The 144,179-nt window shown below is 41.2% G+C and overlaps 1 protein-coding gene and 2 non-coding genes across 6 annotated transcripts; 2 read left to right on the top strand and 1 right to left on the bottom strand.

The window, feature by feature from the left end:
- Window positions 1–56,890: 56,890 nt before the first annotated feature.
- LOC126336569 (uncharacterized) lies at window positions 56,891–141,122 on the top strand. Of its 4 annotated transcripts, none has more exons than XM_050000420.1 (3): window positions 56,891–56,938; window positions 75,554–75,653; window positions 139,238–141,038. In XM_050000420.1, the coding sequence occupies exons 2-3, from the start codon at window positions 75,651–75,653 to the stop codon at window positions 140,483–140,485; spliced, it is 1,251 nt and encodes a 416-aa protein (XP_049856377.1). In that variant the 5' UTR covers window positions 56,891–56,938; window positions 75,554–75,650; the 3' UTR covers window positions 140,486–141,038. The 4 variants fall into 4 exon arrangements, with proteins under 4 accessions (XP_049856377.1, XP_049856376.1, XP_049856378.1 ...); XM_050000419.1 differs by having other exon boundaries at window positions 56,891–56,942; XM_050000421.1 differs by lacking the exon at window positions 56,891–56,938 and adding an exon at window positions 72,534–72,921 and having other exon boundaries at window positions 139,238–141,122.
- On the top strand, window positions 115,481–115,643 carry LOC126337466 (U1 spliceosomal RNA). The gene has a single exon (XR_007565049.1). It is a non-coding gene; the product is annotated as a U1 spliceosomal RNA (small nuclear RNA).
- On the bottom strand, window positions 123,969–124,131 carry LOC126337465 (U1 spliceosomal RNA). The gene has a single exon (XR_007565048.1). It is a non-coding gene; the product is annotated as a U1 spliceosomal RNA (small nuclear RNA).
- Window positions 141,123–144,179: the final 3,057 nt, after the last annotated feature.

The following is a 144,179-nucleotide window of genomic DNA, read 5'->3' as shown; positions in this document are numbered from 1 at the left end:
TCCTTGCCATTGCCAATCTACATTTTATATCCTCTCTACTTCGACCATCATCAGTTATTTTTCTCCCCAAATAGCAAAACTCCTTTACTACTTTAAGTGTCTCATTTCCTAATCTAATTCCCTCAGCATCACCCGACTTAATTCGACTACATTCCATTATCTTCGTTTTGCTTTTGTTGATGTTCATCTTATATCCTCCTTTCAAGACGCTATCCATTCCATTCAACTGCTCTTCCAAGTCCTTTGCTGTCTCTGACAGAATTACAATGTCATCGGTGAACCTCAAAGTTTTTATTTCTTCTCCATGGATTTTAATACCTACTCCGAATTTTTCTTTTATTTCCTTTACTGCTTGCTCAATATACAGATTGAATAACATAGGGGAGAGGCTACAACCCTGTCTTACTCCCTTCCCAACAACTGCTTCCCTTTCATGTCCCACGACTCTTATAACTGCCATCTGGTTTCTGTACAAACTGTAAATAGCCTTTCGCTCCCTGTATTTTACCCCTGCCACCTTTAGAATTTGAAAGAGAGTATTCCAGTCAACATTGTCAAAAGCTTTCTCTAAGTCTACAAATGCTAGAAACGTAGGTTTGCCTTTCCTTAATCTTTCTTCTAAGATAAGTCGTAGGGTCAGTATTGCCTCACGTGTTCCAACATTTCTACGGAATCCAAACTGATCTTCCCCGAGGTCGGCTTCTACTAGTTTTTCCATTCGTCAGTAAAGAATTCGCGTTAGTATTTTGCTGCTGTGGCTTATTAAACTGATTGTTCGGTAATTTTCACATCTGTCAACACCTGCTTTCTTTGGGATTGGAATTATTATATTCTTCTTGAAGTCTGAGGGTATTTTGCCTGTCTCATACATCTTGCTCACCAGATGGTAGAGTTTTGTCAGTACTGGCTCTCCCAAGGCCGTCAGTAGTTCTAATGGAATGTCGTCCACTCCCGGGGCCTTGTTTCGACTCAGGTCTTTCAGTGCTCTGTCGAACTCTTCACGCAGTATCGTATCTGGCATTTCATCTTCACCCACATCCTCTTCCATTTCCATAATATTGTCCTCAAGTACATCGTTCTTGTATAGACCCTCTATACACTCCTTCCTCCGTTCTGCTTTCCCTTCTTTGCTTAGAAATGGATTTCCATGTCAGCTCTTAATGTTCATACAAGTGGTTCTCTTATCTCCAAATGTCTCTTTAATTTTCCTGTAGGAAATATCTCTCTTACCCCTAGTGAGATAAGCCTCTACATCCCTACATTTGTTCTCTAGCCATCCCTGTTTAGCCATTTTGCACTTCCTGTCGATCTCATTTTTGAGACGTTTGTATTCCTTTTTGCCTGCTTCATTTACTGCATTTTTATATTTTCTCCTTTCATCAATTAAATTTCTTCTCTTAGCTCTCGTCTTTTTACCTACTTGATCCTCTGCTGCCTTCACTACTTCATCTCTCAAAGCTACCCATTCTTCTTCTATTGTATTTCTTTCCCCATTACTGTCAAGTGTTCCTTTATGCTCTCCCTGAAACTCTGTACAACCACTTGTTCTTTCAGTTTATCCAGGTCCCATCTCCTTAAATTTCCACCTTTTTGCAGTTTCTTCAGTTTTAATCTACAGGTCATAACCAATAGATTGTGGTCAGAGTCCACATCTGCCCCTGGAAATGTCTTACAATTTAAAACCTGGTTCCTAAACGTCTGTTTTTACCATTATATATCTATCTGATACCTTTTAGTATCTCCAGGGTTCTTCCATGTATACAATCTTCTTTCATTATTCTTAAACCAAGTGTTAGCTATGATTAGGTTGTGCTCTGTGCAAAATTCTACCAGACGGCTTCTTCTTTCATTTCTTAGCCCCAATCCATATTCACCTACTACGTTTCCTTCTCTCCCTTTTCCTACACTTGAATTCCAGTCACCCATGACTATTAAATTTTAGTCTCCCTTCACTATCTGAATAATTTATTTTATTTCATCATACATTTCTTCAATTTCTTCGTCATCTGCAGAGCTAGTTGGCATATAAACTTGTACTACTGTAGTAGGTGTGGGCTTCGTATCTATCTTGGCCACAATAATGCGTTCACTATGCTGTTTGTAGTAGCTTTGTTTTGCTTTAGGAAAAGTAAAGGCACGAGAGAGGCAATTCTGACGTTACGGCTAATAATGGAAGCTAGGCTAAAGAAAAATCTAGTCACGTTCATAGGATTATTCGACCTGGAAAAAGCGTTCGACAATATAAAATGGTGCAAACTGTTCAAGGTTCTGAAAAAAGTTGGGGTAAGCTATAGGGAGAGACGGGTTATATACAATATGTACAACAACCAAGAGGGAATAATAAGAGTGGACGATTAAGAACGAAGTGCTCGTATTAAGAAGGGAGTAAGACAAGGCTGTAGCCTTTCGCCCCTACTGTTCAATCTGTACATCGAGGAAGCAGTGATGGAAATAAAAGAAAGGTTCAGGAGTGGAATTAAAATACAAGGTGAAAGGATATAAGTGATTCGATTCGCTGATGACATTGCTATCCTGAGTGAAAGTGAAGAAGAATTAAATGATCTGCTGAACGGAATGAACAGTCTAATGAGTACACAGTATGGTTTGAGAGTAAATCGGAGAAAGACGAAGGTAATGAGAAGTAGTAGAAATGAGAACAGCGAGAAACTTAACATCAGGATTGATGGTCACGAAGTCAATGAAGTTAAGGAATTCTGGTACCTAGGCAGTAAAATAACCAATGATGGACGGAGCAAGGAGGACATCAAAAGCAGACTCGCTATGGCAAAAAAGGCATTTCTGGCCAAGAGAATTCTACTAAAATCAAATACCGGCCTTAATTTGAGGAAGAAATTTCTGAGGATGTACGTCTGGAGTACAGCATTGTATGGTAGTGAAACATGGATTGTGGGAAAACCGGAACAGAAGAGAATCGAAGCATTTGAGATGTGGTGCTATAGACGAATGTTGAAAATTAGGTGGACTGACAAGGTAAGGAATGAGGAGGTTCTACGCAGAATCGGAGAGGAAAGGAATATGTGGAAAACACTGATAAGGAGAAGGGACAGGATGATAGGACATCTGCTAAGACATGAGGGAATGACTTCCATGGTAGTAGAGGGAGCTATAGAGGGCAAAAACTGTAGAGGAAGACAGAGATTGGAATACGTCAAGCAAATAATTGAGGACGTAGGTTGCAAGTGCTACTCTGAGACGAAGAGGTTAGCACAGGAAAGGATTTCGTGGCGGGCCGCATCAAGCCAGTCAGTTGACTGATGACCAAAAAAAAAGCTGCATGCCCTCGGGAAAAATTACGCCCGTAGTTTCCCCTTGCTTTCAGTCGTTCGCAGTACCAGCACAGCAAGGCCGTTTTGGTTAGTGTTACAAGGCCAGGTCAGTCAACCATCCAGACTGTTGCCCTTGCAACTACTGAAAAGGCTGCTGCCCCTCTTCAGGAACCACACGTTTGTCTGGCCTCTCAACAGATACCCCTCCGTTGTGGTTGCACCTACGGTACGGCTATCTGTATCGCTGAGGCACGCAAGCCTCCCCACCAACGGCAAGGTCCATGGTTCATGGAGGGGGGCAGCTCCTCATATCGTGTTGAATCTCCTTTTCTCCGACGTTGTGCAGCAGCTTGACGTGACACGGACGCAACAAGTCATTGGAAGTCTGCTGCAGGAATATTGAGCCATGCTGCCCCTATAGCCGATCATAATTGCGAAAGCCTTACCGGTGCAGGACTTTTGTGCACGAACTGACCTCTCGATTATGTCCCATAAACGTTCGATGGATGATCACATCATTCGTTCGAATCTTCCAGAATGTTCTTCAAACCAACAGCGAATAACTGTGATCCGGTGCATTGTCATCCGTAAAAACTCTTTCGTTGTTTCGGAACATGAAATCCATGGATGGCTGCAAATGATCTCCAAGTAGCCAAACATAACCATTTCCCGTCAATGGTCGATTCAGTTGGACTAGAGGACCCAGCCCATTCCATGTAAACACAGCGCACATCATTACAGAGCTGCAGCCAGCTTGGGTCTATGGCTTCTTGAGGTCTGCACCACACTCGAACTGTACCATCAGCTCTTACCAGATGAAACTGAGACTTATTTGACGAGGCCACAGTTTCAGTCGTCTAGGGTCCAACCAATGTGGTCACTAGTCCAGGAGAGGTTCTACAGGAGAGGTCGTGCTGTTAGCAAAGGCACTCGCGTCGGTCGTTTGTTGCGACAGCCCATTAACGCTAAATATCGCCGCACTGTCCTAATGGATACGTCTGCCAAACGTTTCACGTTGATTTCTATGGTTTTTTCATGCAGTGTTTCTTGTCCGTTAGCACTGACGCCGCTGCTGCTCTTGGTCGTTAAGTGAAGGGGATCGGCCATTGCGTTGTCCCTAGTGAGAGGTAAATACTTGAAACTGGTATTCTCGGCACATTCTTGACACTGTGGATCTCGGAATACTGAATTCCCTAAGATTTCGGAAATAGAATGTCCCATGCGTCTAGCTCTAACTACAATTCCTCGTTCAAAGTCTATTAATTCGCATCGTGCGGCCATAATAACTTCGGATATTGTTCTACATGAATAACCTGAGTACAAACGACAGTTCCTCCGACGCACTGCTCTTTTACATCTTGTGTACGCGATACTACCGACAACTGTATTTGCCCATCGCTGTCCAATGATTTTTGTCACCTCGGTGTACTTGGCACCAAAATCAGCTGCACACTTTTGAAGATAAGATACAAAGCTTCAAAGCGTTTCCCAACAGGAAATTAAAGTCAAGCGAAATGGTGCTTTGTATATGAGAGCTAGTTTCGATTTCACTTAGTATTCTATCAAATACTTAAGCCAATGCCTCAAAAAGTCTCCTTCCAGTCCCTAGTCGACAGAAACCAGAAACATGCCAAGCGTATGTTCCTACATAAACTGTGTTAGCGACAGACGTTCCTTTGGCTAGTAGTCGTTTGTTTACGATGCTACTTGACGAAATGACACTGTAGAAATGGCAGCGTACTGTGTGCGTTTACAGGGGCGAGCCGAGGGAATGGCTTATCGAGAGTATGCAGAGACAGATACTCGACGCCTAGTAGAACTCACGTACCTCTCCTGGGGCCCTATTCTGTATCGTTCATATCGATCGGTGTGGTTGGTTTGTTTCGGTAGTGACGTCATTTTCGGTTCTTTATCCAAATAGCCTATTCAGTAAGCTTCTGAGACCTATTACCGAACGGTCCTCCCACCGATTTTACGGCAAGTACCGAGAGGTTTTGGATTTAGGTGTGGCCCTGTCGATCGGTGAGCTGTGGTTTATGTACACATATAATTTGTTATTTTGAACATATTTAGCGGTTTTAGCTTTGGATTTAGTGATTGTGTTACTAAAGAATCACCAGAGGACGCATCCAGTTGGAAATTGAGTTTATAATAGACTATTTTCTTTTGTTAGAAATATGGTTAAGTTAGGTTGTTACTGTGAATGATTAAATCCAAACAGAAAACGTTTTCGGTCAATATTCTCTCAAAATACGTGTTATTTTTATGCAAATAAGAGTGCAAATAAGAGTTTAAAGATCATTAAATAGCAAGACATCGGCTCTGCTTACGTATATTACATGAGTGTGAACTGACGTTACCAGTGACTTTGTGTACTTTTTCCCACAAATGGTTTAGTAAGTAATAATCGAAACGTATTTACAACTTTCAAGTAACAATGGAAAGCAATTATGTGAAGCCTGATACTGGAAACCTTCCAAACTATATTACGCATTTCTGACTTATGCAGCATCGTTTGGCAACGAAATCAGCCTACGTTCCTTTGCAATAGTACAAGAATTCAGCCCCCTGTAGTTGTTGTTTAACTTAGCAAAGTGGTTAGCGCGCGGGACATAAGGACACGGGTTCGCGCACGGATTGGTGCAAAATTTTTTTTTTTCTTCTTCATACACTCCTGGAAATGGAAAAAAGAACACATTGACACCGGTGTGTCAGACCCACCATACTTGCTCCGGACACTGCGAGAGGGCTGTACAAGCAATGATCACACGCACGGCACAGCGGACACACCAGGAACCGCGGTGTTGGCCGTCGAATGGCGCTAGCTGCGCAGCATTTGTGCACCGCCGCCGTCAGTGTCAGCCAGTTTGCCGTGGCATACGGAGCTCCATTGCAGTCTTTAACACTGCTAGCATGCCGCGACAGCGTGGACGTGAACCGTATGTGCAGCTGACGGACTTTGAGCGAGGGCGTATAGTGGGCATGCGGGAGGCCGGGTGGACGTACCGCCGAATTGCTCAACACGTGGGGCGTGCGGTCTCCACAGTACATCGATGTTGTCGCCAGTGGCCGGCGGAAGGTGCACGTGCCCGTCGACTTGGGACCGGACCGCAGCGACGCACGGATGCACGCCAAGACCGTAGGATCCTACGCAGTGCCGCAGGGGACCGCACCGCCACTTCCCAGCAAATTAGGGACACTGTTGCTCCTGGGGTATCGGCGAGGACCATTCGCAACCGTCTCCATGAAGCTGGCCTACGGTCCCGCACACCGTTCGGCCGTCTTCCGCTCACGCCCCAACATCGTGCAGCCCGCCTCCAGTGGTGTCGCGTCAGGCGTGAATGGAGCGACGAATGGAGACGTGTCGTCTTCAGCAATGAGAGTCGCTTCTGCCTTGGTGCCAATGATGGTCGTATGCGTGTTTGGCGCCGTGCAGGTGAGCGCCACAATCAGGACTGCATACGACCGAGGCACACAGGGCCAACGCCCTGCATCATGGTGTGGGGAGCGATCTCCTACACTGGCTGTACACCTCTGGTGATCGTCGAGGGGACACTGAATAGTGCACAGTACATCCAAACCGTCATCGAACCCATCGTTCTACCATTCCTAGACCGGCAAGGGAAATTGCTGTTCCAACAGGACAATGCACGTCCGCATGTATTCCGTGCCACCCAACGTGCTCTAGAAGGTGTAAGTCAACTACCCTGGCCAGCAAGATCTCCGGATCTGTCCCCCATTGAGCATGTTTGGGACTGGATGAAGCGTCGTCTCACGCGGTCTGCACGTCCAGCACGAACGCTGGTCCAACTGAGGCGCCAGGTGGAAATGGCATGGCAAGCCGTTCCACAGGACTACATCCAGCATCTCTACGATCATCTCCATGGGAGAATAGCAGCCTGCATTGCTGCGAAAGGTGGATATACACTGTACTAGTGCCGACATTGTGTATGCTCTGTTGCCTGTGTCTATGTGCCTGTGGTTCTGTCAGTGTGATCATGTGATGAATCTGACTCCAGGAATGTGTCAATAAAGTTTCCCCTTCCTGGGACAATGAATTCACGGTGTTCTTATTTCAATTTCCAGGAGTGTATATGCAACACAGTCGGAGACATTGTTATTTGTTAAGATTTTTCTGCAATATTACTGACAGGTAAGAGCGCAGTTCCTCAGTAATGATTTCGTGATTTCTGTGTGTTTAAAATACGAAATATGAAATTGTTGGAGATGAAATTGCTGTGAGTGAAACAACCGACAGTGACCTTTATATTTTTTCTTGTCAGAAATAATTCACCATTTTTTCCGAATATGTAGTGATTTCCGAGTATGCAGTTAGATGGGAATCTAAGAGCACGACTTAAATTACTGGGAATGTAACTAGCAGCATTCATCTTCATAATCTTGCCTGTCACAAGTCTTTATCTGCGATTTAATCCTCAATAACAGTAGACAGAGGTGAAAGATCTCCACTGTAATATTTTTAGACTGTTAGCACCATATATGAAACATTTTCATTCATGAGATGCATGTTACACACTTCGACGACTGCAGGAGCTCTCGATAACGCGTTTTTTTTTTTTTTCAGTTTTATTCTTAAGACAAAAATCGTTGACATATCATATAGGGAAATGGGTTACCTAATCATTTGGATCTCTAGGAGCGAGTTATAACCACATTCTGTTTATCTTCTTATTCTTTTAGCACAGGCTACAAATACTGGCCAAAACTGTTCAGTAATTAGTGCCTCTCCATACCCAGGGTTGCTGTTTTTGTCTCAAATAAAATACCGATGAACGACAATCACAATAGCAGTCCTTAACACTCTTTCAGTGTCACTGAACTGTGAACCTACTAACCTCATTTTCGTCCGACATTTCCGCTGGTATTTTAGCAACACTTCGTACTGCGAAAACGCAAGTTCGGTACTGCGAAGAATAGCGCGCCTGTGGCGTCTGCTAGCCGCTTTGTGTTCGTGGCGCTGTGCGCGCTGCAGTGCGCATGCGCGGATCTGCGGCCGCTTGCTTTTGATTGGCTTGCGCGACACGAACCAACAGCTCTAGACCCGAACGGTATCGCTACCAAAACGCATACTGAATAACGATGGGACTCTTAATTCGAGTACTAGACCGTTCGGTGCTATTGAGTACCGAAACGATCGCCACAATGGCAGAAAGATACAGAATAGGCACCCTGGTTAATTTTTTGAACCCTGTGCCTTTCTTGAACTTTTTCCGGTCGGTTTTTGCACCCCTCTTTGCTTGCGCCCTTGACTGGGTCACCTCGCCAACCCATCGTCACGCCACCTGCAGGACGCAGCGTCTAGTCATTGTGTCTTTAAGATCGCGCAACATTCCGCTCATGTGACCTCAGCCACAGGTGACGCAATAAACGCAATAAAGGCTGTGTAGAAACAAACACATATCCGCCATTATGCGATGTTGTCGCGGTGGAACACTTCGAGCCAACATTTGCATTTTAGAGGTTGTGTGTTTTCGTAGGTATTGTAGTTTTCCTTTAGTTGCTTTTGCTAGTGGGTTATCTGCAAGAGAAAATGTTTTGAGTGTGTGCAAGCAATGTCTGGTTGTGCTGTAATTCTCAAAATTCCAACACCAAAGAGATGGTAGTAGTGCTTAACGCTTTCCCTCACAACGCAAGTCTGCAAAATATTTGGGTGTCGAAATGCTATAGAAAAAGACGCTGTGAATGTTGCAAATGCTAGAATATTTTCTCGTCTGTTTAAAGAAACTGATTATGTTAGAGACTTGTGTCGTGTCGTCCGAACAAGACACAGGCAGGGAAAAGGTACCACATGTGCAAAGATGCGAGCTGGTGCCATTGCCATAGAGACTCGCCGCTTGCGCGAGTTCCATCAGCACGAAGGGCAGCGCTGAGGACGAAGATGTCGACTTCGCCTCGGCCAGTTGCCGGCCGAGTACAATTCGCCAATGACCTGACGACGACGGACAGAAGCCTACTCGGAAAGCAGAAGAACAGCTCTCGCCCACTTGGTTATAGATTATCGTCCAGGGCTGCCTTAGACAGGGAACGTCGTTTATTGAACTCTTAGAATTGACAGAGAGTTGTTGTAATTGCATTTGCTATGTACTGTGAAGTTTACCTACGATTATTTGCATTTAGCGATTAAGGGCCTTTTTCTGTGTTATATTACATGCAGTGTTGCAGACTTAATCATTCAACCAGTCACAAAGATCAGTAAACCTTTTAACTCATTTGTGTGACTTTGTTACTAATTTGTTGGAGTGTTGTAGAACCTTTGTTCTCCTATCCTGTTACCTCACCCTGGGACATAGCTGTGTAGTTGTGGCAGGGAGAAATTGTCTTAGCAATGTACTGCACCAGAAGGTTTCACGAACTCACAAACTCGGCCTGCCGTAACAACCGTGGCAACTCGGCCTCCACAGCAGTAGCGACGAGGCCTTTACAGAACTAGCGACGAGAGTTTACGAAAGCTTGCGTTCGGAATTGTAAAATTTACCGCGGAGACGAGTGCTTACGAGCGTTGTATTTCCGTCGAGTAATATGTATTAGCGCCAGACATTACATGCAACAGAAGGGAAGGAACCTTTCAGCAAAAGTTGAGATTCGTAGAAGAAGCATAGGGACTGTGCAAAAGGATCCCCGACGGAGGAAGAGCGTCGATTAACGTACATCTACAAAAGAATTTGTTTCTAATGATTTGTATAAAGCCAGTTTACAGAATTACGTACAGGCATTATAGAGTAGAAATGCTCGTATAAAAACGTGTGCATAAAATTGCAAGCACGTATTACAGACCTTTCGAAGTCAGTTGCCGGAACGAAACGACGACTTCGCAATGAAGAAAGTAATAAAAAACGCGCTTGTGGCTCGTGAAATTAATCGGATACTGGGAAAACTATTTTCACCCAATCACATCAGAAGTTTGTTACAGGAATGAAAACGGGTCTATGGGTCAAAGTGGACATTATTTTGCGAGTCGATTTCTTTTGCGTGCCGTTGCGCAAAAAAGACACTTATTTCAGAAAAAAATCGGTTGTCCTTTACCTGCAGTTTCAACCTTGCGTTCTTGGATAAACGCCAGTTTCAGTTGCCACCAGGTATGCTGAAGAATATTCTAGCTTTGTTAGCTAATTCTGTTGTTTTCTACAAATAAAGAATTTTTTGGAAATGTTTGGTAAGCTTCTATGGGACCAAACTGCTGATGTCATTGGTCCCTAGACTTACACGTTACTTAATCTAACTTACGTAAAGGACAACACACACACACGCACACATGCCCGAGGGAAGACTCGACTCTCCGATGGAAGGAGGAGGGGGGGGGGGGGGGGGCAGAGCGGCACGAACCGTGACAAGGCGCATAGACCGCCGCGGCTACAAATAGGCACTTGTATATTTTCTTGAATGAAAGCGAAAATGTCCACGTGTTACTTGAAGTTCCTTTAAACTTGCGATGAATATAAAATGAAAATGATAGTTAGGTCTTATTTACTCGTTAAAATGTTTTCACAGCCAACTTAGGGAACTACAAGCTCATAAAGAACATTTTCTTTGACAGAAAGCTGCAGAAACGGGCTACACTTTGCGATTTTTTTCAACCAGTAGAGTCTGTTTAAAAGCTGGTTAAGTTATTCAATCTAGAGGTAACATTCTAGCAATAGCAAAATACCGATTTCCATTTCGTTATTTCAGTAGAAAGTACAACGCACCACAAATACATAGCGCATATATGTGTAGTACGCACTTTATAGCGCTCTTACCGACGCACACGTTGTTTCTTATTAACGTCACAGCGTCAGCCAATAGCGGCACATAACGCTTGCTGCCGAAATATATGTTCTATGGACCTTGTTCCGTATGAACGCTGGCGCGCGTTTACAGCTGACGCAGCAACAGCAGTCGCTGCGGCGAGCCACTATTGCCTGTGTGGCGTCACTTGCTGGCGGATGCCGTTTACCCTTATCTCACACAGCTTTGTGCGTGCAATATGTTGGTAGACGGAACTTTCCAATTAAGCCTCCTTTACACCGAAGCGAACACAAGTGAAAGTTCAGCAGCGAACTGGAATTCTCTCTTTCGTAAATTCTAGATGAACGTAAACAAACGGCATTCGGTCATGTTCGGCTTAGTATTCGCTAGTGTTCGCTAGAGTTCAGCTGAAGTTCGTGTACTCTGCGCAGTACAGCGAACTTTCGTCTGCTATATTGCCTACTTTTATTGTTACTGGCATGAGTTGCTTGACCGTGGAATGGTCCGAATGGAATATAACGATGCATCTTGGAGCTAAGAGATCCGTACCACAAGTAGCGAAGGAAAATAATTATGACCCATAGAAAATTGTCGAAGCACTCAAAGATCCTACTGGAGACGTTAGATGTGTATCTATTACGGTGATGGAAACATACTTAAGACCTAATTAGTCTCATTACCAGTGGCGGCTCGTGAGTATACATTTTGGGTGCTCACAGATGTTTAGATTCGGATAAATTTGAGAGTGTGAGCTTAATATCATCTGCTGCAGAACAGTTATGCTTAGCAACAAGTTTAGACAACTACAGCCACTGCCAATAATAATAAGAGTAATAATATAATAATAATAATAATAATAATAATAATAATAATAATAAGATGCACAACTCACCTGACAAAAGAAAGAATTGTTTTTATGGAATTTTGTTGTTTTATACATAATTAAGTACAGTTTAGGGCGATAACGAAATAATGTGTAAGCTTTCGCAACTCTCCATTTCGCATTTTTGTATGAGTGGGAGTTTTTGTGCTTTTCCATTTTTTCGGACAAATGTACAAGATTCCTAACAGATGTCTTTGTTCACGTATTTACTCTGCGCTGAAAATCAGATATTCTTACGCTGCACCAACACAACAATTTGGGCTAACTGTACACTTCCTTGTTAAACGGTCGCTTGTAGTCACACTTGTTCGATTTCGTAACTCTCTCAATCAAAGGCTAACTTCTCCTGGTAATTTACTTTTTTGTTCCCAGAATGAGATTTTCACTCTGCAGCGGAGTGTGCGCTGATACTAAACTTCCTGACAAAGTTGTGCGCCGGAATGATGTTCGAACTCGGGACCTTTGCCTTTCGTGAGCAAGTGCTCTACAGACTGAGCTATCTAAGCACGACTCACGACCCATTCTCAGAGCTTTACTTTTCTGTTAGCATTTTAAATAAAATCAGGAGAGTTCATTATTCACTGCACACGAAAGCCGATTCCTGCATAGTAGACGCCCAACACAAAGTGCCGTTTGTGGAAATGATGAAACTCAAATAGTAGTATCTCCCAACGTGGTCACTTGACCAGAAAACAAATGAGGCACTGAGATCCATAAGGGCCTAAAGCACCCCGCCGTCGGTCCTACATTTAAATGAATATCAGAGAAACCAGTGATACAGCTTTTCGTAAACTTTACTATACAACGTGGGCATACAGCACAGATAAACCTTACTCACCATAAGGTCAATACATTTCAGAAGCATGAATAAATACTACAATCTCACAATCGACTGTGATGTACTTTAGGCCCTATGTTTTCAGCACCTCAGATGGATTACTGTACAATGAAATTCATAGCTTAATATTCTATAACTCGTTCAAAAACCTAGAAAATAGGTTCATTGTCAGTACAGCTTTAACATACACTGACGTCCGATCTAATTCTACAACACTACATAGTGGGTGAATTAGCATAGCTGAGGAGTGCGCTATCATTTAGCATGATTTATGCCGAGCGAACGGGGATAACAGTCTGCTGCAGTGTGCTTTCATCTGGTGGCAGTAAAGTAAACTTCTAGTTGAGTGACAAGGACTAGGCAATTACGTCACGAGAGTTGTTCTTGCGCAAAAGCTCTTTAAAACGTGCACAACTGAAGGTGTGCTCGCGACCCTGATGCCAAGTTCCACGGACTCTAGAGGAACAGTAGCACGGTATTTTAAGTGCTGCATCTTTCAGATTACCGTTTCTTAGTTACTTTTAACAGCACTCAAAGAAAAATAGCCAATAAATCCGCAAGGGGTTGAACGTTAGGGCGTTCACGCGCTCTTACACAGCAGCCGCCACTGTTCCGTTGCTTATAACCGTAGTATCACTTGTACAGTGTGGCAGCCAGTCGAGGAATATTTTAGGGAATTTGTTTAAAAAATTTATTTCAAAGGCCCAGTGGGATCTTTACAAGCTTTCTCCCAGAGCAATTCACGCCGTGTCTACGTGACGCAAGTCGCTTGCCTTTCAAAACCGAGGCAGTTCTGTCGAGTTAAAGCTTCTGACAGGAGAAGCCGTGAGACCTCTGCCGGAAACTGCTAGCGAATTTACGCCATTGGTTTTAGCCAATAGCGTGCGCGGGATACCGATCACGTGTGTGGATTCTGGAGTGTTCTGCGTCTGTAATCCAGACATCCAGCAGAACAGATGTCTTTTTGGAAGGCAGAGCCTCTGGCTCCGCTCTTCGCGACCGGCCACCAACGTTAAGTCGACATGAACCGCTTCCCCTTCCGTTAGCCATTTAATTTAATTGTTCGACCTCCTAGAGTGGCCTAAACCTGCTAACTCCCGACCCTAGGCACGCCTTTTGTACTCCGTACATTGAAATGTATCATCTTTGTTGTACTTAATCCTTTGTTTTGCAATTTAACGGCAGCCCTGGATGCCCACTATCAAATCCTGACCGCTCGACCTCCTGCACACTGCCGCCACGAGGCATATTTAACAAACTTCTTCCCCCTTCCCTGCCATTTTATACATTAACACTGGTGTCAGAAGTTTCTCTCCCCATCCCCAAACCATGTACTCTTTTACAATTGGTGTCAGAAGTGGGATGTAACATTTATAACCCCCCCTTCCCGCCACGAACTCCTTTTACACAATGTTATATTAGAGATTTTGTATGATGAATAGGAATGGTTATCATAGATCACGCTATCTGCCCTCTAACGAACGACACTGAGGTGACAAATGTCATGGGATGGTGATACGAACGTACACGGATGGCGGTAGTATCGTGTATACAAGGTATAAAAGGCCAGTGCATTGGCAGCGATGTCCCACCTTCTCCTTTTCCTTGAACACATCCGCACACTCTATATTGTCCACCGCCTTGATCCCCCTCACCCCCTGGTTTCTCCCATCCTCTCAACCCCCAACCAGTTGCTGCGCCTTTCCCGTTGTGTCCCACCCTCTCTCCGTCTCCACACCCTCCTTCTCCTTTCCCAACACAACTTCCACCGTCTACCCCTCTCGGATGATGAGCTTCGCCCTGACATCTACCCTTCCTACCAACTCTAACCCCTTCTTCCTGACTCCTCCTCTGGGCTCCCTTTCCTCCCCCTCCCTCCTCCTGAGCGGCTTCCCCATCCATCTCTTGTGCCTCCTTCCAGTGTCTCTACGCTCCCTCCTGCCCTGTCTTCCCTCTTCCTCTCCCACCCCACATGTCTCCTGCCTCTTCGTGAACCCACTGACGCCCCTCCTCTCTTCATCCCGCCGCTTCCCCAGCTGCCCCTTGCTCTCCCCTCCTTTTCCATACTCTCTGACCTTTTCCCTCGGCAGGTCCGACCTGGCAGTTTTTATTGTTCATCGTGTGTACTCCAAGTGGGTTTTACGCGTATTGTTCCGGAGTGTTTTTACTACTGTGGCGGACTTTTAACCTGTGCCTGCGCATTCACTGTCTTCTCTGTGTTTCAAGAATCGCCAATTGTGTTTTTTAACTTTCTGGTGCCTTTTTTAACTGTCCCCCCATGAACGTCTCCATGTCAGTGTAAATTTTACCTCCATTTTCTCCCCTTACTCTGTTTTATGTTCCCCTTTTTTATCTCCTTATGTGTGTATCATTTTATACTTGTTTTAGCTGTAGTGTCACTTGGCTGAAGAGCGGCGGATTGTGCCGCTGACAGCTCTCCCCTGCCCATATGGGGCAGGGGAATGAAATTACAATAAGGAAAAAAGAAGCAGTGATGTCATTTGCACTCAGGTGACTCAGGTGAAAACGTTTCCGATGTGATTCTTATCCCATGACGGGAATAACAGATTGAACGCGGAATGGTAGTTGGAGTCAGATGCATGGGATGTTACATTTCGGAAATCATTACGGAATTCAATATTCTGAGATCCACACTGTCAATAATGTGCCAAGATACCAAATTTCAGACATTACCTCTCCCCACAAACAACGTAATCGCCAACCACCTCCACTTAACGGCCGAAAGAGGAAGCGTTTGCACAGAGTTTGTGACTGCTAACGAACAAGCGTGAAACAATTCGCAGAAATCAATGTGAGAAATAGGACGAACATGTCCGCTAGGATTGTGCGGCGAAATTGGCGTTAATGGGGTATTGCCGCAGACGATTGGCGCGAGTGCCCTTGCTAGTTACATGACAGCAACCGCAACGCCTCTCCTGGGCTTGTGATCATATCGGTTGGACCCTAGAGCCTGGAAAGCAGTGGCCTAATGAGATGAGTCCCCATTTCAGTTGGTAAGACCTGATGGTAGGGTTCGAGTGTGACGCAGATCCCACGAAGGCCTGGATCTACGTTGTGTAAGTAGGCTGTTTAGGTGTTTTTATTGGTAACGCCACGTAGCGCTCTGAAAATCACTGCTGTGTGCAGTCAGTGGCTGGTTGGCATTGTTGTAATACTCGCCATTGTAGTGTTGGGCAGCGGCAGCTGGATGCTAACAGCGCGTAGCGTTGGGCAGTTGGAGGTGAGTCGCCAGCAGTGGTGGACGTGGGGAGAGAGATGGCGGAGTTTTAAGATTTGTAAGACTGGATGTCATGAACTGCTATATATATTATGACTATTAAGGTAAGTACATTGTTTGTTCTGTGTTAAAATCTTTCATTTGCTAACTATGCCTATCAGTAGTTAGTGCCTTCAGTAGTTTGAATGTTTTATTTAGCTGGCAGTAGTGGCGCTCGCTGTATTGCAGTAGCTTGAGTAACGAAGATTTTTGTGAAACATATAGGTAAATGTTAGTCAATGCCATTCTTTTGTAGGGATTTTTTGAAGTCAGATTGCGTTGCACTAAAAAAAATGTTGTGTGTAAGTTTAAGCACAGTCTTGTATAATTGTTCTAAGGGGACGTTTCATATGTCGACCCTTAGCCAAGGATACCTCACTGGAATCTTCTGATTTTTTCCTTGTAGTTTGTGTAATTAGTGTTGCTATTGTTTATTGCTATCGCGTAATTGTAGAGCGAATCTCCTTTGTAGTTGCAGTCTTTCATTGTTGTATAGTAAAACAGTCGTGGCATGCATGTAGAGTTGCACCAAGTATTTCGCAGCTGCGCTTGCAATTAACTACATATTATTTTCAGAGCTACGTTAATGTGTTCTCTTATTTTTGCTCTTCAAATTGTGTTCTCTTATTTTTGCTCTTCAGATTGTGCTTTTCTGTGTTATCGTGTGAAATATTGTGACAATAAGGGCATGTGAAAAACGTAATGCTAGGCTACAAAGTAAACTGAGAAATGACAGTGAAGACGAAAGCAGTGTGTTAGCGCCACCATGTAATGAATTCACTAATGTTCAAGGTAGTAATTTGGTAATAGTGTATAGGGAAATGAAGCGAGCTGCAAATAATGGTGTAGGCAGTGAAACAGTTAGTGAACAGGGAAGCATTATCGATCGATCGGTCGGCAACAGCTCGCGTCAGTAATCCGAAATGACAGGACACAATCTTGCAAATACTGTACATTCAGGTTTTGCGTCCTCACCGTTTTCTCAAATAAGTCAAGACACATTTTCTGCTTGTCAAAATGTGAATGTTGCCGGTGCAAATGCACTGCCGAAAAGCATAGAGGAACAGATTCCAGACACTAATACATTATTATTGCAATTAATGCAACAAATGGAACAAAATCAGAGACAAGCACAACAAAAGCTTCAAAAGTTAGACACAATGGAACAAAAGCTTCAAAAGTTGGACACAATGGAACAAAATCAGAGACAAACACAGCATAAGCTTCAAAAGCTAGACACCACACTTGAACAAACACGTGAAGATTTAACTACTGAGTTACATAACACTGAATCGAAATGCCAAAAAATCTGTAATGAGGTAAAAACACAAATTTGTGAGCATTTTCAACCTATTTTTTCCCGGCATGAAAATGCATTACAGAATCATGAAGCAACCTTAAAAGAACTGCAAACTATTGTTCGTGAAAATCACGACACCTTGCAAGCTAAAATGGACTCAGTTGCATCTACCGATTCGGTTACGCAACTTGCAAGAACTCAGGAAAACATAAAGGACACAGTAGATTCGATTTCAACACAAATGGACACTCTGAAACTTGGTTCAGAAAAACACACTGAGGAAATGTGTTCACTATCGGAGAAAGGAGCCGAACTTTCAGATCAGTTCATTAACTTATCTACAAAGGTAGATGATGATCTGAATGATACAGAAGAGTGCGAACAAATTAGGAAATTCAAACAAAATCAGAATCAAATTAATACACAACACCAAAGAGAAATCCGGGAAGTGCAAGATCAGCTTACACAGATAATACAAGAATTACGTATTTTAGAGGACACTCGCGCTCCTACATGGGAAGAGGGACTTAGAAATACGGAAAAGTCACAAAATAATAACACAGGGGATTTCGGAGATTATGAAAGAAATTGGCAAGGTGCACCGAATTTTGAGATGGAACCGCCGACACGACGTAACAATGACCGATATGCTACCCGCCGACACGATGATTTTGACTATAAGCTGTTCATTACTGCACGTAAATTCAAAACATTTAAGAATTCTGGCAACGACATTCATCCACAAGCGTGGCTCCATCAATTCTCTCATTGTTTTCCTCCCAACTGGTCATTAGAGCACAGATTAGAATTTATATGTGGCTACTTGGAGAATGAACCAGCTGTAAGAATGCGATCGGTCATTCACGATTGTCATAGTGAAGGAGAATTTTATCATGCCTTCCTCTCAGCATATTGGTCTCAAGCTACACAAGACCGAGTAAAACATAGCATCATAATGATGAAACATTTCGAACAATCTGAATTTTCCAGTCTTGTCAAATATTTTGAAGACATGTTACATAAGAATCAGTATCTTTCAAACCCATACAGCCCCTCAGAACTCATCCGCATTTGCTTAATCAAATTACCAGAACATTTATGACAGATTTTTTAGCAGGACGATGCAAAGACGACATTGAAGCTTTTCAGGGACTGTTACAAGAACTGGAAATTGACACTGACAATCGCGGAACGCGAAAACAGGAGTACAACAATTACAGGTCACATCTGTCACAATTCCGCGATGACAGACATAATACACGACAAGGCTATTCTTACAACGTAAATCGTGACCAAAACAGACACCACCCGTATGACAACCGTTGGCAGAGTAATAATAATTACAGGGAAAGATCACCTCTCCGCAGTAATGACTATCACAGACACTACCATAGAAACAGACAATATGGGAACCAAAACAATTATTATTACGGGAGACAGAATAACTTCAGACGCAACGATCCACCGTGCAGTGATAATTCAAGGAGAAATTCTCCACCACGTGACCGACAAGAAATTAATTACAGAAATTACCGACATGACGACAGACGATATGTTCGTAACGACAGACCTGAATTGCAGCAGAACTGGCGAGCTTCAAACAGGGCAGGGTCTTCTCGTCAAGGTGAATTTGTAGAAGTTAAGTCTCCTAATCCCAATAACGGCGCGCGCCAACAAAGAGAGAGACAATGACTCGCACCGCAGGCAGCCGCGTGCGCCGGCTGCCTCAGAGAAAAATAACATAGACGCTAACCTCGAGAAAAATTTTAGCCTTCCTTACCGACGTATATAACATGATAATTGCTTTGCAGTTTAAACTCTGTCCACTAGGAAGAGTAAAGGATTGCACCACATTTCACATTTAAAACCATTTATTGAGAGATAATCTGCATTTTAACTTAGTCTTTCCTATAAAATTTTTCACTTCACGTTACTAGTACTCTTTGTCACACCTAGAAACTGTTAACGTGCAACAATGTTTTGAAGTTAACTATCCAGTCTAGAACTTAGAGAACTTATTTAGACAGTATTTACGAGTGCATTGTTATAGTGAACAGACGTCACAGTGTTATTGTGTGTGTACATTCTTGCTTGTTAGTTGCACGATTACGTAACGACTATAAGGCTTACATACTTAGAACATTTACCAGTACTGCTAATGAGATTTTAATGCAACATTTTGGTTTATTTGAAAATACATTCTTTATTTGAAGTACATTCGGTGAGATTAAAAATGACTTAGCATTTGGTTTCTCTGATAGCTACACGATTATATCACGACGCTACTAATATGTGACACGATTTACATTGTTGCTTTTGCGGTGTATCTGTTCTATATCTGCACTGTTTTTGTGTATTATTCTGGAAAGTAAAACATGTTTTAGTAGTAACTTTTGTGGTATAGCTACAATGAGACAGCCATTATCGTAGCACAACAATACGTTACATTATAGTTCTTTCTTGATCACGGTAAGGTACGTAATAACTACGATATCTATATGGAAAGCATTTCACTTTCGTTTATGATGAGGTAAGTACATTGACGTCAGCAGAACTTTGCTTACAGAGGACGATAACTACGACAGTTCCACAGAATTATCTTACAGCAAAACGCACATTTAGCACTACAGGGCACGCATTTGAGTGATTAATTTGGTGCTTAAACCATTTATTCATCAAGATTGTTGAATTAAAAAGAAAGTTTTTCGTGATACATTTCATTCCATTGCTGTAATCTGTAACACCTGAGGGTATAATTACATTAATCCTCAGGGGGGTACACGCTTACTTTGTGTACCATGTGTATGGCAAGCACAAGGAGCCCTAGCTAATATAGTATTTGCTTATACAACTTTACACATCGGTACCATATTTCTCTAACACATTAATTACACAACTATCTGATCATTTGACAGAGAAACCAACATCTTTTTACTACGTCAGTGACACATGTTTACGCAATTACGCAGGTGGATAACTTCACACTTATGAAATTGTATTTTGTCTGTACTTTGTGAACTGTTCATATTTTTTTTGGAACCATTGTGATACTATGAGAGCTTTGAATGACATATTTGGTATGGGATCATGATTTTTAAAGTACGTTTGAGGCAGATGACACCTTTGAAATGAGCTAAGAATTTTTTTTAGGTTTTGAAATTATTGAAGGAAGCTACGACGATTTCGAGATTTAACTGAGGTGTTATGACGTTATTATTACGATGACTATGTGTATTATGCTGCTGAGATGTTTTTATGATCAATAAGCTGATGCTACACGAGTTATTTGATTATGATCTATATTTATTATGATGAAATACTGAAGAAGTGTCGACGAATATGTATATGTGTAATAAGGTGAGGAATAATGAGTAGTGGTTAGGGACTCTGACTTGTCAAAAAGAATGTTGGAAACCAAGAATCGTACTTTAAGAATTATGAAATGTGTAAATGTGTGAATGTATTACAATGCCGACGAAAATTTTTTGGACACTTATATTTATAGGATTTTATTTTCTGTAACGCAAATTCTCAACCTGTGAAAATATTTTTATATGAGACTGTCACTGTAGCGGAAACTGCTGTCGTAAACTTTTCAGTAAGAAAGGTAAGTGACCACCTGCACGTAATGCGTCGTGGGCACCCAGTTGCGCGACAGGCGCCTGGAAAAAAGCCATTAGTGTGTGCCTGTCAGAGGCACAGGTGGAGAAGAAAAAAAAAAGAGGCCATTATCCTCGCTATTGACATTCCTTTGTAGAAAGCATCGTAAATACGACACCCTCAAACTTGAAAACATGATTACACTGTAGAGTTCTTAATTTATGATATTTACTGAAATGAATTGATGAGAAACGTTTCATATCTATTGTCTTGCTAGCTGAAAGATTGTTTACTGCATTATGAAATGCCTTATGGCTAGCGAATGACGTTTCACGCCTTGCTTTGCCTATTTTGTTTAATATCTAGTTTCTTGTATTGCGCAGCATTTTTTAAATTTAAATTTAATACATGTACTAATATAACTACTTTCTGTCTACAGACCCAGTAAAGAATCATTTTATGATGTACTTCCTTAGAAAAGAGAGCACAAATAGACATTTCCCTTCACAGGAATTGCAAAAATAATTTTTTTACGATTTGGTAACTTATCTGCTAGCGTATGTTCTCGTGATTCGTCACTCCAGTGTTAAGATGTGACATAGGTATTACACTCTTTCACTGTAATATTTTTTCTGCTTCAGCTTTGTCATGTTTAGGTATAAGTTATTACATTTATTGCTGCTTGCTTTGCTTACTTGCATTTTTTTATCATTGCTATTTGTATTAATTGTTTTGTGCTGCTGCATTGCCTCGTCCCTTAGTTAAGCATCTGAGCTCAGTAGATTTAAGTTAGCTTAAGAGGGGGTAGACTATATAAGAAACTAACTATGAGGGATTGGAAGAAATGCATTGAGAAGTTATAAGAAAATGGTCTGGCCAAAAAAGTAGTGTACAGTGAAGAAAAACTATTTTTGAAAGAGGATGTGAACAGAACACAGAAAGCATGCTTGGATAGGATTTTTTTTTTTGGCTGGAGCAAATGTTGAAATAAGAGGGATGATCTATGGAATGAAGTTTTGGGTTGGACTGCAGTACCAAATGCTACCCTGAAAACAAACCCTGTCCTTTCCTTTTGTGTTATCCCACTATGTGCTTGTGTACCCTTGTGTATTTGTTTTCTTCCTGTCTCTGTGTACTGTTTCATAGAATTTTTTCTCTTCTAATACTAAGCTACATTCACTATGATGAGGAATACTGTTATCTTCAAATATAATTTGCATTAATAACATGTTATTTAAACCGCAAAGATGTTTACACATTATTTATTCTGTTTTGTTCTAATGCTCATGTGTGAAGTTGATGTTTTGAAAAGTTATTCTGATCTTTTATGTATTTACTTATGTCATAATTCTTGTAACACTGATGTATATGTTAATTTCGATTCTTTTGTAAAGCCCCTATTACTACAAATCTTATCTGTATTGTTATGTTCTTTTATAATGTATTTTCTACCTTTGTTATTATATTCTTATGTTTTGTAATTGACACCAGTTCATCAAATTAAGTAACTTGTAAATTACATTTCACTGCACACGTTTCTGTTGGTCATAGTATATGGACAATATGTGAGAAGTAGGGACTGATAGTGTTTGCACGTGTGTTAATAATTCAGTAAGGGACTGGATAACAGCATTGCTGGTTCTAAGGACATTTCAAAAACAATTTTTGTGAGTGCACAAGTGGTGGTTATGGACTTGCTATATTATCCGCAAGACTCTTCAATGGTGATTGTGCGCCTGCACAGTCAATCAGATGGCTGCTGGCCATCTCTACAAGGACTACAGTGGGTCTACACCTTTGATGACCCACCAATACCATTATTTCTACAAGGACTGCAGTGGGTCTGCACCTCTGGTGGCCCACCAATACCGTAATCTCTACCAGGACTACAATGGGTCTACTCTGCGACGACCTACCTACCAATATCCTTTAAAACTTCGACTGACTCTGCTGTGGGTTTGCTCTGTTGTGGCCCATTAACTGTCTGCATGTCAAGAGTCAGCACTGTCTTTCCGTTGGAAGGACAACACTACTTCTTCAAGACTGCATGGAAATCCACTACTTCCCTGTGCATTTTCTTTTACTACTCAGACTTTGAGAAAAACACTGCAATTTTACTTTGATGAATGATCAGGACTGTCTTTATGGACTGTGAGAAAATTTTAGCTTTTGACCAACATTGTATCGATACGTGTATGCATTTCATTTCTTTGTTATTGTAATTATGAAAAAAAATTTCAAATCTGTATTGGCCACTGCCCAAAACAATTTGTAAATTTTTTTGTGGGGAGCATGGGGGCTATGTAAGTAGGCTGTTTAGGTTTTTTTATTGGTAACGCCACGTAGCGCTCTGAAAATCACTGCTGTGTGCAGTCAGTGGCTGGTTGGCATTGTTGTAATACTCGCCATTGTATTGTTGGGCAGCGGCAGCTGGATGCTAACAGCGCGTAGCGTTGGGCATTTGGAGGTGAGCCACCAGCAGTGGTGGACGTGGGGAGAGAGATGGCGGAGTTTTGAGATTTGAAAGACTAGATGTCATGAACTGCTATATATATTATGACTATTAAGGTAAATACATTGTTTGTTCTGTATTAAAATCTTTCATTTGCTAACTATGCCTATCAGTAGTTAGTGCCTTCAGTAGTTTGAATCTTTTATTTAGCTGGCAGTAGTGGCGCTCGCTGTATTGCAGTAGCTTGAGTAACGAAGATTTTTGTGAGGTAAGTGATTTGTGAAACGTATAGGTAAATGTTAGTCAGGGCCATTCTATTGTAAGGATTTTTGTAGGTCAGATAGGGTTGCGCTAAAAAAAAAAGTTGTGTGTCAGTTTAAGCATAGTCTTGTATAATTGTTCTAAGGGGACGTTTCAGTTGTCAGTAAACTGGTTGTGGTTCCGTAATAGTGTGGGCTATGTTTACATGGAACAGATGGGACCTCTGGTCCAACTGAACCGATCATTGACTGGAAAATGTTGTGTTCGGCTGTTTGGAGACCATTTGCAGCCATTCATGGACTTCATGTTCCGAAACAGTGACGGAATTTTTATGGACGTCAGTGCGCCATGTACCAGGACACGACTATTCTCGACTAGTTTGAAGAACATGCGGGACAAGTTAAGTGAATGAGTTGACAACTCATCGAACATTCAAGAGACATAATCGAGAGGTCAGTTCGCACATAACATCCTGCACTGCAACACTTTCGCAATAACGGACGACTGTAAAGGCAGCATGGCGTAATATCTATGCAGCGGACTTCCATCGACTTCTTAAGTCCATCCCACGTCGAGTTGTTGCGCTACTGCGCGCACAAGAAGGTCCGACACGACATTAGGAGGTATCCCATGACTTTTGTCGCATCAGTTTATATCGAGTAACGCATGTGTCAGTCTTATTTCACATTTCATTAATCATATGTTTTTGACATTATCTTCCCTATAAGTACCTGAATAAAATCCTTGAGCCGGCCGATGTGACCGAATGGTTCTAGGCGCTTCAGTCTGGAACCGCGCGACCACTACGGTCGCAGGTTCGGATCCTGCCTTGGGCATGGATGTTTGTGGTGTCCTTAGGTTAGTTAGGTTTACGTAGTTCTAAGTTCTAGGGGACCGACGACCTCAGATGTTAAGTCCCATAGTGCTCAGAGCCATTTGAAAATCCTTGATGTGCTTTGAAAAAGTAAAAAAAGTGGTTCAAATGGCTCTGAGCACTATGGGACTCAACTGCTGTGATCATTAGTCCCCTAGAACTTAGAACTACTTAAACCTAACTAACCTAAGGACATCACACACATCCATGCCCATGGCAGGATTCGAACCTGCGACCGTAGCAGTCTGGAAAAAGTCACTGCAGATACAAAACACGTCTGATGTAACCTTCTGAAATGCGAAATAATCCCAAAAGTAAATGTCTCCTGTTGCTAATAACCGGCCTTTCTTTCGGTTATGTTGGTCGTCGGTAATTAGTGTTCTGCCTTTAAATTTCGTCCGCAGTTGTAATGAGAAGCCAGTGAAAAGCGTCAACGGGCATCCGTGCAAAGTTTTCTACTGATGCTAAGTGAAGTTGGAGCTGCAGTTCACTGTAAAGTGCGCTACCTTCACTCATATCATCCTTACGCACAAATTGAGATACTTAAATTCCTCCTTTCCTACAACACTTTGCTGCCTTTGTTACAAACACTGCGCTCGCCATACAAAATGATTCTCTCAGAATACACAGTTTTGAATTGTAGCTCCAACTACACAGTGTTGTATCGTGTATGCCGATAACTCTATTCAACAGTCATTTTGCATCTGGGATGTGGTATAACAATTAATATGTATTTTCGTGTGTACAATCAGAATGTACTAGCACGTAAGGTTTCTGATTTTTTATGGGTTTTTCGGAGTTTATTCTCCATTTTCCGTATTCCGCTGTTTGCTGTTCTTTTTTATGTGCCTTCTTTTATATAGGAGTGCTAAAGGATCTACACATCGTGACTTACATGGTAGATGTGATAAATATTCTGAACTTTACTCACCATGAAGGGTAACTTCGCTGCGATTTAGTTGTTGCACTTCTTACAGATTTACGTGGTGAGCCCAGTAAATACTGCTCCGTTTTATGCCCACGAGACAGCTGTGATGTCAAGAACAACTATATAGTCAAGGAATGACCAGTAAGACACTTAAATGTGAAATACACTCCATTCGTAGAGCCCAATAAAATCATTTTGCCTCTGCTTCATCTCAAGTTGGCCCTATGAAGAACAAAGGAGGTTGGAAGAAAAGTTTCCTAAATTGAGTAAATGAAAGCTGAAAGTAGGTAGATTTTTTGGGTCACAAATAATAAAATTGATGAAAGACCAACCGTTAGCACCAAAACCATAAATATTGAATTAGGCACTAGGTCTTCTTTCAAATAACCTGAAGGGCTTTTTAGCAACAGAATAGATATCAATGTTTCCATTGTGAATCATCTGTTATACTGCTAAAAGGTCATGAGATGTAGAATGTCGCTTAAAATTCAATTTTTGTATTCCTATCCTGATTTATTTCCGGAAAATTTGGGAACCGTAAGTGATGAACAGGATGAAAGCTTTCATCAAGATTTCGTTCGACTGAACACCGTTGCCAAGGTCTCTGAAACCCTTCGATGGTGGTCGATTATTGCTGGAGTCTTCTTCGAGAGGATGATAAACGCAAACAGAAGAAGAGCATCGTTGTCACGATTTTCAGATACCAAAGAAGATTAAAGCTGAAACTATGTTGTCAACTAGTTTGGAACTACTGGCTTCAAGACCGTATATACACTGAAGCGCCAAAGAAACTGGTATAGGCCTGAGTATTCAAATACACAGATATCTAAACAGGCAGAATACGGCACTGCTGTTGGCAACTCCTATATAAGGAAATTTGGGTCTGGCGCAATAGTTAGATCGGTTACTGCTCCTACAATGGCAGGTTATCAAGATTTTAATGAGTGAACGTGGTGTCACCTCCGAGGTAGGGATGAAGTGGGGATTTTCCCGTACGACCATTTCATGGGTGTACTGTGAATATCAGGAATCCGGTAAAACATCAAATCTCCGACCTCGCTGCAACCGGAAAGAGATCCTGCAAGAAAGGGACCAATGACGACTGAAGAGAATCGTTCAACGTGACAGAAGTGCAATCCTTCTGCAAATTGCTGAAGATTTCAATGCTGGGCCGTCAGCAAGTGTCAGCGTGCGAACCAGTCAACGAAACATAATCGATATGGGCTTCCGGAACTGAAGGCCCACTAGTGTACCCTGGATGACTGCTTTACGCCTCCTCTGGTCCCCGTCAACACCGACATTGGACTGCTGATGACCGGAAACATGTTGCCTGGTCGGACGAGTCTCGTTTCAGATGGTATTCAGTGGATGGACGAGTACGGGTATGGAGACAACCACGTGAAGCCATGGACCCTGCATGTCAGCAGGGGGCTGTTAAGCTGGTGGAGGCTCTGTGATGGTGTGGATCGTATGTAGTTGGAGTGATATGTGACCCCTGATACGTCTAGATACGACTATGACAGGTTACACGTACGTAAGAATCCTGTCCGATCATCTGAATCCATTCATGTCCAGTGTGCATTCCGACGAACTTGGACAATTCCAGCAGGACAATGCGATACCCCACACGCCCATAATTCGCTACAGCGTGGCTCCAGGACCACTCTTCTGATTTTAAACACTTCCAATGCCACCAAACTCTCCAGACATGAATATTACTGAGCATATCTGGGATGCTTTGCAACGTGCTTTACAGAAGAGATCTCCATCCCATCGTACTGTTACGGATTTATGGGCAGCTTTGCGGGACTGATGGTGTCTCTTCCCTCCAACACTACTTCAGACACTAGTCGAGTCCATGCCACGTCGTGTTGCGGCACTTCTGCGTGCTTCAGAGGGCCCTGCAAGATATTAGGCGTGTGTACCAGTTTCTTTGACTCTTCAGTGTACATAACAAATAGTATTGAGTTCTACAGTTCTGAATATGTATTTCTTGTTTGTCGTAATTCTGTCAATAATCACCAGTACTGTTTTTGATTCTGCTGTGTATCAAATAAATGTGATAGGGAAAATCTGATTTCACAACGCGAATTTAGATCCACAAAATTAAATAAATCCATCAATTTACAAACTAGATACAGAAAAAGTTTAAATCTGATAACTAGTGTTATTAGCGCCGAGAAACAACGCAGTGTTCATGGGCTATGGTTGTTATTTCGTATTCTCATCTGTTCTCTCTAATGTAAACGCTGGTTCGCACATACGAGCGAATGACTGTGAACACTGTCGAACTGTTGCAAATGCACATTTGCTTGTGTTCGCTAGCATTCGGTCCGGTGTAAAGGGAGCTTTACAGTGACAAGGCACGACTGGTATTGATTTGTTTAAATTTACAGAAATTTTGACAGACAGAAGAATAGCATTGCAAAATAATTGAATAGTTCTCATTGCTATCCAAAGACGGAATAGCGAAAACTAGCTTTTCTGTTGATGAATCTTAACACTATTAAAAATTTAATAAGACTCTGAGTGGAACGTTACTATCTGCCTCGCTAGTAGGTGCGATTCAGAATTAGTACTATTGTAACAGTTCGTTAAATATCACCCATCTCCCGTAATCAGCGTACACACGAAGAGAACAATAAAGAAGATGTGTGCGTGCGGTCGTGGTGTAGCTTTAATACGACTATAATTAGTCGCGCCACCTACAATGGCATACTTTTCAAACCGTGACTGTCGCCTTTTCCCGCATGCGCGTTTCGAGCTGGAGTGGAAGCACCACTGTCTTCTTTCTCATCCCGCAAGCCATTTTCTCTGCACTTTTACAAAAAAAAAAAAAAAAACATTGAGTGTTCTTGCAGCAAAAATGAAGCTGGCGACTTAATTCAACACCGGCAGATTCCTCGGAATAGTCTTGGATTGCAGTTGTAGTTTTTCAACCTAAATCATACAGTGAAATGCAGAACGTCTCCTGTTGGAACAAAATCTGTCGAGTGCTTAACAGTATAATTTTAAATAGCGGGGGAAGCGCAGTCAAATGTCCGCATTTTTTACAAGAAGGCGAAAAACACACCTCTGTTAGTAGGAAATTTTCCATTAAAGGCCGCCGGCCAGTGTGGCCATGCGGTTCTAGGCGCCTCAGTCTGGAACCGCGTGACTGCTACGGTCGCAAGTTCGAATCCTGCCTCGGGCATGGATGTGTGTGATGTCCTTAGGTTAGTTAGGTTTAAATAGTTCTAAGCTCTAGGGGACTGATGACCACAGATGTTGAGTCCCATAATGCCCAGAGCTATTTGAGCCATTAAAGGCACGCCAATTTAGGCGCATCCTGAGGTGATATAAATTGTGTCTGCAGCATTATTTTACGCTGTTCTGAAGCGTCTCTCCTGTCTTTCACATCGCTGATTCCAGTGGGTTTCATTTTATCAATGACGTGAAGGACAGGGAATAAACTTCAGGACAGAGGAAAATAATATTGCAGACACAATTTATATCATCTGAGGATACGCTTCAATTGTCGTCAAAACAGTCGTGGTTTTAATAAAATACTTTCCACAGCCAGAGCAGCGTTTTCTGCCTTCTTATAAAAATAACGACATAAAATCACAATCACTACTCTTAACAAGTAGTGGGTCACTGGCCGTTCTGGCAGAATTCGCTGACTCAGCATCTGTCAAGCACTTTCTTCCCTCCATGGTCACGGCATACAGTTCTCAGACAATCGTGTGTGTTATATTTCGCAGAGCCGGCCGGTGTGGCTGGGCGTTCTAGGCGCTTCAGTCTGGAACCGCATGACCGCTATGGTCGCAGGTTCGAATCATGCATGGATGTGTGTGATGTCCTTAGGTTAGTTAGGTTTAATTAGTTATAAGTTCTAGAGGACTCATGACCACAGATGTTAAGTCCCATAGTGCTCAGAGCCATTTTATATTTTGCAGACATCAACATCAGCATTTTCTTATCATCAAGACCACTCCCACAATTCACACCTGTCCATGTGCACCATTCCAGGAATCCTCACATCAGCATCAATACTTTGTTGTCATCAAGGCCATACCTTGCACCTGCCCCCTGTCCCTACCAACCTCACGTGCCTGCCCCTATCCCAATGGCCCCCACACCGGCACTCAGCCAACAGCCTGCAGCCACACTACTTATAATGACCTACCTTTCAAGCTATAACTGTCACCTTTTCCTACATGCATGTGAAGTGCTGCCTCCACCTGTACATCTGATTAGATGCCTATGCTAGAAGAACTACTAGAGTAGGCTGTATGGGTACTCTGTGACCGACTATTGTTTGACCTGTAAGATCAACAGCAAATATCTGCAGTCCAACAGACTTACAATCCAATGCTAATGGAACTGCTGAATCAGAACATGGATGTGTTCTATAACATAGTATTGCCTGAACTATCGCAGCAGCAGCAAGTATCTGTAGTCCAAAGGGTTTCTGATCCATAGGTATGTGAACAACATACTGTAACCTACCCTCAGAGATTGATGGTAACCATGTTCGCATACAAATGCCGCCCACGTCAGGTTTAGACTTTTTCAATTATATACAATATTTCTCTATGATACTCCTAGCTGTGGTGAACTCAGATTACTGCTTCACATATGTTGATATACGAGCTTATGGCAAATCTAGGGACTCTGATTTATTTCAAAGTTCATCCCTTCGAAAACGTATAGTTGGATATCGCTTGAATATACCAGGCGGTCAACAGTTACATTATGATGAATATTATAAACATATTCTGTTTGTTTTCATAAGAGATATGGCATTTGCAGCGTCAAGAAACATTTTGAGACCTTATCCTAATCGATATTTGGGTGTGAACCAAAGGATTTTTAAATACAGATTATTTAGGCCCAGGTGATGGCAGAACGCACATTTTAAATTTTAGCTAGTAGATGCAAGATATTCCAGAAAAGCTTAGGCGTTAATCTGGAACATTCTATTCATCTAATTAAAGCAGCATGTGTTCTGCACAATTTTGTAAGAAAGAAATACGGCATTCGATTTGAAGATACATTATATGGACCGCCCTTTGAAAGTATGTCATTGCAAGGCACAGGAGGTACAAATGGCGGAATGCAGATTATGGACTATATCGCGAATTACTTTGCGTCACCACAAGAGTAATTTCATTGTCGATATGATAAATTATAGCGAGCTAATAAATTAGTAAAGTTAGAATTTTCTTACCTCGCTGTACTTCATCCTTCAACTGCAAACGATTCCAGTTACCAATCAGTTTCACACATACTTCCACCCATAGTTTTTTCTTTATTTTTCTGTCAGAATATTCTGCACTGGAACTATCATACGTTTCTGCACTTCAATTATCAACATCTCTGTATCAATATCCATTGTTAGCACAACGCATCAACATAGCATGACTGAACTGGCGGTCGTTTGCTTAAGGTCATTTACATGTGTATGTTTCATTGTCATCACCGACAATCGGATCGGGTCGAGTCGGTGGAAAAGTAGGACCTTTTCTCACGGCCCGGCTACTTTTCATGTCGCGCGCTTGCCTCTATTAGAGTCAGGATGTCTACCAGAATCAACGAAATAGTCGGTGAGTAACAGCCGACCGTGTGCGCCCTCCTAAAAATCCATACTCCACGTTCCACACAGTCCCACTAAAGGACTGGAGAGTCATACTGTGATCGAAGCATACCTTTGTCGATACGGATTAACTTGTTACGCCAGAGACAGTGCTCGGATCAGCTACGTTGTAAATTCGAGAACAAATATTATAAAACGATAATGCTGATGGAACTGCTGGATCAGAACATGGATGTGCTCTATAACATAGTATGGCCTGAACTATCGCAGAAGCAGCAAGTATCTGCAGTTCAAAGCGTTTCTGATCCATTGCTTGCAGATCTGGTGGACAGGGATACACTATTTCCGGTGTCACAGCATGCAAGTGTACGAGATGCGTTAGTAGACTGGGCTCTTGGATGTAATCAGTGGAACTTACTATAATTGGGTGATTGTAAGTTGCTAAAAGCAACAACAGTGATTATTCAGACAGCAGAAGACTGAAAGTAAGTATTTTGTCAATACTTTTTGCTATTAACAAAGTCAAATATCTCGATGGCTGCAGTTAATGTTTAAACTATTAACATCATGTTTATACATATTTTTTCTTGTTATCGTTGCAGACACTGATCTGATGCCGGAATTTAAAGGCAATACAAGGAAAGTGGGCGGGCTCTACCCAATATGATGCACGCCATGTAATTTGGACATTCGCCAGTTGTGGTTTGTGAGATATGTGGGAAACAGGCCCACGTGGAACGTGATTGCTGTGAATGCGTGTGGTTGGCTTTATCAAGAGAAGGTAAGAAGTACGGAGCTCACAACGTACTTATATTGATAGGTAAAGAAATATTCTATAAAATAAAATTGCTTTGACCCTATCAATCAACAACAACACACAGTTCTGCTGTCAGCAGCAGAATCTTGTAACTGTCGCATTTGTTAATGAGTGGGAACTAATAAGTGTCATAGGCAATTTGCTTTGTAGTGGCTGGTGAGGTTAAGTTATTTTGAACATATGAAATATTGACATTGTAGCATTGTCTGCAAAAAACAAAGTTAGTTGAGTAGTGCCAAATCTGGAAACTGACGGTATTCGTTGTATAATTGGTGAATTGGGCACATTGATGTAACATGTGTAACCAGTGTGATCCTCCCTCAAATTCGGTGATTAATTTAGTGGTGAAAAGTACCTGAATTATCTAACAACCATGCCGTGTTCGGAAGGCGGGAGACAAGGCGGTGGCAGAAGTAAAGCTGTGAGAACGAGTCGTGAGCTGTTCTTGAGTAACGTAGTTAGGCTGGTAACATAGTAGGTATGTTTGGTAAGAGGGTTGGCTGCCCTCTCCAATAATAAAAAAAATGAGTGAAGAATTCAATGATGAACTTGAGGGGGTGTCAAGTGACATCCACTCAGATCAAATGATGAGAACAATGACGAACAAAATGAAGGAAACATAAAGTTGCCCACGAAAGGCATGGGTCCCGAGTTCACGTGTAGGTCTGACACACAGTTTCAATCTGCAAGGAAGTTTCATATCAGTGCACCCTCTGCTGCAGAGTGAAAATTCATTCTTGGATGATGTACTGTCGCCCTCAGCCAGTAGCTGTTATTATCCAGTTTTCTCTGTAATAGGAGGATTAGGGTGTTGATATTTGTTATAAGAAATTAATATAATATTTTTATTATGTTTCCAATTAAATGAATTTTCACACGCACACATGTGCAAATGAATGCTAATAGTATTGAATATTACAGCAACACTATTATCATCATCCATCAATCTTATTTTGTATGTCTTAAGAAAAAGGTTTCTTAATTTGCATACGTCACAGCACCAGCCACTGTCCACAGAAAAAAGTTTATTGCTCACTGCGATTTTGCTGTTCGTGCAGTAAAACTGCCACATCAGGCATGACCCTTTATTTTATTGCTTTTTTACTAGTAGTAATTCTATTGGCAGCACATTTCGCAGACAATGTTCTCATATACCTCTGGATGCATCTGTAAGGATATATGACATGATAAACATTGAGCTATGTGACAATGAAACAGCAGGGTGAAATTCACTAGATACACAAATGAAATATGTGTACATACATGTGTGAAATATGTGAAATGTGTGTATGTGGGCAAAGACTGGGCATAAATCTCCTTGTAAACACCTGGATTGACATTCACCTAACTTTGTACGTATGTTGTTGTTGTTGTTGTTGTGGTCTTCAGTCCTGAGACTGGTTTCATGCAGCTTTCCATGTTACTCCGTCCTGCGCAAGCTTCTTCATCTCAAAGTACCTACTGCAACCTACATCCTTCTGAATTTGCTTAGTGTATTCATCTCTTGGTCTCCCTATACGATTTTTACCCTCCACGCTGCCCTCCAGTACTAAATTGGTGATCCCTTGATGTCTCACAACATGTCATACCAACCGATCCCTTCTTCTAGTCAAGTTGTGCCGCAAACTTCTCTTCTCCCCAATCCTATCCAATACCTCCTCATTAGTTATGTGATCTACCCATCTAATCTTCAGCATTCTTCTGTAACACTACATTTCGAAAGCTTCTATTCTCTTCTTGTCTGTCTCTGACAGATTTACAACGTCATCGGCGGACCTCAACGTTTTTATTTCTTTTCCATGGCTTTTAATACCTACTCCGAATTTTTCTTTTGTTTCCTTTACTGCTTGCTCAATATACAGATTGAATAACATCGGGGAGGGGCTACCACCCCGTCTCACTCCCTTCCCAACCACTGCTTCCCTTTCATGTCCCTCGACTCTTATAAATGCCATCTGGTTTCTGTATAAATTGTAAATAGCCTTTCGCTCCCTGTATTTAACCCTGCAACCTTCAGAATTTGAAAGAGAGTATTCCAGCCAACATTGTGAAAGGCTTTCTCTAAGTCTACAAATGCTAGAAACGTAGGTTTGCCTTTCCTTAATCTTTCTTCTAAGATAAGTCGTAAGGTCAGTATTGCCTTATGTGTTCCAATATTTCTATGGAATCCAAACTGATCTCCGAGATCGGCTTCTACCAGTTTTTCCATTCGTCTGTAAAGAATCCCGCGTCCGGCCATCCTGATTTAGGTTTTCCGTGATTTCCCTAAATCGCTCCAGGCAAATGCCGGGATGGTTCCTTTGAAGGCACAGCCGACTTCCTTCCTATCTTTCCCTAATCCGATGAGACCGATGACCTCGCAGTTTGGTCTCTTCCCCGAAGCAAGCAACCAACCAACCATTCCACTATCGGATCCGTAGAACGCCAATTTTCTTTCTTCAGATAATGACGTCCTCTTGAGTGGTCCCCATCCGGAGATCTGAATAGGGGACTATTTTACCTCCAGAATATTTTAGCCAAGAGGACACCATCATCATTTAATCATACAGTAAAGCTGCATGCCCTCGGGAAAAATTACGGCTGCAGTTTGCCCTTGCATTCAACCATTCGCAGTACCAGCACAGCAAGGCCGTTTTGGTTAGTGTTACAAGGCCAGATCAGTCAATCATCCAGACTGTTGCCCCTGAAAGTACTGAAAAGGCTGCTGCCCCTCTTCAGGAACCACACGTTTGTCTGGCCTCTCAACAGATACCCCTCCATTGTGGTTGCACCTACGTTACGGCTATCTGTATCGCTGAGGCACGCAAGCCTCCCCACCAACAGCAAGGTCTATGGTTCATGGGGGGGGAGGGGGATTTGTACATATATTATCTACTATCTGGAAAGAAATACTGTGGGGATAAGAAGAGCGCAACTTCCTACTGGAGTCAAGGTGATAATGTGGAGAGAGAAGGGGAGAGGTGTAATGGGCAGATGGACAGGAGAAGGAGGAGATGGAAACAGACTTGGGGGAGTAGGAGATGGACAGCTAAAGGGAAGAGATGGACAGAGAGAGGGGATGAGGGGGAGGTAGAAGGGGCAGAAGGAGAGGGACTGATAGGAGGTAGAAGGAGATGGACCAGGGAAAAGGAGCTGATGGGCAGTGATAGGAAGAGCAGATGGACAGAGAGAGGGGGAAGAACAGATGGGCAGAGAGAGAATGGACATAGAGAGGGAGGGGGAGAAGGAGATTGTCAGAGTGATGGGGATGGAGGAGACGGATTAAGATAGAACTGGAATAAATACATACCTGGGGAGCGTCGGGAACGCAGCTACTGAACTGATAAAGTTGACAGGTGTTGTGCACACACCTAAAAGCCACTTGCCTCCCACGTTTTGGTTCTCAATGCAAACGGAAGCAGAAACAAAGAACTGGACGAGCGCGAGAGGCGGTCACCGCCATGGATTGCACGTGCAGTACTAATTGTCTGACCAAGAGAAGTCGCCACCTGTCATCGGGCGAAAAGGGGGGCGACGATGAAACACTGTTCAGAAGAAAAGAAATTACGTGGCACGATGGCCATACATAATATAACAAAGGAAGCCACGCAGCTCAGTGTTTCCGAAACGCACATTTCGGGCACGCGCTAAGGCTTTCCTTTAGTTCGGCAATTCATGGCGACCTTCTGGCCCATCGCATTCTAACTTCTTAGCTATCGGCGTCGACGCGTTCAAAAACTTTAACGTACTCCACATTTATGGAGTGAATACGCTATATATTTCGAACTGTTAGCAGTGCCCAAAAGTCGTGATATTTGGCGTTCTGCAAAAAGCTTCAAACTTAAGCGAGATGGGCTTCGATATCCCTAAAAATCGTGACATCCCTCGAAAATCGAATGTCTGGCAACAATAATTGCAGTCTTGACAGAACTAACGAATAAAGAAACTAACTACGGTTATTTCACGCTGGACGATGCAAGGGTCCACACTGCTTCATTGACAGCATACAGAAGTGATTTTTGTTATGACAGGATAGTTCCTGTCACGATGCATAGACTGCGACAGAGAAGGCTGCGCGAGTCGAGTCACATAGTCTAGCACTAGTAGTTCTAAAAAAAAGTTTCTTGAATGGTACTACATGAAAACTGTAACACTGACTGGCTTCATGAGGTCTGACCAACTTAAATACAGGGTGTTTCAAAATTAATAAACTGGTTTTAAGGCTTCGTAGCACGTATTACACTCACCTTACAATTATAAATTATACACCAAATCAAAGAAATGTGTGTGAAATCTTTTGGGACTTAACTGCTAATGTCATCAGTCCCTAAGCTTACACACTACTTAACCTAAATTATCCTAAGGACAAACACACACGCCCATGCCCGAGGGAGGACACGAACCTCCGCCGGGACCAGCCGCACAGTCCATGACAGTCCAGCCCGAGACCTCTCGGCTAATACCGCGCGGCACCAAATCAAAGAGCAACACAAAACGTTTTTCTTACAATTATTCATTGTGAATACCGATCAACAATCGAGTCGATACGAGAGTTGTTCTGAAACCTTGATTAATGCGTCAGGAGTAACTGTTGCAATAATACTGTTTATAAAGTTGGACAGATTAGCTGGCAGCGGAGGCACATAACACGTGATCCTTTATGAACCCCCAAAGATAAAAATCACATGGCGTCAGATCGTGTACGAATGTGGAGTCACGCATAGCGTGCTCTGTCATCCGGTACCTTGCGACCAAACCAGCGATCGTGTGCAACGTCGTTCAACCAGTCCCCTGATGAGTTACGCCAGTGAGATGGCTGCCAAATAAAACTGTGTTCTTCAGCTTCTTCCAGTTGGGCACGGGCCATAGTTGTACACATCAAAATAAAAAAAAACACCAGTTACTGTTGCTTCACTGAAAAAGAAAGGCCCATAAACTTCCAGCGGGGATATGTCACATTCAATCTAAGAGAGTCTCGTTGCAGCTGTACTATCTCCTGGGCATTTGCTGATCCCCAGATGCGCGTATTATCTGTGTTGACATCTCCACTGACTTGAAATGACGATTCGTCACTGGAGACGACACGATCCAGAAAATCTCCGTTGTCATGCAGCGACATTTCGTTTGCATACTGGCACATAAACCGTAGTCTATAGACTTTAGAACTTGTAATAACTGCAAACGATGAGGACGTAGTTGTAAGCGTCTCCTTGAAAGTCTCCACACAGATGCCACTAGAATTGCTGATTCACGGCCTTCCGAACTGATTTCTTGGGGCTACGCCGTGAAAGACTATCAATTGTTTAACAACTTTCTCAGTCACTCTTGGTCATTCCGTATTCTCCCCTTTGCGCAAAGGTATACAAACAAAACTGTTTGAGTTACTCTTTCATTTGGTGTACTATTTACAATCATAGCCAGCCGCGGTGGCCGAGCGGCGCCGGCACGGCAGCTCAGTGTGTTCCGTCAGAGGGCTGCGTGCTATCAGTAATAAAAAAAACTGAGTCAACGATCAACTTGAACGGATGTCTTGTGACGTCCGCCCAGACGAAACGCAACGAACTACACTCCTGGAAATGGAAAAAAGAACACATTGACACCGGTGTGTCAGACCCACCATACTTGCTCCGGACACTGCGAGAGGGCTGTACAAGCAATGATCACACGCACGGCACAGCGGACACACCAGGAACCGCGGTGTTGGCCGTCGAATGGCGCTAGCTGCGCAACATTTGTGCACTGCCGCCGTCAGTGTCAGCCAGTTTGCCGTGGCATACGGAGCTCCATCGCAGTCTTTAACACTGGTAGCATGCCGCGACAGCGTGGACGTGAACCGTATGTGCAGTTGACGGACTTTGAGCGAGGGCGTATAGTGGGCATGCAGGAGGCCGGGTGGACGTACCGCCGAATTGCTCAACACGTGGGGCGTGAGGTCTCCACAGTACGTCGATGTTGTCGCCAGTGGTCGGCGGAAGGTGCACGTGCCCGTCGACCCGGGACCGGACCGCAGCGACGCACGGATGCACGCCAAGACCGTAGGATCCTACGCAGTGCCGTAGGGGACTGCACCGCCACTTCCCAGCAAATTAGGGACACTGTTGCTCCTGGGGTATCGGCGAGGACCATTCGCTAGGCTACGGTTCCGCACACCGTTAGGCCGTCTTCCGCTCACGCCCCAACATCGTGCAGCCCGCCTCCAGTGGTGTCGCGACAGGCGTGAATAGAGGGACGAATGGAGACGTGTCGTCTTCAGCGATGAGAGTCGCTTCTGCCTTGGTGCCAATGATGGTCGTATGCGTGTTTGGCGCCGTGCAGGTGAGCGCCACAATCAGGACTGCATACGACCGAGGCACACAGGGCCAACACCTTGCATCATGGTGTGGGGAGCGATCTCCTACACTGGCCGTACACCTCTGGTGATCGTAGAGGGGACACTGAATAGTGCACGGTACATCCAAACCGTCATCGAACCCATCGTTCTACCATTCCTAGACGGGCAAGGGAACTTGCTGTTCCAACAGGACAATGCACGTCCGCATGTATCCCGTGCCACCCAACGTGCTCTAGAAGGTGTAAGTCAACTACCCTGGCCAGCAAGATCTCCGGATCTGTCCCCCATTGAGCATGTTTGGGACTGGATGAAGCGTCGTCTTACGCGGTCTGCACGTCCAGCACGAACGCTGGTCCAACTGAGGCGCCAGGTGGAAATGGCATGGCAAGCCGTTCCACAGGACTACATCCAGCATCTCTACGATCGTCTCCATGGGAGAATAGCAGCCTGCATTGCTGCGAAAGGTGGATATACACTGTACTAGTGCCGACATTGTGCATGCTCTGTTGCCTGTGTCTATGTGCCTGTGGTTCTGTCAGTGTGATCATGTGGTGTATCTGACCCCAGGAATGTGTCAATAAAGTTTCCCCTTCCTGGGACAATGAATTCACGGTGTTCTTATTTCAATTTCCAGGAGTGTATATCGGGGGAAAAAAAGCGGTTCTAGGCCCTTCAGTCTGGAACCGCGCAACTGCTACGGTTGCAGGTTCGAATCCTGCCTCGGGCATGGATGTATGTGATGTCCTTAGGTTAGTTAGGTTTAAGTAGTTCTAAGTTCTAGAGGACTGATGACCTCAGATGTTAAGTCCCATAGTGCTCAGAGCCATTTATTTACATTTATAAGTTGTATGTAATAAACACTACAAAGCCCTGTATACAAAATCGTCTGAGGTCTTCAGTGCTCTGATACAAGTTTCCGAAATCATATCGGTCAGATTCTCCTATTGTGTGTATGGAATCATTAAATGCTGCATCCATAGTTTATTATTACTGGTACTCCCTTCCAACTACTGATTTTTTTTTCTTTAGGGAACACTTTTCGTCTAACTCAGTTGAAACATCGCCACTTGTAGGATTTTCTCGTTCGTTCCCTGTGCTTTTAATGTGAATGTGATGTCTGCATTCACGGTTTACCAGATCTTTCACCTTTGGGACTGGAGCTGTAAATAAAAAGCGAAAGAAACTGTGAGGCCACAATCGGCGAACAATGACACACAACAAGGGTGACAGTCAAGCCCGCTGGTAAGCCAATATTTTGAGATGGCCAACAACACAGTCCTCGGGCAGTCGCGAGGAGGAAGAGAACGACGGGAAGAACTATTTCCCCACTTCCCACCTCATCCCTCACAGGGACACATCTTCATTCTTCTTCTTCTTTCCGTGAGCGAGAGCGAACATCTAAAATCTCTTCCTCCTAAACTCTGCAGCTTTAACGGAATTGTCATTGTACAAATATGGATATTCCACTGCGCAAACAAATTCCATCGGTGAGCACTTGAGCAAACGTTCAATCGGTTGTGTGTTGGTCAATCATCTGAGCAGCCCCACTCAGCAATGTTTACTTTGCATTTTGCGACTCCTATTCTGAATCTATTCAGTGCTCTCCGTGTGCTTGCTCCCCTTGTGCGATTTTCTCTTTCGGGTGCAGGTCTATATTTTCCTGAGAGTCTTACCATAAAGACAGACGGCGGGTAGCAGGTCGGCCTTTTCGCGGTGGGGGAGGGTGGGGGGTGCCCGTGTGGTAACTGGGACGGATGTGGGATGTTGGGCTGGGGGTATTACCTACAATTCACAAGACTGTGCAGCCGTGACGTCATAATGACACCGCACACACTCATCGAAGACTGACGGAATTTCTATCGATTTTCGTTGACATTCGGTCCCGAGTGCTTGGGAAAAACCTATTGGATTCCGTAATTTCGTCTCGTAACTTTTGTGTTATGAAAGTATGCCGTTTCAGGGCAATAGTATATTGAAGTTTATAAAAACACACCATTCTTGGCACGAGTTATTATACTTCAATGTCACATACTGACACATCGAGGGATCCTCAATGTGTTTGTGTTTTGAAACGGCGTTTATCCATTGTACATAAGATAAATGAGCTGCTGCTTTAATTCATCTGCTACAATGACTACCACCATTTCTGATTAAAGACCAACTCCTGAAACTAGTTGTCAGACATTCTAAAAATAAGCTAATTTCGTTGAGAAATTTTAAGTAACACCCTTGAATATACACGTTATAGCATTCAATCCTGGCTGGCTTCAGCTTCTTTTCTTTGTTTTTCGTTGCTGGTAACTTAGTAATTTGTTTCACTTTCGGCGTTGGTGAAGGCGTATTAGAAAAAATAGTTAGAAAAACATTTTTCAATAAGTTTCGGAGTTAAATCTCGCCAACACTTGACTCTCTCCCTTATCCACAGCCAAGTCCAAAAGGAAGCAGCTATTTACAAATTTCCATCGATGTAACTTTGAGTTTAACGTACCCTTCAATAAATATTGGAACACGTGAGGCAATACTGACTCTACGACTTATCTTAGAAGGTAGACTAAGGAAAGGCAAACCTACGTTTCTAGCATTTGTAGACTTAGAGAAAGCTTTTGACAACGTTGACTGGAATACTCTCTTTCAAATTCTGAAGGTGGCAGGGGTAAAATACAGGGAGCGAAAGGCTATTTACAATTTGTACAGAAACCAGATGTCAGTTATAAGAGTCGAGGTGCATGAAAGGGAAGCAGTGGTTGGGAAGGGAGAGAGACAGGGCTGTAGCCTCACCCCGGTGTTATTCAATCTGTATATTGAGCAAGCAGTGAAGGAAACAAAAGAAAAATTCGAAGTAGGTATTAAAATCCATGGAGAAGAAATAAAAACTTTGAGGTTCGCCGATGACATTGTAATTCTGTCAGAAACAGCAAAGAACTTGGAAGAGCAGTTGAAAGGAATGGATAGTGTCTTGAAAGGAGGATATAAGATGAACATCAACAAAAGCAAAACGAGGATAATGGAATGTAGTCGAATTAAGTCGGGTGATGCTGATGGAATTAGATTAGGAAATGAGACACTTAAAGTAGTAAAGGAGTTTTGCTATTTGTGGAGCAAAATAACTGATGATGGTCGAAGTAGAGAGGATGTAAAATGTAGACTGGCAATGGTAAGGAAAGTGTTTCTGAAGAAGAGAAATTAGTTAACATCGAGTATAGATTTAAGTGTCAGGAAGTCGTTTCTGAAAGTATTTGTATGGAGTGTAGCCATGTATGGAAGTGAAACATGGACGATAAATAGTTTGGACAAGAAGAGAATAGGAGCCATCGAAATGTGGTGCTACGGAAGAATGCTGCAGATTAGATGGGTAAATCACATAACTAATGAGGAGGTATTGAATAGGGTTGGGGAGAAGTTTGCGGCACAACTTGACTAGAAGAAGGGACCGGTTGGTAAGACATGTTCTGAGGCATCAAGGAGCACCAATTTAGTGTTCGAGGGCAGCGTGAAGGGTAAAAATCGTAGAGGGAGACCAAGAGATGAATACACTAAGAAGATTCAGAAGGACGTAGGTTGCAGTAGGTACTGGGAGATGAAGAAGCTTGCACAGGATAGAGTAGCATGGAGAGCTGCATCACACCAGTCTAAGGACTGAAGACCACAACAAACAAACAGCAGTAAAGGAAAAACGTAACCTCCAGTTCTGTCCACTTGAGGTGAGTATTATCTTCTTAAACGTCATGCTCGCCTCACGTGCTGTGAATCAAACGATCGCGAAAGTCGGTAGACATCTCTTTTCGTTATCGATACAGCGTGTAACGCCAGAATGACATCACGTTTGCCAAGTCTTGTGAATTGAAGGTTACCCTTGGGCAGATATACTGCAGGCATTTTATTTTGTGCTGGCAGTAGTTGCCGGAATTCTCGCACCAGTGTGGTAGAATCAGACCTTCCTGCAGCCCTATAAGGGCTGTACGAGGTAGGGAAATAGAGTAATCTGTAGACTATTGTGGCAATGTCCTGTAAATCTTCACATTTCCCATGACAGTAGCACTGCACCGAAAATGCATAAATTTCGTTAAGATCGGAATAAACAAATGGACACTCTTCTTCATATATACAGATTTCGCGTCGCAGTCGACAGTGCTAGATCTACGGTGTAGTGCAATCACAGATAATCATATCTAGAGATTTGTGAGAATTCTGTAGTGAATAAAATGTTTGTACCCTCTGATTCGAGAAGAATAATTGCCTCCCCTCCCCCCCTCCCCACCTCCAACTTGCCCATCAGGAAACCTATGGAAACGTGCCGTTAGTTTATGGCTATTTTTATCATTTATGCAAGAGATTTCACTCAGATATGTATCTGTGCTGCACAACACCTTTAAAATAAAATGTTTTCTTTGTGCACGGTACTCGTCGTTAACCATTTCAATGAAACGTATAACAGAGATCATGTTAAGGTAACTACAAGAAGAAAATTAACTGTTACATATTTTTGACTGTCTTAACAACACCTTTACACACTGTGCCAACACCTGTGCCACTTAAAATTTCCCACCATTTCGTAGAAATTTATGCGACTTCGAATAAATCTTCCAGATAAGAAGACTTTCGTCTCGTTTGAGATCCCCAGCTGATGCAATCTCAGAAGTATACTGAATGCGCTGTTAGGTGCAGCAGAAGCTATCTCTAATTATTCTCTGGACACGTAACGCGTTTTCTCTTGCAGCAACTGTTGCTTGACATCCTCACGAACTTTCATCTTCGCTATAATTTCTTCCCTGACGGAAATGGTTGAACCGCAAAACAAAAGCCAATGAGGTGAAACGTCCTGTATGGCTAAATGCTACTGTTCAATGTTCTGAGAGCCAATGAAATCCATTTTGAAGTCGTTATGTTCTCATTTCAGCTCTGTTCGACGTGACGTCCAGTTTAATGCAATGAACTTATGGGAAGAAGGGCTTCAAATACACGGCTAGGCACCCAGAGTCCAGATTTACGTTTCCCATGGTTTCCAAAAACCACTTCAGGCCCATTCTCGAATTGTTCCTTTAAAAAGACACGATCAGGGGTCTCCTACGTGAGTTTGTGCTCTGTGTAAGGTGTCAGACAAATTCAACACCTTCCATGAAAACCCTGACATGATAAGCAAATCCAGTAGTATGTCAGATAGCTCTGAATAAATCGTGACATTAAATTAACCAAAGTAATACGAGTAACGAGTGAGCAAATGGAATGCCACAGACTAACACAAGAATGCCTAAATGCATGTCATACCTTCCCACCGTGAGACAGACACAGTTCCAAGGGGAGAAACGAGAACAGAAGCTGAGAGCAGAACCGTGTTAAGCTAGAAGGCCCTACGATAAGGGACGGACTGGACACCCACGTCGCCAACCAACCACTAGGGCACACCGCCCGCAGTTTTAGCGTGAGACTTTTTTGCGTCTCTGTTACGTCAAGGACCACCTCCCAGCCCATGTTAAAAGCTAGAGCCCTCCAGAAAAACAGTATAGATCTTACGATAACGCAAAAAGGGCCACTACCACCCGCAAGTTTAGCGTGAGACTTTTTCGCGTCTCTGTTACGTTAGGACCACCCCTCAGCCCATGTTAAAAGATAGAGCCCTCCAGATGAACAGTATAGATCTTACGATAACGCTAAAAGGACCACACCAGCTGCAGGTTTTAGCGTGAGACTTTTTCGCGTCTCTGTTACGTTGCAAACTTTAAAAACATTGCCCCACCACGAAAAGTATAACGTTTCTCATTGGATAGACAGAATTTTTGTAGGCGGAACTTAAGAAAAACATTGAGACCCTAATTGGTCAGATGAAAACACAGCCAGATAGTTTTTTCTTTTAAACCAACTTCGGTAAATTGTAGTAAGGAGAAGTGAAGAGTTGGTTCCGAGATGGCGAGGTGAGCGGAGCTGTGCTGCCCGCCGCTGCCCTGACGCTGCCTAAACACCGACAAGGTAATGAACGCACGCGATGCCGCATTTTTGAGCGGATAAGGCTTCACTCAGAACTGTAGAAGTCTCATCTGTTACACCCCCTTTTTGCGTAATACTAGTGTCGATCGTTAATTAAAACTCTTGGTGTTCACATTTGCCACTTGAAGTAAAAATCTGAAACGCGATGATTTTTCAGTTATATAGCTATTGAGAAGCCACATCAGCCACTGTAATTTACGACAAGTTGTTAAAGATCATTGAGGGTCACTGTAGACCATTTTGATAGTTTTTCTCTTTTGTGAAACTTAAATTAAACCTAGATTATAGATGTGATATGGCATAGGTCATCCTTCGATCCATTGTAGAACTTGGAAACCCATTCAGGGAATATTCGTTCACATTTTTGTTGAACGCAGCTGGTTTTTACCATCCTGAATTAAAACACTTCCTTTTATCAATGGTGCAATTTATAAACAATGTTTTGTGAGTAGAATAAAATTTCCAATGGTAAACTTAACTGCTTTTTCGACGTTATTTTACCAGCTAACTAAAAATAGGAAAGCCTTGAACCCCTTCCACTAAATTTAGTTAGTATTATTCACAGGGAGTGCAGTGGAGCTGACGGAAATCATTAAGTATTTGGTTATATCACCGCTAGTCTCACTGAACTCTTCTGAATTCTATATGTCATGTGTGGTCTGGCGTCTCCTTACCAGCAACAGGTCCCAGGTTCAAACTAGTCAGTTCCCTAAAAAACACGCCCAGAGCTTCGTTGCGCGAAAGTGGTAGGGAGACGCGATGTAGAACAAACAGATACCACCATGAATGTTTAGATCTGTCCCTAATGACCTTGTCGCCGACAGGGCGTTTAACCCTAAGCTTCCTTGCTTTCGTACTCAGCCCTGTGGAGGCAGACCTATCATTTTTAGTTACCTCTCATTAAATAAATTATCAACAGTGCAAAATATTGAGAACGTGACCATGAAGCATCTGCCTGTACTTCTTAATCATATCCTATTATCTTATTAAAAGTAATAATGCTAGATGAACTTCCAAACTGGAAAGAGCAGACTGTCACAGTACGCAAAAAATCTCTCACTTGGCTATAACTTCCTCTTTTAATAGTTTTCTCGCTTCAGTGCGGTCAGCTTCTTTTTATCTTAGAATGGCATCTTTCTCGATCTCCTGCATCTTCTGTGTGCACGCCAAAGATCTTCATATCTTAGTTAATGACTCCCTTTCATCTCTGCTAGGTCGTCAATTTGCTCACTGCCACTGGTTTCCAGGTCGTATTACCAACAGCGTGAGTTGCTGTTCGCAGGATGGGTCTATACCCGCGGAGACTCCTCAATTATGTTAAATTGCTGGCAGATACTTTCGTTGGAGCCATCACCAAGCCAGGAAATACCCACTGTTCAACGCAGCAACGTACCATGGAGATGTCTCAGTGAACATTGTTACTGACCAGCAGTCAGTTCCATACAGCCCTACAGGACGAACGACCGTCTTGCGCGTCTTTGCCTTCAGGTATCTTGGCATTTATTTGCCAAATACCACCACAGTAAGCTCCCATTATGGCATCGAGCTTGCTTTCAATCCATATCTTCAATCGCTATTGAAGCTGCTATTACTTTTTTGATGCGACTCATGATATGTTTACCTTCTTTAGATTCTGTTATTTGATGTTGAGCATTCGGAGAGTAATTTAACATTCCGTACTACTCATGGTAGTAATGAAGTTACGTAAGACATGTGTCAACAGTAGATTGCTTGATTGTGCTATTGCTTCTCTTAGTCGGTTGGAGTGGATGCTTCGAAATAGGCGACAGATGTTTGACTTGGTCTTCTTCATTGGTTATCTAGGTTGTGGACTCCTCGCTACCTCTTCTCGCATGTTAGGTACAGGATGATTCAAAATGAAAGAACAGATTTCAGTTGTTTATTACAGACAAACTATCAAATATAGAAACACGCTGCGCATGCCTCTGGATAGAGGAAGGTTCAGAGTTTTATGTTCACAGAGACACTATACCATACACTCAACATGAGCACTATTCGTTACTCGAGAAATATCGAAGCGGTAGTCCATTTCATTCCATACACGAATCAACAGGTCCCTGTTTATTGAACTGACAACTTCAACAATTCGATTTCTCAGCTCTTGATGTTGGTTACCTGGGATGCCGAAAGCAATGAACAAGATCTTGTTGAGCACATCTTCGAATCGAACGTTGTGGGATGACGTTATAAAGATAACGACACACCTCAAGGTGGAAGGGAGACAGGGCGCCGTTATGCATGAAAATGAAATCATTACAATCTTAGTGAAGCTGAGAAAACAACCAGTTCTATAGCAAGTCCAGGTATGACGTCCGTGTCACAGTTTCCTCCGCAAAAAACAAAGTCCGATAAACTGTGAACAGAAACGGCACAAAACACACTCAGTTTCGGTGAGATTCATTCATGTTCGACGACGATGTCAGAATTTTGTGCCCCCAAATCCTTACATAATGGCCGTTTACTTTACTCAGTAGATGAAACGTCGATTCGTCCGAAAAGATGAGTCGTTCTGAAAATGTGTCCTCTGCCATATTCTGGAGAAATGAAATGCAAAATTCATACTTTCTGTTATAGTCAACGGTGCAAAATTGCTACAGCAACCGCAACTTTGAAGACTTAATATGCAGGCGTCGTTTCAAAATACGTCATATCGTTGTTTGAGGTTGTCGAAATCATGACCGGGCTGTCTTGTGTACTTCTGAGGACTGTGTATGAACGCATCTCGGATACGCTCGACATTTTCATTAGAGGTGCATGGGCAACCAGTGAATTTCTCTTTACATATGCAACCAACTTTCAAGACTTTTGTATGTGAAGAGGCAGCTTCTTGCTGAATCGACGGCGGAATGCAGGTTGCACATCACTCTTGTGATGTGGTCGCCAATAGCGCAACTGTGTCAAAACTTTGAATCTTCTTCTGTCCAGTGACAAGTGGAACGTGTTTCTGTATTTTATAGCATGTCTGTAATAAACAACTGAAATCTGTTCATTCTTTTGGAATCAGCGGGTACGTACTTTCATTCCATAACTGCTATAAAAGATGTGGTATGGCCAGCGACATGGCAGAACTTCATTTCGCGGGCAGCTGTGACCGAGTGGTTCTAGGCGCTTCAGTCCGGAACCGCGCTGCTGCTACGGTCGCAGGTTCGAATCCTGCCTAGGGCGTGGATGTGTGTAATGTCCTTAGGTTAGTTAGGTTTAAGTAATTCTAAGTCTAGGGGACCAAGGAGAGGTAGCGAGGAGTCCACAACCTAGATAACCAATGAAGAAGACCAAGTCAAACATCTGTCGCCAATTTCGACGAATCCACTCCAACCGAGCAAGAGAAGGAATAGCACAATCAAGCAATCTACTGTCGACACATATCTTACGTAACTTCATTACTTCATGTCAAGTCTCGTAGTGCTCAGAGCCATTTGAGCCATATTTTTTAACTTCATTTCTTCATTTGAGCCGTATATCAGTGGTACTAAGTTATATAATAACTTTTTTGCGGCCATGAGAATCTCTGTCTCGTCGTTATCATCTCTCTCGCATTACCGCATTCTCTCTCTTGAACTTTCTCTTTATTCCTTGTGGCTTCTCTGCGTTAGCTTTCACCATCACTTCTTCCAGTGCTTCCCTGTACTTTGCCTCTTTTCCTCAGATCAGTTAACTCCTACTTTCAGTTAGAGATCCTGCAGATGCGGAGAAAAACATTCTCTTCGTGAGTGGTGAACGATTCCATCCAGTTCCGAACAGATGGCCGCCTCAGATTGATGGCGTACTTCAGCGTTCCCGTCGCCATCTCTTTACTACGTATGGTGGCTCTATAGTCTTCTCGCACCGTAGGTGCAAGCAGAGTTCTATAGAATTAGGTACGTTTGATCATATGAAACGCCATTAAATTTATGTCGGAAGAGCCACACGTGAAAGTAATAATCTTATTTACAAAGAGTTGCAGAGAGGGTTGCAGGAACTGCTGACTTTTCCAGTTGCACAATACATAGAATAAGGAACGTCGGTGAAAATATAGATACAAGTGCTTCCCAAGGCTTCACTATTTCAGGAAAGAAGAGTAACGAGGAGAAGAAAATTTTATTTTCAGGTGAATTGGCTGAGTAGGTTCTCAGGGGATTATGAGAAATTCCGTTTATTTTCCATTGTCTAGATCATAGCAAGTGAAGCTGTCCACCGTGCTAAACTTTTAGTTTTTGTTTTATACAATTTCTTTCTGGAAATGTGTGAGTAGGTAGGCTAAGAGAGTTAGGGAAGAAAGGATGCCGCCACCTCCCCCCCCCCCCCCCCCCCCCTCTTCCCCTCTATCGTTCTGTTAAGGAGATAGTCCTCCTTGAAAATTTAAAATTTATGTATTGCAAGTGAGTTGCTTGCTTTGCAAACACAAGCATAAATAATCCAGAATAAACTAAACGCGTCTCAAAAGCTTGCAGTAAACATTTCAATGGACGAAGGGCTCGTTCACTGTAGCATAGATTCATCAACCACATCTACTACCGATTACAAATCAAACAAGCGAACTGCATAATTCATCGTGTACATATGCTGTTTTCTATGTATCTCTCTACTGTAACAACGGTTTCAAATGAAATAAAGCAATTATTTACTGCTTACTGATTGATCTTATATCTATGGTGTGGAAACTGTTGCAAAAAAAGAAAACATTCGGTTGACTGGACAGGCAACATGATGTTTTCTACCAACTCTGAAAACTGCTTAGAGTAAAAAAAAACTGCTTGCTATCGTGACACCATTATCGTCAGTTTCCTTTGCTACTGTGGGCAAGGAGATATCTACGCAATATACCAAGCGAGAGTCAAGATTTTTAAAGCTCTGCAGTCTCCATCAATATATTTTGCAAACCCTCGTGCGCAATAAATATTGAGCCCATGATAGCAGCGCTGTGACGCCTGGCAAAGAATTTGTGCGCAACAAAAACAAACAAAGCAAGTGCTGTTCGGTGATGGGCTTACCAGCTGGCTGCAGAGGATAACTCCTAATGCCTGTCTCACCTCAGGATTCATGTGTGAGGCTGGTTGCTTTCATATGGACGTCTAGCTGCAGACACAGATACTACAGCAGTCACAATAGTATGTAAATTTTCACAACGAAAAACATTTTCATTTTTCTTCCCCACTATGATCCACAAAGAACAATTTATTTTTTATTTTTCTCATAATGACATTGCTGACCACGTCAGTGTTCTTGAGAAAATGAAATCTGTTTTTGCCATAAATTGTATATGAGTGGGTTAACATCCGTTTAAAAAATCAGGTGAAACTACCTGAAAAAATGTTGTCTATATACCAGAGACTGGACTCTGCTGTACTAATGGACAGGTGTTGAAGGTTACAGAATGCGAATGAACCTCTCCACCCCATAATTCGGAACGAATGCTAAAAAGAAGTTCTTGTTCCTTTAAGAAACAGAATGTAGCACTTAATAAAGCTGTAAGTGAATTCGGAACCGGGAGCATAAAACGACTTGCGGTTCAACAAGGTTTGAGAGGGCAAACAATTATAGACTGCAAGAATAATTTCACTGCTGTGGGATCCTAGTTATATCAAGCACAGCAAGGCAGTTCTGCAGAAGGAAGAAAAGAAACAGGAAACAAAGTCGAAAATAAAGGTGAAAGAAGAAGTGAGCCAAAAAGTTTGGGGTCCTAATATACGATGTCAGCCTGGATGTGTATATCTTTTATTCCTGTTTGTTTCCATTTTGTTCAACATTTTTGTTTTTTAACAAAAGATCCTTGGGTAGCAATTTACATGATAGAACACTGAAATTAAGTACATCATAGTCTTATGATAAATAGAAACTGCTCCTGGTTGCAATATAGGGCTAAGCAGTTTGTTAATATTATCAAAATATTTAAAATCAGAATTTGTTGTTTTCGCACGAGCGTTATTCCACACGCCATGGCAACTATGGTTTATCTTGCGATAATGCGACAACATTCCACGGTGAACATTGGACTGGTAAGGCAGTGTGTATCTGAATGCCAACATAAAATAGGGTTGCAGTACAGGAGGTGACGGTAACGGCTGAAGTGAAACAAACGCATTGGAACTCTGTGTACATTTATTGTGCACGAGTGCAAATGTAACAAAATGAATGAAAATCAACTACTATTCTTCAAAACAGTCCCCCGGGCTTGACGACGATGGGCAAGGCGTTAAATGCCATTGGCGTTGCCAGACATGTGTGCCACCTGTCGCCGAAATGCCGTGAGGACATTCGCCCTGTTTGCAAAGCGCCTCCCACGCAGTTGTTTCCTCAGTTGTGGAACGAGGTCGAAGTCTCATGGACTGAGGTCTGATGAGTAGGATGGTCGGGGAGGATCGATCATGTAACACGGCCAAACTCACACTGAATGTTTCAGGCGCTGGCACCGAGCAATCCTCGCATTCACTCGCAATCTGTTGGTTGATTTCTGTAATATTTGCAGCAAGCTTTCCAATGTGCTGCGATTTACTGTGATGCCACACGTTCGCACGATTGCCATGACTTATGGAATTATCCTCGTATAAGAAAAGTGTGGCCTGTCACCAAGAAACTCCAGGTTCCTCCCTGTCACGAACACGAAAAAAAAAAAGGGCAAACTCAGGAAGTATGTGCATTGTGAGCAGGTTTACAAATTATCAGCTGAATAAAATTAATAGTGAAACGTAATAAAACCAGTTACTAATATGAAATCTCAAAGGGTATCATAACATGTGATATGAATGTAGTACCGAAATTCGAAGTTTCGGTCATGGATACCCTTAAACAATGCTACTGCACTGCATGGAGAACAACAGCCAGGTTTCTGACTATAGTTAGCTGACTGACTGCTCACTCCATGACCAGCATTATCAGGGCGATAAGAAACTTTCTCGTGTTAAGTCTAACATTTTAGGTGGCGCAACGGACCTCTTCAACAATACGACTCCCCCCTCCCCCCCCCCCCCCCCAATTCTTCCCTCCATAGGGTTGCCACAATTTCTGTCTGACAAACCGGGACATTTCTCTTAAACTGAGTAAAAATGGACATAACGTGGGAATCAGAAACCGGGACAAAAAGTGATGCTTCTCTTAAGCTAAAAATGAGTGAAATATGCGAGAAGATTGCCCCTTTTGGTCGGGAGATCGTAAACCGCTACACAGGTATACCAAAACAAGGGACCTTTGAAAGATAATCGCATCTTCGTTAGACAGCGTGTTGGCCCAAACACTGATTTCACAATTGCTGTTGATTTTGTTCTGCCCAGCGTCAAATTTTTTGCTGCGCAAGAAGTACAGTGTTCTGATTTCAAAGACATATGATGTTTAATGGTCTTTTAATTCCGCTGCTGTTACTGATCTGCTCTGTTTAAATGAATCTGACAATGAAACAAAATAACTACCCATCAGTAAGGGCTCACAGAATATACGTTTGATTTATGCTTTCCATTAGCTAAATGATCCTTAATATCTCCTCTTGCCTCACGTGCAGTGGAAACACTTGATTACACATTCTACACCATAGTCACTTCCCCTTCGTTTTATAAACTTCCCCTTCGTGTTATGAAGGACCATTCTTATGAATATTTTTCTTGGAATGAACATTTCCTCTCTGACATTTTGAGTTCATGGCAAACAATTAAACGCCTAAATAACAAATTAATCGTAGTACGATTCAGACAGAGAATCACGCCACTGCGAAACTTAACTGAGGTAAGGGACAATAGTGGAAACACGGAAGCGTTACCGCGTAGTGATACTCCTTAAGGGTCTCAGTGAGCTACGGTAATAAAAACTTTTGTTATTTAGCTTAACAGCTTGAAATGAAATATAAATCCATATAAGAATTTGGAGAAAAAAATTAATACGTAATATGAAAATTTTTCTCTGACATCCGGAATTTAGGACGAACTACCACCTCGAAAATACTTTGCGGGCCATCGATTCCCTTAATCTGAGACCGGAACTCTCTCTCTCACCGTCCGTGGGTAGAAATCACACTTTCGATTTTTGAAAACTTCTGATTAATCTTACAATGACAAACGAATCTCTACAAAATCACTGTTCCGAAATTCAGGTTTCTAAAACATAATTTCTTATAAGCAAAACAATAGAACAGCAAGTTTTAATATAAAGGCGATAGCGATATGTACCGATCGATCGTAACTTCGGAACATAGGGCTGCCTCCCCCCCCCCCCCCCCCAGCTCCTAGAAACAGGAAAAAATATAGTACAGGCAGGCGTTTTTTTTTTCACAAAAATGATATAAAATCTGTATTACGTAGGTTCTAAACACGGTTGTAACTAGAACTCTTACTTACAAGACGGCATTCGTCTTCGAAACTACTAAAAACACTCCATATCATCCATATCCTCCCCCCCCCCCCCCCTCCCCCCGCCCTCCTGTGCCAATGGTTGCTGGGACGAGTAAACGAGCATCCAAGTAATACACCAAGCACTCAACAACTTACATCCCAGAATCAAATTTACCATAGAATTAAACTCAATAAACTACCTTGTCCTCAAAATTAGCAAAAGCAAAAACCACCACACGTTTGACATTTACAGAAAACCTACCGCTTCACATAACATTATAAAAGCCAACCCCTGCCATCCGAAATCACAAAAATCATTCATACTCAATGAATAACACATAATCAATTTACCACTAGAAAAACCAGCAACATAAAAGGAACTGGAAATATTCCCTTTCATAGCACACAAAAATGATTTTCACCCAAATATAATAACAGAATTAAATAAAAAACACACGTAACCCAAACAACACAACACACAACGACATACATCTAACTAGAGAAACCTCATTTCAACAGACAACAATAACGTACCTACAGTTTTCCGAAGACAAATATCAAACAAGATAAATGCACTATTCACAGCCAACTCTCCTCCCATAATAATAACAATCTCGTAACAAAACTGCATTCAGGCAAGTCCAAAATCTTAAAATATACCAATTCAGGAATATGCAAAATCACTTTGGCATTTGCAAAAGTTTATAAACCGGCCAAACAGCACGAAATTTTAGTATCAGATTCGGAGAACACTTCAGAAACAGCGGTAGTAGTCAATCTTGCTTCTTCTTCTTACATAAAAAAACCAACACCACCCAACAAAATTGAAACTACATTACGAATACTACAAGAATTCCGAGAGGACTCACTATGAACACACTTAAAGAATTGTAGATACATACATACATATATGATACAGATATATATACATACGAGAAACTATCCACGTAAAATACTAAGCGAACACACGAACTTAAAACAAATATTATCTGCAAAACCTTATTGACACGAAAAAGGATAATACATTTCTACACATAGTCATACCAAAGATATAATTTACAGCAAAATCCAGTCAGTGAAATACAACACTATCCGTCCTTAACTAATTCTATTATGTAAACACAGAGCATCTTAGTAAACGAACTGTCAAATAAATGTGAAACAGTACTTTATAATAAACGAACTGTCAAATATACCTCGAAACGTATTACGTGCGTTTATAATTACTATATGTCCCGCAATCATTGCGAATTAGACAATGAAAATTAAGTATAGATGCAATATGGACGTCAAATCAAACTGGCACAGGTACCAATAGAAAAATACAATGTATAATTATTCACATGGACAACTTCTACATAGCGGGTGAGCAAAAAGTCAGTATAATTTTGAAAACTGAATAACTCACGGAATAATGTAGATAGAGAGGTACAAATTGACACACATGCTTGGAATGACGTGGGGTTCCATTAGAACCAAAAAAATACAAACGTTCAAAAAACGTCCGACAGATGGCGCTTCATCTGATCAGAATAGCAATAATTAGCATAACAAAGGAGACAAAGCAAAGATGATGTTCTACACAGGAAATGCTCAATATGTCCACCATCATTCCTCAACAATAGCTGTAGTCGAGGAATAATGTTGTGAACAACACTGTAAAGCATGTCCGGAGTTATGGTGAGGCATTGCCGGCCGATGTTGTCTTTCAGCATCCCTAGAGATGTCGGTCACGATACACTTGCGTCTTCAGGTAACCCCAAAGCCAATAATCGCATGGACAGAGGTTTGGGGGCCTGGGAGGCCAAGCATGACGAAAGCGGCGGCTGAGCACACGATCATCACCAAACGACGGCGTAAGAGATCTTTCATGCATCTAGCAATATGGGGTGGTTTTTTTGTTCTAATAAAACCCCATGTCATTCCAAGCATGTATGTCAAGTTTAACCTATCTAACTACATTATTCCGTGGTTTATTAAGTTTTCAAATTTATACTGACTTTGATCACCCAGTATGTAGAGAGTCTCACCTATGCTGTATTCACAGGTTACTTGTGAATGGTAATAAAGCCGAAACAGCTGTCGTAAAGAATATTAACGTTGTTGTTGTTAGTCTGGTCCTTTCATTTTCAAAATGTCATACACTACTGGCCATTAAAATTGCTACACCAAGAAGACATGCAAATGATAAACGGGTATTCATTGGACAAATATATTATACTAAAACTGACATGTGATTACATTTTCACGCAATTTAGGTGCATAGATTCTGAGAAATCAGGATCCAGAACAACCACCTCTGACCGTAATAACGGCCTTGATACGCCTGGGCATTGAGTCAAACAGAGCTTGGATGGCGTGTACAGGTACAGCTGCCCATGCAGCTTCAACGCGATATCACAGTTCATCAAGAGTAGTGACTGGCGTATTGTGATGAGCCAGTTGCTCGGCCACCGTTGATCAGACATTTTGAGTTGGTGAGAGATCTGGAGAATGTGCTGGCCAGGACAGCAGTCGAACATTTTCTGTATCCAGAAAGGCCCGTACAGGACCTGCAACATGCGGTCGTGCATTATCCTGCTGAAATGTAGGGTTTCGCAGGGATCGAATGAAGGGTAGAGCCACGGGTTGTAACACTTCTGAAATGTAACATCCACCGTCCAAAGTGCCGTCAATGCGAATAAGAGGTGACCCAGACGTGTAACCAATGGCACCCCATACCATCACGCCGGGTGATGCGCCAGTGTGGCGATGACGAATACACGCTTCCAATGTGCGTTCACCGCGATGTCGCCAAACACGGGTGCGACCATCATGATGCTGTAAACAGAACCTGGATTCATTAAAAAAATGACTTTTTGCCATTCGTGCACCCAGGTTCGTCGTTGAGTACACAATTGGAGGCGTTCCTGTCTGTGATGCAGCGTCAAGGATATCCGCTGTCCATGCTGCTGCAAAACGTCGTCGGACTGTTCGTGCAGATGGTTGTTGTCTTGCAAACGTCCCCATCTGTCGACTGCTAGTGATACAAGGCCACTGGGATCCATCACAGCGTTCCGTATTACCCTCCTGAACCCACTGATTCCATATTCTGCTAACAGTCACTGGATCTCGACCAACGGGAGCAGCAATGTCGCGATACGATAAACCGCAATCGAGATAGGCTACAATCCGACCTTTATCAAAGTCGGAAACGTGATGGTACGCATTTCTCCTCCTTACACGAGGCATCACAACAACGTTTCACCAGGCAACGGAGGTCAACTGCCGTTTGTGTATGAGAAATGGGTTGGAAACTTTCCTCATGTCAGCATGTTGTAAGTGTCGCCACCGGTGCCAACCTTGTGTGAATGCTCTGGAAAGCTAATAATTTGCATATCACAGCATCTTCTTCCTGTCGGTTAAATTTCGCGTCTGTAGCACGTGATCGTGGTGTTGTCCGTAGCTCGTGGTCTTGCGGTAGCCTTCTCGCTTCCCGCGCACGAGGTCCCGGGTTCGATTCCCGGCGGGGTCAGGGATTTTCTCTGCCTCGAGATGACTGGGTGTTGTGTGTCTTTCATGATCATTGACTCGCATGTCGCCGAAGTGGCGTCAGCTAAAAAGGACTTGCAATACGGCGGCCCCGGATGGAGTCTCCCGGCCAAGAATGCCATACGATCGTTTCACTTCGTGGTGTAGCAATTTTAATGGCCAGTAGTGTATTTAAACAAAAGACAGCTAACACGACAGTTGCCGATATGTAACGATCACAACTTCGGAGCGAAGTGTGTGGGTACACACACACACACACACACACACACACACACACACACACACACACACAGTACCTCGACCCACGCCCCTGCCCATCACATCACGTTGTCCACCCACGGACACATTCACGAGGCAGCGGCAAATTACACTTACGTTACGATTTAACACACATGTAATACTTCTAATCTCCAGTGCCGACTTGTTCCAGTGACTTAAAAAAAATTCCCTAGGAGGTGCCGAAAAGTCGTTCTGCATGAAATTAAGCAGAGGATTGACGAAGAGCAGCATGCGGTTCTCGAGACGCGTTGCAGCTACACCTTCTTTAATGGATTCAGATTTCGCTCGTTCTGCTGCAAGTGCAACAATGCACTTGAATCCAGTCATTCCCAGTACTTTCCTAGTGACACTCGCGTTAACATTGACATTTGGCGTCCAAGTCTGGTGTTATAGCCATTGTTAGAAGATGCCATTGTTAGGAAAAGCGTTCAGGAGAGGTCTTTGACGTATTATGCAACGTCACTTTCGTGCGCACTGCATGGCAAGAACGAGCAGCAAGCGGAACAAGATGACGGCTCAAGAGAGGCGCGCATGTGGCGTGAAGTTTGTCCGCCTCCAGCTTTCCCCGTAGGGAAGCATGTGGAAACGGCACGCAGCCCTGCACTCCGCTCCTAAGCGTCCCAGGGTGCTGTCAGAACGCCAGGAGCTACAAGCCAGACGCCGCCAGAGGTAACACCAGCGTAAGTAAGTAACTGCTTAAACCAAAGGTTCGAGTGTTATGTCTGCCTTTGCTGTAATTGCAGTCATCATAGCGAGGACTCTCCGCAGCTCGTGGTCTTGCGGTAGCGTTCTCGCTACCCGCGCACGGGGTGTCGGGTTCGATTCCCGGCGGGGTCAGGGTGTTTTCTCTGCCTCGAGATGACTGGGTGTCGTGTGTCTTTCATCATCATTGACTCGCAAGTCGCCGAAGTGGCGTCAGCTAAAAAGTATTTACAATTTCGGCGACCGAACACCTCGCATGGGGTCTTCCGGCCAACAATGCCGTACGATCATTTCATTTCATTATACCGAGGAGTGGTTTGATACGAGGGCTGTTCAAAAAGTACCCGACTTTTATTTATACAACTAATTTTTATTCAGATACAATTGTTTGACACTATATAGTCATCTACAAAGTAGTCCCATTCAGCTTCTACACACCTCTCCAAACGTTCTGTCACTTCTGGAAGTTGGGCGACCAACATCTAATAGTGATTTAAAGGAATATGATTTTAAGGGAGGTTTATGGGATATTTGATAGCAATAAACATAAGCTGTACAAATATGTCGCATTCTTTTTTTTTTTTTTTTTGGAATGGCTGCCAATGGAGGTATAAATATAAAAATAGCGATATTTTTGCTTACTGTTACTTTGTTACGTGATACAGTACTCCACAAACCAAAAGAAAGATTTTATATCGAAAAAGCGTGCAATAATATTCATTTATGGTGTAAATTCAGAAATGATTATTACACTCTAGCGTTCTAAATATGATTGTTATACGGTATTATGTTTTCTGACATCTTCCATGCCTACGAGAAACGTATAATTTTTACATCCATGGAATGAAAAATAAATCTAATCTAATCTAAAAAAAACAATTTATTAGTTCATCGCCTATAATGCACAAATATAATGACAATTTTGCTCGTGTGTACTTTGTGCACCTTGCAGATGCAGTTTTTTTCTTCCTTTGCAAATTAAAAAAAAATCTCTTTGCAGTTAAATCAAAATTGATTTCAGTCATAATCTCCGAATTAATCATTTTGAAGCTGCTGCTACTGTTTCTCTGATCAACGCACTTTATCATAAAAGATAAAAATCTCTCGAAGCGTTGCGAAATGGTCTTGTGTTGCTTGAGTCACTTGAAAAGTGAATAACGCAATGAGCGTGTTTGAACATGAATGTCTCTATAATCCTCTTTCGCGATACCTCGTTACTTTCGGGAGTTATTTGCACCACAGCCAGAGAAACAAGTGAACATCCCCCTCTCACTACCCCTGAGACGCCTAGGCTATGTCATTCTTTTCATGCTCCTCACATTCCAAGCATCTTCTAGCCGTAGAAGCACGAACAGCAAACAGACTATACGTCGACAATAGTATAGACTACTATACAAAATCTTTTCGATTTCTGAGGGTCACGAAGCTTAAATTATCGATAGTACTTCCCGGGATTAGTATTTACAACAGTGATCACTAACGAAATATTCGGGAGAAACAGGGACCAGCAAGGGAGCAGGGAGGATTTAAAAAAAAATATTGCTATTACACGGGAGATCCCGGGAAATACGGGAGAGTTGTTCACCCTAGACGGAAGCATCGCTGGAAAACCTGTTTTGCTTTGGAGCGCAGCTGCTCCGACGAATGCTGCATAATGTCTTCCAAGTTCTGAAATTTGGTCCCTTTCAGACTCTTTTTTTTTTAGATTAGGGAGACTCCAGAAGTCACTTTGTGCTATGTCGGGTGAATAGAGCGGCTGACAGATCACAGCCGTGTTGTGTTTGCCCGAAATACTCTGAATTAATCGAGGACGATGAGCGGTATCGTGGTGAAGGTGCCATCTGCTCGCTGCCCACAAGTTCGGCCGTTTGCGCCTCACTGCTTCACGAAGGCGACGCAGAATTGGTTGTTAGTACTCATTATTGATATTAATACCTTCTGGGGCGTTGTCGTGATGGTCCACGCTATTGTAGTCAAAAACGTGTGTCAGCATTACTTTCGCATGGCAACGGACCTGCCTCGCTTGTTTGAGTCTTGGGGATGATGGATACTTACATTACAATTGGTAGAACTTTCTTAAGAAAGTATGGATTATGGTTTGCTGTATCCAGCATGTCCTGTGTGATCTCCGAAAGAAGTTGCCTCTGTTCAGTTGTTAGCAATTTTGGCACAAATTCTGCTGAGATCCTCCTAAGGTCGAAATGCTCCGTTAAAATGGTATGAATGGATCCAATACTAATTTTAACCTCGTCTCCAAGTCCTCTGATCGTGATTCGTCTACTCTGCATCACCAGGGTCCTTATTTTTCGATTGCACCACTCCTCTATGTGCTATCCATTGGTTCGTCTCCAAACATGTGTCGAATCTGGCGGAGTGTTTCAACATGAGCATCGCCGAGCTTAAAACAAAATTTAATGAAATAACGTTGTTCTACTTTTTCTGTCATTTTGCCCATAACTCAGAATCTGTGACCACTTAACATATGTTTACTTGCCAACGACTATCTGGCGACTGGTTGATTCTGTTGTCGTGAAAAAAAATCAGGTATGTCCACTATGACTACGTATCCCTACAAACATAAAGCGTGCACGCAGCCAGATGCCATTGTTGGTTCAACAATAAAAAATAATACATTTTGAACAGCGCTCATACAACTCTTCATGCTCGTCCATCCTGTGCAAGTCTCTTCATGTATAAGTAACTGTGGTACAATAGTCTACAGCCACTTGAACCTGCTTACTGCATTCATATCTTGATATCCATCCCCCCCCCCCCCCCTCAGTTATCCCCTTTTTCATGAAGTCGTGCTATAAAGCTCTTTCTTCCCCAGTTTGATTCCATGTACTTAGTTACGCAATCCACCATCTAAATTTCAGCATTATCGGTCCACTATCTAACCTTCAGCATTCTTCTACAGCAGGATATTTTAAAACTTTCCACTAATCGCATGCTATAAGGTGGCCCCTTTGCGAAGGATGCCGGAAGCAAAAGCTTGCGATCGGCTTGTAACACATCGGCTGCTCCTTCTCCCAGAGCAGACAACTTATAGGCTATAAAAGAAGCGAACATGTGACAGATTAACCCTATTAGTACTAACGGTGGCAGGAGATTTATGCTCAACTTTTATAAATGTGTATATGGAGGCTAATCTTAGGACTGCAATGGGGTTTTTCATACGGTTTTCACTAATAGACTGATTCGTGAGGAAGGTCTGTGTCTGTAATTTCTACCACTAAATAATGATGAGTGAGTAAGACACTGGTGATTCAACTACCTCTACCGCTGTCGTTTTATGCAACCCTCAATGTTATATCTGGCTTTCAAAAACCACACGTGATATTTTCATGTTATTTCGCTCGCTACGGGTAAACTATTAGTCATACAGAAAAAAATGAACAGGTCCTTTTTTGTAGGAAATTTAATGTAGTGAAAGTTTTTACTGGGATAGTTTTTGGCTAGAGGCCGTAGTTTTCGAGTTATTCAAGAAAAACTTGAAAAAGTGGCCTTTAAATGCACCCCCACTCAAACACTCAGCTCCCAGGGCTCAGGATTCCTAGAACGTTTTTCGTGGCACTCCCTCCCACCACTGTACAAATATTTGCGACTGCACTGATTATTTACCAAGATGGATATTTCTTGGTCTTCATTGAGTGGCCTCATTACGCCACCGGCTTAGTCGAGTACTTATAAATTTTAAAACTGACTTTTGTTCAAGTTTTACCTGAAGTTTTGTGAATTTTAAACTTACAAAATAAACAATTACATCGTTATATTCGTCAAGCCTTCCGACTACAAAACTACTTTGCTTGTAAGTAGTAAGTTTGGATCGAATTGCCAACGTAATTAGTTTAAGCGTAATGTTTACAAAAGTTGTTTTTCTTTCATTATCCCAACGTGCACGCTTAAAATAATGATGTTAACGAAATAGCCGACCATGCCGGTGGTGCAATAACCACAAGAGGTCGAATATGGAGAATAGTTCGTGTAGTAGGAAATTGTTTTGCAGTGATAGGAAGGAGTGCCACGAACAATACACTAGAAATCATAATTAGTGAGGGATGAGTGTGTGGGGATGCGCTTGAAGATCACTTCTGTGCATTTTTCTTGAATAACCCAAAACCGTGACTCCAGCGAAAACGTATCCAAGTACAAACTTTAATTACATTAAATTTCCTACAAGAGAGGTCCTGTTCATTTTTTCTGTAGAACTAACAGGTGGCGCGTAGCGAGCGAGCGTGTGGTTCTTAAGGGCCAGGTATAACATTGCGGGTTGCATAAAACGACAGCGGTAGGGACAGCTGAATCACCCTGTGTATCTCTCTTCTGTTCAATATTTAATTGGCGTTTCGAGTGACATCTCGTGGTGTTGGGAGCTACGAGCTGGAAAAGAAGTTAAGTAACAGCCGCCGCAAAACAAGTGAGCAGCGAATCCTGAACTGAACCTTGGCGAACCTGGTCGTCGAGCAGTAAAGCGCGTGTATGGAAACCGAAAGGTTGGACGGAGCACGGATTTTTCAGTATGCATCTACGTCTCAGTGATGTGGAGATTCGTCAGAAACGCCACGTGGTTCGGATTCCACGATAAACTTTCCCGTTGCCCAGTTGAATACTGGAGTCGATTAGCAACACACAAGCCACTGAACTGCCGTCGAATTGGAAGACTTCACAAGGGCATTGAGCTAGAAAAATTTATAATCACCAGAATTTATATATCACTACACATCCTCTTCTTCTTCTTTACATCTTTTAAATTAAAAGTCTCCAATCGCATAGAGCTCTCTGCATGTTCATGCTAATCTCAGGAACTATTGTAGAGATGTTCATACAGTTTCACTAATAGAGACTCTGTCACGAGGAACATTTATGTAATTTATTACCGCTATGCCAGGTAAGTCGTTCAGCTGTAGATACTTAGGATTTTATAATTTTGAAAACAATATTGTTTTTAATGAGTTCTACCAGGTTCTCCCCCCCCCCCCCCCCCCAAGAACCATGGACCTTGCCGTTGGTGGGGAGGCTTGCGTGCCTCAGCGATACAGATAGCCGTACCGTAGGTGCAACCACAACGGAGGGGTATCTGTTGAGAGGCCAGACAAACGTGCGGTTCCTAAAGAGGGGAAGCAGCCTTTTCAGTAGTTGCAGCGGCAACAGTCTGGATGATCTGGCCTTGTAACACTAACCAAAACGGCCTTGCTGTGCTGGTACTGCGAACGGTTGAAAGCTAGGGGAAACTGCAGCCGTAATTTTTCCCGAGGGCATGCAACTCACTGTATGGTTAATGATGATGGCGTCCTCTTAGGTAAAATATTCCGGAGGTAAAATAGTCCCCCCATTCAGATCTCCGGGCGGGGACCACTCAAGAGGATGTCGTTATCAGGAGAAAGAAAATTGGCGTTCTACGGATCCGATCGTGGAATGGTTGGTTGGTTGGTTGTTTCGGGGAAGAGACCAAACTGTGAGGTCATCGGTCTCATCGGAATATGGAAAGATGGGGAAGGAAGACGGCCGTGCCCTTTCAAAGGAACCATCCCGGCATTTGCCTGGAGCGATTTAGGGAAATCACGGAAAACCTAAATCAGGATGGCCGGACGCGTGATTGAACCGTCGTCCTCCCGAATGCGAGTCCTGTGTGCTAACCACTGCGCCACCTCGCTCGGTGATCGTGGAATGTCAGAGCCCTTAATCGGGCAGGTAGGTTAGAAAATTTAAAAAGGGAAATGGATAGGTTAAAGTTAGATACAGTGGGAATTAGTGAAGTTCGGTGGCAGGAGGAACAAGACTTTTGGTCAGGTGAAAACAGGGTTAAAAATAAAAAAATCAAATAGGGGAAATGCAGGAGTAGGTTTGATAATGAATAAAAGAATAGGAGTGCGGGTAAGCTACTACAAACAGCATAGTGAACGCATTACTGTGGCCAAGATAGACACGAAGCCCACGCCAACTACAGTAGTACAAGTTTATATGCCCACTGCAGATGACAAAGAAATTGAAGAAATGTATGATGAAATAAAAGAAATTATTCAGATAGTGAAGGGAGACGAAAATTTAACAGGCATGGGTGACTGGAATTCGGTAGTAGGAAAAGGGAGAGAAGGAAACGTAGTAGGCGAATATGAATTGGGGGTAAAAATGAAAGAGGAAGGCGCCTGGTAGAATTTTGCTGAGAGCATAACTTAATCATAGCTAACACTTGGTTCAAGAATCATGAAAGAAGGTTGTATACATGGAAGAACCCTGGAGATACTAAAAGGTATCAGATAGTTTATATAATGGTAAGACAGAGATTTAGGAGCCAGGTTTTAAATTGTAAGACATTTCCAGGGGCAGATGTGGACTCTGACCACAATCTATTGGCTATGAACTGTAGATTAAAACTAAAGAAACTGCAAAAAGGTGAGAATTTATGGAGATGGGACCTGAATAAACTGACTAAAGCTGAGGTTGTACAGAGTTCAGGGAGAGGGTAAGGAAACAAATGGCAGGAATGGGGGAAAGAAATACAGTAGAAGAAGAATGGGTAGCTTTGAGGGATGAAGTAGTGAAGGCAGCAGAGGATCAAGTAGGTAAAAAGACGAGGGCTAGTAGAAACCCTTGGGTGAGAGAAGATATATTGAATTTAATTGATGAAAGGAGAAAATATAAAAATGCAGTAAATGAAGCAGGCAAAAAGGAATACAAACGTCTCAAAAATGAGATCGACAGGAAGTGCAAAATGGCTAAGCAGGGATGGCTAGAGGACAAATGTGAGGATGTAGAGGCTTACCTCACTAGGGGTATGATAGATACTGCCTACAGGAAGATACCTTTGCAGAGAAGAGAACCACTTGCATGAATATCAAGAGCTCAGATGGAAATCCGTTTCTAAGCAAAGAAGTGAAAGCAGAACGATGGAAGGAGTGTATAGAGGGTCTATACAAGGGCGATGTACTTGAGGACAATATTATGGAAATGGAAGAGGATGTAGATGAAGATGAAATGGGAGATATGACACTGCGTGAAGAGATCGACAGAGCACTGAAAGACCTGAGTCAAAACAAGGCCCCAGGAGTAGACAACATTCCATTAGAACTACTGGCGGCCTTGGGAGAGCCAGTACTGACAAAACTCTACCATCTGGTGAGCAAGATGTTTGAGACAGGCGAAATACCCTCAGACTTCAAGAAGAATATAACAATCCCAGTCCTAAAGAAAGCAGGTGTTGACAGATATGAAAATTACCGAACTATCAGTTTAATAAATCACGGCTGCAAAATACTAACGCGAATTCTTTACAGACGAATGGAAAAACTAGTAGAAGCCGACCTTGGGGAAGATCAGTTTGGATTCCGTAGAAATATTGGAACACGTGAGGCAATACCGACCCTACGGCTTATCTTAGAAGCTAGATTAAGGAAAGGCAAACCTACATTTCTAGCATTTGTAGAGAAAGCTTTTGTCAATGTTGACTGGAATACTCTCTTTCAAATTCTGAAGGTTGCAGGGGTAAAATATAGGGAGCGAAAGGCTATTTACAATTTGTATAGTAACCAAATGGCAGTTATAAGAGTTGAGGGGCATGAAAGGGAAGCAGTGGTTGGGAAGGGAGTGACAGACAGGGTTGTAGCCTCTCTCCGATGTTATTCAATCTGTATATTGACCAAACAGTAAAGGAAACAAAAGAAAATTTTGGAGTAGGTATTAAAGTCCATGGAGAAGAAATAAAAACTTTGAGGTTCGCCGATGACATTGTAATTCTATTAGAGACAGCAAAGGACTGGAAGAGCAGTTGAGCGGAATGGCCAGTGTCTTAAAACGAGGATATAAGATGAACATCAACAAAAGCCAAACAAGGATAATGGAATGCAGTCGAATTAAGTCAGGTGATGCTAAGGGAATTAGATTACGAAATGAGACACTTAAAGTAGTAAAGGAGTCTTGCTATTTGGGGAGTAAAATAACTGATGATGGCCGAAGTAGAGAGGATATAAAATGCAGACTGGCAATGGCAAGGAAAGTGTTTCTGAAGAAGAGAAGTTTGTTAACATCGAGTATAGATTTAAGTGTCAGGAAGTCGTTTCTGAAAGTAATTGTATGAAGTGTAGCCCTGTATGGAAGTGAAACATGGACGATAAATAGTTTGGACAAGAAGAGAATAGAAGCTTTCGAAATGTGGTGCTACAGAAGAATGCTGAAGATTAGATGGGTAGATCACATAACTAATTAGGAGGTGTTGAATAGGATTGGGGAGAAGATGAGTTTGTGGAACAAATTGACTAGAAAAGGGATCGGTTGGTAGGACATGTTCTGAGGCATCAAGGGATCACCAATTTAGTATTGGAGGGCAGGGTGGAGGGTAAAAAGTGTAGAGGGAGACCAAGACATGAATACACCAAGCAGATTCAGAATGTTGTAGGTTGCAGTAGGTACTGGGAGATGAAGAAGCTTGCACAGGATAGAGTAGAATGGAGAGCTGCATCAAACCAGTCTCAGGACTGAAGAGCACAACAACAACAACATACCAGGTTCTATAATAGTTACTTTTTTCGTGAAACTTTTTCCAAGAAGTTCAATCTAATTAAGATGGTCATAATGTCCCCCCAATACCCTCTTAGTAGTAGGGCTACACTCCGTTCATCATAAGAATAAACCTGATGTAAACAAATACAAACGCGATGATTGGTCACCATCCGTCGCTCCGGAACACTGGTGTTCCGGTCTTGGAAGGAGGTCCAACTTGCGTATTAGATCTATTTTGTTACTATCTCACTGTAAATGAAACTCTAAGACATTCTGATGTATTAACAGCCATCGACGTGTTTCTTAATCATAATTTAGCTACGTGATTTTTATTTAAAAAATCGTGTACCAAAAAAAAAAAAATCAAATGTGTGTGAAATCTTATGGGACTTAATTGCTAAGGTCATCAGTCCCTTACCTTACACATTATTCAACCTAAATTATCCTAAGGACAAACACACACACCTATGCCCGAGGGAGGACTCTTAACCTCCGCCGGGACCACCCACACAGTCCATGACTGCAGTGCCTAGACCGCTCCGCTAATCCCGCGCGGCTATCGTGTACAGTCACACGCGTACGGTAAACGCTTCTTGTACTCTGATTGTCAAACTGTTCATATGTACCGCGAAAATGGATGACACTGATTCCTGCTTCGTAGCGAAACACGCGCGCGGAACGCCGTTAATGGCTAGAAACAAATTGTTCGTATGTTTTCCATAACATTACAGAGAAAAATGAGCTTTCACTTTTATTCATAGATATGATGTAATAATTATAGGAGACGACGGTGTAGTTGAAATCTTAATGTAGTCGGTGGTGTCATTGTATAATCTTGTGGATTCGTGGGTGGGGGGTTCGAAACCCATTCTGATCAGAACTTTTGTTCCGTTTGAATACCTAACTCATTTAAATATGGAATTTACCAATGTGTGGTAATTAACACATACTTAAGCATCATTTTTTTCAATAAAAATGGACGTCTTCTGGTTTCTAATTGCATGCCACAAGCAGAGTTAAGGTTTTCATTGTAAATGAAGTCCCATGTTTGTTGACAGAGCGTAGGGGAACGTTGCGAGAAACCTGCACCGCCGTACTAGTCCTATGGAGGTGGTTTGCCGTTGCGTTCCTACGACTGTAATTGGAAAGAATGATGAAGACGACATAACACCCCATCATCTCCAGACAGGTGAAAATTCCTAACCCAATCGGGTATCAAACCCGGGACCCTGTTCTCGGGAAGCGAGAACGCTTCCGCGAGACCACGAGGTGCGGTCTCATTGCAATTACACATTCTTAATTATCGATATATTATAAAATATTGTGCGGATTTTGAAGTTAAGAAAACATTACACAATTACATTTTTTTGGAGAAAAACGAAAAATCAAATACTCCACTGTTTTATACGACAGATCCGGTGTCACGAGTCAGAATGATAAGCGTCGTAGAAACACGGAAAACAGTTTTCACGGTGTCGAGCACCCTGTACAAACGCTGCATTTTTTACAGCTGTCATCGTACCACTGCTATCTGAACTCAATAGAAGTGATCTGGAGCCGAGTTCCGGGGTTTGTCGCAAGAAATAACAAGTCATTTAAGCTGCCAACTACTGGAACTTATGCACTACTGGAGCTAATGCACGAAGCCTTATCACACGTCACTGCCCAACAATATCGAATTGCAGAACAGCACGTCATAAAAAAGGAGAGGGAGGAAATATGGACTTTTGATGGCTTGGGATTCTGTAGTTGATCACGTCGGTGACAGGCTAGCAGTACTGAAATGTACCGCTTTCCTCGGAGTCCGATGTGGAAGAAGTTCAGAGATTACCAGACGACTTACTGTAATACCTTCAGTGACTACTACACTCCTGGAAATTGAAATAAGAACACCGTGAATTCATTGTCCCAGGAAGGGGAAACTTTATTGACACATTCCTGGGGTCAGATACATCACATGATCACACTGACAGAACCACAGGCCCATAGACACAGGCAACAGAGCATGCACAATGTCGGCACTAGTACAGTGTATATCCACCTTTCGCAGCAATGCGGGCTGCTATTCTCCCATGGAGACGATCGTAGAGATGCTGGATGTAGTCCTGTGGAACGGCTTGCCATGCCATTTCCACCTGGCGCCTCAGTTGGACCAGCATTCGTGCTGGACGTGCAGACTGCGTGAGACGACACTTCATCCAGTCCCAAACATGCTCAATGGGGGACAGATCCGGAGATCTTGCTGTCCATGGTAGTTGACTTACACCTTCTAGAGCACGTTGGGTGGCACGGGATACATGCGGACGTGCATTGTCCTGTTGGAACAGCAAGTTCCCTTGCCGGTCTAGGAATGGTAGAACGATGGGTTCGATGACGGTTTGGATGTACCGTGCATTATTCAGTGTCCCCTCGACGATCACCAGAGGTGTACGGCCAGTATAGTAGATCGCTCCCCACACCATGATGCCGGGTGTTGGCCCTGTGTGCCTCGGTCGTATGCAGTCCTGATTGTGGCGCTCACCTGCACGGCGCCAAACACGCATACGACCATCATTGGCACCAAGGCAGAAGCGACTCTCATCGCTGAAGACGACACGTCTCCATTCGTCCCTCCATTCACGCCTGTCGCGACACCACTGGAGGCGGGCTGCACGATGTTGGGGCGTGAGCGGAAGACGGCCTAACGGTGTGCGGGACCGTAGCCCAGCTTCATGGAGACGGTTGCGAATGGTCCTCGCCGATACCCCAGGAGCAACAGTATCCCTAATTTACTGCGAAGTTGCGGTGCGGTCCCCTACGGCACTGCGTAGGATCCTACGGTCTTGGCGTGCATCCGTGCGTCGCTGCTGTCCGGTCCCAGGTCGACGGGCACGTGCACCTTCAGCCGGCCACTGGCGACAACATCGATGTACTGTGGAGACCTCACGCCCCACGTGTTGAGCAATTCGGCGGTACGTCCACCCGGCCTCCCGCATGCCCACTATACGCCCTCGCTCAAAGTCCGTCAACTGCACATACGGTTCACGTCCACGCTGTCGCGGCATGCTACCAGTGTTAAAGACTGCGATGGAGCTCCGTATGCCACGGCAAACTGGCTGACACTGACGGCGGCGGTGCACAAATGCTGCGCAGCTAGCGCCATTCGACGGCCAACACTGCGGTTCCTGGTGTGTCCGCTGTGCCGTGCGTGTGATCATTGCTTGTACAGCCCTCTCGCAGTGTCCGGAGCAAGTATGGTGGAGTGGAGTGGAGTGTATATTTAACTACGTAGCAAAAACCCAACAGTGCCCTTTACGCCGCACATAGCTCCAGCAGAAAAATAATACTTCTTAAAGACAGGAATTTTCATCACTCTCGGTTTTAATTAAAATACTATGTTAGCTAAGATCGAGAGCATGTTTTCCTTCAGATCACCCAAGAAGCATATCGCCTGAGTTTTACCGTTATTTCCTTCTGTTCAAAAACGACATACAAGACTATATGGTTCTCTGGTCGTCTCTTTTTACGTCTTTACTACAACTGGTTAGTTGGACCAGGTGTTTGGCCAGTGCTTTCCAAGTTAAATGCACCGGTAAAGCTGTTGTCCCGTATTATCGCTTTGTCGATGTACGCGTAACACAGAGCGTAAAACGTATTATCGTCTTTATCGTACTTGACTTTACTCGAGACAGATTGGCTTCTGTTCCACGTGGAACGAAATCGAATTAGGTTCCAGGAAACACGGAAGAATACATAGTGTAATTTTTAAATGAGGTTTTTCTTATGATGAACGGTGTATAGATGCGAATTTTCAAAACGAATGTCATATTCAATCTCTCTAACAAGGATATTTTTAATACAAGCAAACAACAATTAGAGAAAATTGTATTTCTTCTTATGTTTTTGTTGTGGTTATGAAGTGACACCGCAGTATAGTTTATTGAAAATGCGATGTTATTGCTCAATGTTAAAAGATACTTTCAGATTCTGGGCCTTACTTACACATCCACATCGTTTTAAAAAGTGTGTTGTTGATAAAAGCCAACAACAATTAACGAAATTTGTATTCTTTTTATTTTTGTGGCGCTCATAAAATACCTCTTCCCGTTGCCCCGTTGGTAGCATACTTTCTCGAAACTGCGTTAGTACTACTTGGGTTAACGCTCTGCGGAAGTGGCACCAACAGCCGCTAGGATTATGTACAGCTTATTTTTCTGATTTTGTTACACTATTGGTAACGCCGCTCACGAATCAGCGCTATTTTCACAATGGCTACTGTTTTGCTACGGCGCACAATATTATTACGTTGTTAAGGTTAGCAACGAACTTGAACATTCCGTAGCAGTCCGAAGGTAGCCGAATTTTACCGATCAGAGTAGCCCACCTTAAAGTTTCTGTTTACGTCTATTTTCCGAATCACAGTCACCTGCGTGAAAAGGTGTAGTCTTAATTATACCATTCAGTGACGTTTCTTGGAGTTCAAATCACAGATGGAACATACCTATTTTAAGCCTCTGGTCGAAGTTTTATTAGTCTAATTTTGTCTTTGCGTTCTCTACAGATGAATACCTCGTCAGCATATGTGTAGATTCCGCACAGGAAACTAGTTCTTGGAGCCGTCGAATGTTTTCGCAAATAAATAAGCGCCTGCTTTCAAGTGCCTGCCATTTCAGAGAATGCACATTTCCGCGAGCTAAAATGAGCACACGACCGTACTTTCGTAGACAAAAGTTCAATTTCTCGGTATACTGCTGGTGAATCCTCAACCCATTTCGCAGCTCTGTGTGTTCGTCCTACATCTGTAGGGTGGAGAAAAACAACTCGATAATAGAGAAGAGCAGTGGACGTTTCTGCAGTAGTAAAAATCGAAACATATGGCTTTAAATTTTATTATTAATTACATTGCACCTTACATTCTGCATGTCAGCTATCTTGCTGCAATGCTATTTCTGCATTAGAGCTTATTAACATCACAAATGATTGGCATTACCATGCTATTAGCGTAGTCAACAGTAGAAATTAAGTTCCTTTCGGAGTATGCTGATGAAATAGCTCCATTTTTTGGAATCATTTGCAACCGCTTCTTAGTCGAAAGATAAGAACCTAAAGACTGGTAAGTTGCACAGGTCACACCAATATACAACAAAGAAAGTAGAATTAATCCGCTGAATTACAGAGCGATATCACTGACATCGACTTTAGTAGGATTCTGGGACGTATGCTGTGGTCGAACATTATGAAGTACCGATCTGTTGACACTGATCCAGAAATGTCGTTCTTGGCACTTTACTTACACGAGGTAGTGAGTGGTATCTTTGACATCGTTCCTTACAAGCAGCTTTTAATCAAATTTGTTGCCAGTGAGCTGTGCAACTGGATTCGTAATCTTCTGTCAGGAAGGACACAGTTCGGAGAGTCATCCCGTGAAACCAGTGGTACCTAAAAGTTCCCAATGCAAGCGTTATAGGCCCCCAGCTGTTCCTGATATACGTAAAAAAAGACAATTAGGAGATGATCTGACCAACCCTCTTAGATTTTTGCAAATGATGTCGTTTACCGTGTAGTAAAGTCAGCAGAAATTACAGAATGATTTAGAGAAGATACCTGCACAGTGCGGTAAGTGGCGAGCGACTGTAAACAGTAAAATATGTGAGGTCCTCTATATCAGTTAAATTTCGGTTACACCGTAACTAGCACAAGTTTAAAAGTTGCAGTCACTTAATTGCTTGAGGAGTACAGATACAAACAATTTAAATTGGAACCCTTACGCAGAAAATGTTGTGGGGGATGTGAACCAAAGGCTTACAAGGTACATCAAATCGACTAAAATTGCTGACTGCCTATACTACTCGTAATTCCTCGTCCTTTGCAGCAGTGCAGCGATGTATGGTATCCTTACGAGATAGGATAGACGGAGGACATCGGAAAAGTTCAAAAAGGGCACATCGTTTTTCATATCGCTAAGTTGTGGAGATAGCGTCAGAGACATAATAAGGGACTTGGAGGAGGGCTGTCATTCAAAGCCGTTACGTTGCGGTGGAATCCTTTCACGAAATTTTAATTACCATCTTTCTCCTCTGAATCGTGAAATATTTTGTTACTGACTTCTACGTAGGAAGGAACGAGCGTCGTAATAAAATAACAGGGTCGCATTTTTTCCACGTGCTGTTCGAGAGTGGAACGGTTGAGAAATAGCCCGAAAGTGGCCGAATGAACCCTCTGCCAAACACATAAATGTGAAATGCAGAATAATCAGGAAAAATATAGCCTCACGTTTGTTGGGCCGTACGCTCTCGGAACCCTTTAACAGTAAATCTCTTTGTGAGACGCAGCGCGTCTCTTAGGGCGTTCTGCTGTTGTAGTTTGGTGAGCATCGCCGCAACGCTCTGGCTCGTACTCAAAGAACTCGTAACAAATTGCGTCTCTGTTATTTAGATCATCCTACCAGTTGAGGATCCCAGACTATATGACTACAGAACTACCCGAGTGAGATTTTGTTAAAACTACCGTCATTGTGGCTGAAATACGTTACTTTCAGGATTCTTCTTCCCAGGAGTCCCACTATCAGTCGAGAATCTGCTTTTCCTACGAGTTTTATGTAGTCGTTCCACTTCAGGGTGCTTCAGATGCATTCTCCTAAATTTCTATAGTCCTTACCGTTTCCAGTGATTGATCGCCAATCGCATAATCGAACAGTAATAGCTCTATTTAAGCTAAGTTACCTTTATTTGATTTGACGGTCAAATGTCAATCCCAGCAGCAAGAGTCAACTCTGCAATTCTTTCTACATCTCACTACAATTTTGTAGCTTTCTACCTTGCCAATACACAAAAAGGTGTTTTGAAAAAAAAGAAAGGGAAAAAAACGGTCAAATGTTTTCCGAAATTGTGTGTATAAAAGTAAGAAACGAAACAAATTAGATAAATATTTGACACGCCGTTGAGTGATGCTTGAAATCATATACGGCAAATACGGTATGTCAAATGTTCCTCTAATCCAGTGATCTTCAAACCTTCGATGGTGGGACATTTTCGGCAGATCGCGGTAAAGCTCATGTTGAATGTTGGCTAAGCTGGGCTCGTACCAAATTCATACCTCACTCAGAGAAGCAACCGCTTGTTTTTCCCGCGCAATTGTCATTGTTAAGCAAGAATAGTACTTTGTCAAGCTCACAGTTGATTGTATACCTGTGAGATTGCGTCTCCTGTGTATGTCAGACATTTGTTAACATGTAGAGTTTTATTTACGCACTGACATTAAACTGGGTTTGGTCTAATGATGGCGTGTTGGAGTAAAAAAAAATTTCATTCCGTATGGGAAACTGGTTATGTACTTCTTTATCCAGGTAAAGAACAAACGTGTGTGTTTATTCAACTATGCAAGTGTACAAGCGGGGAAGAAATGGAACTTCGAACGTGACTTCAAAACCGTTCGTTCAGGAAGTGAACAGGATTTCCCACTGGATTCCTCTCCAAGTAAAGACGAGGTAACACAGCTAAAATCCAAACTTAATGCTTAACACTTAACATTTTTAAACCAGTATACAAAGATAAAGTATCAGTATCATACATAATTTCACAGAAGAAGAAACAATACGAAGACGAATGAATTAATCAAAACTGCAGATTCATTATTTGATAGTTTAAAAATATAAAATTTAATTGAAGTTTATTTCATATTTGCCATAAATGTAAGTGGAAAGACAACAAACAAATGTAAGATTTTTTAAAAAAAAATCATGTTTCTGTCCTGGGGTTTTTAGGTAGCTCACAGTAGGATTTCAAATGGTAGTAGCTTAGAAGCTTCATACGTTTGGCTACAACTCCGACTAATTTGTTTTATTTCTTACCTTTAGACAAATCATTTTGCAGAGCAGTTGACTATTATTTTTTTATTTTCAAGTTTTGTTCAGAAAGCACTAAATATAATGATCGGCTTTGTATTATTATTAAGAATAATTTGATCAAAGCAGAGAATCTTCAGTTTATGCCGTAATTTGATATTTATTTTGTTTTTTCAATATGAAAAAAAAAATTCCTCGAGGTTTTTTGTTGCATAATTTACGTAGCTAACACCAATTATTTGTGACATATTTCAATTTTGTCTCGAGCCATTATTTTTTCTTAATTATCCTCATCATTTCAAGCAATTAAAATACTTTTTTTCCAAAACTAGACCTCCCACTGGTCAATTTGATACCCCTTTTGTTCGTATCTCTCTCTTTGTTTCACTATGAAAATTCGGACAAAAATCCATTGTGTAATTTCTAGGCAGTATTGTTTTTGCGCAACTCAAACAGTTGGCCTAAAAGTATGCTCTGCGAACAGATTCACGGAGCTTTTGGTGTTAGTCACCAAATTTAAGTAGTTAATTTTCTGTAGCTAGTGCAGTCGCACTACATACCGTGCTCACTCATTAAAACATTACTTCATTGATTCTACTCATTATGGAACAAAATTCGAAGTGGATTAGGATCCTGTAGAAAATATTAAGAAAGATAAGAAATTTATTTTCAGCTGATCATACATCATGTGAAATCTGTAAAACATGAAGTGATAGTTATTTTAGTTCTGCTGCAGATTGTTGACCCTCGTTTTCTCATAAACATGAAGTTGTCATTAGGTTATGCCATGAATTTAAATTCAGGTTTACAAAACCCTTCATCTGCCGCAGTTCAGTCACTGGTCAGTCACAATCGCCTGTCAACAGAGCATCTACCATTTCTGTCATACATTGCCGCCAACATTGCTCCTTGTTAACGTTTAATAGTATTTGTAAAGTGACTCACTGTTTGTTTGTCACCTAGAACCGAACGGTAGCCAGCAGCGGATGTGGCAACGTTTTATTGATGACTGACATCACCTATCAAGTAATTTTAATTGGGTTACAGGTGACTGTCATGGAGCCACACAATCTTTGGAGAAAACTTGACGGGGGAGGGTACCTTCAGTTTCTACATAGGAATCATGCAAGATTGCTTGTTGGTGTTAACCTAGCTTAATATTGAGGAATATGGTACTAGATGACACATAACACGTCCATATGGTCCAAGATGCTTCGAGCAGTGTGTGCCACATGGAGTCGATACAGTTGAAAACCTGCAGGTGCAAATTGTACTGTCATGAGTTACTGCCCTGCTGTATAGTACACGCAGTAACATTCGTATCACTTTTTTCTTGGGTTGTATCGAAAATTACTTCTGCATCTGCGAAAGAGTTCCTGACCAGAATAACACAATGCATTCTGCATCTCATGAAGTTCTCAATAGAAGGAGAAAAATCTGGCCCGATAGCTCACGTGAGTCTATTTTCTTTTGTTGTCACTGGTGTGATAGGGAAGAGAGAATGCCCTTCGAAAGACAAGAAATATCGAGACCAGCTACTTAGCTCAATCCATCAAGCACATGATTTCACTTGTCAAGTGGAGATCCAGGTTCCTGTTTGGGGGGGAGGGGGGGGGGGGGTTAGAGTGGAACTGGCCATCACACTTGCCTCTGACATGTCACAGATGCTTACGATTTTAATAATAATAGTAGCATAAATACATAAAATGCTTTGATTTACTTAGCTCAGTACACCGCTTTAAGATTCTCATCCACAGTGAATACACGATAACCATTATTGTACGAAAGGAGTGTAATGATTTGTAGCCAAACCAAATGCCTGAGAGTATGTATCAATTGCTCTAATCATATTGGAAGTAAAAATACATCATTAATGCCAATTCATTATAATTAATTTTACCAAATGTAAATAATGTTGAGGAAGTATTTTCACAGTATCTCCCTGTTTATCTATTATGACGGAATTATGGCAAAACAGCCCAAAAATATAGGGCCTGTGATAAGCTTTGCACAAAACTTAAGGTGTCCATACACTCAAACTTGGTATGAATAGTACTAGAACCTTCCATATCCCTTACCAGACCTGTACAAAATCCATTAGATACATCTTACTAATGATCATGAATGAAATAATGCATTACAAGGAACTGAAAGGCATCATTAATTTTTTTTAAATCGTGTCTTAAACTTTCTGTTGAAATATGTATCGTCAAAAATGTAATTTTCTAAATACAGTAAAAATGATGGCACCTTATTTGTCTGTCTTTTTTTCCAGGAAAACAAAAGAAGCTTTTACCACTGAATGCCTTAAATATTAATGGAGTAATGTAATTGCAGCACAACTATTCTGTCAGCTCCTACATTCATATAACATGGTGAGTAAAGATGTGGAAGTAAAGTAACTTTGTTTCGAAAGAGTTGGGACCTTGTGTTAGATTATAAACAAATTGACAGGCAGTCTAGCTTTATCCATTGTTTATCCCGAGTTTTAACACCCTTACCTTCCATCTACGTATAAAGGAGGAAGGAAGGGAAGAATAATAAAGGAAAAAATTATTGAACTATTTGGATTTGCCAAAATTTGGACATACTCAGCATATTTGGTTATGAAACACGAAGCTTGATGTACCCAGAATTTTTTTCCTTGTGATTGGGTTCACCTGGAGCAAACAAAATAAGAACAATATCGTAGAAAAATACATACATGTGTATATATGTTAAAAATTAATGCCTTGTTGATGCAACCACTCACTTTTGTCATTGGCTATTCGTTTCCATTCTTTTTTTTCCCCAATAGTCTTCATTAACTTGACAGTTATCACTTTTCCTTTTCGTCCAGCTCATTCTTATCATGTCATCTCCATATGTCTGTAGCTTGAAGAAGATACCTTTTTCATTTACCCAAAGGCCAATTTTCACTTCCGTATATCAGTGTAGCTGATACAAATGTTTTTGCTGAGGACCTTGTTATCTACATTCATGTGTTTTCTGGTTAAAACGTCTATGATTATACTACCGAGATAGCAAAATTATTTCTGATCTCATTCAGTTTTTGTACACACACACACACACACACACACACACACACACACACACACACACACACACACACACACACACACACACACACACCTTTACCTTTATCCTGTCATATGTTGTGCATGTTTTTGTCTGACAAGAGAGAGCAACAGCACCTTAAGCGCCTAAAACAGTTTCCAAATTTTATCATATTTCAGTAGAACAAAGAGTGAGAATTCGTGATGTATTAGAAATCGAACCTAAAATCTTGCATTTGTGAGTAATGCTCTTGGCAACTAAGTACTTCAGGCAAGATACACTATTCGCCCTCACAGGCTCAAATCTGTCAGTACCTCTCTCCTAGATTGCTATCAGTAAAAGTAGATATAATACACAGAAACAAAAGTGTATTGAAATCTCCACAAAAATTCCATTCACATGTTTCATTGTCCACTAGGCGTTGCATTTTGTTTCATCAGGTCCACTTTAAAATTGATGTGAAGCTTATGAATTATAAAAACAATGATTTCTTACCAGAATTTGTGACTTGATTGTGCACTTCTTCAATGTTTTCATTCGTGGTTGCAGCCTTGGGACTTCCTTCATGTAGACCATCTTCACGAGTAATGCTGCCCATTTTAAATGAAGAGAGTCCTCATGAATCATCTCTTACTTTGAATGAAGCTCTGATAGTGATAAAACATCTGAAGCCGAGGAGTTACTGATCCAAAGATTTTTAATTTTTTGCCATTTGAGGGAAACTCACACAGTACGAGAATTCCATAACTGCTCCTTGTAGAAAACCGCAAACGAACTTTGTATCCTGCCTCTCCGGACAGACAGATTAATTCAGTATCAGTTTCAAGGTAGCCAGAACATTTAACAGATATTGACTAATAGCAAGTGTACCCAGAGCCATTTGTTGTGAAATCTCACAACCATATCGTCATTCAATGTGAAATTGATAGAGTTGCCCCTACTCCTAGAATAGTTCCTGCATACATTCCTGAAAATTGTGCAAACAATACAAAGAAGATGAGGTTGAAAGTGAAAGGAATGCACTCAGCAGGGCTAAACGGGGTGATTTTGTTAATCGGAACAAACTGGTGGAAACAATTCCTGAGATGATAATAGCAGACTTATGCCTGTAAATGCATTCCAAGTGAGGTACATGCATGTGAAGGCAGAGATAAAAGATCTTTGCAAAAATTGATGTAATATTTTTGGAAAAGAGATCAGCAGTCAATGGATTTGAAATGGGTTTATCATCTGTCCTGATTCCATTAGCCAATGGTAAAATAACTAATCAGCAACTACTCTACAAAATACAAACCATGCCAATATTAAATATCATTTGCTCCAGACTGTACCTTAATTTATCTTTTACTAGATTAATCCATCCAACTATCAGAAAATTTACATGTTATGTCACATAGTACTGATTTGGTAGTATTCACATTATCACAGTAATATAGCCCATAAGGCTACTACTGACAGATGGCATCTGGTACATTTGTCACATTTGAATAAAACATATACACCCATACTGAATTAATAACAGTTTATGTTTGTTTGGTGAGAATACTGTTCTTGGGTGTATTTAATTTGTGTTTTGTCAAGGTTAAAAGACATTGTAAAAAGTCATAAAATACAAGGATAATCCCAAAAATTAGTCTCCCTATTTTTTTATGAGTACAGAACTCATTTTGTGTGGCAGTTGGACATACTGTTATGAAGAGTGCTTCACGCATTATGTGTAAACATGTGCACGCCGCGCTAAGGTGCTCGGTCTTGGCTTGGCTGCCGTTGAGAATGGAGCTCCCGTTCGATGTTACCGCCGAGTGCGAATTGCTTGCAGTTATTTGGTTTTTGAACGCAAAGGGCACTGCGGCGATTGAAATCCATCGCCAATTCATGGAAATGTATGGTGAGTCATATGGTGAACTTTTGGCCGGAGGGTGATTCTGCGCTGACGATGAGGTTCATAACTTTCTGAACAGCATGGCGGCGAGCTGGTATGGCATGGGCAGACAAAAACTGCCACAGTGTCTACAAAAATGCATCGACAAAAATGGTGATTATGTCGAAAAATAGCTAAATGCTCAAGCTGTAAAACATTGTAGAAATAAAGAGGTCTATGTGCTTATTTAGTTCCTCCCAGACATTAAGGAAACGTTCCTTTTGAACCCTGTATAGGATGTTGAGACTTGACACCGTGTTCGTGAGTAGTGCTTTAAGGGTGACATAAGTGCCCCACACATGGTTTTGTTGTGACAGTGTGTGTGTGCTGCCTGAATATAGTTTCCAAGCCTATCCCTTTTTGCCCTACTACTTGTTACTGCAGTCATTGCATTTGCTTCTGTATGCCCCCGAAACCTGAAATTTATTCCTACTATCACACAATTTATAGTGGAACTTGGATTGTCATTGGTACAAAAACTTATTTTAAGATTTGCTTTATGAAAACACCTCTCAATTTTATTGGAAGTCTTTCCACTGTAAGTTGTTATTCTTAGCAGTGACATGACTTCCATTTTTTGTTTTTGTTGATTCTTCTTAATCTTATAGTATATTTTCATATGCACTTGCCCCTGTAATCATTCATCATGGCCACTTGTTTTAAAATACTCAGTTCATTTTCTACTTCTCGCTGGCTTGGCACCAGTCCGAATAACCTGTACACCACTGCATTAACACATTGACTGCCATGTGAGTTAAATACAACTCACAGGAAGTGTTCTCTTTGGGCCACGCGAAGTAAATACAATTCACTGACATTTTTCCATTTAAAGCTCCGTGGTGCAGTTGTAACTCACAGGAGCGTGCTATGACTCGGTGTTATAGTAGGTTATGGCCCCAGTAACAAATCATGTTCGTGGCCTACAGTTTTCAAGAGCTCAAGAGGAGTTACTGACATTTGAATTCGTGAGTTATATATAACTCACATAGCTCAGTTGTATTGGACTTTTCTTCTTTTTATTATTTATTTATTATTTAGTTTGACATATTACTTACACAGTAGATTGCAAATCACATACAGTTTTATTTAATTCTTCAACTCTAATTGCAACAACAATGAAACTGAAAAATTTGGGTCATTCTACTTTGTTTCTCTAACACCTGCATGAAAAAACACTACACAAAATTATGAGTAATAATTCTTACATTTCCATGCTGTTTGTTTGCATTTCTTGACACCTTGCTCTTGTCCAAATTCATTCTTCATTTTCTCGTAGCACACTACACCTACGTCTGGTTGCTCTCATGTTCACAGGTGCACAATCTGCAGGTAACACTGTGGCGTTGGTGAGAGATATCTCAGGCTCATTGCCATCATCTGTGTGGAGAATTCTATGATTGAGATCTTGTTGTTGATGTATTGGTAAATCACACAAGCATTTACCAGTGCTGGCCGTGTCAACAATTCAATTGCAAGCTTCCTGTACCATTTCACTCCCTGCCTAAGACAATGCGAGTATGACTTCATTTGGTCAGAAAGATCTATAAAAGACTTTGACTGATTATAGTCAATTATCATTGCTGTTTTTTTCTTTGTGCCCTTCCTGGTTTGAACTTCTGCTTCTTCTTCTCCATGAACAGTACTTAGCATCAGATCATCCCTTTTATCTTTCCATTTCAGTACTACTATACCTTGGTATTTTACTTTGCTTTGTGCTCCCCCTTTTTCAAGTTTTGAATGTACTACATCTTGAGGATTCAGTTTTCTGTTTGTTCTTAGAGTACCAACTAAATGTGATGATTGTTCAAGAAGCTTGTGTGCAAGATGAACACTTGTGTAAAAATTGTCTGTATAGAAGATGCTGCCCTCATTTAGTAATCCAATCATAAGGCTCATAACAACAGAAGTGGCAAGAGGAACACCAGGATTCACATTCTTCCCACAGCAAACTTTCACATTCCAGGTGTAGCCACCCTTTAAACAAAGTTTGAACAATTTAATTCTAAATTTATGGCCCTTATTCTTTATATACTGAATGAAATTCAGTTTTCTTTGAAATGGCACAAGTGTTTCGTCAATGCAAACTTCTTTCTCCGGCACAACTGCACTTTGAAATCTCTTCAGTAATTCATCAATAAGAGGTTGAATTTTGAATATGTGGTTTCCCAGTGGGCACTGGTTGTAATCAGCCACACACGTAAAAGCAGTTCAAAACAATTGCATGATATAACATTTTTTTCCATTGTTGTGATAGAACATATTTCTTGACCAATAATTTGGAATCCTTGGTTTTATATTTAGTGACATCCATAAAGAAAATCCTACAAATTGTTCAATTTCAATTTTGCGGACATCAGCACTTTTTCAGTCGTGAATTAACAGTTATGAATGAATGACTTTCTAAGACTTGTTTTGCGTACAAATTAGTTTGTTGAGTCACATATTCTAAAATTTTATCAGTTACAAAATATTTGGAGAAATTGCATGGTGTCTTGCTTTTGAGAGTTTGTGCAACAGAATCATTTACACCAGAACTGGAATGAATAAATTGAAAATTTTTCATATTTTTTCCCGTAACTGGCCACCAGACAATCTCATTAGAATTTGTTCTAAGTGTTTCATCTTCAGAACTTTTTGATATTACACTTACTTCAATTGAACCTGAATCAACTGCAGTAGTTATGGCACTAACACAGTTAGAGGTGGTTTGTTGCCTGGTTTTTACAGCTGTGAAATCTGGTTCTTTGACTGGATGTCGACATAAAACTCTTCTTCCTACCTTCACTGATGTGATTTCATCATCAGAACTTCCGGTTTCGCTTCCGGTCTCCTCTGGTAAACCAAATAAAGACACAGAATCTTCACCACATATGCCCACAATTTCCTCTAAAAGCAGCTGTACATGCCTTTGCTCATCTTCCTAACTTCTAAAAGACATTTTCTTCAACCACAATATCACTTTGTTACAGATAAAACAACAATGAATAATGACTGTAGCAACAATGCAGGAAAGCAATAATGGAACTGTAATAAATAATGCTGTAGAATGAAAAACTGACAGGAGTAGAAACCTAAAATTATTAGCTACATAGCAAATGACACACCTGGTACCTTCACTCTGGGGCCATGTGGATCATATGTAACACACACAGAAAAAAATTAAAAAGGTACTAAAATGCCATATTTTCACTTTATTTGCACTCAACAAGTTTACTTAGAGCAAACTAAAGCAGGATATCGAAGAAAAGTGAATGGCCCCAAGGGGTCGGTAAACCAGCTATACCATGGCAGTCAGTGTGTGAAAATATGCTCAAGTGTATCATGAAAGGTGCCATGGGCACTCATTAATAACAACATCTGTACATGTATGTTTCCCATATATGCTGAATTCATATTTTTCGTCATTATTCTTTAAGTGTCAAATCCAAGTAGTCCATTTGGTTATCATCCTCAAAGATGTAGAGAATTGAGTTTAATTTTCAGGTCCTGAGAACTCATTTTATGCACTACATTTTCACTGTCATTTTTGTCCCCTTTGTATAATAAAATTGAATCATGCACATATCTAATATAATGATTTTTCGTGTAATATCAGGATTTTTGCCACAAATTTGTTTTCTAAATAATTTGTTTTCCAGCTAAATTGTTACCTATTGTCAGCCCATCTTTGTGATGATAAATTTTATCAAGCAAGAATGTGGAAAAATTTCACTGTTTCAATAACTTCTCCAATTACTACTTTTCTTTATGTGAGGAGATTGTTTTTGATTATTTTGATCATTTCTTTGGGGGAATATTTTTATACACATTGGTGATGTACAGTGGAGTTAGTAACATATCTTCAGGCATTACTATATCTTTAATTTCCTCAGCGAATTCATGACTGTTCTTAATATTGGAAGAGTGATGATACTTATTTGATTCCTTCAAACTGTTATTTAAATCTTTGTATATTTTATGATTTAGGAACAAGTGTCATTCACAAGAAGATTGTAAAGATTTTTCTTCTTTATATAGCTTTATTTGTGGGTGTCATTCGGGGAGTTGTAGGTTCATTACTTTAAGTTAAAACTTTTCTTCCTTTGTAAAGAGAATTATGCTGTTACCTTTTTTCTTCCTTGTATCTATTTGATATTTGCTGGTTGGCTGTTTCTTGGCCTGTATTATTACATTTTTTTGTGTTAAAAAATGTTCTTGGTTTTCTCAATGTAATTCAGTGTGGGTGTATATGTGTCATTCAGATGTGAAAAATTTACCAGGCACCACCTGTGCACAGTAGCCTTATAGGCTATATTAATAAGGAAACCTCTACAATGCCCTTATTTCATGATGATACATTTTGTGTTTTGTTGTGTATTTTCTGAGTAGTTATTTTTTTTATTGTCTACAGATCTAAAAATGGTTTATATTGAACTGAAACCAGTCATTTAAAATATTAACACACTCAGGAAGGATAATAAATCTGTTTTAAAAGGTCTTTGACAGTGACCCAGTAGCCTGCCAGCATGGTGTAAGCCAGAAGACTGTGTGAAACATTCTCCACCACAACTGCCACTATCCGTGTCACTTGCAATGCTTGCAGGCCTTATTGCCTATGGACTTACCTCTGAAGCGACATTTTTCTTAGTCGTTCGTCACACAGGCCACCACGAAGTTGTGATTTCTGTCATCTTTTCTACATGCACATGAGGCTACCTGTACAAAGGACCTGTGGCTGCAGAGAACCCCTTGCGATATGGTGCCAGCAAACCATCAGTACCAGTTCAGCCTTAATAAGTAGACAGGGATTAATGGCGACCACATCATGAGTGCTGTCGTCCTTCTGTAATGCCCCATAGATGAAGCATATCTGCACTTCTTGTGGATGACTTGTCTCCCCTGCTGGAATAGATCCCTCTGGTAATACTAGGGGTAAATTGGCAACAACATGGTGGTGCTCCTGTTCACTGCCCTCTTAGTCCAGTGAAACTGTCAGAAAAAAGCCTGTACCTTGCAAAAGGTGGGGTAGAAGATTTTATTTTTTTAACTCGTTCATATTGTCGAAAAGGTTAGAAAAAGAAGTTTTGCCAACAAAATTTTCTGCAGTCAAAAAACTTCGAAAACTTCAGATTTTTTCAGTTTTTTTAAAAATATCTCCGTTTCATTTGCTCCTATCGCTTTGTCTATTTTCTTTTTGAAAGAGCACAAAATTTTCTACAAATTTGATTCTTACCATTGTTTTCTTCTCCCAGTATCTAAGGCGCTACACCATGTCAAAAAATATCTTTTTTTTTTTTTTTCAAATTTCGAGCAAAGTGGCAAATTACCTAATTTTTTAACACTGTTATTTCAGTTTCTATTTGTTTAATATAAACATATTACTCATCATGTTATTAATTGGAATTTACCATCTCACTCTGTTGCACGGCCAGGACAAACAGCATCATTCACGTCGGATTGCGTGAAGTTTATTTGTGTTACAATATGTAATACTATTGCATGCAGGTGCCGTACATTTTCAACGGTTGATTGATGTTAATGACCAGTTAAAAGTATGTAGGAATTGTTCTTTAGCGGACAAAAGCGTATTATTCTTTGGCCTTCGTTCCAGTGGAAAATGCGAAGTCCGTTGGAAAGAGTAAATTTTTTGGCATTGATGGAGGGTACCTTATCCACAAAGTGAACTTGTACTCGATATGTTTGCTTCAAGTCAGTAGCCCAAAGCTATGTTTCTTACTTGCAACGTCATTTTGGATCTCAATTTGCTATTGTATTTGATGGTATCCATGTGAGGGAGACAAATGTAGCACAAAGAGTACTGAGAGGATTTGTAGGTCCAAAAAACATTCTTCGGTTGACTTTGTGGTTGAATCAGAGATGGTGAACTAAGTCCCTCAGGGCACGTTCTTGTACAACGAACGAAACAAGATGCGTTTGATCACACTTCTTAAAAAGGAATTTCTGGAGTGTAGCATTGAATTTCTCCAGGCACAAGAAGATGCTGACGTTATGATTGTAACATCTGCCATTTCAAGAACCAAAGATTTTGGAAGTGTTGTCATTGTAGGAGATGATGTTGATCTGCTTGTGCTCATGACTGGTTTGGGGCAAGGCATTGAAAACTTATTTTTCTTAAAGCTAGGAAGAAGAAATGCAGAAGACAAGTGGTTTTCCACTGCAGCTTATAATTTGACAGTGAATAAATTCTGTTCACTTACGCCTTTAGCGGATGTGATACAACATCCGCTTTTTTTGGTCAAGGAAAAATTAAGTGCTGCAATATTGTTTTGCGAAAAATGAACACCTAACCTCAGCCCTTTGCACGTTCAATTAACCACATGCTACCCGTGTGGAAATGATAACAGCAGGAGAACAGGTCACTATCACATTGTATAGTGGAGGTGTCAGCAGTTCCCACACACTAGACCATTTGTGGCACCAGCTATTCGCCAAGTTTGCCACAAAAAGCAAACTGAATCTTGCACGGTTGCCACCTACACAAGATGCTGCACATCAGTTGTTGCGGACTTACCAACAAGTCCAAAGTTGGATGGGAAACTGGAAACCTCCTGAGAAATGGGGCTGGAATCACAGTGCCCACAGTCCAATACCCGATATAATGAGCCAAGATCCAGCACCTGAAGCACTTCTTCACATTGTTTCATGCTCATGCAAGCTGAACTGTGGCGGATCATGCTCCTGCAGAAAAGCGGGTTTGAAATGTTCTTCAATTTGTAAGAAATGTATTGGGGTCAACTGTGAAAACGTGCCAAAATTTTTATATGAAGACAGTGAAGAAGATGTTATGGACGATGTTGAGGAAACCGCTGACGAAATCAATGGAACTTGCTGAGGCTTACTCACTGTTTAAAGAAGAGGTCAAACTGGGATCAACTCTATGTACAGACCCTAAATCTGTAACTCAAGGTATTTATGGTGACACTGAGGAACCTGGCCGATCAAAACGTTGGAAGCGATGCTCATATCTGTCTAAAGTGCGATATTACAGGTATTGCACACCCAGAACTGTCAACATTTTTTATTGACTGACAGTGCATTTTAATTGTAAAAAAGCTACTTATTTTTAATGTCAACTGCACGGCTTTTATATACAAGAATAATTACCTACCTAATTAGGTTGCCTATTGCAGCTGATAATAGTTCAGTTTCCTGAGACAATTTATTTTGTGTGTGTGTGTGTGTGTGTGTGTGTGTGTGTGTGTGTGTGTGTGTGTGTGTGTGTCTTAATGATGTATTTTTATATTTATAGTTTTACAAATACCAGGGCAGAGGTGCCCCATAGTGAACTTGAGGTAGTGATGTAAGAATCACAATAGTTGGGTGCCCAGCAATCCTCATGTTGCACACAGAGAAGTTGAATACCTGAAAGTGAGGTGGTAAATTCCAACATATAACATGATGTATAATGTATTTATACTACACAAACAGAAACAGACAAAAGTGTTCAAAAGTAAGGTATCTTGCCACTATGCTCAAAATTTGAAAAATTGGTATTTTTTTAGGCGTTGTAGCGCCTTAGATAATGGAAGTAGTAAAGAATGGCAAGAATCAAATTTGTAGAGAATTTTGTGCTCTTTAAAAAATAAAATAGACGTTAAAGCGATAGGAGCAAATGAAACTGAGATATTTTGAAAAAACTGAAAAAAGGCCGAAATTTTCCAATTTTTTTGACTGCAGAAAGTTTTCCCAAGCTCGCTTTTCTAATCATTCCAACCATATGAACGAGTTGAAAAAATAAACTCTTCTACCCCACCTTTGCAAGGTATATCTGCAGTTTGACTGGACTATCATGTGTCTGGATCTAAAATACTATTACAGACAGTATTCTCATGTGTCTGGTGTGTTCTCTTGTGTACTTTAAATCTTTGAAACCTACACTGTTAATGACCTTTTGTCTGCACTTTCAGTGTGTTTCCCTTGGAATGCAAATTGTATTTTTCCTTTAACTGTCAAACCATTAATGATCATAAATTGTTAATAAGAGATATTGCCGCTCAATGACCGGGCTCTGTGCACAACAATTCCATATTTCTTAGTTCTTAGCTGTACTTGCAGAGCTCAATTTGAAAACGGAGAAATACCAGTGGTTATGCATGTAGATCATACTTGTTAATTCCACTTTTAAATCTGCAAAATGAATCAGAGCATCGATATAACAGGTCTCATATTAAAACTAGAAACACCATTGAGAGAAAATATGGCTTGTGGAAGAGAATGTTGCCTTATTATCTGTAGGAATAAGATGTAATCCACAGAAAGCAATGTCAATAATTGTGGGTTCGGCTGTCTTGCATAACATTGCCAGGAGTATGAGCAGTGAAGAACCACAAGAAGATCCAGAAATTTCTCGACTTTTGAATCCGTTACATGACGAGGGAGGCCCCAACATTGAAGATAAAGAACTTGTGCTGCCTGGACAGCAGATGTATTGTGTTGACACATTACCAAGAAGAGTAGTTCGCCGTGCTATTACTAATGAACATATCCGATAAGGTAACATAAATTCTGAAATTAGAATGAAAAATTACGATTATAGTTACGGGATTTTGCCAGATTTTTTTAAATTTTTTCAATTATTTCAGCATCTTAACTTATTTTTTCCGTTATGTAGGGAACATAAAAATACTTACTGAGCTGGTGTATGGTGAGAAATTTTAGGTTGTGGCATGTCAGAAATAGGATGTGCTACCTACAGACAGTTACCCAGCTGTTGCTTTTCTGGGAGATTTTTCTAGTGTGGGACTGTTGATAATTCATTATTAAAGATATATTTCTTGTATTATGTTGGTTGTGAAAGGAATGCAGCACTGTTATTTGTATATATGTTCAGTGACTGTGTAGTTACTTAAGTCTGAGAACAAATGACTCCATTACATTTACAGAGTCTGTGAGTAAAAGCGAGTGGGATAAAATATAATTGGATAGTTGTGTAGTATGTTCGCTATAGATCCTAAACATCACTTAAATTTTCTACTGTAACAACAAATATGTGAATGTCCAACAGTTTTACAATATTAAAACAGCATATTACGAGAAGCTTTCAGATTTTGAGATTATTTTACTGCACTTCTCCTTACTATTAATGCAGTCTTACCACCTAGACTAGCTGAAACTTGTGAATACGTAGTAAACACATGGGCACAAAATAAATAATCATTTGTGTAATAACAAAATGTCAGTTTGGGATAGTTTTTTTGTTAAATTGTTACCATATTCATCACTAAGCTTTGTTTACAATATGATTTGCTTCAGACATAAGTGTGTGCAGCTATGAAGTTGTAGCCCAGTTCTCTTAAGTGTTCTGGGGTTGTAGATTTATAAAAAAAAAAAAATGTAGATGTAAAGAGAAACAAACTGTGCAGAGAACTGAAATCTAGCAAGTCATGCCTGTAGCAGCACTTTTCACAATATTATTGTACAACTTTATGGTATCAGAAAAATGGATGACTTTTAAGACAAGTTTGCGTTCAGAAATTGCCTGCAATGACAAGTTCACATTGCTACAAAAGGCAATGGAACTTTGTGAGCAATTTCTAATACTTTGGGGATCAGTGAAAGAGCAATAATTAGTTAAGTAGTGTGCTACTTTGAAAGATATGAAAGTGGAATGGTAATGCTGTGGGTCATCTGTAAGAAGTGTCATACTTTAAGTTATTACTGAGGAAATATTCCTCCCTGCCTCTGTCACTGCTATTGATGTGTTTTTCACATATTTAATGCTCACCTTTGCAGAAGGGAATTGCCTGTCATAGTATAGTGCTGCTGGAAAATATCTCACTATAAATACGGTTGTGACTGAAGTTATGGGTTACCATCAGAAACATTAGTAGGTCCGGAGTATTGCTAGGAAAGTCACACATGCTATGCTGACTGTAACAGAAAACAGTGCCCCATCATAGCAAGGTGTTACTGAAAGATGCCGAACTACAAATTCTGTTGTGATGAAAGTTATGGACTGGCATTATAAACATGAACAGGTGTGCAGCATTGCTAGGAAAGTCACTCAATGCCATTCTCACTATTGCAGGAAAGAGTGCCCCATCATAGTAATGTGTTACTTAAAATCTTGTTACAAAATGTGTTGTGATAAAACCTGTGTGTTGCCATTATAAATATTAACAGGTGCATGGTATTGCTAGAAAAGCCACCAAATGCTATTATGACTATTGCGGAAAAGAGTGCCCCGTCATAGGAATGCATTACTGAAAATATCTTGCTGCAAAATCTGTTGTGATAAAAACTGTATGTTGCCATTATAAAAATTAACAGGTGCAGCATATTGCTAGAAAAGCCACACAAAGCTTTTCTCATGATTGCAGAAAAGAGTGCCCATATTACCAATGTATTACTCAATAATGCCTCTCTACAAATACTGTTGTGATAAACATTACGAGTTTCCACCATACACATTACACGGTGCAGAGTATTGATAGGAAAGCCACACATGCTATGCTCACTTTTGGAGAAAAGAGTGCCCATCACAAAAATGTATTTCTCAAAATGTCTCACTACAAATACTATTGTCATAAAAGTTACAGGTTTCCATTATAAACATTACCAGGTGCAGAGTATTGCTAGAAAAACGGCACATACAGAGGTATGGTTTGGAGCACTTTTCCTCATAATTTAATATGTTGGGATATTTCTGGTATAAATAATGAAAAAGATGATTACATTGGGTCTCATGTGTATAACTGTTACAGCATATATGTTCAGTTCAAAGTTAAGAGTACAAGGATGCTTTTATTACTATTATTTTGTTTCATTAACAGCCTACCTTGTTACGCCATTTAAGTAGAAATTGGCGCCTGACATTATGGCTACAAGCCTGCAACTGACATGTAGTTTACAGTTGCTGACTTATGTAAACAGCAGTGTTGCTAATTTGTTTTTATTTATGAAGTAATTCTAATGTTAAGTGATTGGATGAAACTTAGTTTAGTGTCAAATAAGCTGTAAGCTGATATTAGATGGATTACAATTTGAATAGTAGCAGTCATCACTAACAGGATAAACACAGAGAAACAGTTTGAACTGTGAGACAAATTTAATATGTTAGAATACAACACAGCAGAAAAAATTATGAACATTCACTGTCCCAGGAAGAAATTACTGGCATTTTTCTTCTTCCAGTATTTTAATTTTTCTCTTTGGGCCAGAATGTTTAAATTTTTAATTCTCAGCTCCTTCTTATGTTCTGCCTTCATCATGTGTAATTGGCCCCCCAGTACTTCCACTCTCTTCCTGCACAAATTTTCAATTACTGTACCCTAACCTGATGGCCCTGGTTTTGCAAGCATCCTGCAATGATCCCATGTATTTTTCGGTGTGCAAATGCTTTCTTTGGGTGGATCAGGAGACTGCAAAACAGACTGCAGCTGGGTGACATCCTCCAGAACATTCTTTGATGTTTCTTTAGTTTGCATTATGCCTGGTGTCTGGGAAATGCTAGGTTGTGTGCGCTCTGCTAATTCAACAACTGAAACAGGCGGTGTGATTTCACTGGACTCCGTGTTAACAACATCCGCAATCATACTAAACTGTACATGGGAATCATATGCATTTGTTAACGGTTTCATTAAGGAACCAACAATTTCGAGCAGTTTGACCAATCATGGATCTTTGTTTTTTGAGTTGGCTTTCTGCCACCTGTTTTATATACTTCCACTTTTTCTTCTGCAAGATCTTTTCGAAGTGTTCTTTTCATATTTTCATAACAGGTTTTCAGTCTGTCACAGGATATTTTTGTCACACCTGAAATTAAATAAATGTGGTAGTTCGTAGTACCATAAATTTTCTTTTATTATTTGTGTTCATAAGTCCATTTTACATTCGGAGGCTCTTAACTTACAACTGCAAAGAAAATCTAAGATCTATATATGGATGTTGTTTATATTTCAGTTCATTATAAAGAAAGTGGTATAGGCATATATGAAGAATATGGCACAGGGCTAACTGAAAAACATATGTTCACAATTTTCAACAAGAAAACTTCCGTTAGTCACATAATATTTAGTTACATTAGTTCAGCATTGGATTTTAAATTTAAAACAAACAGAACAATTCCAATTGTAAATGTACATAGCCTTATCACGTATTTCAGTGGTACACCAATAACACTTTCAAATTTAAAACTAAAAACCAGAGTGTGCTGTATCTTGTGCTTACAGTGAACCGAGAAAAGTTGTTAATGTATGAGTAAACTTAATAAGAGTAGAATCAAACTGCGCCTCCACATGGGACCTCATTGCCTGTTTTTCTTTTAAGCTGCAGCCATCAGTTTTCTTATTTTCAAGAACAGATGCATTTGCTCCCACCAGTTCAAGAAGTACATCTATCATGTATTTAGAGAAATTTGATGTTCTATTTTCATTCTCCATTATCCTCCAAAAATACAAGTAGATCAGTAATAAGTAGCGAGGTACGTATACACACTTCCGTTTGCCAATGGAAAACGCAGCAAAGAGAGAATGTGACAAAGAAGTAACTAACTAGCAATTATCTGTGCAATTTCATGTTTACTAACATCTTTGTGTCGCCAGAGCACGTTCCGTTGCTATGTACAGACTTTTCCGCTGTCAAATGCGTGATTGGCTGACGACAGTTTGCTGACCAGTGATTAACATTGGTGCACTGCAAAAACATTTTAAATATGATTTGCTTTTAATCATGATCGCGGAATCTTGGTTATCATGCTTTTTCACCGGGGTTGGTGGACTTTGGTATCAGAGATCATGTCCCGCAGTTCATTGTCATTTGGTGTAATTGCTCTGTTGAAAGGAAACAAAACTTGATGACAAAATTATTGAAAAATAAATGATAGTGGATGAGGATAAGACAGGTGATGTAACAAAGCACTGGTAGGACAAGAAACATGCAGCAGATGACAATTCTAAGTATCATTTAGATCCTTTGTGGAAACAACCATGATAAAACTGTTCCTCCTAGTATGCAGGATGTATGAGACAAGTGAAATATCCTGGACTCTTCGACAAATCAAAGCAATCCACTGAATAAGTCGTAGACTGTTGTGCAGGAACAGTTGAATTTAGTGAAACTAAAATTTTAAATTTTAGTTGTCTTCAGGTCCCCTATGATTTCAAGACATTCCTGTTTGACATAGAGTTCTTGTCTCACTTAGAAAATATCAAAAATTAGTTGTATGTGGTGACATTAATAGTAATTTTACAAATGCTTGTATGTTCGACATAGAGTTCTTCTCTCACTTCTTAGAGAATATCAAAAATTAGTTGTGTGTGGTGACATTAATAGTAATTTTACAAATGCTTGTACAAGGGAAAGAAAATTCGAAGATCTCATAAATTCTTGTCATCTGAACCAGACTGTATCCCAGCTAGAGTGCGGGGAAACAGTTGCATGACCATATACAACTCTCTTGTTGCTACTTCATTATTAGAGAGGCTTTCCATTAGTAAAAGGGTAAACGGCCTTTCAGGCCATGGGCAGAGCACGCACTCTCACACACACATCCATTTAGAAATGTTAATCCCATGGCTACATCGGCTTTATTAAACCTCATTATAGAACAATAGAGGCAGGAGGTTTATAGCACTAATAAGATTGACAATGCATATAATTGACATGTTTCTCATGCTCTTGAAAGCTGCTTTCCATTAAAATGCTTAAAAAATGGTTCTAGTATTAACAAGCAATCTGGGTGGGTGGAAAGATACCATGTAGAACAAAGTGGGAATTATATCAAAATGTTAGAAATGGTCACAACTGAGCTGCAGAAGTCCATTGGAAACAGAACTGTGAGGTGCTTAAAAAGTCATTAGGAACACAAAAAATGTGTGACACACAAATAGATTAGCTAATTCTCTGGTTAAAATTAAATAAATTAAGCCAGTGTGGTCACTTGTGAAGGAGGTGTCTTAACAACAGTACAAAGTTGAGGATAAAAAGTCAATATGTAAAAGGGAGGATCCTCAGGTGTTGCAGCTGAAATGCTGAAATTTCATGATGATATAGTTTGAACAAGCCTGAACTATGAAAGAAACATGACGCGCATGTTACTGTCATCAACTTGTGATATTGCAAGAGTCTGTGCAGTAGTTCCCATACAAGCTATGTGAATTTCACTCAGTTTATGCCCTTTGGCCCTCAAATAACGAACTATACTTCACTGCTCCACACAAGTTGATGCACCATGGTTGTTTCGTTGTTCAGGCTTCTACAATATATGCTGTTGTGGATTTTCAATATTCCAGTTGCAACACCAGGGGAGAAAAAAATTATTGTCCATTACTTTCTGAGCCTTCCTCGAGCATATTGACTTTTTATCTTCAACCTTGCGGTGTTGCCAAGCTGCCTCCTTTCAAAGTGCCAGTACTGGTTTAATTTTATCCAGAGAATTAGCTACTCTATTTGTTTACTATATGCGTTTTACCTTCCTAATGACATTTTAAGCATCTTACAGCACTGTTTCTAATGGCTTACTGCAGCTCAGTTGTGAACATTTTTGAAGTTTTGATATAATTCCCACTTTGTTTCACATGATGTCACGTTAGTCAGCTGCTCTTTCCAATAAAGCATTTAAAAAGGATACTAGTTTTAACAAACAACATATGTGACTTACTAAAGGATAAAGTCCTGCCCTTCTGCTGCATAACACATTAAGTGACCCAAGCTTGTCATCATACACTGGCCCTTTTGGTTGTCTGTCAGGTTCTTAGGCACCCAGCGAGCTCCAGGCATCCAGTAACAGCTGCAACCCCCTCCCCTCCCACCACCTCTGAACGTTAGAGCCATTGAGGCAGCAGTTTTGTACAGCCAGCATATGCAGCTGCGAATCTTATCGCAACAGTTAAACAATTCCAATGGGTGCAATGTATGATATTTTTCATGACACATTGAGATTTCATAAAATTAGTGCTCGCTGGAGGCCTAAGAACCTGACAGGCAACCACAAGGGCCAGCAAATGATGACAAGCCTGGATCATTTAATGTGTTACGCCACAGAAGGGCCTGACTTTCTGAAAAGAATCACCACTGGTGATGAGTCACAGATGTACCACTACACACCCAAAAATGGTTCAAATGGCTCTGAGCACTATGGGACTTAACTGCTGTGGTCATCGGTCCCCTAATTTCTGTGGTCATCAGTCCCCCTAGAACTTAGAACTACTTAAACCTAACTAACCTAAGGACATCACACATCCATGCCCGAGGCAGGATTCGAACCTGCGACCGTAGCGATCGCGTGGTTCCAGACTGTAGTGCCTAGAACCGCTTGGCCACTCCAGCCAGCCACGTCCAAAACCAAGCATTTCTCAATGGTGTAGAAACAGGCTGGTTCCCCAGTACAAAAAAATTCAGAGTTAATCAGACTCATAGAAAAGTGCTCATAACAGTATTTTGTGATATGCATGGTGCGTTATTGGTGAACTTTGCTGAAGGTGGGACCACTGTGAAAGGTGTAGCCAACATTAAAACTTTAAGTTGTGCCTTGCCCTTCATGACAAAGGCCACAACATTAATATCTGATAGTGTCAGACTTACTCATGACAATGTTCACACCCTTGTCGTTGCTCGTGTTCATGAGAAAATCACCAGATTTGGGTGGGAGGTGCTCCAGCATCCACCATACAATCTAGTCCTTGCACCACTGGACTTCGTCTGTTCGATCCCATGGCTGGCCAATGGTTTGTTACTGATTTGGAAGTGAAATCAGTAGTCTGCAGATGGCTATGGCTATACTTGAACCAAACGGATTTCTATGAACAGGGCATATTGAAACTGGTACCATGATGGGAAAAATTTGTTGAGAACCTTGGTGACTATATAGGCAAGTAGATGTAAATCCCCACATCCAATGTTTGGCACAATTTGTCAGCGACATATAACCATAACTTTTCTGGAGGTTAAGTATAATTTAAATATGGACTGAGTGACTTTCAAAACCGTTTGATGACAAGAATAGTGTGTATCCCATTGATGATTTAAGTGTTGTGCTTATTTATATTTATTCAATTAACATTGGGAGTATTGGCAGTAGGCAAGTTGTTTTGTGAAAATTAGCCTTTTTTTATTTGTGCAGGTACCATAGGTGTCCTCAATCTACCAGGCAGATCTCTACTTATTGTATTTAATTTGAGGTGGATTACAAAATTTGAAGTAATTTAGTATTAATACTTTCACTATTAGTTTAAGTTTTCCTTGTACATGTAAACATATTTTGGTAGGTAATTTACTTATTTATTTCCAGTATAATGTTGAGTTATACACATAAATATTTTGGATGGAAGCAATCAGAAAAACAAACACAGTAAAAAATTTGTGAAAGAGCAAGAGATAATTAAAAATCTAATAGGTAGCTACTTTTTGCCAAAAGTTAGATTAGTGTTAAATATATGTATGTACCCCTTCAGCATCAGCAGAAGTGGAAACTTGTGAGCAAACACTGAAACTAACGGCTTCTGATGTAGGCATTTTACTGCTTGATGAAGAGAAGGCAACCAAACAAAAATCTCTGTCTGCTCCCAATTACTGTGTTCTGGTGACTGGAATACAAATGATTCTGGGCAATGGCCATATCCATTTAATAACAGTGGTAGAGAGAGAATTCTTAGAAAAGAAGGCTCAAATATTAACTTTCAAAGAATTCAACCGTTTGTAGAGAAACAAAATAGAAAATTTATCAAGCACCGTGTAGTAATACGGTTCACAATTTCCTTCACACTTCACATAGCATAGACCGGGATCTGTCTCCTAGGCATGCCCGATGTGCACGGTCCGTGCTGCCTGAGTAGTTGTTGTTGTTGTTGTTCTGCCGGCATAGGTCGCGACGGAATTCTGGCATGCCCTCTGGTGGACGGGACTCTACTTGCGGCAACTACCATCCGTGACGCACCATGTCGATGTGCGCCTCCCACGATCTTCTGGTAGCTACTGCATTTCTCCTCCTCCGGGGGGGTGAAGCCACTGTGATATACTGCATCGAAAGGTGGAGCGTTGTGCCGGAGCGATGACCTCCACGTCCATCGGAAGGCTGGTGTCGAGGGGATCTGCCAACCCTCGAGCCGGAACCTTCGAATACGGCTGGAAGTGACCCACACGAGGAGGCCCCCGTCGTCCCACCACTGGAGCCCGACACAAAACGGGAGACAAGCCTTCGAACTCCGAATCCTGGTCCATCTCGGGAGGGGCAAGACCCAGTGGCGGGACGACCACAGGTGAACCAGCCTCCTGAGAAACCGGGCCTGCAAGGGGGGCCGGCTCTCGTTGGGGCATCTCTAATGATGGTGATGCCGGTGCTGGAGCTACTGGAGGCTGCCGAGGCTGAGAACCATCGCAGTGCGGCGGAGTCACTGGGGGGAGGGACGGTAGCGTCCCCTGAGAAACCAACACAGGTGCCGGCAGTGGGGAAGCCGGTGCCCTAGGGGTCGGAGGGTGGATGCCCGAATGTGGACGTGGCTGATTTTGGTGACAACGTACCTCCCAGTCCCCCGCCTGCAAGGTATAGAGCCGGCGGCCATTTAGGCGCAGGACCACCGCTGGTATCCAACGTGGATTGCGACCAAACCCACGTGCCCATACCAACATACCCGGTGGAAAGCCGGGTACTCCGGTTTGCGAAGACTGGCGAGGACCAGGGTGGAGGAGATGCAGCAGAGTCCTAGGTTGGCGCCCGTGGAGGAGCTCTGTGGGGCTGCGTTCTCCCATTGGTGTGGTCCGGTATGCTGTCAGGAAAAACGCCAACGCTTCCGCAGGTAATTCGTGCAAATACTTTTTCATGTGCGTCTTAAATGTGCACACCATGCACTCGGCTTCCCCATTCTATTGTGGATGAAAGGGGGGCAGCAAACTTGCCGAATACCGAAGCGCCTACAAAAATCCTGGAAGGTCTGCGAAATAAACTGAAATCCATTGTCCAAGACCAGGGTGACTGGCAGACCTTCCACAGAAAAGATTTTTGCTAGTGCCTGGATTGCAACTTCTGAAGTGGTTGAGGAGCAGCGAACCACATATGGGAATTGGGAATAAGCATAAATGACAATGAGCCAAAAGCCATTGAGAAACGGTCCCGCAAAATTGATGTGAACACATTCCCATTCCTGGGTTGCAGGCGGCCATGAAGAGAACGCTGACCTGGGAGATGCCTGTTGGCTCTCACACTGGGAACAGGTGGCCACCAAGTGCTCAATTTCTCCGTCGATACTGGGCCAGTACACATCTGTGAGCCAAGGTTTTAGTACGGGAAATATCCCAGTGCCCCTCATGTAATAACGTGAGGACTTCCCTTCGCAAACTTGCAGGAACAACCACGCGAGGAACTGTATCATCAGTAGCCAGAAGGAGAACTCCTTCCAAGATGGAGAGGCGGTCTCATAGAACAAAATAATTACGAAGAGGGTCCGAGACCCAGCCTGGAGGTCGGGACGACCACCCCTGCTGAATGAGGCGAACTACTTGCCGGAGAACCGGGTCAGCTGCCATTTCCTTGGCGACTCTAGAACTAATAATCAGGAAGCCATCAACCGCTTGGCGGGATGCCACATCCAAATGAAAACACACAATCTCCTCTCGATCGAACTTAGCATCCGGGCCCACCAGAAGACTGGAGAGAGTGTCTGCATTAGCATGCTGTCCGTTAGGGCAAAAATGAATGTCATAATGGTACTTCGAGAGAAACAAGGCCCAGTGCTGTAGACTGTGGGCCGCCCTATCTGGAATCTGAGAGGCGGGGCCAAATAACGATATTAATGGCTTATGGTCAGTGATTAACTGAAACTTCGTGCCATACAAGAAAGGGTGAAACTTGGTAACAGCGTAGACAATGGGCAAAGCCTCTTTTTCCACCTGTGGGTAATGGCCTGCTCAGGACTAAGAGTTTTACACACAAACACCAGTGGCTGCTCGGAACCATCCGCGTTGCGATGGGCCAGGACCACCCCCACCCCATACTGCGAAGCATCTGTAGCCAGGACCAATGGCTTATGGGGGTCAAAACTAGCCAAACAAGGCGCTGAGATGAGGTGAATGCTCACTCACATGCAGGCGACCAATCAAAAGGAACACCCTTGCGCAGAAGGCAGTACAGGTGGCATGCTATGGTGGAAGCCCTGGGAATGAACCGGTAGTAATAGGCAATCTTGCCTAAAAAAGCCTTTAACTCCTTCTGCGAAGTGGGCCACGAGAGGTCGACGATACCTCGGACCAAACTTCCTAGCTGCTGGACGCTGTGCCGAGAGATGGTGTAGCCCACATACTCAATGGACGGTTGGAAGAAGTTTGACTTATGCAGGTTGCAACGCAAGCCCACCAACCTGAATTTGAGAAAGAGGGTGCGAAGGTTGTGCAAGTGTTCCTTCGTGCTGCAGCCTGTGACAATTGTCGTCCAGGTAATTAATACAGTGAGAGATTGTCGACGTGACATGCTCAAGATAACACTGGAATATCGCTGGGGCACTGGATATTCCGAAGGCCAACCGCTGGTATTGGTAAAGGCCAAACGGGGTGTTGACGACCGTCAGCCATTTGGAGTCCTCATCAAGTGGTATCTGATGATAAGCCTCCAAAAGATCGATTTTTGAAAAATATTGGCCTCCCACTGCGGCAGAGAACAATTCATCAGCACGAGGCAAAGGCAATTATGAATTAATGGTGGCCTTGAAATCGCCACAAAGACGTAATTTTCCCGAGGGTTTCCTGACAATAACGAGGAGCGAAGCCCTCTCACTAGAAGAAATGGTAAGAACGACCCCTAGGGCTGTCAGTCGGTCTAGCTCTTCTTTTACCTGAGGGCGGAGAGCCAAGGGGATCTGCCTCGCAGGTAGAAAATGCGAGCCGACGCCTTCAACGTTAAGTAAGCTGCAAAGTCTGAAACACACCCCAGGCCCTCCTCAAAGATATCCGGAAAGTCAGAGATCAAAGATTCCAATGATTGATAGGTAATGTCTTCGGAGTTCAACTGTATGGTGTCAGCGATAGAAAAACCGAAAGCTTGAAAGGCATCCAAGCCAAAAAGGTTAACGGAGCTCGCATCACTGACAACAATAAATGTAATAGGCCGAGTGACTGATTTGGAAGTCACGTCGGTAGTGAATTGACCCAGTAGGGGAATGAACTGTTTACCATAACCGTGTAGACGCCAGTCGGAGTAAGTTTGTGCATTCAACAAAGAAACTGCCGCACCCGTACCTACTTGAAGTTTAATCAGCGCGACCGAACCGACAACTCGATAAAGAATTTGTGTGCCGATGCGTCGGGAGCCTGGCCCAATGAAACCTCCTGAATGTCAACATCCATGTCCTCTGTACCTGCTTCCTTCGATTCTTTTGAGACTGAGCAGCAAACTTTAGCAATGTGTTGCTTTTTATTACATTTGCAACAAACGGCCCAATGCTGAGGGCACTCGGACCGATCATGATGTATATAGCACGACGCACAGGACGGTAACAGGGGCCGGTGGCCGAAACTATATTTACGTGCAGTGCGGGAGCGGCCGTAACGGTCGGATTGTACCGCTCGCACATCATGCACCCTGGACGCAGTGGACGCGGCCGCGCCGCCCTGAACCGTCGTAACGTCGCACCACGCTTCCAACTATTGACCTGCGGCCCACGCCCAGTAAGACTGATGGGGCTGATTCGTGCATTGATAGAACTCAACCCTAGCCACCACAACATGCGTGCGGCGGTGATAATATGAAGACAGCAATAAACACAATGCGTCAAAAGACAAGGACGAGAGTTCCTGCAACGGCGCTAGCTGCCGCAAAACTTGATACAGCGAGGGAGATATCCATGACAAAAGAGCACGACATACCTCTGCATCGGCAACATGAAACGCCTGGAAATGCTGCTGGAGGCGATGTTCCACTGGCAGAGGTCGCGGCCAAATTCTCGCGTGCCCTCTGGTGGACGGGACTCCACTTGCGGCAACTACCATCCGTGACGCGCCGTGCCGATGTGCGCCTCCCACGATCTTTCTGGTGGCTACTGCACACCACTTGTATTCCAAATGTTCTAAAAGTAAATTTCAAGTAAAAAGAGATTGGTTAATGCAGACGATGGCCAGAAAATACTCCTCTGTTGGCCATACTTATTATTTCAGAATGATCCCTAAAAGCCTGCTGTAGTTAAATCGACATCAGTATCCTGCAATCCACCATATGGCAAGTGGCAGATGTGCCCCGGTACCACAACTAATCATTTTCTTTCCTGTTCGACTCACAGATAGAACAAGGGAAAAAGGCTGTGTATTTGCTTCTGTATGAGCTCTAATTTTCACATCTTCATGGTTGTACCCAGTATGTATGTTGGTGGGAGTAGAATTGTTCTACAGTCTGTTTCAAGTGCCGGTTCTCTAAATGTACTCAGTAGCGCTCCTCGGAAAGAATATAACCTTCCCTTTAGGGATTCCCATTTGAGTTCCCGAAGCATCGCCATAACACTTCCATGTTGTGCGAACTTACCATTAACAAATCTAGCAGCCTGCCTCTGAATTGCTTCAATGTCTTTCTTTAATCTGTCCTGGTATGGATCCCAAACACTCGAGTAGTACCCAAGAATAGTTTAAACTAGTGTCCTATATGCAACCTCCTTTACAGGTGAACCACTTTTTTCTAGAATTCTCCCAATAAACCAAAGTTGACCATTTGCCTTTACTGCCACAATCCTTACATGCTCATTACATTTCCTATCGCGTTGCAGTGTTATGCCCAGATATTTAAATGATATGACTGTGTCAAGCAGGGCACTACTAATGCTATGTCCATACATTATGCATTTGTTTTTCCTACTCATCTGCATTAACTTAGATTTTTCTGCATTTAGAGCTACCTGCCATTCATCACACCAATTAGAAATTTTGTCTAAGTCATCTGGCATCCTTCTACAGTCACTCAATGTCGACACTTTACCGTACACTACAGCATCATCAGCAAACAACTGCAAGTTGCTACCCATCCTGTCCACCAAATCGTATATATATGTGTATATATATATGAGAGAAAGAATAATAGCAGTTCTATCACACTTTGCTGGTGCACTACTGATGAACACTCACCATCAAGGATAACATACTGGGTTCTATTACTTAAGAAATCTTTGAGCCACTCACATATTGTGAACCTATTCAATGTGTTCATATCTTCTGTAACAGCCAGCAGTGGGGCACCAAGTCAAATGCTTTCTGGAAATCTAGAAATATGGAATCTGGCTGTTGCTTTTCATCCATAGTTTCCTGTATTTTATGTGAGAAAAGGGCAAGCTGAGTTTCACGTGAGCAATGATTTCCAAAACCAAGCTGATTTGTGGGCATAAGCTTCTTGGTCTCGAGGAAATTTATTGTATTCAGATTGAGGATATGTTCAACGATTCTGCAGCAAACTGACATTAGGAATATTGATGTGTAATTTTGCCGGTCCATTCTTTTGCCATTTTTATACACAGGAGTCACCTGTGCCTTTCTCCAGTCCCTAGGGGCTTTGCGCTGGACGAGAGATTTGTGACAGATGCGTGCCATGTAAGCAGCCAGTGCCGTAGAGTACTCTTTGAAAAACCGAATTGGTATTCCATCTGGACCTGGTGACTTACTGGTTTTTAACTCTGGTTGTGTATCTGTCCCAGGGATGCTTATTAGTATGTCATCCATATGGGAGTCCGTTAGATGATCAAACGATGGTATGTTTGTAAGATTCTCCTGTGTGAATGATTTCTTGAACATGAAATTTAAAACTTCGGCTTTTGTTTTGCTACCTTCAACTGCCATATGAGACTGTTGAACAAGTGACTGGATGGAAACCTTAGACAAACTTAGTGATTTTACATAGGACCAGAATTTTCTCGAGTTCTTGGCCACATCTAAGTTATCTAAACTAGATGAAGACAACTTGAAAAGAGCCATAATCCATTCTTCCTGATCAAGAGACTAGTTTGTTGCATGAAAATAATTATTTAGCATGATACATTGCGAACAGAGCCTAATAGGTAGCTGTGTGCATTTCACATTCTCGAAACTATTGCTGAAAGAAAGAGACTTTGTGTGAGCTGTTAAAAAGAATTATAGGTGATATTATCTGTTTAGCCTGGCGCAATTTGCCTTTTAGGTGAAGAATCCACCAGTTATGACAGCCAGATACTGGCAACTTCTTGAGGTTAATTGACATACTGGCTAAATACGACTCATTTTGAGAGAATTTACAATTTATCTTAAAAGTTGCCAACAGAAACAAAAAAAAAAAAAGGACACTGAATACTTTTTCTTGGTGAACACAGAATGAGCTTTTATTACCTTATGTGGATAATATGCTTATTTGCAATGCTACGCCAGATGTGACTGAAGCCAAACAGCTTTTAAAGCGTATGGGTTTCATTGAAAGATGAAAGTAAATGGGAAATTAATGAGAGTTTTCCGGATTAGTTTGATTTGCGGTAAAAGACAGGTGATGCAATTAGTAATATCGTAGATGTATTTAACGAGCATGAGCTTTATTTACAGCACTGTTGTGGTCAGTGCCTTGATAATGGATCAGATACAGCTGGTCAAAGAAAAGGTGGTGCAAGCAAACATTGGAGCATTTATCTGCTGGCAACATTTTCCCTTTGTGCAGCTCGTACTCTTAACTTAATAGGTACGTTCTTCAGCTGTCTGAATTAGCTGTACAATTTCTTCTATGCAATCCCACAGAGCTGGGAAGGGTTATTAAAATACACTGGCAGTCAATCTGTCAGTAGCCTGCCCGAAACAAGATGTAGCAGAAGAATTGAGTCAGTGAGGCCTGTAGCAGGAAAAATAACAGAAGTAATAGAAGCTTTAAAACATTGATCCTTTTGGATGTTTTGAGTGATATTTTGGACCATATGGATGTAGGAATTTTGAGTCTCTAGTCAACAGATATTTCCCCTAGTGTGGAAATGAAAAATACTGGTGATCTTGTGGTTCCATAGCTAAGGACGTAAGGGTTCCTTGGCCTGAATTCTTAAGCAGAGCTTTAAAAAAAGCTACTGAAACTGGGATTGAGGCAGTTTTTCCAAAACAGAGATGATGAAAAACGGAGGTTTTCTTTGATGATTCTAACATCTGACACACTCCCAGATGAAAATGAACAACATCAAAAAGAGGTTTTTGATGTAATCATAGCAAGATTGTTTCTCAAAAGATTCTCGGTATGAAGACATGAGGAATATTTTTTCAACTTTTGAAACCATTCTCAGAATAAATACAAATTGGGATGGTAGTGATACAGTTAAGAAATTAATTAGAACTTTTCCTGATGGCGTGAGGGACACTCTTAACAAAGAAATACTGATGTTTAAAATTTGGATGGTAGTGATACAATTAAGAAATTAATTAGAACTTATTATTATGGATGTGAGTGATAATCTTACCGAAAAAATACTAATGTTCAAGTCAGTCAGTGCAGTTAAGTTTCTGCCTTTGACAAAGACACCAGAAAACAAAAGCTTCTGTTTCTTTTTCCACATGAAATTAATAAGTTGAAGCAACAATCTGTGTTTCCTGAACTTTATATTACACTCAGAATTTCCATCACCCTAACCAATGACTTTTGCATCAGGTGAAAGAGAATGTAATAAATTAGAATTAATGAAAAATCATTTAAGATCAGCTTTATGCTAAGAGAAACGTAATCATCACACACTTTATCAATAGAGCATGAAATTGCTTCTATAATGGACTCCAGTAATATAGTGGATAACATCATCAGCTGCAAGAATAAAAGATTCAGTGTTCCATCTGCTGTTGTCTGAAATTGTTCAACTGACACTGACAGTATCAACCAGACTTTTTAAACCAAGGGAATGAAGATTTCTCACTAAAGGTTACGTTTGTTTCTTTTAACAGTTATTATTGTGTGAACTGATAAATCTACTCAAATACAGTACATTCAATTAATAAATAAGTTATTGACAGTGCAAGCAGCATTCATTTACTGTTTAGCTGTAAAATAACGTACTGAAGAATCAGTATTAACTCTGTGGGCTGAGAAGGCTTATGGTCTCACAGACGTTTGCCTAGTGTCCCATGAAATCTATGGGTGGCCCTGTGTGTAGTAAAATGTTTTTGTTACTGATAAGTCAGATATATGTACATTATTTAACAATAACTTCCCTAAAATAGCAAGTGAGTTAAATGAAAAGTTGGTTTCTATAGGATGTCATAAAACTCTTATTAGAAAACAGCTTTCCAAGACTGATATTTGAAATATGCCTCCTTGATACTGACAGGTGGGAGACTGAGTCAATGTTTTAATCACTGAAGACTAAAGAGTTTCTCGGATAGCAGAGTACTAAAGCACTGTGCTTCATATGTCTGCCCTGTACTTATCAACATCAGTAATTTTGATGTTAGGATTGGTGAGCTTCCTGAATGACTACTCAGTAGTGAAACCACTTTATAAAAAAGTTAAAGGGATAATGTAGACATTTCTAAATCTACTGCTATGCCATCGGTTGATTAAACAAGTTTTGAACATTAGACGTCTTCAATTTAACTAAGGTGTTTGATTGTGTTGACCACAAACTATTAGTGCAGAACTTGGACCATTATGGAATATGAGGAATTGCTTGCAGTTTATTTCTCTCATATTTTAAGAACAGACAGCAAAATCCATTCTCCGTATAAATGAGAACAATGTGTGCTGGTGGCAGGAGGGGGAGGGGGGGGGGGGGGTCGCAGTATCCTTCAGTATTCAGTGTGGACCACTACTGTTTCCTATTCATGTGTAAATGATATACCTTATAATATGACAGGTGATACTAAAATATTTAAGTTTGTTTTACAGTTTCTAACACACAGTTCAGCTAAACTTACGTTTTGATTAGACAGAATGGGCATATGATTAGTGAGTCTGATCAGACTAGATTCCTAGGTGTACAGTTGAATAGTAGATTGTAATGGAAAGCTCATGTTAAGAATCATATTAAAGAGCTGAATGGTGCTGGATTGGAGCATATCTGCTGTAAGTGATAGGTGAACATGCAGAATTAGTATACTTTGCTTATTTTCGTTTCACATGGGGCATATGGTTGTTTTCTGGGGTAACTCTTTCCATTCTCAAAGAGTATTTGTAACTCAGAAATGGACAGTTGAAGCAATATGACGAGTAAGTTCACAAACTTCTTGTTGATCACTGTTCAAGGGTTTTGGAATTCTTACATTGGCATCTAAATACAGTATATTTCTTTAATTTCATATGTTATTAACAATGTGAGCTTATTCTTGAAAATTAGCAGCTTCACTTAGTTAATACTAGGCAGAAGTCTAATCTGCATTAAACTGTTGTTGAGAATGGCGTACAGCATTGTGCTGACTTCATGTACGATAAGCCACTACAAGAATTAAAAAATCTTATCAGTAATCATTGCACTCCCAAATCTAAATGGAAGAAATTCGTCATAGCCCACTCCTTCTGTTCTGTGGGGGAGTTCCTGGAAAAAATAAGCAAATTATTATTTTATGTTAATTATGCAAATATATACTCAGCAGCTTGTCTGCATAGGATTTGTGTAAATTTTATATTATTGTGAACGTTCTGATGTTATCCTATGCACTGATATCATCCATGACCATGGAGATTTGCTTTTCAGCTAGGTCCTATGAAACTAAACATATAAATAAAATAATCCCATTAGCAAAGAAAGCAAATGCTGATAAGTGTTTTACCAAACCATTAGTTGAATAAATCATGGTTGCAATATATGTATAGAATTTTCTACTGATGGATGGGGCATTTTAGAATCTGACCTGGGGAAAATTAGTTTAGTTTCTGGAGGCATATAGGAATACACAAAGCAATCTACTCGCAAGATAGGTTGAAGAAGTTCAAAATGACATTAATAGATTTAGTGTAAGCTTTTGATAATGTTTACTGGAAGAAACATTTTGGATTTCTGAAATTAACAGGGATAACATACAGAAAGTGGAAGTTTATCTACAACTTTTACAAAAAGCAGATTACAGCTATGACTCAAAGAATGTGAACATGAGACAGTGAGGGGAGGGAAAGGGGGGATTGTAGCCCAAAACACATGTTATTCAACCTGTACATTGAGCAACCAGTAAAAGCAGCTATGGAGGCATTTGGAGAGGGAATTAAAGTTCAGGGAGAACAAATAAAAATTTCAAGGTTTACCTATGACATTGTAATTTTGTCTGTGTTGAGAAACTACTTGAATGGTCGTTAGAATGGAATAGGTACTTTATTGAAAAGAAGTTACAAAATAACCATGAATAAAAGTGAAACAAGGATAATGGCGTGTAGTTGAGTCAAATTAGATGATGCAAAGAGAAATGAAAAGATAAAAATTGAAGGTGCATTTTGCTACTGAGGCAGCAAATAAATTGAATATTGCAGGAGGAGGGAGGATATAAAATTACTCTGCGCTGTGTTCTACATGGGTGTGACAACTAGCAAGCTGTCTTGTCTGCATGAATGGCCACAGACAAATGGTGACCAAGAGACAGCTGGACAACCAGCTGCAGAGCATGCTGCCCAATATAGTGTTCTTCATTTCAATGACTGCTTCACAGCCTACGCCATCCAGACCCTTCCTACCAACACTAGTTTTTCTGAATTGCTCACATGGGTGCTCTCCCTGCAGTATATCTTACGTTCCCATAACCCTCCTGGCCTCAACCTTTATTAGTCACTGTCTTTCACCCATCTGTCCCCCTTCCCTGCTCCCACTATACCCCTACAGAGCCTTATATTCCACCAAGACACCTGCCATATCTTTACTTGTCTCCATTTCCACTTCCTTCCACCCCCCCCCCCCCCCCCCCCAATCTGTCTAACCTCCTGACTGCACCTAGCTGCCCTAATCTGTCCCCACTACGTCCCTATATGCTGCCACATGCACCACTTTACCGTCCTCCACCTGTACTCTGCTATCCCTTCCTCTCTGCCCCAGACTCCTCCTTACCCAAGCCACCCACATTGCTTCTCCGATCATGCACAATTGCTCGCAGTCCGGCCTTGTGGCCAGATGGAATGATGATCTTTATGTGAGTTGTGCTTGCGTGAATGTGTGTGTGTTTGCATTAGAAGAAGGCTTTGTGGCTGAAAGCTTAATCGTTTAGCTGTCTTTTTGTTGTGTCACTCTGCAACTCATCACCACCATTATATGGTGAGTAGCAGTGTATCATTTTTACAATACTGTCAGTAGCTTCTTAAGGTCTATTCATTTATCTAGGAACATCATTTTTCTTGACTTCTTCCCTTTGTTTCCTCTTCATTTCTGTATTGTGCACTTTTATTAGATCTGTTGTCCGCGGCTCGTGGTCTTGCGGTAGCGTTCTTGCTTCCCTCGCACAGTGTCCCGGGTTCGATTCCCGGTGGGGTCAGGGATTTTCTCCACCTCGAGATGACTGGGTGTTGTGTGTCTTTCATCATCATTTCATCCTCATTCACTCGCAAGTCACCATAGGGGCGTTAAAGAACTTGTGGAGCGGCAGCCGAAGCACCCCGCGAGGGGTCTCCCAGCCACCAATGCCATATGCTCATTATTTTTATCATTAGATCTGTTTCTGAAATAAAGGAAAGGCAAGTTGACAGAAAGTTATTACTTTGAATGTGGTCATCTGGACTAAATGAAATGTTTTGCACTTGAATTAATTCAGCAATTGGTGTTTTATTTGCTTGAGCTTTGATGAGTGCAGGAATTTCTTGTCCATCATCTCCGAACCTCGATTTGTTGAAGTACTTGGTGACAGTTCTGGGCTTTATTTCCCTTACTATCAAGACAGTCAAATTTACTGATTCCATGCATCATGACAGAATCCATGCATCATGACAGAAACTGACCATGCAAGAGCAAATGCACTTTTTTGGTAATCACCTACAATGAGACTTGAATATGTAAATAACTCCCTGGTCCATGGGTTGTGTGAGGTTTGTTGAACCTGGTGGGAACCAAGCCAAATTACTGTTGATAACTTAACTTTCGGGTGGCAGGTTGCATTGCCTAGGAAAACAAAAACTTGGCAGTTTGCCCCCCCCCCCCCATTTTTTGCCATTGAAAGTGCCCAACCACTCATCATCTATGCCTTCTGCCAAGAGTGCTTTTTAAACACTGGTGTTTTGCTGTCTTTCCAATTAACCACAGTTTCTCCATTTCATATAACATGTTTTCACACATCAGTACACTGAGTCTTTCCTTGAGCATTTTTTTGCCATTGCACTTTTCACTGCAAATTGGTAAAGATTTCAAAGTGAGTTCATGATAAAACAGGCCAATTTAATATGGAAGGAACACATCTTTCGGGCCATAATTCACAATTAGGTTGTACAGTATTGTCTTCCATTCTGTTACTACACTTTCTTGCACACCCTTTGCTCCCCCCACACCTTTCATTCCACATGATGTTCTAACTAGGTCTAAAACTGTTCAGCCATCATGCGGATGCCTTCAACTCATTTCCAAACTGCAAAGCAACGTAACAGAGCCTCACTCTGCAACATGGTTCCAAACAAACGTAGTTTTTTTGCCCACGAACTTGCGATCCATTGTCACTATCTCATTAATTTCTACGTTTCCATTGTTCCTCACTTTTCTTTTCATTTGCTTCTTCTCTTTCCTCCTTTCATCTCATACCTCATCCCTGTTCCTTAGTTTGTCTTTCTCACTTACCTCGATTACCTTAATCTTTCTGTTAAGTGTTAGTGAAACGTACTTTTTGTTCGACATCACATTCTCACTAAAGTGTTACAGCTCAACTAAAATTGGCAGGAAAATACAGGTAGCGCATTTATTTGGAATGCTTGACCTTGCGGGGCATCCTGCTCCACCTCTAAGTGGGAGATTCAGATATAGTCTTTAGAGTAGATTATTTGTATAAAACATAGATCCTTGTCACATATTTTAGATGAGTCTGCAACAGTTTCCATGGACCTTCCTTCTTATTGTCAAGCAATCTGAGCTGCAAAAATCAGGAATAGGTCTTTCGCTTGTCCAAATGAAATGTATCATAGATAAAAGCTGCCCTGAGTGAACAATACACACACTGAGTCACAGAAAAACATTCATTTCATTCAAAAACTTAAAATAGATGTATGTTTCCCATCTCCTCTTAAACCACTGGATAAACGTCAACAATGTTTGTTACACATACTCCTTATTGTGTGGAAAGATACTGTGAATGTAAGGACCACCTAGATCCCATAGAGATGAGTGACCTCAAAGCTGCCTTGCATGACTAGGGTGCTGTGCAGATAGAATCGGAATGGGTTCTTGTGGATAGGCACCACTGAGTATGGGGGGGGGGGGGGGGATGGATAGTGATATAGTAGGCGAGAAGGAGATAGACTGAGAGAGTGGGGGCGGAGGGTGACAGAGAGAGGGGTGAAGAGGAAATGGACACGTAGAGGGGCAGGAGATAAGTTATTTTAAATGCTATCACTGTACCAGTAGATATTTTGCAGAGTGGCTAAATGATCATTTATTTAAGTCCTGGCTAACCAAGGTTCCTAGTGAAAATACTAGGGCAAGGTATACCAAATACTCTGACCCTGCATGGCACACCAAAACTTTGTTCAGCATAAGTTTGTTGTCAATGAAGTTGAACGAATTTGTTACATCAAGTAACGCATCTGCAAAGGTAGGCTAAGATGAAGCTTCTCAGGCTCATTTTTGTAGCATTCCGTTCATCAATACATTGGAAATACTGCAAATAGTACTTATGACAGTTCATCTAAAGCAGGAATTAAAACCCATAGATCAAAGTGCAGTGTAGTAATGTTGTTTTGGCACCTCATTAGAAGCTTTTGTGTGTGGATGTAGCCAATGGACCTTTTAGTATTTTTATAGATGAGTCTAATAACATCAGCATTAACAAAACTTTCAGAATTGCGATGGATAATACAGTAGGCTCCACAACCAGTCAATCTGTTACCACAACCTTTATTTGGCTTTCACATTTGTTGGTTTAACTAATTCACAATCAAAATGACACTTTTCATCCTAACCTAGACCTCGAGCTGTGCTGCAGATCAGTGTGTCACCACAATCACGATTTAGGGTGGGGCAGAGGGGGACACCGATACTGCAATTAACCACTTTCAGAGCTACAAAACTGCAATGCTGAAAATATCACTATGTGTGCTGCAAACATTACGAGACAAAGGACAAAAAATGATGTGTATGAAAGGAATTGGTTTTGTTAATGCTAGTGTAGTGATTGGGATTAACAGTGGAGTTCGTGTCAAGTCGCGAAATGGAAGTCCCCATCTCATCGTGATCCCATAGATTGTAGTCAGTGATTTCGTCATATTTATTGTTTGCTCATAAATTTAGAATTACCTGCATGGGATACTTATAAGTGGTTTGCCAATTCTGCTGTGTCAGTGCATGTAACAAAGCTCTATTTGCCACAATAAATGATGCACAAGTGCCTATAGCAAAGTTGTTCAGTTGTGTTGCAGTAGGTGGCTTTCAATTGAAAGTGCAATTCTTCAAAATGTAGAATAATGGCTTGAACTGTTCTGTGTTTGGAAGTGCGAGGTAAGAGGGAGTACACCACCCACTCCTGCTGCTCATGTATCAAATCAAAATACGTTTCTATCTCGTTTTTCTTCATCCATTTTTGGCTGAAGTGCAAAGGATGGAATAAGTCATTTGAATTCCATGCTGCAATTTCTTCTCAACCTTTGAAAGACATAACAGTTTAAGAGGATATTACAGAAAAAAAAATCGTACTCCCAGCATGCAGGAAGAGTTTCTTGACAGAAAATCTTGAAAGCTATCGCACATATTTAGGGTTAGAAACGAAGGAAAAATAAACTCGGTTTAAGACTGTTTACTGAAGAAACTGAATTTAGAAAAAGATGTATTATTTTGCTTCACAAGTTACATGTCAAGCAAACTTCGTGATAAGAAATATGTCCGTGTTGTAAGTCAAGGAATAATTTATATCAATAACGAAACATTTACAAGTCCCCATCGAAACTATCATTAAAGCACAATTCCAGTGGCAAAATTTAACATCTGTTAAATGGAAAGAAACTTCTGAGGTTCTGTGTTTCTGGCGTGAGTGGCGATCTGTAAAGATAATTCGTGCGTTAGTCCCTTTGTCTAGTGGGTAGCAACTCCTATACTGATTTTACTGTGGTCATACTCAGAGGTGGAAAGAATTTACAGTGCTATAAAAAAATAATAATTACAATAAATGCAGACCTTACACGGATGGAAAAATGTAAAAACTACAAATTTCCATCGGTTGTGTTAAGCAAAGCAGGAAATACCGGTATGGCTGCATTAAATAATGATACAACTGATATTTTGTCAACGACTTGAGCTACGTATTCGAGAGCCACAGGCATTTTGAGCAGAATAACAGACGCAGCTTCATTTCTAATTTTTCTATTGATCACAGAACTCCTTGCTTTGAACCTGATGACCCAAAGGTGTCTTTGTTTTATGAAGCTAACCAACACTCTCGTTATATGGTACTGGTGTTAAAAACGTGCGGTACGTAAATATTACAAATAATGTTTAATTGCCTATCCCTTAACAACTATCGATTTGCAACACGTGTAACAGGTAGCAGAAATTCCCGAAAGGTTACAGATACACATCTGTATTGACTAGTTTCGAAGAACATTGGGCCGATATTGCAAAAACCAGAAATTCCCGATCAAACTACAATGTTTTTATTATGAAAAGAAATTTGATGCCCACGGTGGACCAGTAGCGACTATAATCTGACCGTTTACATGACTAGAAAGTTGAAATAAAGCTTCGTCGTAAAGCACAGTATCGAGTCATGTTTTCCACCCATAAACTTTTTAAGCAACCATTTGCAGTCCCTAAACCCTCTTTTCTTTATCAGGTGGAAGTAACAGCTGAACACGTGAAACACTGTAGGATTTCAGGTGTAATGATTTAAGTACTGATTGATAAGATGTACCTATAGTACCTGTCTGTTGCATTAGAAGCCTGACAGGCTTTTTGGGTCTGCAAAAACATTTGCAACCACATACGAAGTTCAAACCATAGGCTTACGGTTACTACCTTTTGCTGGAATGTTGAAATTCTGGAATTGTTCAGGAAAAATTTCACGAATCATCCAAATGAACGATTACGGATGTTAACTTCAATTATATGCAACCTTCTATGCAAAGTATACGTATTACCTCCTTCAATATCTCGAGTAACGACGAAACGACCCAACAGGACTTCAAAGCAACGAGCAAGAACGGAATACGTTACAATTAACCACGTCCATCTCGTGGCGTTTGACACTGTCCATACCCCACTACCTCCGCCATCAATTTCAAAGCGAATTACCGGTTTTGCCACACTTGCGCAGTGCTGTCTGGTGTTCTGCTCTTTTGCGGTCGTACCAAACGTAGGCATCGGCAGAAATTTTTGTGGGGAGAGTTTCTCGAACGTGAGAGACCCCTGGGGATTTTTTAGAATCCGGGAATTTTTTATTGTTTTAGTCATCAGTTAAATTTTTGTACTTTTGGCTGTTAAGAAGTGATAAACAGCAAAATGTGTTAAAGGCTTTAGGGCGACGACTATGGAATACAAAAAAACTGCTGCCGATGAGCGTGACGTCGCAACTGTTTACTGATTTATCTTCCGTCACGTATTGCAATATGCCGTAATAAAGTTTCAAACATGAGATAATACAATACTGGTACTCCAAGGAAATTTGCATCCCGAGTGCTCTAAAAAGCGTTACTTTCAAACTGGTTTTTTATTTTTTATTTTTATTTTTACTAAGGATGAATTATGTTACGTGTGAGAATGTGCAATGAATTTCTTAAATCACAGAGCGTGTGACCCTCACATGTAAAACTTACACATTGAGGACTAGCCATTTAGAAGTATTTCGAGCCCAGAAGACCAGACATTAATGTGATTATTTAAAATTTTACTGGCCCATTTGTGTGATGTATCTTAAAGTGTAACACACGCAAAGAGACCAGTATTATATGTGAAAGCTTAGCTTTTCTTGCAGCTACACTTTGTACATTAATTTAAACCGTTAATTTTTCTTATTTGTGTGTTCACGCTACTTAACAAGGATGTGCCCTGTGCTCCGAATATCTGCGGCTTACAAAAGCTCATTTCAGTCTCGATTTCGATGCTTCAGAAACTAACATGCTGTGTTTGGTGGAATTCGAAACTATACTTTTGTAATACGAATACGACAATACGTGGCTTAAGTGTTGCTGCACATCAAAGATCTTTCCAAAACTTTTTTGTCGAGTTTTTTCGTTCTGTGAAGTGCCGGGAAGTTCTACGCTGGCGTATAAAACATTTACCATTAAAGGACTGATATTTGTACAGCTTCGAAGGAAAGTATACTGTCACTTATCTTGGAAAAAAGTAAATTTTTCGCCTTTGAAAACATGTAATTTCACGTGGAAAATCTTGGAAAAATCCGGGAAGTTTTTTCTTGTCCGCATATACGCCCCAGATATGGAATTCAGTTTTTGCACTGTTCAAAAAAGATAATGATAAAAGTTAATTTTGTGTTTGTCATTGAACTGACAATGCTGCATCAAAGCCTTTTGAAATGTTTTCTGCCTAAATTTCAGTTTTGTATGGCGAACCACAACCAGTTGGCTTAGTAGGTATAATGTATTAAGCATAATATTAGAACACAATGAGAAACGAAGTGCAGTTTCATACTGTGGTAGACAAAGAAAAATGCTTTACAGCAAGGACACTAAATGATATGTTGCAAGGTGACTTTTCAGCACACAAATGTCGAAACTGGATTACTAGCTAGAATGGTTATAAAGCTGTTTTGTGCAAAATGGTTTGCAAGAAATAATTAATTCCATTGATAACTATCTGGCGTACTTAGATAATACAGATATTCACCAAGGTTCAGAATGTTATGGTGTGTAGTCAAATAATCAAGCTCTAAGAGAGTAAGGTGATGTAGTTGCAGAAAGCAATATATTTGGATATTAATTTACCAACTTCTAAAAGGTTGCCCACAAACCTGTATCATTTTAAGAAACTCCAGACCTATGATGCCCTTCACAAGCATCAAAAGTGAATTTAAAAGATTTGCCATTCATAGATGTTTACATAACAAATGCTATTATTGAGAATCAGTGTAACTCCACTGATCAAGTTAACTGACCTTTTTTATGGACATGACGTTTCGACAAGTTCCTACAAATTTGAGCCAACGATTTAAACTATAAAAATGCAGAAGGCTCCTTAATTTTCAAAGGATTATAGCATTTGCATTATTGCTGGTACTAGAGGCTACTTGTAATACAGTAGTGGAAAGAGTGTTCATCACCAAGAATGCAACAAAAACATAATTGAAAATATAACGAGAACAGAAGTGCTTAATGCTTTGTTATAGTCCGTTTCAACGGTAAATGTTGTAATGATTTTGTGTGTACTACAGAAATGTTTGAAAGCTTCAGTAACTCAATTTATTCAACAGCTGCAAAGAGCAATATTGGAGAAAGTAAAAGTGATAATTTGATAATCAAAGCTGTGCATGAGCATACCTCTTCTGTAAGTTTGGTATAATTCATGAAACATTTCATGCTTAGGTGTTAAAAGTTCTCAAATTAACAAATATGATCATTAAATGTTCAAATGTGTGTGAAATCTTATGGGATTTAACTGCTAAGGTCATCAGTGCGTAAGCTTACACAGTACTTAACCTAAATTATCCTAAGGACAAACATGCACACCCATGCCCGAGGGAGGACTCGAACCTCCGCCAGGACCAGCCGCACAGTCCATGACTGCAGCGCCTAAGATCGTTCGTCTAATCCCGCGCGGCATTTTAAATGTAACTCTATTTGAATATAGCAACTACCCTTATCTTCCAGATTCTCACTATTGTATGTACAATATGACATATTTTTTTATTGGCCACGTAGTTCAGTCGGTAGAGTGCCTGAATTCAATTGGGATGGACTCAAGAAATGTTTCTTCGAAGACGAAGGTTCTTCGGTATATCCAGTCTAGCGTATACGAATTTGAGCGTGCTGGAAGTGTGTTACTAATTATTCAATAACCAGCCAGCTCACTGAACTTATTGCACGATTGTCACTGTCGAGTCACATGAAGTTTAGTCTACTATCAGTAAAAGCTGGTGAAAAATGGCGATATTTTGGATACTTTTTGTTCAGCTATTGGCTACAGGGGAATGGAAATAGCTGGTGACAACAACTGGCCACAGAGGAATGGGAAGTACCTGGTGGTAACCCTGCCTACATGCAGCAGCAGAAAGAGTGAGAGAACTGCTGGAAGTTGTCAAACATCAAAAATCACATTATGTTTACTAAATTACAGGAGAAAGCGTGTAGTGCTTTCCACCGTATCATTGCCATTTCAGTGCAATAGAAATCGCATGGGTTCAGACGAAATGGTAAATTACATACAGAAATAACCGTTCAATATTTTTTAATGCACGAGGCATTTGTCAGTACTGTATTCACAAAATGAAACAGTATCGTCACTAATACGCGGCGCATCTTGGAAGAGGCACGGAACGAGAAGGTACAATGAAACAGTAAGTTAGTAATAAGATTAATGGATAGTAGTAACAGTAGCAGTGAAGATGTTACAGTGAAATAGGCTATGTGGTTGATACGGACATTTTGAAACCCGAGTCAACCATCTTCCATCAGATGCAAGTAAGAAATGCATCAATGGATTAAAATGTATGTCAATGTACTGAAACATCGGAATCTTTATGATATTCGACGTGTATTTCCCGTCCTTTGTTTTTAATTACAAATAGACCGTATTTCGATCACCCGAGGCTATTAGCGTTTTTATCCGTGCCGCAGTAGTACAGCAGCGGATCTAAATTTTCGGATGTGATATTCGCAATCGGGTGACTGACACGATGTAAAAGACAGTCAATAGCATGGTAGCATGACTTCCAAAGCTGCGAGACGTGTGCCATCTACTGCCGCTGCAGTGAACTACTTAGCCAATTAGACGGAACAGCCTGCGCCTCTATAAGACCCGGTTGCCATCTACTGCCAGTTTACGGAAGTAGTCGGCCCAATTAGATCGTAGATCGCCTGTGGAGTTATTTTTGTGAACTGGTGTGTGTATAGCTCTGCTGATTCTGAACAAATAGACGGAAGTTTTCCGCAGCAAAAATGTTGTTTTATCGTTTCCTTTGAAGCGTGTACCATAAGCGGTTGGACATAATGTGAACATTGATAGGATACGCTCTCGCTTTAACTCATGCCCACTGTACGAGATAAAGGAGAGACTTTTTCCCACTGAAGGCATACTTACCTGGCACAGGGGATACCGTGATCATGAAGGCGGTTCCTCCAGGACGAGGCTCTTCCATTGCACTTCGGTTGGGCTGACCCCTGCGATTACCCCTAATGTGGGTAACTCGGGTGCATAATTTTTGGTAGTCGGGACTGCGTTCGCGCAGACCCGGTCTAATCGTAATTCAAAGTTAGATTATGTTTATATAGCTCTTAACATCTGTAGTAGTTTTGATTGGGTGCTTCTTTGCTAGAATGTCCTCAAAGTTGTACAGAAAATGGCGCGTGAACGGGGTGCGATTGATTTTCTTGCTCCAACATTTTTCGTGAGCAGGGGTATTATTGGTAGCGAAAAAAGCGATATAAATTTTTATCTTGGTAATTATAGAACGTCGATGAACGTAGTAGAGTACGCTCAATATTTATTACACAATAATGCGTATTGTCCAAAAATGATGCACAGAATCAGCCACTTGGATTACGGAAGCTCAATGTCAACTGCCTGCTCAAAAAGTGGATTGGTACGTAGTAGAGATGAATCATCATTTTGTTCCTTGTAATCAGTGAGCGATGAGACAACAGTTTGTAAAACACTCTATCTCTTTAGTGCCTGCTGAGCACTTGTTATTATCTGGGGCAATAGGTGTCCGCAAGGGGGAGGAGACAAATGTCTTTGTCATATTCTCTTTTGAAAATGTAACACCATACACTCAGTTATGGAGTGCGGTCTTCATTCGTTTGTAAGTCGCTCTGCCTCCGTTTTGTGGCTACAAAGGAGGGGGAAAAAGCCGCTCTTGTGTGTGCCGTGGCGATTTCCTTTGTTGCCTTGTATGAGTTCGTAATATTTATAGCAACTGATGAATTAAGGTTAACCACACACCTTTTTACTCGTCTGATTCAGATATGGCATCTTGTGACGTACACTCCTGGCAAATAAGAACACTCGATGCTGTATGTTCTTTACAGAAAGGGCTGGAACAATAATGGCAGCGATGCTGTGGAAATCTGTTTTTCCTTTTAGGGCAGTAGTGACACTTTTTCTCTTCATTCGTTTCTTCTTTAGCGTTGGTAGTTTGCAAATATATACAATACGTTTTATTTTCTCCTTCAAGCGAAGTGATATCCTCGGAATCGACATGCCTTCGATCATGTGGGCTTTTGTAAGCATCATACTCAATTCTGTGATGAATCTTCTCCTTGGAATTAGGCCATTTGTGTTTACCTTCTATATTATTTGAGCATTTATTGCTCCGATGCTCAACATGCTGAAAAACTGTGTAAGAGGCCAGTGCTTGCTTATTCTTGAAACAGAACATTTTGATTTCAAACGGTCGGCAACATATACATCTTCTTTTGTGACATTGTAAAACGTAATGACTTCAGGTTTGTTCGCTTCGCCACTGTCAGCGTCTATAGCATCGTCGATGTGCATGGTGGATAACATTAGAACATTCATTTCTGTTTGTTTTTGGGGACGTATGAGCCAATCAAGCCATTGTTGCTTGGTTTTTGTCCAAATGCGAATATGCTGCTGTTTAGTTGCCTACATTTTACGTGCAGGAGTTCAGGTGGAATTTCTCTTTTATTCTTCCTTAGAGTACGTACTACTGCGAGTCGATGATTGGCGTACATTTTGTTATCCAGTGGTATAGATGTAAAATAATTGTCCATAGTCACGTTTATGTCTGTTTTGTCAGTCGGTCTAAACAGTCGTAGCACCACATTCTTTGCATCATTGGGTACTTGATATGTCCCAGTAGGCTGTTTGTCTGCATATACTAACATATTTAGCTTATACCGGTAAAACGTTCTGGCATCACAAAGCGCATATACCTTGATGCCATATTTTGCAGGCTTTTTTGCTACAAACTGCCATAATTTGCAACGTCCGCAGAATGCCTCTAACATCTCGTCTATCGTTGTCAATGTACCGGCACTGCAGCACTTCTTGCAAACATCCACAAATTCGTCAAATATTTCTGTAATAGGTGCCAGACTAATTACTTCCTTTCTCTGAGCCCTCGTAAATTTGTCGTCAAAACCTATAGCTTGGAGAAGTGCGTGATACCTTAGTTTTGCTCATGGATGCAATAACGAAATCCTGTGCAGTTCCATCAGTGGCCCATAGCTCATCAGTATTGAGATGCTATCCTTTTTCATTCCTGCGAGATCACACCAAAGGAAGCTGATAACTCTTCAAAATCTGTCTGTAGGCAGTCTCGAGCACTCTGTGAATAAGATGCTGCCATTCTGTAAAGTTCTTGGTTTATGTATTCCACAATGCGACCAATTACACTAGCTGGAAAAAATAATTTCCAGCGTTCCAAAATTGTTTTCGAATTTTTTGCAACACCCTTCATACTTGGATCTGTGTTACAATATTCTGATGGGCAGTTTTTGATGGAGGAGTATTTTTCTTCAACCATTCTGTTATTCCATCCTTACCAAGAAGGGTTTCACGATCTGTGTATTGAGAAACACCTGTAGCAGAAGTATCAGATTCGCTGTGTGACTGATCTGTTGCGGTATTGATCTCTTCATGCTCAGAGGTTGCGTCAGTATCTGATGGCAGACCCTCTATGTATAGGTCGGGACACACATATCCGGACCGTGTCCGTGCCGAGACACGTCCATCACCCGGACAACGAAATACATCCCCGGGCCGTACACGGGGAACGTATCTGCTGCGGGAGTAGTTTCTTCCGCGGCCCCTATGACGCTTTTGACGCAACGTCCGCCCCCACGCGGCCGCTCACATAGGCCAATCCTAACCGTGAGGCCAAACAATAGTTCTTGAGGTCCACACAGGAACAGCAGCTTCGCACTGTCTCACTCCTGGTAGATGTAACCAGAGATTTGCAGTGCAGTGCACGGGGAACGTCAGCGGCCCCGGGCCGGGCCGGGCGGGATTCGCAGTGTTTTAATTTTTCACGTGACGGACACCCCGCCTGACGGTAGAATTGTCTCGTGAACTGTGCAAGATTTTTCTGTGTACAAAACATGGATGTGGAAGTTTCCTGTTCTTTACAATCAGGGAAGTGAAAACTACAGGAATATCGAGTGCAAAGAGTTTGAAGACAATTGCAACAGATCTACAAGCCAAAGTTAAGATAAAAACTATACAAGTTTTAATCCCCGAAAGATATGTATTTACTTTTTAATTTTACAAACAGATGTTTGGTTTATGTCATCGTTTTTTTCGCAAGGCGACATGTTCTTGCCATTCCACAGTCCCTTGTGTAGAATTCAGGATTTTTTTGAGTTGTTCTCGTACAGCAAATGCAGCATCTGTTGATCTCCCACGAATTCGAAGTAGGTTTCGAAGGTTTGATGATCTTCCGATCCCCTCAGCAGTTTCCTTTTGATCCATCCTCTGTTCGGGCACCCTACAACCTTCCATTTTTTGAATAAAGTTGTACAGTACACACGCAGCCGTCACAATCATTGTAAGATTATTAGGATCTCCCTGAAGGATTCTTCTAAATATTCGAAATTTCTGTTGCAATATACCAAATGCATTTTCGGATATTCTTCTTGTCCGACACAAACGATAATTAAATATAGCCTTGTCATTTGTTAAGTTCCTGCCAGGATATGGTCGCATCAAGTATGTTTTGAGAGGAAAAGCTTCATCGCCCACAATTACCATTGGAAGTTCATCAGTTCCGGCTAAAGTTTTACTCTTTGGGACACGAAGCGTATTGTTTCCAGTGACTTCCAAGGTTTGAATTTACTAGAATGCCCACACAGAGATATTTCCGTACGCTCCCACGTCTATTGCAATAAAATTATAACATGGGTGAAACAGAGCAAGAAGCATAATGGAATTTTTTTTTTAATTCCAACAGAGACTTCCTGAGTTGTTTCGAGCCTGCATTGTTACGTGCTTTCCATCTAAAGATACAATGCAGTTTGGAAACTACCAATTTGTCCAAAACTCCTCAGCTATTAGCATTCCATTTTTCTTCATTCGGCACAGGCATCACTTCTTCTAACAATAAATCGATAACTGCTGTAGAGGTGTCATGGACGATAGCTCCAACTGTGGATTTTCCCAACCTGTAGCCGAAGGAAATAGTTTTAAAGGAATCTCCTGTGGCAAAAAATGAACTGTATAAGATGAGAAATACTGTATAATCTATAAAATATTTGCAGCATTTTAAACCTTGTATTATAAATACGCGATTTAAAATATTTTTGCTACAGGTGGAATAGAGGAATGAAAAAAAATGAGCATCTGTTAGTGACCAACTAAGGAAGACCCTGCAGAAAAGGAAAACTATTTCAGGACAAGCTGCAGTTCATCAACATAAAAATAAGTATGAAGATCTGTTAAAGTTCCTGCTACCTTAAATCGTAGAACGAGAAATAGTTTCCAATGTTCCTTACACGCAAGACAATAATGAGCATACACAAGAGTCAAATACAGATTCCCAAGAGGAGCAGTCTATTGCTGAAAACGAAAAAGAGTCTACACAAGAAGACATTGCAGATGAAGAATCGATCATTAAAACCCAGGGTAGTGAAAGAGAGAATTTGATAGAGCGCACTCGGCATTCCCATACGTCCTCAGCTCATTCACTTCAAATAAGAACACATTTATGAAACAACCACTGAAACGAAAATTTCAGCGTGAGGTTTTACCACAAGAATCCACATCAAGCCAGCTCATGGCTTACATTTTGGCAGAAAAAAAGCTGAAAAACAGAGAGAAATACACTCCTGGAAATTGAAATAAGAACACTGTGAATTCATTGTCCCAGGAAGGGGAAACTTTATTGACACATTCCTGCGGTCAGATACATCACATGATCACACTGACAGAACCACAGGCACATAGACACAGGCAACAGAGCATGCACAATGTCGGCACTAGTACAGTGTATATCCACTTTTCGCAGCAATGCAGGCTGCTATTCTCCCATGGAGACGATGGGAGACGATGGTAGAGATGCTGGATGTAGTCCTGTGTAACAGCTTGCCATGCCATTTCCACCTGGCGCCTCAGTTGGACCAGCATTCGTGCTGGACGTGCAGACCGCGTGAGACGACACTTCATCCAGTCCCAAACATGCTCAATGGGGGACAGATCCGGAGATCTTGCTGTCCATGGTAGTTGACTTACACCTTCTAGAGCACGTTGGGTGGCACGGGATACATGCGGACGTGCATTGTCCTGTTGGAACAGCAAGTTCCCTTGCCGGTCTAGGAATGGTAGAACGATGGGTTCGATTACGGTTTGGATGTACCGTGCATTATTCAGTGTCCCCTCGACGATCACCAGAGGTGTACGGCCAGTATAGGAGATCGCTCCCCACACCATGATGCCGGGTGTTGGCCCTGTGTGCCTCGGTAGTATGCAGTCCTGATTGTGGCGCTCACCTGCACGGCGCCAAACACGCATACGACCATCATTGGCACCAAGGCAGAAGCGACTCTCATCGCTGAAGACGACACGTCTCCATTCGTCCCTCCATTCACGCCTGTTGCGACACCACTGGAGGCGGGCTGCACGATGTTGGGGCGTGAGCGGAAGACGGCCTAACGGTGTGCGGGACCGTAGCCCAGCTTCATGGAGACGGTTGCGAATGGTCCTCGCCGATACCCCAGGAGCAACAGTGTCCCTAATTTACTGCGAAGTTGCGGTGCGGTCCCCTACGGCACTGCGTAGGATCCTACGGTCTTGGCGTGCATCCGTGCGTCGCTGCGATCCGGTCCCAGGTCGACGGGCACGTGCACCTTCCGCCGACCACTGGCGACAACATCGATGTACTGCTGAGACCTCACGCCCCACGTGTTGAGCAATTCGGCGGTATGTCCACCCGGCCTCCCGCATGCCCACTATACGCCCTCGCTCAAAGTCCGTCAACTGCACATACGGTTCACGTCCACGCTGTCGCGGCATGCTACCAGTGTTAAAGACTGCGATGGAGCTCGACACTGACGGCAGCGGTGCACAAATGCTGCGCAGCTAGCGCCATTCGACGGCCAACACCGCGGTTCCTGGTGTGTCCGCTGTGCCGTGCGTGTGATCATTGCTTGTACAGCCCTCTCGCAGTGTCCGGTGCAAGTATGGTGGGTCTGATACACCGGTGTCAATGTGTTCTTTTTTCCATTTCCAGGAGTGTACAAAACCCAGTTGATGCTTTTCTGGCTGATATAGCACCAGCCCTAAAATCGTTGCATCCACTACTTTTTCATCGAGCTAAAAGTAGGATTTTTTCAATTGTATAAGACTTTGAACTGCAGCAGCTCATGAATTGGCGTATCGGTCCATCAATTCACTTGAACTGAAGCAACTCATGAATGACGTATCAGTCCATCAATGCACTCCACCATCCTCCAATTCCTCAGCAAAATCTGTTTCAACACCATATCCTTCAGCTGTGGAAAACGAGTCAGCAGAACCTGCACAGCAGCTTTTGGATCTGCAAAGGGATTCCCACAATTCGTATATAAATAACCAAAGCCATCATCCTCCAAGTTCCCCTGCATCCTCATCAGCTTCAGAAACTAATTCACTGAATAGTCCTCATTTTTTTTTTCTTAGGGTAGTAGAAATTTAACTGTATTATTTACTAACTTATGCATTTATCTTTCAATTACTAAAGTAATAAAATAAAAAAGCTGTCCTTAAAACTTCTTATTTATTTGTGCTCTGTGTACTTTTCTTTAACCTACCTTAAAAAAAAAAAAGCCAGTCGTTCTTTGGGTGAAACTCTCCAGAAAGTGTCGTTTTCTCTCAGCCTTGGTTCTAATTTGTTTAAAAGTTCACAGAAGGTGTACTGCGTCATCCTAAAATATTCATAAAACTTAGTCTCGTCATCTATGAGGTGAGAAAATAATATTCGAAACTCTCCCCGTTCTGGTTTTGTTTGCCTTCGTTCTTTTTCCTCTTCGTCTAAAGCAAGTGCTATAATTCACTATTACGAAAATTAGTTGACACGGTCCGGACGCGTGTCCCGACCTTTAATATCCTCGTTTACTGGTTCATCTAGCGTTCTAGCCACATCAGTATCTGTTCCTCCGACATGACTTCTTCCCAGAAGTATTTTCATATCCGACAGTGAATGTGATGTACTCTGTATTAGGAATTGCCTCATTCATTTCGTTTAACCCAATAAAAATACTTACTTTTCTTTTAAAAGACGTAACATACGCAGAATACTTTCAGGAGAAAGCAAACGAACACAGCCGCATGTTACAAGTACAAGAAACTCAAAAAGTGAAGCAATGCGGTATTCCACAAAAGAAATAATTGTTACGTAAAGACTCCCGTGTTAGAGAAAAATCCAACAATGCACACCACTTCGAATAATGGCACAGCTAGCAAGCTATTGTTGAAATTTGATTGTTGAGTCACAGATTAATTGAAGAAAGTATTTCTAGATCGTCAGTTCATTAGGTTTGAAATGTGCTTGAATATTTAATTAAAATCATAAATGTTAGATTTTTTTCTAACAGTGCGAGTGATCGCTGGCTAAAATTCGTTCTATACATGATCACTTTCGAGAAAAATTTGACATTAATCTCATTTCTAATTATTTCCTACTTCAAAATGTTTTACATTCAGTATCAATTAGGGCATAATTTTAGATCGCCAACTTCTAGATGTCACATCCGTGATCATCTTAATAATACAAAAAAGTTTACTTTGAAGATAATCTCGAATCATGCTTACCCTGTAAGTATTAAAGTAAACATCCTGTAATATATGTAAATATTGAGTAGATTACCATCAATTCTCTGGGATACAATAAGCATTTTGTCACCTATAAAATTTGCTTTTTAGCCTGACAAGTCTCAAAACTGACTAATTAATATAAAAACATGGTAATTTTAGAGACATGCCTCGTCTGGGAAAATTTCTGCCTACGTGTCGGAGCCCTTTATTTCAATAATTCCGCCGGCCGGAGTGGCCGTGCGGTTCTAGGCGCTACAGTTTGGAACTGAGCGACCGCTCCGGTCGCAGGTTCGAATCCTGTCTCGGGCATGGATGTGTGATGTCCTTAGGTTAGTTAGGTTTAATTAGTTCTAAGTTGTAGGTGACTGATGACCTCAGAAGTTAAGTCGCATAGTGCTCAGAGCCATTTTTCAATAATTCCCGTGGTAAGGCAATGTCATAATTGCATCTCAGCTTGCAAAAAATGTTGGAGCAGGAAAATGTTCCCGCAGGCTTGTGGTCGTGCGGTAGCGCTCTCGCTTCCCGCGCCTGGTTTCGATTCCCAGCCGGGTCAGGGATTTTCTCTGCCTCGTGATGACTGGGTGTTGTGTGACGTCCTTTGGTTAGTTAGGTTTAAGTAGTTCTAAGTTCTAGGGGTCTGATGACCATAGATGTTAAGTTCCATAGTGCTCAGAGCTATTTGAACAAGAAACTGTATAGTAAACATCACTCCAAATAGCATGGTTCATTCATGTACATTATGTTTTTCAACTCTGGGGAAATTTTAAGAATACTCACTGGCTAGCATACAATTTCTAATTTTATATTATGATCAGACCGGGTCTGCGCGAACGCAGTCCCGACTACCAAAAATTATGCACCCGAGTTACCCACATTAGGGGTAATCGCAGGGGTCAGCCCAACCGAAGTGCAATGGAAGAGCCTCGTCCTGGAGGAACCGCCTTCATGATCACGGTATCCCCTGTGCCAGGTAAGTATGCTTTTACCCTGTAAAACTCTCCCATTTATCTACTTCGACAAACATATTACGATGCGAGCACGTTAGTACTGCTCACATTAGACGCAATATTTGGTAGATCATACTTTTTTTTACGCTAGAATAATATTACTGTAATCGTAAGCCATTGTTTTATGTTGATCGAATTGGCATATTCCTGTTTGTACCCAATTTGACAACGACCAGACTGAATCAGTACAATCTGTTCTGTCGAATTGGACCAACCAGTTCTCTACGACGACTGTAGATGGCACCCTAAGCGTGACATGAAATGTGCGCATGCGCAGACTGTAGTCTCTCTCTCTCTCTCTCTCTCTCCAGTCGATACAGCATCAGGCCATCAGCTGTTAAACGACTGCGAACATGACCGTCGACGATAGCTTCTAATAGCGCGGCTTGTGATGTTACGGAAGTACGTTAGCGAAAAATAAGACGAGAAAACAAAAAAGCAAGGGAGCTTCAACAAAGGTGTTAAGGGAAGTGGGAGTGATGGGTGGTTATAAGTATAGTGTGATCGACTGGGGAGCGGGATTCGTACATCTCATGCCGAGAATAGGGTGGCGTCTGCATTCGTCACAGTAAACGTGCCCAATTTGACAGAACTGATTGTTCTGATTTGTCTACTTGTCAAATGAGTACATACAAGTAATGCCTAGCGTAAAAGGCAGATATGATTCACCAAATGTCACATATAATAACATACAATAAATGGTGGATTTCCTCATTTTGAGAGGACTGAAGGAGCGATCTGTTTTATTTGTTAAAAACATTCAGCAACCAAGATTGCATAAATAAATATTTCGACAGACTTTGCTGTGATCTTCCGGTCATAAAAATCTGATTTTTATCCACGTGACAATTTGGCATCAGGACGAACGTAAAATGAACATATTTATAGCAAAAAGATTTTATAAGACCTGACGAAACAGTTGTCGAAATTGGTTAACTTTAAATAGAAAGATATTTATGCAGCCTTGAGTGTGTGGTTCTGGCCGCGTAACAATAACGAGCAAATTAGTGATTCGTTCGCAATCCTTAGCTGGCAGAAACACGTATACACTTCGGGTGCTAGTTTTTATTGTGAACATGTAGTGGAAGATAGACTCAATGGTTACAACACAACAGGCATTCCAGAGAAAATTCAATGTGCACTGTGTTCAGCAAAGGCAACAACTTTGTTGAGTTCAAGAACTGTTGTACTAAACGATGACAGTGGTAAACATAGAACATCATTGAGTGCAGAGAGCATTGATAATGTTCGAAGATGTTTGGAGAAGTCTCCCAGGAAATCATTGCGTCGATTGAGCCAGGAGAAAGGCCTGTCATCCGTCACAAATCAGAGCTGCGAAGAAGATCAACATTGCGACCATACAGAATGCACGCCATGCAAGTGTTACAAGAAACAGATCATGAAAAAAGATTGCATTATTGTAGATTGTTTCAGAGGTTTCCTATTCAACTTCATTCACTCTGTAACTTGGTTTACAGTTGAGGAATCTATACATTTTATGTTGACGTCAAGTAACAACTCACAAATTGTTTACAAATGCACCTTTAATGTGTAACCAGGGTGTTTGATTCCTGGGACCCCCAGCCAGTTTCGTTTATTTTGTAATTCCCATAGGGGCCACTATTAGGAACTGTGGTCCACAGTACATTTCATGCAGTAGATTCTGACCTGTTGACAGAAGTAGTTGTTCTGCTGCAAGTGGTTTATGAGTTTCATTAGTGGAGCACGGGGTCCATGTGACCCCACCATACCATTAGTGAAAGTTTTTTTTTATTCAAAACAGGTGACATTGTTTCAGTCAAAAATAGCATATTCACAGTGACAATTGATGAATGTTAATTATGCCAATTTTCTGGAATGGCTGGAAGGTGCTATGAGTGATTGTGGAAGTTTGTTCCAGATTTGGAAAGTGACCATGATTCGAATTCAGAATTAGATTATGGGACCGATGACAATCAGGAATATGAAGCCGTATCAGGTATTTCTTTGGTAAATTTAGAAGTATGTAGTGTGCAGGAAAATGTTGCATCTCAGGGCATGACAGCTCAGAATTATTTTGGAAAAAATAGTGTCAAGTGGTGGTCCACACCACCAATGTACATACCCATTCCCACAATTTAATTGTCCATTCACCCGGAGTTATAGGCCCTGCTAAACTATTTGGAAAAAGTTGATCTGAGCTAGCTGCTTGGTCTTGTATTTTTACAGATAATATTTTAGATGAAGTATTATTATGCTCAAATTAAAGAATGGAGGCCATAAGAAATAACTTTACAGATAACAAATATTTGGTAGCAGATTTGCTATTGTGGAGTTGAAAGCATTCCATGGCCTACTCTTTTTCACACCTATTTTCCAATCACATGACGAGGATTTGAACTCAATATTTGGAACTGATTGTACTGGCAGAGAGATTTTCAGCTGCACTATGTCAGAGAAAGGATTTGCAGTAGTTTTAAATGCCCTCTGTTTTGACGAATCAATAACTAGACAAGAGCGTACAAAAACAGACCCAACTGCAACAATTTATCATGTATTTTTAAAAAAATTAAGAAAATTATTCTATTAGTGACCAAGCATGCATCAATGAAATGCTTATTGGCTTTGAAGGCAGGTGTAAATTTAGAATGTATATTCCAAATAAGCCAAGAAAATACGTTATAAAAATTCTTGCAAACAGTGATGCAAAATCTCATTATTTTTTGGATGGATACATTTATGCTGGCAAAGGAAGTGATAGTAATACTTTTTCAGAAGAAGAGAAAAAATTGTCAAAACCAATGCAGGTTGACAAAATCAATCAAAGGAACGAGCCGCAGTATCACTGCTGACAATTGGTTCTCATCCATTAAAGTTGTGAGGGAGTTGAGGAAAAGCGGCCTCACTTAAGTTGGGACTTTGAAGAAAAATAAAAAATAAATTCCAAAGGAATTTCTTCCCTCAAAAGCAAGGAAATATGGATAATCAGTTTTTGGCTTAGGGGAAAGTATGATTTTAGTATCCCATGTCCCCAAACCAAGAAAGGCAGTGGTTTTAGTTTCCTCAATGCACCAAGGCGCTACTGTTAATGACGAAACTGGAAAACCTGAACTAATACATTATTATAATGCCACGAAAGGAGGCATCGATGCTCTTTGATGAGAGGTGTACAGTATACTCCACAAACAGAAGAATCAGAAGGTAGCTCCTTACTGTTTTTTTTTTTTACACAATGTTGAATATTTCTGCTGTAAATTCATATGTGATTTATTCATCATTGCCGGAAAATAGACAATTATCAAGGTTTGACTTTATTAAAAATTTGGCGAGGCAGCTAGTTGAACCGCAGTTTCAGAGAAGGGTCATCAATTTGCACATACTGCGTGATCTTAGACAGTTGATTTCTAGGGTGGTAAATTAACAAATCCCAAAGCCCTCAGCTGTACCTCGTAAAAGAATAAGGTGTGGGAATGCCCAAGGAGCAGGGTGAGGGGAAGGTTTACTGTGCTCATTGCAGTACACCAGTATGCATGGATTGTGCCAAGAGTGTCTGTGAAGACTGCCTGTAATAGTGTTTGTGATTTGTGTAACATTTTTTAAAATTATCTTTTGTCCAATTTTTAAAAATATTTCTTATATAGTAAATAATACATATCAATCACTATTTTCTATGACTTTTCATGTACTCATGTCTTAATTTTAAAGTTTAATATTTTGTAACTTCAATTTCCACAGTTTTGCATTTTGTTAAATATACTAAGATTCCAAGACTTACCGAGCGGGAAAGCGCCGGTAGACAGGCACAATAAAATAACACACAAACACACACACACAAAATTTCGAGCTTTCGCAACCAGCGGCTGCTTCGTCAGGAAAGAGGGAAGGAAAAGGAAAGATGAAAGGATGTGGGTTTTAAGGGAGAGGGTAAGGAGTTATTCCAATCCCGGGAGCGGAAAGACTTACCTTAGGGGGAAAAAAGGATAGGTATATACTCACGCACACACATATCCATCCATCCATCCATCCATCCATATGTATGTGTGTGTGTTTGTGTGTTATTTTATTGTGCCTGTCTACCAGCGCTTTCCCGCATGGTAAGTCTTGGAATCTTTGTTTTTAATATATTTTTCCCATGTGGAAGTTTCTTTCTATTTTGTTAAATATACTTTTTTATTAAATAAAAATTTACATTTACTGTGTTCAATCTTATGTAGATACCTTTAGATATGATGTGTGGTTGTAAAAGAAAAAAAAAAAAGTTTTGATTTTAATTGAACATTAAAGGGAGCATTTTAAAGTATTATATATTAGTGTCCCTGTGACCCCACCTTACTGGGTATGGAACAACTTACGCACCGTACTAGTTACAGTTTAAGGACTGGATGTGTGCTACCAATGCACCATGCAGACTGGTTAGGAAGTCATTGTGCAGACTTCATGGACTGAAAACACTGTGTGGCGTTTACAATGATCAACTTTTCTGGTGTTGGTACTTGGTCGACCATTCTGGGCTGCACCCACATTTCCTGTCCTTAGAACTTGTTTGCTGCATCCTTACTATGTTGATACTTTTCTGTGAATACATTTTGAGTCTCAACATTAATGGCATGTCTGAGACACCGGGTAACAATTATGGAAGTGGCAAGTGGGAGGGTATTGTCACATGCTGTTCAGTAAAGATGGTGGGCCCACACTGTATGACATCGTCCTGCCCGGGACCACTGGTGCCTATGAATACCTGTTTTACTTGTCCCGTCTTTCAGAGGAGGAATTAGGGGTCTCAATATTGTTAAAAATCTTGCCCAACACTCCTTCTGTTTTGTGATTGAACAAAGGGTCTGAGCTAGGAACCTTCTGAAGGTGATAGTATATCTGTCGATGGATGTTGTTGTTTGAGTTCTCTTCTGTTTAAGTCTCACCATGCTACAGTTTTGTAGTGAAAGGCACCTGGAAAGGGGGGGGGGGGGGGAGATTGATTACTGCTTCTGCTTCTCGGGTGAGAGAGGATATGAGCGTTTGAGGAAATGGTGAAGTTATGGAAATTGAAATATTTTAAATTTCAGGATGGAGGGCTTTAATTGCTTCCAGCCAGTGTGCACAGATAACACTACATTTTTTGTAACCTGCTCCTCCTATAAGTAGCTATACTATAGGTTTTCCTTCACAGGAATTTTGTGGATTCAGAAGATTAATGATAATATGTGAATATGCAATAAATGTATCCTTGGACAGCTCTAAGAATAGGTGTTCCAAGGACATCTTTGTAAATTTATATTTCTCGCCTTTCTACTCATCATTTTAAAGAATGACTCACCAACATGTGTGACTGTAACCATTCACATTCTGTTTTATACTTTCCTGAATTGATGGTGAAGGACACTGTTCTTAGTTTCAAAGAAACTGTGGCATTTATGGCCCTCACATTTGATTTAAAGCTTATCTGGTTGCCACACCTTAGTGACTTGAAGGGGTCCCTGAAAACATGAAGTATCTCAAACTGTGTTAGCCATAGTTCAGTGAGCACACCTAAGCTGTCTGGTCTAGTTTTTCAGAGCCTCTCTGTGATCTTGGTTATATTATGGATGCTTGGTTTATAAGCCTACAAGACTGTCCTGTTCAAAAGAACTTTTGTGTTGCCCAGTGATAGAATGGACACTGGAATGTTTAGAACCGGCCCATACCATCCCTGTATTCTAGGACTGGTGAGCCTCCACTGGGACTGGTGAGCTTCCACTCAACACCAGGCAGACTCCTCATGGTGCAACAAGGTTATAAATCCATCTCCTTGTAACAGACACCTGCATACCACACCATTTTTGCATGTCCACCAGTGGAACGGCTTCTTAATAATCGAGGGTAACAAACCCTTCTGATATCTGTATGAAGGGCTATCTTATACAGATGTTTGTTTCTGATTTTAAGGTTTTATGCTAAGGTGATTTTTAAGTTTTGTACGAAGGTCAGAAGAAAGGAGATGGAGGTTTAACATTCCATTGACAGTGAGGTCATTACAAGCGGAGCACAAGCTCAGATTGCTTCAAGGGTGAGGTAGGAAACTGGCTGTGTCCTTTCAAAGGAAACATTCCTGCACTTGCTGGATCAATTTAAGGAGATCACAGAAAACCTTAATCAGTATGGTCAGAAGCGGATTTGAACCTTCGTCCTTCCAAATGCAAGTCCTGTGTGCTAATCACTGTCTCACCTCATTAGTGCACCAAGTTGGAGCAGAGCTCCATCTCGCCTCATAAAGATGTGCAGAATTGATGTAAGATATGCCAAGTTTTAATGTGGGTGCATGCCATATTTACCTTTTATAGTACACACTAATGATTCAGAGAAAGAAGGTGTCCTTCACTGTTTAAATGTGTTCCTCGACCCTGTCTTCGTGATCCATCTTCCCAATGACTATATTGCCGTTAATGGGTAACTACATGGAGTCGTGAAGGTACTGAAGTCAATGAAGTGTCTTCAAAGCAAACCCTTATTGTCTTGCAGGCATTGTATCATATGTAACTAAGTATGGAAAATAACACAAAAGACACAGGAAACACTTCTCATTCTTCAAATTGGAGGAAGTGAGGAAAATACCACAAAAAGACACAGGAAAGACTTCACTTTCTTCAAACTGGAGGGGGGAAACATACACTACTCAGCAGGGCATAAAGGATTCTGGGGAAATGAGCAAGCAGCCGTTGAGTGAATACAATGTGACAGTACTATATGTGATGGTGAATATGCTGCTGCCACTAAAGCCAACCATCTGCCAGTGACATACCTCATACCTGCGGCTATGATGGTATGAAGTACACTGAGCCACAACACGGTGACCATTAATGACATACTCCATGTTGGATGACCCTCCACCCTGTGACTCCAGTGTCAAGTAAATTACTGCATGCAACCATTTTAAATGAACACATTTCATATTATCACAAAAGGACATAAGCAAGTTATATGGGGACATGATCTTTATTGTAGTTGATTATGAGACAAGTTTGGTAAGATTTTAGATCAGAGGTTTTTGTTCGTTTCATGATATATGGATCACCATTCCAGTGATCAGGTAGCTAACTATCTGTTGCCTTGTTTTAGGTCTTTACACTTAGATTTCTCCTTTTAATTGAAAGTTTTAGAACTGATTGTAAACATGATTTTTAGAACCTGTATGTGTGTGTGTGTGTGTGTGCTCATTTTAAACGAGCATGCTCACACATGTATGTGTGGGTTTATTCTTTATATATATATATATATATATATATATATATATATATATATATAACGATGTAAATAAAACAGAAAGAAACTTCCACATGGGAAAAATATATTAAAAACAAAGATTCCAAGACTTACCAAGTGGGAAAGCGCCGGCAGACAGGCACATGAACAAAACACACAAACACACACACAGAATTACGAGCTTTCGCAACTGGCAGTTGCTTCGTCAGGAAAGAGGGAAGGAGAGGGAAAAATGAAAGGATGTGGGTTTTAAGGGAGAGGGTAAGGAGTCATTCCAATCCCGGGAGCGGAAAGACTTCCCTTAGGGGAAAAAAAGGACAGGTGTACACTCGCACACACACACACATATCCATCCGCACATACACATAAAGAATAAACCCACACATACATGTGTGAGCATGCTCATTTAAAATGAGCACACACACACACACACATACAGGTTCTAAAAATCATGTTTACAATCAGTTCTAAAACTTTCAATTAAAAGGAGAAATCTAAGTGTAAAGACCTAAAACAAGGCAACAGATAGTTAGCTACCTGATCACTGGAATGGTGTATGTGCGGATGGATATGTGTGTGTGTGTGCGAGTGTACACCTGTCCTTTTTTTCCCCTAAGGGAAGTCTTTCCGCTCCCGGGATTGGAATGACTCCTTACACTCTCCCTTAAAACCCACATCCTTTCATTTTTCCCTCTCCTTCCCTCTTTCCTGACGAAGCAACTGCCAGTTGCGAAAGCTCGTAATTCTGTGTGTGTGTTTGTGTGTTTTGTTCATGTGCCTGTCTGCCGGCGCTTTCCCGCTTGGTAAGTCTTGGAATATATATATATATTGCATTTTGGGACAATCCTCCATCTGCTCTATTAAGACCCATAATTCTAGTACACATATTTCTGCTCATCATAATTATCAAGACTGATTATGCCTTTCAGCGCTCAGTCTGGAGCATAGCCCCCCCTTATAAAATTCCTCCATGATCCCCTGTTCAGTGCTAACATTGGCGCCTCTTCTGATGTTACGCCTATTACTTCAAAATCATTCTTAACCGAATCCAGGTACCTTTTCCTTGATCTGCCCTGACTCCTCCTACCCTCTACTGCTGAACCCATGAGTCTCTTGGGTAACCTTGCTTCTCTCATGCGTGTAACATGACCCCACCATCTAAGCCTGTTCGCCATGACTTCTACAGCTATGGAGTTCATTGCCAGTGTTTCTTTGATTTCCTCATTGTGGACACCCTCCAGCCATTGTTCCCATCTAATAGTACCTGCAATCATCCTAGCTACTTTCATATCCGTAACCTCAACCTTGTTGATAAGGTAACCTGAATCCGCCCAGCTTTAGCTCCCATACAACAAAGTTGGTCGAAAGATTGAACGGTGCACAGATAACGTAGTCTTGGTACTAACTTCCTTCTTGCAGAAGAGAGTAGACCGTAGCTGAGTGCTCACTGCATTGGCTTTGCTACACCTTGCTTCCAGTTCTTTCACTATGTTGCCATCCTGTGAGAATATGCATCCTAAGTACGTGAAACCGTCCGCCTGTTCTAACTTTGTTCCTCCTATTTGACACTCAACCGGTTTATATTTCTTTCCCACCAACATTACTTTCGTTTTGAAGATGCTAATCTTCATACCATAGTCCTTACATTTCTGATCTAGCTCTGAAATATTACTTTGCAAACTTTCAATCGAATCTGCTATCACAACTAAGTCATCCGCATATGCAAGGCTGCTTATTTTGTGTTCACATATCTTAATCTCTCCCAGCCAGTCTATTGTTTTCAATATATGATCCATAAATAATATGAACAACAGTGAAGACAGGTTGCAGCCTTGTCTTACCCTTGAAACTACTCTGAACCATGAACTCAATTTACCGTCAACTCTAATTGCTGCCTGACTATCCATGTAAAGACCTTTAATTGCTTGCAAAAGTTTGCTTCCTATTCCATAATTTTGTAGAACAGACAATAACTTCCTTCTAGGAACCCGGTCATATGCCTTTTCTATATCTATAAAGCATAGATACAAATCCCTGTTCCACTCATAACACTTCTCCATTATTTGCCATAAGCTAAAGATCTGGTCCTGACAACTTCTAAGAGGCCTAAACCCACACTGATTTTCTTCCAATTGGTCTTCAACTAATACTCGCACTTTGCTTTCAACAATACCTGAGAAGATTTTACCCACAACGCTGATTAAAGAGATACCTCTGTAGTTGTTACAATCTTTCCTGCTTCCGTGTTTAAAGATTGGTGTGATTACTGCTTTTGTCCAGTCTGATGGAACCTGTCCCGACTCCCAGGCCATTTCAATTATCCTGTGTAGCCATTTAAGACCTGACATTCCACTGTATTTGATGAGTTCCGACTTAATTTCATCCACCCCAGTTGCTTTATTGCACTGCAATCTACTGACCATTTTCTCCACTTCATCAAATGTGATCCTATTTCCATCATCATTCCTATCCCATTCTACCTCGAAATCTGAAACACTACTGATCGCATTTTCACCTACATTGAGCAACTCTTCAAAATATTCCCTCCATCTGCCCATGGCATCCACTGACCTGTCCAAAATACTTGTCATTTCCTTCTTATCTCCCTTTCGAAGACTGCTAATTACACTCCAGAATGGTTTTCCATCAGCTTGACCCATAGTCTCCAACCTGTTTCCAAAGTCTTCCCAAGATTTCTTCTTGGACGCTGCAATTATCTGTTTGGGTTTATTTCTTTCTTCAACATAGCTTTCTCTGTCTACCTGAGTTCTAGTATTTAGCCATTTTTGATACACCTTCTTTTTCCTTTTACAGGCTGCCTTGACTGTGTCATTCCGCCAAGCTGTTTGCTTCAGCCTACTTTTACACACTGTTCCAAGACATTCTTTAGCCACTTCTAGTACTGTGTCCCTGTACCTTGTCCATTCCTCTTCCAAAGACTGTAATTGACTACATTCAACTAACTGGTTCTGAGATCGCTGTTATGTATATGTGCCTAATTTCCTTATCCTGAAGTTTCTCCACTCTTATCCTCCTATATATGGACCTGACCTCCTGCACTTTCGGCCTCACAATCCCAATTTCACTGCAGATTAAATAATGATCAGTGTCATCAAAGAATCCCCTGAATATACGTGTGTCCTTCACAGCCTTCCTGAATTCCTGATCTGTTATTATATAGTCAATGACAGATCTGGTTCCCCTGCCTTCCCAAGTATACCGGTGAATGTTCTTATGTTTAAAAAAGGAGTTTGTGATTACTTAGCCCATACTGGCACAGAAATCCAAGAGTTGTTTCCCGTTCCTGTTGGCCTCCATATCCTCTCCAAATTTACCCATTACCTTTTCATACCCTTCTGTTTGATTTCCAATCCTGGCATTAAAACCACCCATGAGCAGAACACTGTCCTTGACCTTTACTCTAACAACTACATCACTGAGTGACTCATAAAAACTATCCATCTTATCTTGATCTTTCCCTTCACAATGCGAATATACTGACACAATCCTAATTTTTTTGCTAGACGCTGTGAAATCTATCCACATCAGTCGTTCGTTTACATACCTTATTGCAACTACGCTGGCTTCCATTTCTTTCCTGATGTAAAGCCCTACACCCCATTGTACTATTCCTGCTTTGACTCGTGACAGGTAGACCTTGTATTCTCCCACTTCCTCTTCTTTCTCACCCCTTACCCGAATGTCACTAACAGCTAAAACGTTCAGCCTCATCTTACTTGCAGCCTCTGCCAGCTCTACCTTCTTCCCAGAATAGCCCCCATTGATATTAATAGCTCCCCATCTCATTGCCATTTGTTTGCCAAGTAGTATCTTAGGAGTCCCTGGTATCCAAAGGTCCGAGGCATTTTGCTCTGATTGTTGCCAGCATCATATTTAAAGTACCAGGGAAACAGGTTGCTAGCCTTACTTGCCCCGAGTCCCATTGGTTTTACCCCTAATGGCTGAGGGACTAACCGGTGGATTTGATAGTCTTTGCCGTATGAGCACAAAGGTGACCACGACTCGGAATATGTCAGAGATGCCCAGCCTTATTCCAAAGTAACTGGTATCCCGATTGTCGGGACCACTTACTTGGCCACTCATACGTTGCCCGTGGTTCATGAACTAGGACATGACTACAGGAACCAACACCATGAACCACACATATTTCTGCTATTTTAAGAAATTGGTTTTGCACCCAGGAAAGAAGAAAAATGCTGTGGAACTGTATCTCTCTTCCTTGCATTGATCATTTAGCATTGTGTGCCTGAAAGTCGCTCAGAGAAATTGGGGGGTTCTCCCCTTGGGCATCCCTCAGTGGCAAGCTGGTGGGGGTAACAACACAGAGTTCCCCTGTCCCAGATATGATAAGCACATACTCCTAGGCTTTCATGGGGAGGTGACATTTACAGGCTCCAATAGTGTGGTTTCTGCATGGTCATGGAGCTATTTTTACAGATTAGCTACCATGTTGGGTTTTGGAAACATGAGAATTCATGCATGTAAATCAGATGGCTTGGTAGCCCTGCGCCTGCTTTATGGACGTATTTTCACAGTAATCAAGTAAAGTTCGTTTTGTTTACATATCGCGGCCAGGCCGAACTTTTGAGCTTTCAGATTAAACTTCATATAGCAATTTTAAGTGTGTTTACTGATAGTTTAGTGTGCTAAATACGTTTGCTGCTCCTTTATATCTGTAGAGTGTCATTATCTCTTGAGTAATTTCCATTAAAAAAGTTCTGAACCACTGTCATAGTCGCGAGTAGTCCTAATTTTTCGTACACCTATTTTCATTGTTTTCCGGTAAATGAGCGAGACTCATCAGTGGTTCTGTAGGCTATGCAGTAGAGATAGAAAGATTGTGGAACAGGAGGGGAAAATTGCTGCCCTTCAGGCTGAGTTAGAACGAGGCTACGCGAGAACTGGGCAGGTTAAGGGGGGAGAAGGGTAAACGGGTGGGAAGTGGCAAAAGGCATAAGGAACAGGCCAAGAAATTCTTCTGACAGCTTTGTTATTAATGTACAAAATAAGTTGACCTGTTGCCTCAGACAGAAACTGATGAGCCTCTCACAGAAGTATGTGTAGACAGGGCTCAACAAGCTTTCAGCAGGAAATTGAATAAGAATGTAGGGAATTCTGCAAAGAGAAAGAAAGTCTTGTTGCTAGGTAGTTCGCATGCTAGGGGTGTGGGCCAACTTCTGCAGGATGAATTAGGGTCAGAATACCAGGTCACAAGTTTTTTCAAACCTAGTGCTGGACTGGGGCAGGTTACAGAGGATTTAGGTTCACTATGTAGAGGCTTCGCTAAGGAAGATACTGTGGTTATTGTGGGTGGGCCAGGCAACACTATTGACAGAGATCTGGGGTACAGCATAGAGTGTGACCTGGCAAAGATTGCATCAACATCAGGTCATACCAGTGTTGGGTTTGTGTCAGTTCTGGAGCGCCACGATCGACCTCATTTGGGATCTTCTGTCAGGAGAGTTAATTTGGAGTTGGAACGGCTACTTGGATCTGGTGCAGGGTCACACATTGGTGTGGTTCCTGTTGATTCACTCTGTAGGTGGGTCTATACTAGACATGGCCTACACCTCAACAAGAAATGGATTGATTCACTCTGTAGGTGGGTCTATACTAGACATGGCCTACACCTCAACAAGAAAGGGAAGGGTAAACTGACTGGGCTGATAGTAGGAAATCGCCCAATCTCTCTTCTGACAGCTCTACCAAAAGTTTTGAGAAAGTAATGTATTCAAGAGTAGCCTCCCATAATTGTAAAAATAAAGTACTAACAAAATGTCAGTTTGGTTTTCAGAAAGGCTTTTCAACAGAAAATGCTATATACACTTTCACTGATCAAATATTAAATGCTCTGAATAACCGGACATCACCCATTGGTATTTTTTGTGATCTCTCAAAGGCCTTTGACTGTGTAAATCATGGAATTCTTTTAGATAAGCTAAATCATTATGGTTTGAGGGTGGCAGTGCACAAATGGTTTAATTCATACTTAACTGGAAGAGTGTAGAAAGTTGAAATAAGTGGTTCATGTAATGTTAAAACAAGAGCTGATTCCTCAAACTTAGGTCCTTTACTGTTCTTGATATACATTAATGACTTACCATTCCACATTGATGAAGATGCAAAGTTAGTTCTTTTTGCTGATGGTACAAGTATAGTAATAACATCCAAAAACCAAGAACTAAGTGATGTAATTGTAAATGATGTTTTTCACAAAATTATTAAGTGGCTCCCAAGAAACATACTCTCTTTAAATTTTGATAAAACACAGTATATACAGTTCCATACAGTAAATGGCACAACTACAGTAATAAATATAGACTTTGAACAGAAGTCTGTAGCTAAGGTAGAATTTTCAAAATTTTTAGGTGTTCCATTGATGAGAGGTTAAACTGGAAGCAACACATTGATGGTCTGCTGAAACGTCTTGAGTTCAGCTACGTATGCTATTAGGGTTATTGCAAATTTTGGTGATAAGTTTGTTGTTAATAATCCTTCCCAGTTCAAAAGTAATAGCAGTGTGCATAGCTATAACACCAGGGGAAAAGATGATTCTTACTATGCAGGGTTAAATCTGACTTTGGCACAGAAAGGGGTAAATTATGCTGCCACAAAAGTCTTCGGTCACCTACTAAACAGCATCAAAAGCCTGACAGATAGCCAACTAACATTTAAAAACAAATTTAAAGAATTTCTAGATGACAACTCCTTCTACTCATTGGCTGAATTTTTAGATGTAAATGAAGGGTAGGGGGGAGAACAACAACAACAACTTAAACATTAGTGTAGTGTCATGCAATATTTTGTGTAATGTAATATCTTGTACAGACATAATTTATTAACTTGACACATTCCACATCATTACGAAGTTTCGTATTCATAATCTATGGAACAAGTATTAATGTAATCTAATCTAATCTGATGAAATAGCATCTCTGGGCAGATATATGCCGTGTCGGATGAGCTTCCCTGTACAGCTTTCACTACTGAGAACAAGTTTGAAAAGTGGAGAGTAAAATTTGCTAGCGTTAATCATACTTGGTCATCAACAAATAGTGATGGAAAGAATCTCGGCCTCACATAGGTTAGGAGAAGGGAAACTTTGCCTCTCTAATGTAGCTTTACCAATGACAGAAATGGCTTGTAGAGGTAATCGGTGTTTGAATGTTTGAAATAATCCAATTTTAAATTGATTTATGAAGTAATAAATGTGCGTAATGGTATGTGTTCATCACAGTCATCTCAATCATCATCATCAGGTATTTGACTTCTGTTGCTGGATGAAGACTAAAGATTGCCTCCAGGCTTCCCATGTATTATGGTTTCCAGTCATACACACATACTGTAACAGTGTACTGTTTATCAATGGCTGTTAATACAGATTTTATCAAAATTTAGTCAAAAGCTTTACCAAAAATCTGTGAACCCTAGATGAAGTCCCAGTTATTTCTGTTGGAATAACACTATCTTCAGGAGCCTTTCCACTCTTTGTACCTCGATAACTTTCCACAGTTTGTTAATGCTGCCTGTTAGTAGTTTTCTAGTAACTACACAAATATATTTTCATATAGGCTGTAACTATTGGTGCCTTTTGATGACAAATTCCCAGGCATATCCTCTTCTTTCAATAACTATTCTTTCATATTGATGAGCTCCTGAAGACAAGAGTGTTTTGTCACAAAAATGTAAAATTCATATTTTAGTATTCAGAATTTGTATTAGCGTAAGTATTGTTTCCCCAGTGTAAGACCTGCACTTCTGAAATGACTAGCTCATGTTTATACTTTAATTTTTTATCTATGTTTGGATTCAGTGTAAGAAAATGATATATTTTGTTCCAGATGAAGCAGTATATAACAGCATTATTGACTGTACTTCTGTTACCCAGTCAGGTGACAGAGGCAAATGGTTCTCACCAGGAAGTTCAACGGGACTCAGTTAATGAAACAAACTGTGTTAATGGTGATTCTGTTGCATCTGCAGTTTCTCCTTTCAAAAAATCATATTCCCAGGAGGATGGGAATGCGGTTGAAATTATCAAATCACTTGAACTGGATTCAAGTAGTGTTGACTTTCTGATGAAACTTCCAGGTAATGATGTGTCTTGGGTTTACACACCACCAGTCTCTGTTGAACAGGAGTATAAAAATGAGAAACATGTGACGAATTACTCATTAACTGACATACCAGAATTTATGCACGAGGATAAAGAGCCCTTCACAGCAAGTGCCTCTGAAGATGCAGCAATGTCAGTAGTAAGTGATCAAACTACAGATAAAGATTTTCCTGATGACTTTGATTTCCGAAGCAGAATTCTTATTGGGAATTTACTTCTCAGGGAGACCAATAAGACCTTACATACATCTCCAAGGAAAAGTACCTCAGAAAATCTCAACATAAAAGAAAATGATAACTTCAGTGCTACAGATATAATTTCTAGCAACCAAGAAAATGATCATGAATCATCTTTAAAATTAGCAACAAGAAAGAAGAAGAAATCCAGACCTTTTAACCATTGGGATTTTGGGCGTAGAACAAAACCACCCAAGAACCTGACAAAGGAACATGTATTATTTCCTAAGCTAACTCAGCCACCTATTACCGTACCATTTAAAAGTGAAGAAGAATCCAGTCAGTATTCTTCCTGGCAACAAATACAGAATACACCAATGTATATAAAAACCACTGCCGTCAGTAATTCTGAAGAATATTTACCATACATACAGCAGAACAGTTTGCAGTCACAGCAGGTTATAACCACGGATTCAGAACCACATTATGTCAGCGATGCACAGGCATATCCAGTGGCAAATAAACAGCAAATTCCAGAGAGGCATTCTGAGCCTGTAGTTACAGAGCAGGAAGAGGAGAACTATTCCAGAAACACTGGGTACACTCCACCGCTTTTCTTTGTTGCTAGATATGTCCCCGGTTACAAAATAATTTCTCAGCCAGTAGTATTAAACACACAGGGGCATCATACTACACCACCAGTCTATGTCAATACCTCGCCTGGTTTACAAAATTATCCATTAATTATTTCTCAAAGAAGTCCACAAACACCAGTCCCTTTTCACACAAATGAGTAAAATACAAGTAAATTACTTAAGTAGTCACAACCAAACAAGTAGTAACAATTGTTATTTATTTGAAAACAGTCTGTAGAAGAGCATAGAGATATACATTTCTGCATTAAGACACAGGTTACAAAACACATCCTTACGTATGTTCATAACGAGTCATGTAAGCATGAAAAAACAGCCACCAACCAATTTTAAGTTTCCGAATGCAGACTTAAAAGTGACAAAAGATACCAGGAGTAACGCTTGTATTGTTATGTTTCACTTTCATCACAGCTACCAGGAAAATATTTTGTCAGTTCTTTTATTATAACTATTAGATCCTGAAAGTGTGTTTAACTTCGTGGATAATTTCCAACAACAAATAAACTGATAGAAAGTGTAACAGATACATGCTTGAATGAGCATGCAAAAGAAAACCTCAAGAACACGGAAACAGGAGCATCTGTGAATCCAAAATACAAACAGTAAAAGTGCATTAGTGGCAAAGTAATAAATGTAAAATTTAACATAATTTTTAACTAAATATGAAAATACAAAATCTAACAATGGAAAATCGAATGTGGAATAACAACATGAATTAGGATAACTGCTATCACTGCATGGGGGGGGGGGGGGGGGGGCAATTGAGCAGCATACGTGTACTCACCCACCCAACAGCACACACCTGTGCACAATCACCCCCTTTGCAACCCGCCCCCCCCCTCGTCCTCCACACACAGATAGCCATTGTGTGTGTGATATATATATTCTCTATCTGACAAAGGTCTTTGTCTAATCTGCTGCTTAATACATCCTCTAAATGCTGCTTAATGAAGTCTAGTGAGGCAAACTAGTTAAAAGCCAGTTTCTGTAAAATTGCAATGTAAGTTTAGTTTCAATTTTCAGTATGTTCAATCGTGTGGAGGAAGAAGTTTCTTAATATATATAAGTAAGCTGATATTCATTACAAAATTTATTTCCTATGCATTAATGCACACCGTACAGGGTGAGTCAAAAGTTGCAGTACTCCCTTTATGTCAACCCTGCAGGAGTGGAGAAACCTGAATATTCCAGTAAGGTAAGATTGAGGTAGTCTATCTTTTATAATATGTACCAAACGTGGTCACCGTGTTGAACCAGAGTCAATTTTTTTTCTTAAATGGGAAAGGGGTCATGTGTTACATCAAATAACATCATCATTTTATTACAAGTCCATTCCTGTAAACATATTTGAAGTAGCTATTATGGCTCAAAAGTTACAACATTGGAATTACAGGCTGGACTGTTCTGCGTAGTCATCTAGTGTGTTGAACGTGGAGTCCCTCTTGGGCAACACACATTTGAAGGTGCTAAGTCAAAACATCATGCACTCACAGAAGGATTTCTCCAGAAATTCTGACACATGCTCCTTCAGTGCATTGCTCGAGGTGGGATCTGTTTCTTATTTTCTCTGCGTATATGAGTTGCTTTAAATGACCTCACAGATAAAATTCAAGTGATGCGAGGTCAGTTGTTACAGATGGCCGTTCCATAGAACCACATTGGCCAATCCAATGATCAGGAAACTTACTTTCTTACCACTGATGAACAACTGCTCTGTAGCATGGTGGAGCCCCATCGTGTTGAAAGTAAGAGGAAAGGGTGCCATCTTCATTCAGAACTAAAGGAAACACCACTTCTTGCAGCATTGAGCATTTATTTTCTGGTCAATAAAAACGGATCCAACTACTCGAGTACTCCGTATTCCACACCACACCGTAACCTTTACATCAACAGCTACCTTGGTAGGTTCGATCCAGTGTGGATTCTGGTCACTCTGATATCTGTGGTTGTGATGGTTGACTTGACCACTGACAGAAAAGTTTGCCTCATCACTGAACAAGACACCATGTGTAAAAGAGGGATCTTGTTGAACTTGATGTAGGGCCCACATTCAAAACTGTGTGTGTCTGTCTGGGTCATCCTCTGCTAGGTGATTGAGTAGCTGAACAATGAATGGATGCCATTGATAAGCATGAAGGATTCGCACGACAGATGACTGGCTTGATTCCACATTCTGCTGACAAACGTGTGCAGTGGTGTGGGCTCTTCATGGAGGATGCCAAAACATTGTTGAGGTTCTTTCGCCAGTAGCACTTTTTGGACAGCCACTCTGTGCCTTCTCAGCCACAGTATGTTTCTTGGAATGTGGGAGTTAAGCACTGACAGTGTTGTGTGATATTGGATGTCTTTTGGTTGCTGGTTGCTAAAATCTGCCACTATGAGACACAAACTCAGTTCTTCAGATGCAAAAATGATCTCAGTTATCTCCTCCTTGGTCAAAGACGTCTTTGTTACCAGCAACTGAAAAGTGTTGTAACTTTTGAACCATAACTGCCATTTCGAATCTGTTTGCAGTAACGAACTTATCAGAAAATGCTGATGTTACTTAATATTTTAAAGAATTGACTGTGGTTCAAGATGGCACCAGTGGTCGGTACATACCGTAAAAGGTAGACCGCCTCATCCATATCTTACTGGAATATTCAGGTTTCCACATTCCTGCAGGATTTTTGACATAACAGGGTGTGCTGTGATTTTTGACCCACCATGTATTATGTCCATGTGTAATTTGTGATTTTTAATTGGTCCTGTAAATTACCTTCTGTACAGGCATGTACTTGTAACATAGGACATATCATTATGCTTACAATATATTTACAGATAAGCGGTTATGTAGTAGAAACATGTAGCCTGCACAGTATATACATACTGCTAAATGATTTACCATACATTTTTGTGAATCTTTTATTGTACATGAGTAGTTCTAATGCTAATTTATAGTTCTGATTGGAATATTTGACAAGAAAGCTAAAAGCGTGATTACTTGTAAGCTATTAAAGTTCCTGTGAAATGGAAGAGTACAAACTGTAGAACGTGTTTACTATTCAATACTGAGCACAGAAAAGTATGTTTAACTACTTGGTTATAGAAATTTATAACTCTGGCTAAAATAATGTACTTTGTTAATAGCAAATGGAACATTAAATGTTCCAGTAAGCATTAAATGTTAATATTAGTCTAGCCTGTGCAAGCCTCTTCATCTCTGCGTAACTACTACAACCTACATCTATGTGAACCTGCTTAGTGTGTTCAACCATTGGGCTCCCTCATCTTTCTCTGCAATTTCCATCCCTCATGAAACTGATGATTTTTTGATGCATCAGGACATTTGACAGTGTGTTGCGAATTTGTTTTTCCCCAATTCAAATCAGTACCCCTTCATTAGTTACTTGATCTACCCATCTAAACTTTCTTCTGCAGCATAACATTTTAAGGGCCTCTTGTTTTCTTCTTGTCTGAACTGTTTACTGTCCATGTTTCACTCCCATACAAGGTTATTCTCCAAAAGCCTTCAGAAAATACTTTTTAACACTTATATTTGTTGTAAACAGATTCTCTTTATCAGAAATGGCTTTTTTGCTATTACTAGTGTGCTATTTATTCCTCCCTACTTGGCCATCATCAGTTACTTTGCTGACCAAATAGCAAAACTCATCAACTGTGTTAGTGTCTTTATTTCCTAATCGAATTCCTTAGCATCACCTGATTTAATTTGACTATGTTGCATTACCCCTTCTTTTTTCTACTGTTGATGTTACTCTTATAACCTCATTGCTCTTCTCCCAGAACTTTGATTCCCCTTTCCAAATTTCTCCTTGGTTCCCTTTACTGCTTCTGC

This window comes from Schistocerca gregaria, chromosome 2, assembly GCF_023897955.1.
Source record: "Schistocerca gregaria isolate iqSchGreg1 chromosome 2, iqSchGreg1.2, whole genome shotgun sequence".
Classification (NCBI taxonomy): Eukaryota; Metazoa; Arthropoda; class Insecta; order Orthoptera; family Acrididae; genus Schistocerca; species Schistocerca gregaria.
Note: the sequence above shows the minus strand (reverse complement) of the source record. Positions and strands in the feature narration are given on the sequence as shown.